The sequence below is a fragment of the Lygodium microphyllum genome, chromosome 30 (genome assembly GCF_053477565.2).
Source record: "Lygodium microphyllum isolate KBCC chromosome 30, Lygodium_microphyllum_v1.1.10, whole genome shotgun sequence".
Lineage (NCBI taxonomy): Eukaryota > Viridiplantae > Streptophyta > Polypodiopsida > Schizaeales > Lygodiaceae > Lygodium > Lygodium microphyllum.
The window spans coordinates 60,996,228-61,140,406 of NC_141164.1; positions in this window are offsets into that span (position 1 = coordinate 60,996,228).

Here is a 144,179-nt window from a genome sequence, read left to right on the forward strand (position 1 = left end):
AAAAGAGTTTTTTCAAAGGCAAAGCTATTTCTATGCTCCATAACACCAACATAAAGCTAACTTAGTCACAGCTCAAAATTATTTCACAGCACAAGGCAACTTGGGAAGATTTCATTACCCAGCATACATGTCAAGGCCTCAAAAATATAAGTTTTTTGAAAAATCCGAGTTAGCTCTTTATCAGTAAGAGGAATCTTGCCAAATGTTCCCCAAAAGAGTTTGACGTATGAAACATGATTAGTCATGGCTCTCCCTATGGATAGTAGTCATCTCATGTTTCATACATCAAGAGAAATCCAAGTTTTCTCAAAAAGAGACATGGATCAACAAAGCTAGATCACATAGAAGGATAATTTTTCTTCCACTCATGTTGATAATAATTATGAGTGCATCAACTATATTAGTAATGAGATTATTCAGTTTGAGGTTTAGATATTATTGTTGGAATTCAAGTTGAAAGTCCCACAATGTTTTCTTTCATTGTGGATAATATTTAAATATTGTTGATGTGAACATTTAAATAGAGGAAACAATTTTGGCCTACCCTCAACTAGACCTTTCTTAGGCTCAAGCAGTGGATAGTGGGTGAAATTTTAATACCCTTTAGGACCTAGATGACAAAAGGAATGGGTGCATTGATACCATTACAGGGGGAGAGAAAGCAACATGCAAGGAGTTCATAGGCACAAGAAGGCATTGCACAGAACTAGCTAGCTCATTCTCCAAAGCTAGACCACATATTTATTAGTCATTCCTTTGAACCCTACCGAACGTTACCTTAGACTCGCAATCTTGAGCTATATATGCAAAAGCTCTATCGTTAGTTTTCAAGATGTATAAGAGTAAAGAGATATTTTCTTCAATATATTTGCATTGTATATTCTTCTCTCTCCTTGTTGATAAATATGTTGTAAATGTTTGTTAATCGAAAAGTTGAATGCGAGAAGACATAGATTTTTCTTGTCTAGAAGGCACAATCGTGTTTCATATATCTTGGGCTTGCATTTTTTGATTGAAATTTGAGGTAGAATGGTCACACGACTCTAATGAATCATTGAAATTTGGTTTTATCATTTGATAAATAGCCTATTGTTAAAGGTGTGGGATTGAGATTGTGTGAGTAGTGTTTGTTTACTCCTAAGTTATTGTAAATGACATTATATCAAAGATTTGGAAATTTTTCCTAATTTTGAGGTATTTTTTTATTTTTTTAAAATATTTCAAATGGCTAGAACTAAGGCCATTGCAAGGAAGCAGAAAGTTGATCCTAGAGGTCTTGCTTCAAAGATTCATCACTCCTCCAAGCCTTCCAAACTTATAAGGAAATAAAAGCCAAGGAGAAAGCTTTCACAACATGTTAGATGCCTAAGGGAGATTAGAATTGCAATGAAGGCTCTACATAATGCAATTCCAAAATTGCCTTTTCAAAGGCTTGTTAGAGAAATTTGTGATGACGAGCATAGTCTTATAGTTTTAGATGGACTAGGACAGCTCTCAATTGTATTCAAGAGGTTGCAAAAGATTTTTTGATTGAGTTTTTCCAAGATTCTTATATGTGTGCTGCTCATGTACATAAGCTTACACTTATGGATAAAGATATAATAATTCTCAGGAGGCTCAAATACAGGTTTTCAAAGGTCCTTGAGCCAATCTCCCTTTTTGATGTAAAGGCTTTCAATATTTCAAATGTGCCTCCATATATAAAAAAGAGAGGTGATCCAGGTCCTAAGGTTGAAGATGTCACCCACAAAAAGAACACAAGACTACATGAGAAAGAGAAAAATGCACAAAATAGCAAGCATATAAATGGAGAGAGTATAAAAGAAAGAAGGAAGAAGAAAATGAAGCATAGCAACTCCTATCTTTTGAAGAAGACCTATCTACCCTTCTTGAAAGGGTTGACCCTAAGAGCTTCAATGTCTATTGCTTTTTACCTAGTGATATTAACAAAAGATTTGATATGGCATTTTTTGACTCTGACTATGTTCAAATTCTCAAGAATAAAATGAGAGAAGTAAATGACTCTATTCTTCTTGTTGGGATGAGGTATAGTATACGAAAATTTGTTATAGACTTTCATGTTGATGCTTACTATCTCCATTCCTTTGCTAGGTGTGTAATGCATGAGCTCCCCTTTAATATACAACAAAAATTTTAGGTTCTTGATACAGACTATATGAGGAGTGAGCTTGATGTAAGTGCATTTGATCATTGGTTCAATCCAATTGACTTTGAAACTTTGGAGGTTCTTCTAATTCCATACATTGTCAAAATGAAAATTAAATAATTTAATATTTTGTTAGATTTTATGAGATCTTTTTTTTCTAGATTATTGAAATATAATTATTTTTAGTTCTCATTGGAGCCTAATTACAATAGACTGTGTAGAGAGGCAATGTTTTCTCATCAATTCTATGAAATAAAGCCATGGAAATGTCAAGTTGTAAGTTATATAATCTAGGGTCTCCTTGATATTTTGATTTTTTTTGCAAGTACTCTAAATATTTTGATCTTTTTTTTGCATTACTCTAAATTTTATTGCCTCTTTGGTATAGAGCTATACAAAGATTGATTGAAGTGCTTGAGAAAAATCCTCCTATGCCTTCTTATTTACTTGCAACAATGCAATATAGACAAGTTGTGGTAAGGTCTTGATTAATATGGTTGGAACATAATAAGAAAATTTATTCTATGAACTACCATAAACAAGTTTTATAGTTTTACTTTATATTGTTGATTGTAGTGTCCTCATTAAGATGATAGTTACTCTTGTGGTTGGAGAGTAATTGCAAATGCCAAAAGATTAGTTAAGTTTATTTATTGTAATAATGATAAACTTATAAAGGTAATGTGAAAGATAGTAAACTTTAAGATAGATGTTTATTGCAAAATAATCCATTTATGATAATAATATAGTCCATTTTAGAAAATAACAATGAACTAAAAATATTTTCTTACAAATGTATGCTAGTTTAGAAGGGATTGTTATACAAGTGAGCATGTTTGGTATATAAGAGCAAAGGTCATGAAGTACATAATGGTCATTTGTATGCAACTAACAAGAATGGACAATAGTGGGGGATTGGACATTGAAGAAGAGGAGGTGCATGTAACTACAATAGGTGAAGCTATGCCTTCACAACACCTAAGGTAACCAAAACGTTAAAAAAAGGTAAAGGATGTCACTTCTCCTAATAAAAGTTCTCAAAAAAAGAAGTAGCTTTGCCTCATTTCTTTGTAAGCCCTTGTGTGTATAAGTCATGGAGACAGTTGACAAAAATTTGCGAAAAAATTTGTACATGTATTTTATATTGATAGTAAATAGATATTTTCTTCAATATCCTTGCATTGTATATTCTTCTCTCTCCTAGTTGATATTTGTAAAAAAAACATGTTACAAATGTTAATTAATCAGGAAGTGAATTCAAATATACACCTAAGTGGATATCATATGATATAAAAACTTACTCATTTATTATTAAGTCAGAATAGAAATGAGATGGTAGTTCAATTATATCTTCATTTTGTAAATCCATCCTCACTTGATGTAGCATACATGATGATCAAACCTTTAGGATTACAATAATGTCCTCGTTGAACCAAACTTCAAGATCCACTATAGGATCTTTGCTAAATTCATCAAGATTTTGGTCTAAAGCAACTAGACTATCACCAACATAATGCCATCTAATATAATAAAAGCTAAGGATAAAATTTTGAGTAGCAACCATATATTTACAAGCTATACAATCTTGATCTATCTTACATAGAATTTTTTCCTTCTGTCCTAATGTCCCATCTCTCACCAATAAATTGTATCACATGAGCATATGTTAGTCTCTTCATTGAAAGCATGGACTTTGATATTATTATCTCAAAATTAGAAAAGAAGTCAACAAATATATTAATAGGCATAAACAAAGTAACTTTGCTTAGCCTACTTTAGATATTAGGTTTTAATACTCTCTGTATCTCAGAAAATATTTTACATCTATAGCCTCACTAGTAGTAGTTGGACTTGGCAAAGGCCACTCAAAGCTTGAAAAATCAGGCAAAAGAAGGGAGGATAGTGATCCCCATTGGCTACGCTATATGGGGACAATATAAGAATGGTCATAGAAGAATATTCCATTCTCTGCAAGCTCTGTCTTCTTTCTACCTTTGTACATCTCTTCTCCAATCAAACCATGTATCACATCAATAACATCAACAATAAACTTGACTAGTTGCCATTCTTCAAGATTAGAGGGATAGACATCTACAAGAAAAATGAACAAATGTTATAATGGAAAACCTTAAACCAAGTTCAAGAAAAGAAAGACTTTAAAAACCAAATCCTTACGATTTGGTCTATGCACAAGAATATTTGAAGTTCAAATATAGCTCTCTATGCATAAACACATGTTGCATCGGTACCTCTTTTATGCTATTCTTATTTATTCCAAGATTTAAATGTCAGATTCTACCCTTCCAAGTTGAGATGAATGAGCTCTCATATATTCACATTTTCCTAGGTTTTTCCTGTTGCATGGTGATCCAACTGCCTTTGCTAATGATTGTAGGAATCCATCTTCCATATTTCTGGAATGAGTTAAACATTGATATTGAGAGATGGTTTTTGATGCTGAGAAGTGCTTAAAAATAGCCAAAAAATCCGAATTTCAAGGAAAAAATAGACCATCAAAGGCAACAGCTGCAATCAATAGTATGATTTTAAGCAACAAGCCCCAAAAGTGCTTTAAAGACCCACCGAGTGACGGTTGGGAAATTTTCATAAATTTCTCGACTATCGTATGAGAATCTGGGAGATGCCCAACAGTGGGGGAATTTGAGATGGATGCACAGGATTTTTTGGACCTTTAACTAGATATCAGATGGTCGACTGGCAGGCAATTGGCCAAACTTGGTGAGAAGGGGCCCAAAGGAGAAGTGAAAGGGGGTGACCCTTGGGGGCCACCCCTCCAAATTTGATATCGTGGGGGAAGGGGGGGATTTTAGTGCACGAAAAATGGCGATGGCATCCTCTTGTGCATGATAATTTTTTTAAGGGGGGGCTATGGAGCTTCAAAGCAACCCCCCTTCTGATTATATCCCTGGCCTTGTACTTCTCCACGCTCTCTATCTCTTGGCTTCACACATCAAATGGATGCGGGGATGGCCTGATCAAAATTCATACTTTCTCTCTCCTCCCTCTCTCTCCCCTTAAGGGGCAATTCATGCACAAGAAGAAGAATGAAGACCAGTTGAAGGATGCCCGGGATGAATCGGATTGCTTCAAGATCAAGAGGAGGCTGAGGGGAGATGTTCAACATTGAATATTTGCTGATGGTCCATCCATTGACAACCCGAAAAAATAATTCATAAAACCCGCAACATGCAAATAAGCGGTATGCCTCATTTTTACAAAGGAAATTTTCTTCTTGTTGATGTTTGATGATCGAAATGGAATTCATATGGAACAAAAATTTATTTGGAATACTTTTGTATTATGATTGAGGGCTGTGCATGAAAGAAATGTAGATCCATAATACTAAATAGTCACAATAATGAAATTATAGCCCGAAAAGTGCATTTTTAGTGTAAAAATGAATGTTTTATTGGTTTCGGATGGGGGATATAGATGCGCGTGGGATGAAATTCTAAGACAAAACATCTTTCAGATGTCATAACCAGTTACTAATCATAAATCAGAAAATAATCTATGTTTATCCAAAAATAAATAGAGAAAAATAGCTAAAAATTGGAAAAAATAGGCTTTTTGCGTTATAAAAATCTAAAAAATTATGATTCATAGTTGTGGCTGTATAATAGAGCTAAGGCATGAATTTTGGCTTCAGTTTAGCTTTGTTTATGTGTCATAATTCATGTTTTTTCTGTTTTATGCAAAAAATACATACAAAATAATACCCTACACCTATCCAACGCATCATAATTTAAACGTTAGAGAGAAAGGGTGAGGTTAAGAGATTGAGAGGGTTTTGAATCTTTGAAATGTTTGATTGTGCACTCCATTTAGAATTGTGATACTTCAATTTAAGGGGCTAGTAGCACAAGGAATCGGTGCTAGTCTCCATAAATCGAAGCATATGTTTAGTGAAACTCATGAAAGGGCTGTTTTTTTCACATCACAAAATGCTAATTTGTTGAATATTGTTTGTGCACTATGCATAATGCATGGCATGGTATCAGTCTTGGATTGCATAGCAACTGTCTTCCTAAGACATCACTTATACGATGAATGGAAAGGAGCCTTTGTTGTAGGTCAATTGTACACTTTCCTTAGGACGAAGATTTATATATTCCTAGATCATACAAAACAAGAAAAGAGTGTAGTTTGTGCATTATATTTTACATGTTGAAGCAATGCATCTTGGGGCCAATCCTCGAGGTGTAGGAGAGTCGCAGTGGAGCCGCGGCATTCAGCCAAGAGGAGCTTTCTGATGTTTGTGTTACAAGGAACTATGCCTACATATTATGGCATATCCCTTTGAGGAGAAGGGAAGGTAACGTTGGACTACATATCATCCTACAAATGCATAATTAAGTCTATCTGGTGTACATTGGTATATTACAGATGCTCGTGGCCCACGAGGCCATGTGGTGGGGTTGTCTGTTTTGTGCATGAGGTCCGGCTAGTGCCATAGCCAGTGCTGATCCATTTTAGGTCCCATCAGATATGGATGTGATTTGGGAGCTTGGACGCATTGTTGAAGGTTGAATTTATGTATCCATGGCAGAGAGAGAGAGAGAGAGAGAGAGAGAGAGAGAGAGAGAGAGAGAGAGAGAGAGAGAGAGAGAGAGAGAGAGAGAGAGAGAGAGAGAGAGAGAGAGAGAGAGAGAGGACTAAGCTACCATAAAGGAGGAGGTAAAAATACGAGAGGAATGAAATAAATGAGGAAAAAAATAAGTGCCATGCTCTTTAATAAGTTTAATTTAGATTAAACATGTCGTTATCATTAATCCAAACATATCATTAAATAAAAGTGGTAGAGACTATATATCATTGTCTTCTATTTCGTTGTCTTCTCTTTAGAACAATGTTATTTAAGAACTTATGTTTGTGTGGCTCATAATAATTTGAAAAGGTAATGTCAATTATAGAATAGAGGGCATATTCAAATTGTGGCTAACTAAAGGATTCTAGATTGAAAGGGTTTCTTATTTCCACACATTTTCTCCCCATGGCAAGTGTTGTTTTACTCTCCATACATATGTGTCTCCTTAAGAAATTCAGATTTGTGTGATATTTAAAATCATTTTCCTTTATTTTAGAGTTGGTACTAGTTCTTGAAGTAAAAAAACCGACTACGATTTTTGTTTTAGGGCATGGCAAAGCTTTAAAGACCCATCCACAAATTATAAGAGTAGCTAGTGACTTAATAATCTTGTAGATAAAAGTAAATTCTATAATATGATTGGTCCCATCTTTGTTATCTATGTATTTTGATATGCATATTACTTATGTGTTTTGTATGATTGATTCTACTTTGTTATTGCAATTTATCTACAAAAAGTATAAACTACTACAGTTCAAAGTGTGCTTGGGAGTTTCGTGACTATGTATATATGTGTACCCTTCATACACATATGCACTATAAGGAAGAGGTTGTTGATTGGCATACACTATGTATGTCATGAGGTGGTTATTCCTTATTGTGCATTATTTGTTTATTTGAGTTTTTTCATATATGCATGTTGTCTTGTTACTTGTGGGGCATGTGGACATGTGTTGTGTATTCTACATATACATGTCATGATACCTCTTCCTTGTGATAAGTGTATGTAGGGCCAAAAGGTGCTTGTCAAATAGGCACTTAGCCATGAATTCAGCAAGGGAGTGTCTTTTGGTGGGCATGTCACAATCGACTTGGCATTGTGTTGTGAACCCGACAAAGGGGTATCTTAATTGTGACACCCTCCCTTCTCTCTTGGATATGGATGGGCACTTGGTCATGAATTTGGCTAAATAGTGCCTTGGCTTACATATGGATGAATAAGTGATGGGCATTTGGTTGTATATTTGACTGAACAATGTCCTAACATGCTAGTTATTTGGTATTGTTTGATGGAATGGGCATTTAGGTCGTATATTTGGCCAAAAAATGTCCTCACATGTGTAGTTGTTTAAAAAAGTGGCAATATTTGTGTGTTTTTTATATTGTTGAAGTATGACTTAATATGTAATATTTTCAATGTCTAAATGGTATCATGCAATTGCATAGTTTAATCAAGGTTTACATGCAATACTAGTATAACTTAAGATTAATATTACACAATTATGTTTTTAATCAAAGATCACATGTCACACCAATTCATTTGAATCAATAACAAGTGGCAATTATATTTTTAATTGAATATCTAAGGCAATCTATGTTACATTTTCCATGTTTTTCATATACTACAATCATGTTTTTTTTTTCAAGATTATAAAAAATTATTTGTATACATGTATGTTTTTTAGTTGCAATTATAAGTTTTGTTAAGTTTTTGTCATGTGAGGAAAATCCCAATGCAAGGTTTGAGCCTTCATTATCATGCTTATTTGCTTGCCTTTCTTTATATTGTGGACAAATTGTGTGATTTACTATGGCCCTCAACATTGCCAAATCACTCCATGTTTGCTTGATAGAGGCCATATCATCTTGCACAGAATATCAAATATCCCTTGTTAATAGTAGTAAAAATGTTTCTTTTGTCATCTTTTGCAATCAGGCATGTGTAGCCATGTGTACAATGTTGCAACAGCAAGGGCTTTCACACTTAGTCACTGATATGCTCTAGGATTCAAAGAAAAAATTGCATCTTTGTTGCACACTGCTTGAAAATGCACCCAAGATGTTAGAATATCTTAAAGAGTCAGCACTAATGTCTACATCAAAGGAGAAGCTAGCCTTATGGAACACGAAGTGGAGAGAGGAGGTGGCACGCTAAAAGAGGGCAAATGACTTGTTTAGTGCAATTTCTTTGCCAAAGTGTCTTAAGGCCACCATAGGTGCAAGTCCTAGTTTCAGTCCCACATTGCAACAAGGTGATTTATTAGCGGTAGGAACTATGTTGCGCACATTGAGGAATCACCAATGTGCACTGACAATTGATACTACCTTTGATGCTATCGAGCTAGGGAGAGTCATTGGCCAAGGTGCCTTCAGACAATGTGTTGAATCTACCATAGACAATATCAACTATTTTCCTTCAAATTTAGCGTATTGCGCTAAAATGTACAAGGGATTCAATAACACCAAACTATAGTAATTTCAAGTGGAGCATGGGATACAAAAGGTTAATGTATCAATTGTGTGATGCATTGCCTTTACTTTTGAGCCCCCTTGGGTTACAATCTTCTCCTTCTTCAATGGTGGTACATTGAATGATATATTGATGTGGGGTCCTTTTCAAGCATGTAAATATAGAAGAATAATTGAGCATTTGCACAAGCCATCAATGGGATTCAGACATGGTCATGACATGCTGCCCAGTGGAGAGGAGATGGCCAGAATTGTGGGTGTCATAAAAAATATGCCGAACATTATACATGCATTTGTAGATGGGATGAAGGCTGTGCATAGTGTCGGTGCCATCCATTCAGATTTGCATGCTAACAATATGCTATTGGACTTTACTAAAGATAACACCCCTAGGATTGGTATCATAGATTGGGATCTAATGCTTATTTCTAGTATGACAAGACCAACCCTCAATTGGCAATGTGGGGGGGGGGGGGGGGGGGGGTAGATGATCCCATGCACATTATAGACGAGAGTAGTGAGAGCAGATTTTAGAGGCCATTTTTGGAACTGGAAAAGAGACCAAGAGACCACGAAAGACAACTTTTCCATGGAAAATGAAACCGTTCAGGATCGATGAGCTAGAGTTTTCCTAGCTGGAGTTCGATGCCAAGCACCTAGACGAATCTTGAATCCGAGCTCGTTTACCCTGCCAAAATTGAAAAAAAAATTGCTTTGGCCAAGTGTGAACACAAAAACTTGAACGAGTTTGATGTTTAAGCTTGTTTCAAGCTTATGAGACATGAAAATGCACTTTTTACAAAATATGGGGGAAGGGGGGCTGTAGTTGTTTTTGGCATCCCCAAAAAATGATTAAAAATGGTCATTTTAGGTTGGTAGAGATGAGAGGAGGAATGGAGACGACAGCCAAATGAAGAAAATTTTCACCATCTATCGCAATGAATGGATCAAAATTTGACACACGGAATGAAGAGATATGATTTTAGTCTTTCTCTCTTCTCTCTCCTCTCTCCTCTTGTGATTTGTTCTTATGGATTAGTGTATGAAAGAAGAGGGTGGGTTGAGATGAAAGATTTCGATCAGGCGATGATGCGGGAGCATAAAGAAGCAAAGATCAGGGTTGGACGGATCATCAACAACTGTTAGAAAGTGTCAGTGGGTCCCTAATTACGAAATGCGTACATCATAATGCACGATTTTATGAAGAAAAAGGTAGATTTCATTGTTTTATGATAAAATTTGGTTTGAAATGGTTGGAAATAATTTCATTTGATTGCCAATGCTCTAATTTATCAATCATGTTAAAGAAATCAATAAAAATCAAATATCTAATAATTTTATGCTAAACACAAAAACTCAAAATTTGAGATTTTTAAAAAAAAGCAGTTTGGGGGTTTTGTCGTGTGTGTAGTGTTTGTATGGGTTGAAATGTGATAGAAAAAATCATTCTCATTAATATCAATCATTCTAAATCAATAAATTACAAAATATCCATATTTATCAATAAATAAATAGTAAAAAAATAATTGTAAAAAATAGATTTTTTACATATGAAAATAAAGAAAAAATAAGATTTATGTTTGTAAATGTATAGTAGAGCTAAAGCGTGAGATTTAGCCTCACTTTACCCCTATCTCTTTATTGAAATGAGTTTTTATTGCTTTCAAAAAGAAAAATACATGAAAAATATGCCTTAAATCTACCAATGAATGCACAATCTTAAGTAGTAGGGAGAAGGGTGTTGTTAAGTGGTTAAAGTACGTTGAATTCTAATATTTTCATGATGCATAGCACATAGGAGATTTGTGGTTTAAAATTAAAACCCAACTAGTAGCATGAGAAAGCTTAGTATTAGCCCTAAGCAATAAAGCACTCACAGTTCAGAAGAAAAATATGAAAATAATTGTATTCGCACTTTCACAGTGCTGATTTTTAATGAATAAATTTGTTTAAGCATGGTAGTCATACTACACAATTGCATTGCACACACCATATGGTATCATATCTTGGATGCATGGCAATTGTTTTCATGAGCGATGACCTACGTGGAGAGTGTGAGGTACCCTAAGCCATAGCACTAGATATTTAGTTCTTTGGGGAATATTTAGTGAGGATTATTCATTTTCTCTTGGATCAATCAATCAAAAGATTGGACTATGATTTGAATGTGTTCTATGTTGATGGTGCATCTTGGGGCCAATCCCCGAGGTGTAGGAGAGTCGTAGTGGAGCTACGGCGGTAATCAATCTACCGAGGGGCACTCCCTTGTGTGTGCTTACATAATGTACAACACTAGCATTTTTAGGGACTCCCTTTGAGGAGTATGGAGAAAGAATTATCCCTTGGACTACAAACTATACAAACACAACATTCTTAGATGTTGGCCATGAGGCCGTGGCCATGAGGCCGTCTAGGGTGGTTTGAGGTATGTAGTAAAGGCTCGGCTAGTGCCCTAGAGCCAATGTTAGCCTGTTTTAAGTCTCAATAGTAGGTGGTGCATTTGTCAGGAGCCGCTAATGAGTGGCAAATTTTGATCTTGGCAAAAAAGGGACTTAAAATTTATAAACGTTTCTATTAGGGATGCGGTAAAGTATTTTTAAAATGGGGTTTGCCCAAGGTCTCTCCCAAACACTTGGCATGCCCTATTCAAAATCTCCTAATGGATCTAATCAATTATGTAAAGATTGAATCCTCGAAAGACAAATTATGTAATGTGGAAAGTAGGCATTTAGCGGTTAGTTTGTCCTCTAGCATGATGGCATGGTACCTTTGTATTATTGTTATTCCTACATTGTATTCAAATTCCATGAATGCTATTGAGTTGGCGAAGAATCTAGTCTTCTATGCAAAGTTAAAGCACATTGAGATACACTATCACTTCATCAAGAAGGTGGTAGAGGACAAGTCTTTTGATCTTGTCAAGATCTCGCAATGAGACTGATGAGAATCTTACATATCTACTCACTAAAGTTTCTTAGTGGAATATTTTGCATTTCTTATGAAGATGATGGTTATAGGATGAGATGACGTCTTTCCTCATCCTATTGTACTTTATGTACATTTTTACTTGATCACTTTTTTCTTTTTTTCTTCTCACTAGAGACACATTTGAATTTAAGTAGAAGATTGTTGGGGTAAAGCTGCAAGTGCCTACAGTTCCTTATATTTACTTCATACACCATGAACGCATATCTATACATTGCAGGTGGTGGATGTCTATCACTATCACTTTATTATTTATTCTTTCAATGACTCTATTGAATAAGGAAAGACTAGTTACACATTGTGACTATTAAAGTTCCCATATCTTGTCTCTCTCTCTTGCTCTCTTGCTCCATCCTCCAAGCTTGCACTTCTCTTGCTTTCACTTACTTGTGCTTCTACTCGGGCTTCTCCCTTCACTTGTCACCATAAAATAGCTTAAGGAGTACAAAAAACACTCTCAAATATTCATATTAGACCTAAGTAAAGAGGTAGTAGATTAGTCCAAGGATTCAATGGATAATTCAACATTTAAGACTCTTCTTGATGAGGAGTACTTTGATCTTATTTCAAGTACCTACAACACTACCTCCAAAGAGAGTATTTAATCACCCTTATTGATTTAGAATGTCACTTGAAGTCAATTAATAAGCCACCCTACAAGTTGTCAAAATGTGAGCATGAGAATATTTCCAATAAAATCAAGGAGCTATTAGGAATAGATGTCATTGAGTCTAGTTCTTCACTATATGCCTCACGGATCTCATTAGTAAAGAAGAAGGATGGATCTTTCAAGATGTGCATAGATTATAGAGATCAAAACAATATCATAGTGAAAATAAGTCTCCTATTCCTAGAGTGGATGATCTCCTAGATAAGGTCAAGGGGCCTAAGTTCTTTACAATGATAGAGTTGACGTCAAGCTACCGTGAGATTCACATGAGAGAGGGTCATGAGGTGAAAAAAACCTTTAGGACTAATCATGGGATTTAGAATTTCTTCATCATGCCATTTGTGTTAACCAACACCCTAGCCACTTTCCAAAGTCTAATCAACAAAATATTGCGATCCTATCTCTTAATTTTTTTTTCCTATCCTTCGATGATATATTAATTTATAGTGGGTCATTGGGGGACCATCTTATGGATATGAGGAAGAAATTTGGTGTATTAAGACACCACAGAATTCTTTACTAAAGAGACAAAGTGCTCTTTAATGCAGACAGAGATGCAGTACTTGGGACACATTATCAATGAGAAAGGTATCCAACCTTATCCTAAGAAGGTGTAGTACATCGTAGATTGGCCAATATTTGCAAAAACGATCTCTCTTATAGGGTTTCTTGGTCTATCCTCATTCTACCACCACAGGTGGGATGCTAATGGTAGAGGCATAGATATTGTATTGTTATAGGAGCATGGTGTCATTATCATTGAGAGTCATAAGCTTACAAAAAAAAAAGGCTATGACTCTATATGTTTAAGAGACATTGGATATACTCTATGCAATCTATGCAATCAAGAAGTGGCACCATTATTTGTATGGAAACTAGTTCACGGTCAAGAGCAATCACGAGGTTCTTAAGTTTTATTTACTCAGTCAAATCTCAGTCCTAAGCAGTATAGGTGGGTGGGTACACATATATATATGGCACATATATGGCACAAAGATAATACAATGGCTGATTCTCTTTCTAGAATGTGGGCATGTTGAGAGAGTCATGCTCATCCACTACCATCTTATTCCCAACATGAGAGCTATGTTGATTAGCTATCACTAGCATGTGTATGTGTCCTAAATGGGTAAACAAGGCTAACTAGAGTTAGTAAACTACAGTTAAGATGTAAAACCTAGTTTGATTCACTAGTGTTTTGAAGATAGTGAATGATCATGGAATGATTGTAGAATAATGATGATGAAGAGAACATGCAGGTCTTGACCTCTGCTCCAATCTTTGTCATTGTCTTCCTCTTTTGAGCTTTTGTCATGGTATCAGAGCTTGTTCTATTCCAAGAAGCTTTGAGACATGGTCCACTAAAATTTCTATCCAAGGCCTATTGAGGCATCAAATGGAGGGTTAAATGGCTTGTAATGGAGCTTGAGTCAGCTAATTGACCAGCATCAATTGTAGAGCAACAACACATGTTTCTATCTAGCATGGATAGCACCATTAATGGCCTCTAATCTCTATGGAGAGCACATAGAAAACAACCCATACTCAAGCTGGCTATATGGAGCTTCTTCGTTAATGTCGTTCACTGCTACTATAGAGTAACATCTCTACAACATCTTGAGCATTTATGACTAAGTATTTTGGATAATAACAAGCAATAGTAATCAATGTGGAGAGTAGGTAAAATGGACCAGTTTTCTCTGGATTGTGAATACAATTTCAGCAAGTCCTGTTTGCTTTGTACAACAAGTCCTAAGCATTAACTAGAAGGGTATAGTTGGCATTAGTAAACACCATTTGATGCTTGTATTGGTCTCATGTTTGTAGCACTAATGAATACATCAAAGTAGTTTTCAAGGTCACATAACCTGGCTTGAAATGTACTTGATGCTCTCTTTGCATTGGCAATGATTGGTAACTGCAACCCATTGTTGATGAATGGCATACCTGTAGAAGGTACAATGACTCAAAAGTGATCATTGCAATAATTTTGTGTGGTTATAAGCACTTTTGGAAGCTATTGATCTTCATGTACAAGTAGGTAACAATAGACATACTATTCCCACAATCCTCGAACAACTTGAGTCTTGGAGTTTTGGAGCTTATAGGAGCATGCATTGATGCCTAGCCATGCCTGGATGAGGTCACATGGTTATTGGATGACTTATGGAAGGTTTTGAGCATTAAATACTCAAATTTGAGTTGGTTTACTACTGTTATTGAAGTGGGATAGTTGTTGACAGTCTATGGCAAGCACGTGTGGCATTGTTGCCTAGAGAGCTAGATAAGCATTGGTGCCATTGAATTATGTATTGGCTCCTACAGGTTGTGACACTTGCTTGTTGTGGTTTATGGCATGTTTGAGCTAAGAATATACTCTTGGTTACTAACAAACTGCTAGTTATAGACTAATTTCTATCATTGAATGTTGCGTATACCTGCATGTCTACTAATCAAACAATGCTACCTACTTGGAAATCTATTACAGAGCCTAGATGCTTTACCACATGTTTGGAAATGTATGACATGGTTTCGAACTAAAATCTACTAGTTGTTGCAAAGTTATTGACAATTATTTGCTCTAGGACTAAGACTATCCTATATAAATAGTGATTAGCAGACACTTGATTAGTGAAAAGTTGACTTGGTTTGCAAGGACTCAAGCACTGTCTAATTGAAGATTGCATTGAATAATTTTAGTTGCAGAGATGGAAAATGCAGAGAGGGGTGAAAATTTTACATAAGTAGTGGGTGAGAAGTTAGACATTAATAACTATGCCATTTGGAAGTTCAGAATTGAGAATTTGCTCATTGGTAGAGGTTATTAAGATTTAGTTAGGTGCGGAAGCTGAGCCTAAGCTTCCTAAAAAGAATGCAACAACTTATCAGCTTAGGGTATATTTTGCATGGATGGAAAGAGCACAAAGAGTGTTACATTGGATTTCTTTATGTATCTCTGATGCAATGGTCATGCATATAATGAATTTCACATCACCAAAGGATGCTTGTAATATTTTAATGAGATACTATGACATGACTACTAGTGCATGTCAAATTCACTTAAAGAAAAAGTTTAACACAATGGATATGAAAGGATGGTACATATGGGATTATGTGACTGAGGTAAAGACCATTGAAGACTAGTTAGCTCTATTAGGAGCTGATGTAGGTGAAGAGTATTTGGTAGTTGTTACCTTGAATGGTCTCGAATATGAATACAAATCTTTTGACACCTCTATCTCAGTTGATCTGAGATGCTAGATTTTAATGAGCTTGTTTCATTGCTCATACGTGAAAAGGTCAAATTGGGATTAGCTATTGGTTTGAGTAATTTGAAAGGGAGGGATACATTATTCTATTCAAATCAAAGAGGATGTGGTAGCCATCGAAGAGTATTCACTCATGGTAGAGGAATCAATAGAATGCATCTCAGAATGCTAATAACTAGTAGCGGAAAAATGCTAGAGGTGGTGGATACTTCCAAGCAAGGGGGAGATCCAACTCTAGAGGTAGAGGATCATGGCAATCACTGATGATACATGAGAATGCTAACAAGGATAAAGACTATCATTATTGTGGCAAGTATAGCCACATTGCCAAAGAATGTTGGAAAAAGCAAGCTAATCAGAAATCCAAACAATAGGGACATTATGCATCATCGGTCATGCAGAGGATACTTCTACTGATAGGTTGTTTGCTATGACATATATTCAAAACTATGTAGCTAACAAAACTAAGACAAATGATGTTTTGTATATTTATTTTGGAGAATCTAATCATATTAAATCACGTGGTGAATGGTTTACTCACATGGTTCCAAAAAAGCATGGGTATGTTTGCATAGGAGATGATACTCAACATAGCATTGAAAATAAGGGTGTGGTTCCCTTGGTCATTCATGATGAATGAGCAAAAAAAAAGTCTATATGATGTATTGCATGTGCCCTTTATTATGAATAATTTGTTTTTAGTGGGACAAATGACAAAGCAGAACTTGCAAGTTCACTCTAGTAAGCATGGTTGTTTTATAGAGGAATTAGGCAATGGCTACAAGCTCATTGCTCATGGCAACAGACATGATCGGATGTTCACATTGGATTTTGCATTACCTTAGCTGAAATTAGCCATGTTTGCACATGGTTACGACACTATTAGGGGCTACATTGCATATCTCCATATCCCAAATGAAAAGAGGAGGAAATTGTATCCTAAGGCACACAAGAGTGTGTTCATTGGTAATGCTTAGGAGCAGAAAGCCTACAAATGTTTTGATATGTCTACAAAGAAACACTATTCAGCTGATATGTCATCTTTGATGAAATGGCTTCTTGGTACGCATCATCTACTGCTGTCTCTATGGATATGCCTTCAGAACATAGGTCTATTGTTGTTCTGCAATAGAGTACTACTTCATTACAGGTGATGATTGGCAGATTGTGTAGCTATGTATCACCATCCAGTGATGACTGCACTATGTCTTGAGGGGGAGAAATATGTAGAAAGAAGAGAAAAAGAAAAAAACTCTTGGCTTGATGAATTTTGATATATGAGTCGGCTAATAGCTTGGGTAGGGAGCTTGGAATTCTGGCTGTGTATACTCCTGGTGCTAGACAGAGCATATATATTCCTCCTCATGAGAGAGGAAAATCAAGTAGTGCACTGCAGTTGAGATGCTCGCAAAGGGTGAGATACCCAATTGATAGATTCACATATAGTGGACATTTTGCAAGCCATTATGCATAAATGACTAAGGTCATGGAGTACAAAGAACCCGCTATGTTTGGTGAGCTTAAGGATGGCTAGAAAATTTTAGTCCATTGCTCCATAAGGTAGTTTCTCCTCCTCCTCAAGAATTAAACCTAGAACCTTTGCAACTTCTCTACATCCTTTGTGCCAAAAGTTACTCTCAAGCCTCTAGATACAAAATCCAAGGCAACACATCATCACACTTAACCCATCTAAAAGTATGATAGGCCATCCGATAGTATTAATCAAAGTGGTATGATACATTAATCCTATTTATGTGGATTTCTTTGAGTAACCCAAAACATGCTGTAAAGAAAGAAATGGTTCAAGCGCAATCATTATACCCCCAACTCCAAGTGAATATTTTTTCAACATCTACAATTAGTTGCAGGCCAAAGTATTTGCACCCTTGATTAAGCATGTATCTCTTGCCCAATCTAATATTTTCATTTGGCAATCCTAGGGCAAATTTGAAAGAGTCTCTTAAGAAAGAGACTTTGTACTCATACATTTATTCCATGAGAATTCATCTAGGATTTCAAATATTCTTAGGGATATTCATCACGTTCTAGTGCACTTGGATCCTAGCAAATACACCAAAAAATGATCAACTCTAGAGCTAAGCCACTTTTAACCAGGCTTACAAGCCAACCCATATGAGTTGTTGCACCAAATAGATGGGATTCGTTTGTGAAAATTTCTCACTTTGACTAGCATTCCAAGCTTTTCTTTGGAACCTTAATTGTGATCTAACAAAAAATTACCCTAATTTTGTTCTACCTATAATTAAGGAGACTAGGGAGGAGAGAGAAAGGTGCAAAAGAGAGAGAAAGTCTCACAAGGAGAGAGAAAAACTAGAAAGATAGGAAAGAGTGAAAGAAGCCATGAAAGCTTGGAGAATAAGGCGAGATGAACAAACTATTATTGTGTATTCATAAATAATGAAAAAGTTACAAGTCTCTACATCCTAATACCTATACCAGTGTAACATGCATTATTTTTCAACCATACTAAAAATATTACTCTTCCCAATTTCTTACATTCCATCCCTACCTTGAGGGTTTTTCTCACAAAAAAAGAAGAAGGAAAGTTATTATAATGGTTGAAAATATGGACATGATAGAGTACTACTTTGTTTTATAACCATACAAATGATACTAAATATGAAGAAAAATGAAGTTTTTGGCCTAGGGTAGAAGTTTGTGCAATGTATAGCATCCAAATGTCTTCAAGAAAGATTGTGAACCTTGAAATATTCATGGAAAGATGTCTGTAGTTAGATAGCTTGTTGTAATAACAAACCTTGCTAGATAAAAATTGCCATAACTCTCAAGGGGTAGTCCAAACAAGGTGGCCACATATCAAAATTAAGCTTTCAAAGAGTATATTCAGCCTATGTAAGTGGAACTTTGCTAAAAATAGGATAGAACAAAATCTATTCTAAAACAAACTGTTATCTAGATGCTATGTGTAATACATCTAGCCCCACTATGACTACGCTTTAGCTCAACAAATACTCAATGATGGACTTAGAGCGAAGCTTCTTTCATGATGTCCTATCATCTCCTTAGGGACGTATTATAGAAGACCTTCTTTATCAATGGGAGGCAACTCTTTCATTATATCAACCTAGGTACCAAATAATGGTTTGAGTTGTTTGATATGAAACATATTGTGAATCTTACTAGAAGAGGAAAGTTCTAATCTGTAGACCAAGTCCCCTATGTGCTTAAGAATATTTTATGGCCCATAAAACTTGTGAGTAAGCTTATTGCTAGAGCAATCTTTCAAACTGGAGTAGCGAGACTTGGGCACTTTCAACAAAACCAACTCTCCTTTTGAAAACTCCATAGAAAACCTCTTCTCATCAACATGCATTTTCATTTGCTCTTAATATTTCTTAAGATTCACTTTATACTATTGAAGAAAGGTCAACATTTTCCCTAACTCCTCTCTTCCATGAGGATTAATCCTCTTAGTGAAGAGAACTATGGGAAGGGGCAGTGTAACTAAGAGTCCCATGCATGCTACACATCATGATAGAAGTGTCTAAGATAGGTCTCCAACCACTTGTTGACCCTTTTTTTTGCCATACATCTATAGATGATAGGTTGTAGAGGGAGTCAACTAAGTACCCATGGAGCTAAATACCACCTGCCAAAAGTACTCACATGAACTTAGAGTCCATGTCATGTATAATAAAATGTGGTAATCCATGCAGCTTGGAGATGTGCTCCATGAATTGACTAGTCACTTGTGATGCAATAAACTATGTCTTCATGGGAATGAAATGAGTTGTCTTTATGAGTCTATCCACCACCACATAGATACTTTTCCATCCCTTCTTAATCATAGGCAAGCCAAAAATAAAGTCCATGGATATATATGTCCACTTTCCTTTAGGAATGGCTAAGGGCTGCAACAAAGCACTTGGCTTATGAGTGTCATCTTTATTCTATTGGCATGGAATGCACCTCGTGACATAATCTTTTACATCCTTTCACAATCCTCTCTGGTGAAAACTCTTCGAAATATTATCATGGGTTTTGGACACACCTAAGTGTCTAATTATGGACAAAAATGTAATTCCTCCATAATTTTCAACTTGAAACGAGAATAATAAGAGATGATAGTCTTGCCATAAAATGAAATGGGACCATTCTAAAGGTAAAAATGAGAGTTTTCCTCCATTAATCTTTGTTGTAATTTCTTAAATATATTACTGAGCTCTTAATAAAAAAGATAAGCTTCATGTAGCTCTTCAACTCAGACATTATGAAGCTCAATAATGGCTCAAAATCTGCATTGAAAAAAGTTAAAAAGAGGAAGACAATGAAAAATATTGGAGTAGAGGTCAAGAGGTGCATGTTTTCTTCATTTTCATTATTTTGCAATCATTCCATGATCCTTCATGGTCTACAAAACACTAGTGAATTTGACTAGGCCTTACATCTTAACTATAGTCTATCAACTCTAGTTAGCCTAGTTTGCCAGAATTATTTATTACACACACACATGCTAGTGATTGTTAAGCAACACATCTATCATGTCAAGGATAAGATGGTAGTGAATGAGCTTGACTCTCTCGACACTACCTCTCAAGCTCAAGAAAGGTAGTGTACTCCAAGTAGTTATCTGAAGTGACTAAACTTATCTTTACCTAGTGACTTGGTAAACGTATCAGCTACTTGATCATTTGTCTTAACATGCAGGAGATCCACCTTTCTTTCAATTACCATCTCAGATATGAAGTGATAGTGTACCTCCATATGTTTTATTTTGGCATCGTAAATAGGGTTTGTAGCCAGAAGTACACTACTTAGATTATCAAAATACAATGTCACTAGAGCCTCTATCAGCATATCCAAATCAACCATCAACTTCAACAACCAAGAAATCTCACAAGCTGCTAATGTGGCACCTCTATACTTTGCCTTAGTACTAGATAGTGCTTTGGGAGTCAAAATTAGTCCATATAGAGTCACTACATCGTGTACATTGGAAAAATACAAATTTTGTAGATTTTGTATAAAACATTTAGTTGCACTACCATTTATGAAATGTTTGTGAAATCCTAAACTGATGAGCAAGTTGCATTGCTTCCATATCTTTAAAAATAAAGACTAAAGGACTTTGCTTCAACTTGGATAATTGTGAGTTGTTCAATGTAAGAGATGGATGACATGACGCATTTCTTGAGGATGTTTGTATAATAGATGGTCTCTTGAAGCAAGAAGTGATTGAAGGTTGAATATATATTCCATCTTATCAATCATGGTCTCGTGCAGTGCTGATGATGAAGATGAGATATCATCATTCTCTGATCTAGTCTATTCATCAATGACAACCTTGAATTGTGCATACAATTCATGTCCATATTGCATTGGCTCCTATCCATATCGATCAAACTTGATGACTTCATGTGCATGTTAGTATTTGCTTAAGCAAGTCAAGTATGGTAGAAGTCCATTGATCAAGATAGAGTCTCCACTATCAATATTAATTTTTTTTGGATAAATGCAGTTCTCAATAGGATTTGGACATCCTTTGCAAGGACTATTATCTATGAGAATAGCCTTCATATGTTGACAAGCATCTCCGTATTGATCTCATACATACTTTAGAGGCTTGAACATTGCTTTTACTTCCATCTTATCTAGCCTATATATGATATTGAGTGGATGTCTATGGCATTGTTCTTGGCCCCAAACCATGAAGAAAGAATACTTCATTTTTGCATGGATCTCTAAGCACTTAATTAACTGCCATGACATTCTTATGTAAAGTTAGTGACCAAATTCCCACCTGGAATCTTACAAATAAGGCTTTAAGAAACTCCATACATATCGATCAAAGAACAAGCCGTTGCTTTCCCATTTGAAAACTTTGGAAATTTTTAGACTTAGTAAAGCATCATTATAAAAGAAAACCATTGAGATCAAGTAATACACATAATTATGTTGCATTTCCTATCAACGACACATCAATCACACCATCATGCTCTATTGTTGTTGAATCTATTAGATACCCAATCATAGATGTCTTAGTTGAAGTTACAAAGAAGAAAAAGTACATTAGATTCATTTACTTCCTCATCATTCTACTTAATGTTTGAGCTATAAACTGGCATAGAACACTAAAGCAATTTAACTTCATTTTGACAAATATATGCATAGTTACTAGTTAGTAGATAATGTCTTAAGAAAAGAGACATTTGATCACATGAAAAAATCTAACCAAGTGTAATATCATGAGGTGAAGAAAATATATATGATGATTTCTTTGAGGTAAAATCTATTCTAATAAAGTCATTTGCCATACCTACTTTTTATCGCTAATTATAAGTATAGTTAGGCTACTAACAATAGATGATTGTAATTAGTTACAAAATTGTCTTATCATTATGATATTAAATATACTTAGATTTTAAAAAAGCCTTCAAAATGGCATGTACAAATAAGGTGTTTATTATTTCTAATTATTAAAAGAAAATTTAAACATAAAACATTTGATCATGTGACCAAAACCACTATCACATATAAGTGACACATCACAATTTAATTGAGATAAGGTATACTCTATTTGGATATTTTTTTATAATTTCTTATTAAGGACTAACCATTTTATTTTTGAACTAGTTATATCCCATAAATATTTAAACTTATAAATTGTAACAAGTATTCTATCTTAATATTCCATATACACATCTCAAAAGACACATCTTTCTTGCAATATTTGCTAGTAAGGTAAAACTTCTTTGGGAGGTGTAGTGAAACTTTTTGGGGGTGTGCAATATATTGTTGGTTCTCTTATCCTAACATACATGCATAGACATACACTCGTGATGTAGTAAAAGAGATGATAAGAGATAAGAGATGTGACCATGTGGACAAATCTAACCAAAACTAACATGACAATATCATTAAACAACACATATGAGACTTAGTTGAAATAAGATCTAAAATAAACTTAAGTAAATTTTGCATAACTAGCTCAAACTTTTCATTGTGATCAGTGTTCTTGCACACTAGATTACAATATCTCCTTTAAATAGTTATCCTTACAAAGGATGATACATTTTAATGAGGTCTTTACCACTATTTTAGCAAAATATTTACTTAAATAGATTTTTTAAATTAAACATGCTTAGTATCATTTGCAAAAATAAAAAAAAACTAAAGACATAATTTCTTTAAGCAATATCACCAAATAAAAAAAATATTACAAATGCTAATGGAGGTAACTTCTTAAGAAAAAAACCAAAATTACATCAATGTGTCTTTCTTGATGAAAGGAGAAGGAACAAAGTTTAATCACTTGAAGTGGCCTTTAATTTATATTTCATACTTAGACTTCCTATATCTTGGCTTGATTCTTCTATATGCCCTTGCGTGGTATTTCAAGAACTTGAACTTCAGTAGGAGGAACCTCTTGGGAATTTTGAAAATTTTTTGGCACTCTCATGGACTCTCTGCAATTGTGCATCAACCTTTGTTTGCTCTTTAGTGTCGCAAACCACTACAATAGTCTTCATGTGATTTACCAATACCACCTTAGATGCAAGTCCACTTGCAAATACATCAAATACAACCTCATGAGAATTATTGAATGCTTTGATTGTAGTCCCCATTAATTTCATTTTCTTTCTCAAAATGGCATTTGCAATCCTCTGGCCTTCTTCAAGGTCTTCATCATTGCACTCCTTGTCCAAGCCTTCAAAGTCCAAAATGGAAGGCTTATTGACATTTCTTATATATCACTCAAAATTAATGAAGCTTTTTTCCATGGTCACTAATGTCAAAACCACAAAGGAATCTATAGATGATCCAAAAGCAAAGGTTCTATCCACCATTGGTATGAAGTCAACACTACCAACTAGCATGTGATACTTGCAAGAAATGCTTTCAAGAGCATTTTTCAAAGTTGCCATTTACTTTTGATCAAGAAATCATAACAACATGAATTGTTTAGGTTCACATGTCATTTATAATAGAGTGGATACAACCTTTCCAAGCTTTATAGAGTCCCATTTCATTCCTTCAACTCCATCTAGTGCATCTAGAAAAACAACCCCAATGATAATTGAATCTCTATAAACATTATGTAAAATATCAAAGGTTTCTAGATTGCATCCAACAACATATACAAGCCAAGAGGAACTAGTGGAGGATTGAATATGATTTTATTTTTCCAATTAGGAAGTTCACAATATCTTTTGCTTCATTTGGTAGGGACCCTGCATTAGCTCCATGTGTGAGCTTCATTGATACTTAGTCATTGCAAATGCCTAAAATCTTTGTGTAGACTTCACATTGATATCATAGTCATCAAGAAGCTCTTCTCAAGTCTTCATCTGAATGCTACTTTTTGAAACCTAGGCATTGAAAAGAGTGGCTAATTCCTCCCAACCCTATCTTGCTTGTTTTGCTTAGCCCTTATACCATGTCAATCATATCTTTCTTATTCCATTTTTTTTCTAAGAAAAAGGATATGATCTTCATTATCCTCCTCTTGTAGTATAAGGATGTCTCCATCCTTTAGATCCATAATGCAATGAAATGCAACATGAGAAGGTTGCCTTCCCTTATTTCTCGAACTCTCCTCCTGGGATATTAGCTCACCTCTAGAGCATCTCTTCATGATTTTGTTTCAACTATCAAATATTTCTTGGGAGCTAACAATCATATGGCAATCTCTAGATGCACAATTTCTTCCAATGTATCCCAAAAATCTCTGCAAAAAGAATATTAAAATAGTGAGATGACAAATGATTTATGATATCGAGAAGTGCTTAAAAATAGCTAAAAATTTTGAACTTCAGGGAAAAAATAGACTTCGTCGAAGGCGGCAGCTACAATCAGTACAATTTTAAGTGGCAAGGCCCAAAAGTTCTTGAAAGACCCAGTAGATGGTGGTCGGTGAATTTTCATAATTTTTCGGCATGTCAGATACGACTCTGGGAGATGTCGGGCAGTGGACCGACTTCAAGATGAATATCTTGGATTTTTTAGTGGCCGAATTGGAGGCCGGACGATCGATTGGGAATGCCCGGGAGGCGAAGGCCAAAGTGGCCAATGGAAAATGAACTTTTAGCAAAAGATGTAACCTTTGGGGGGGGGGGGGGCAACAAAAAATGATTTCATGGGGGGGAGGACTATTTTTTTCAGCCGCGTGCAGACATGAAGGTACCATGGAATCGTTTTGATGAGGAGGGGGGTTGGAGAGCTTAAAAGCAACCCCCGAATTGATCTGATGCATGATCTTCTTGCTTCCTATCGCTTGTCTCTGCTCCTCCAATGGTTGCCCAGTTGCTAAGATAGAAAGCCAGTATTAATTTCTCCTCCCTCTCTCTCCCCTTAAGAGGTAGTTCATGCCCATGAAGAAGATTGAAGACCGATTGAAGACTGCTTGTCCGGCATGGTACCGGCCCAGGGGGTCCACTAGGGTTTTACCGTATGGTACCACGTGAGTGTAAGGGAGGGTGGTTATTTTAGGGAAGGAAGGTACATTCTATAAGGTAAGGTCCCATAAATAGGGGGTAGATAAGGGGTATTTTCATATATTTCGTGCATGCAGGTCACGTCTCCTTATTACCACTAGTGAATCCCTTGTGGGTATCGGATCACTCCCAGATTGGTGTAGGGATAAAGTTGGCTATTTGGAGGTGGGCTGAGTCTTGAATGAGGACTGATCTGCAATGCCACATCAAATTTTAAAGCCCACAAAGAAGGACAAAAATCGATAGTTCTATTTTACAAAGGAAAATTGCTTGTTTTTTATATTTGATTAAGCCAATGTTGTTCTTATGGAGTGAAAATTGGTAGACATGTTGTTTATTGTTTGTACTATTCTTGCATGTTGAAAAAATCAGAAAACATGAATTCAAAATGCTGGAAATAATTTTTAGAAACCCATAGAACACGGTTTTTATGAGAAAAATGGGGTTTTTGGTATTTATGGGTGGAATAAACCAATACACATGGGATAAAATGCTAATAAAATCTACATTTTTACTATTCTAAGAATCAAGAGCCACATCCCTGAAAATATATCGAATTTTTATTGGAAAAATAGAGGAAAAAAAGAAAAATGGAGAAAAATAAGAGAAAAAAATAAGAATATGCCTAAGAAAAATACGAAAAAATATAATAAGTGGTTTTGGATGTATGATAGGGAAAAGCATGAGGTTTGACCTCAGTTTGCTCTATTTTTTTATCATAGTGTGTGATTTATTGCTTTTTATACACTAAACCATGACAAAACAACCTCTATATACCTATGCAACAAAGCAAAACTTAAACGGTGAGGGGGAGTAGGATTTTGTGCAATAGTTTGAGGGTTGAAATAATACAAATTCTAATTGTTTTTTCTATGCATAGCATTTAGGAAACCGACTATTTGGAAATTAGGGATCTAGTAGCACAAGGTTTGCCTTGGTGCTAGATTCTTGCAACAAAGCATATACGTATTAGTTGGAATTCATGGAAAGACTGTTTGTATACTAGTACATAGGTTGATTTCAAAACATAATTGTTTGTGTACGATGAGACATCCACTATTGCATTGATCATACATGTGGTATGAACTCCTGGAAATGCATAGCAAGTTTTTGAATTATAGTTGACCCATGCTTGAGAGGATGAGATTTCCCTTGTCGTAGGATAGCCATTTGTTTCGAGGGGAAAATTGTTGGTGAGAAGCATGGTATCTCCTAGATCTTGCTGACAAAGAGAGGAGTCTTGTGTGATATGTAAAAGCATCACATCTAGGGGCCAATCCTCGAGATGTAGGAGAGCTGTAGTGAGGCCACGGCAATCAGCCAATGGGGTGCCTCCTGTGTCAGTGATATGTGGCACTTATTGCCAATATGTGTGGGGATACCCCCTTTTAGGGGTTTTGGAGAAGGTGCCGTTGGACTCTTATCCAGCTACAAATGCAATATTAGATGTATCTAGTGTGCATTTAGTTATTACAGACGTTCCTGGACTGTGAGGCCATGTGGTGGAGTTGTCTATTGTATGTATGAGGTCTGGCTAGTGCCATACCAATGCCGGCCCATTTTTGGTCCCATCAGTGGTGCATTTGCCCGAAGCTGCCTCAAAGTGGTGGTTTTCAAATATAGGGTCTTTTGGGACCTACTTATTAGTTGATATCCTTTGAAGATATCCATCAAGCCGAACTCCAAAAACAGGAGAGAGCCAAGAGGGGTAGACAGAGGACCAAAATCAATAGGCGTTATTCTCCTAAAAGGAGTAGTCTTGAACCTATTCAAGGGCAAGGTCTTAGTAACCTTAGCATGAATCAAAGTCCATCAGGAGGTGGAAGTTCTAGTACTTCCCCCTCCCAATTAATCTGCCCACTTCGAGTGGTGTGACATCTTTTCCTGTCCCGATTCCATTAGAAAATCCGATCATTGCCATGGTGCAATCTATCGCAATCCATGGGGGAACATCAAATTCACCAGCCTTAGGTTTTCCCCTATCCATTTTTAATGGGTTAGTGGAAAAGGATGTGGAGCTTCATATAAGGGAGTTCCAAAAGCCGATGTTTAATTGCCGCATCCAAGAGGAAGGGCATCTAATGATGTTCTTCAACATGACCCTAGAGGGAAGGGCAGCTATATGGTATCACGGCCTTGAGGTCAGAACCATAACCACTATGGACTTATTTTATGAAGCCTTCCAAAGGGAGTTTGCCCTTGAGAGGGGTTGCCAATATTGGCTGCACGTGTTGAATTTGACATGCCAAGAACCGCATGAAGACATATGAGCGTATGCCAAGAAGATAAAGAGTTTTTTCGTAAATTGGATGCCTCTATCCATATCCCACATGCTGCCCAGTTACAATACTTCTTGCATGGTCTTGATTTTAATATCTAGGTGCAACTGAGTAGTGTCATCTTGGCGGATATAGACACTACCATTAGATGAGCGCAAGAAATAGAGTCCCAACTACAAGTGGCCTATGCTTCTCGAATCAATCCCAACATGGGTCTAGTGTTGGGAAATAATTCACAACTGATTAATGGCGGTGGAATCCAAGGGATAGGGATGGCCAACCCTAATGGGAGAGGGAACATGGTACTGAATGTGCCTTTATTGCCAGCTCCGCCTAGTGTGACTATGCCTATGGTTAGTCAGATGCCTCCAAATGTGGAAAACCAAGCAGCAAACACCAACGTCGTTCCTGTGGGTTAGTAACCAATGCAATCAATGCCTAATTAAATTGTGCGGCCAAGGAACTGGCGGGTAGATGATCAGGGCTATGAGTCGAGTTCGTTAAATGTCCTTAGCAAAGTCAAGGACATGATGAAGCACTACACGGATATGATTTCTGAACAATATCGGCAAATAGTCATTGACATTAATTTCTTAAAGAAACAATAGAATCTGATAGGGAGTCGACGCCCCGAAGAGAGTGCACCCTCTAGATTCAATTGCAAATGGTGTGGTGGGCAACATTATCCACGTAATTGCCCAAATGTCAAGTGCAACATTTGCAAAAATTCCGACCATTTAGAAGCCACATGTTGGAGCAATATCAGTTCCCTCTAGCAAGGAAATCGACAACCAGGGCATGTTAATCATCGTGCACAAGGAAATAATTTTTAGCAGGATGATGGGCCAAAGGAAATACTCTAAAGAGGTAAGGCTACTATCGAGGAACTACCAAGTGGTAGTGGGATGAGCCTCATCAAGGCTGTGTAGGTTAATGGCACTGAAGCTTCTAACCTACGTGCCATAACAAGAGGCCAAAAACATAGAGAAGGTGACAAAGATAATGTAAAACCTATCGACGGAAACCTAGGCAGGATGATAAAGGAACACAAGTTCTAAATATTGACAAGGAAGGGGGACCTCTGAAGCCTGTAGAGAGTAAGGCTGATGCCAAGAGTGATAAAGAGGTATCGAGAAAGAAGGTGAGAGTTAAACAAGAGGCAATAAAGCTGGTGCATCGTCCTAAAGAGCGAATGGTTTGGCATGAGAAGCGAGCTTTAGCGAATTATCAGATATATGAAAACGTTGTGCCTTGCAATGATCTTTGTAGCTAAAAATTTCAAGCACTACATCCTTTATGAGAAGGTTATCCTATGTACAAAGGCGGAAGGGCTACAACTGCTGATGAATAAGTTACAATCACCTGATCGTTTGGCAAAGTGGTTAATCACTTTGCAGGAGTTTGACTATGAGGTTAAGAGCAAGCCACCCAGGTTGTAGGGTATCGTAGAGTGCCTTGTGGACTTTGGGGAGCCAAAGGAAGCTCTGGATGAAGGTAGTGACTAGAACTCATTGTTCAAGATTGACACGACGTCTATTCCCTCCTGGTATGCAACGATAATGCATTATTTGTCGACGGGAGAGACTAGAGCTAGTCTATCAAAGTAAGAAAAGCGAAAGATCAAGTAGTAGGCTTTAAAATTCACAATAATTGTAGGCACGTTGTATCAGCAAGGGGTAGACGATATCTACCGCCGATACGTAATGCCTGACGAGGTTCCTTTCATCTTAGAAGAGTTCCATGACTCTGCTTGCAGAGATCATTTTGTTGGGTGGCTAACTACACAAAAAATCTTGAGGGTGGGATATTGGTGCCTGGCCATTTTCCAGGATGCATTTGACTACATTAAAAGATGCGACATTTGTCAACGACATGATAGCCAAGAGAATAGGAAGTGACTACTCACTCCTATTATGGCGATCCTTCCGTTTGAGAAGTGGGGGATCAACTTTGTGGACCCTATTACTCCATCATCCACTACACAGAAAATATATATTATCATAGAGACTGATTATTTTACTAAGTGATCGGAAGCACGTGCAGCACAGAAAGATGATGCAAATGAAGTTGCCAGTTTCATATGGGAGCAATTCATATGTCAATTTGGTCTGCCAAAAGAATTAGTATCGAACCATGGAACCCATTTTTTGAACAAGGTCATTAAAAGCTTGACTGAAGTGTGGAAAATCAAGGATAATAAGACAACCCCCTATAATCCACAAGCAAATGGACAAGTTGAAAGTACCAATAAGTAGCTTGTGGGTATCCTATCCAAGATAGTCTCCAAAAAGAAACGGGACTGGGATACAAAATTATATGTGGTAGTATGGGCATATAATACGACGTTCAAACGAGCTACTAGTCACACCCTATTCAAGCTAGTATATGGAGAGGAGTGCTTCCTACCTCCAAATATCTAGTTGCCAATGATAAGATTTGTGATCAATCATTCTTTGGGTGACGAGGATGCCCTCTTAGAGTGCTTTATGACTCTGGCACACCTCGATGAGATTAAATTGCAGAGCTTGCTACATTAGGAGGTGACCAAGCATCGGATGAAGCAGCTCCATGAACTAAAAGCAAAGAAATACACTTTTAAGAAAGGACAGCTAGTGTTGTACTACGATATGCATAGGGAGCTATTTCCAGGGAAGCTAGAGCCTAGATGGGATGGCCCCTACAAGATAGTTAGCTTGGGTAAAATTACGTCTAGGGATTTGATCTTTAGGGAGCAAAATTTAAAAATAAGGTTAATCTTAGTAAGATTAAACCTTATTATTTTTTAGTATGCTAACGTGCTCAATGCATTGCAGGTCCATGTTGAGGCTGATTTGAGACCGCAAATTTTGATGAGCGTCCCTATAGTTTTTAATGATGAAGGTGGGATGGAGCCGTCATTTTATCTCTCAATATGTTGAATTTTGACTATCATAATTATGAATAGGGGAGTTCTGGATGGTTGGCTGTGTAAACCCATTGTGGATGTACACATTATACTTTGATGGGGCGTCCAGGGGTCCTAATAAAAAAGGGAGTGTTGGAGTAGTTATCCAAGATCCCTGACGTAGAGCTACAATGAAATTAGTCGCCTATCTCGGGATAGAATTCACTAACAATATGGCAGAGTATAAAGCCCAGATTATGGGACTGAATGTTGCCAAGAATGGTGGTATTCGACAATTGTTAGTAAAAGGGGATTCACAGCTAATCTTAAATCAACTCAATGAGACATATACAATTCAGAATCCTATCCTTTGTATGTATCATCGAACTGCTATAACCCTACTTGATGAATTTGAGAGCATATCTCTTCAGCTGATTCCACATTCTTGGAATCGGTTTGCGGATTCACTAGCCAATTTTGCTTATGAAGAGGACCTCTTCTTTAACTGTGGTCCTAGTCTAAATGTTGCTCTTGATAATGAGGCAGGACCTGGTTGTTTGTGGGGAATGTTATCAGACCATGCATTATATGGCAGGTGATGGTTGATATGGGTAATGCGAAGAGTAGCGGAGACCCATCTACCACTTTTACCCTAGACCCATAGACTGGTCATACAATATGTTATGCATACACCTCTTGATGTATATGCATGAGGTATGGGTCATAACTTGATGCATTTAGTTTAGGGCTGAGAGCCCTATTTTTCCCCTTGGACTAGAGCGTATTTTTGTATATCTGCCTTCTTCCAAGGAGGGATCTATATGAGCTGGTTTGATTGATTTCTTTAGGCCAAGAGGGCTAGTTGTTTTAAGGGTTTAATATTTGATTTCTTTAGGCCAAGAGGGCTAGTTAGTTTACAGCACAAATGTGCTATTGCTTCAGGCCAAGAGGGTCCTATTTCTATTTGGTGCATGTACGTTTAATGGTTTGTTGTTTTAGTGATTGCATCATACAAGTTGATGAAGTCGCTGGAGGGAGCCTTTGCTGCAGAGGAACTTCTTGTGGCCATTCCAAATGGTTTTGTCCCCTTTTCGATTTTTTTTTCCTTAAGCAAATAACAATACATATGTGAGGGTGCTTTCTTCTTATTTGATTGGGGACCAACGATCAAGGCATAAAGTCCTAGGTTTAGGTCGGTATGTCTGTGGGAGGTATGAGTAGTCATTGCCTCATGCAAAGGCATTGTTAGGCACTAAAAGATCTGTTTTCGATGGGAGTTCTAGTGACCCTGTTCTGCTAACCTGCTAGGTGGCTGATCTAGGAGGTCCTATTAGTGTGAGGCAATTAGAGAAGCCTACTAAAAATACCCAAAAGGAGAAACCCTAAATATCTAAAAGAAAATATATGAATATACGAAGGTGTGTAAAAAGGGTTCTAACCCCTAAAACAATACAATAGAAAATAAAGAAAAATCTTTGAGTAGTTGTTCATTGCCTTGCGAAGGCCTGGTAGGTTCTTGGGGACGAGACTGGTGCCAATGCCTTGTCTTCCTAGGGGTGGCAACTAGCTGAAAAACAAAGGAATAAGAATAAGAGTAGGTTGGAGCAAAAATAAAAGTGAGTGTTAGAAAAGGATTAAGTGTCGCCTCGTGAGGGCTTGGTAGGTTCTTGGGTACCGAGACAGGACCTGAGGCCGATGCCTTGTTCTCCTTGGGTCACTACGATCAGATCCCTCCTTTTTACACACCTGAGTATGGAAAATAAAGGCCTAAAAGGACAATGTGCTAAAAGCAAACATTTCTTGATAAGGCTATAGGAGTCCTCACCTCGTAGGAGCTCCTAGTTGAGTTGTCCTCAGGTAGAAAGGTAGTTCAGACCACCACTTAGGATGACCTCTTTGATTGTTCTTTTTAGCTTGGTCGTGTTGGTGCAGCACGTTAGTGACTCACTCTGGCTTCTTATCAGTTTGTGCTAGGCCTACTCCTCATGGAATTCATGCCTTGGTTTTGTCAACGGGTGGTGTGAGAGCTGTGATGTGTTTTGATGCGTATCTTTCTCTATTAGCTTGATGCTTCCTTTGGTTGTTTTTGTGCAGATTTATTTGTGGGATTCAACAGATTGAGTCACCCTATCCTGTGGTCTCCAATGATAGATGATTTTTGACATTGAGAAGTGCTTAAAAATAGCCAAAAATTTTGAATTTCAGAGGAAAAATAGACTTTGTCGAAGGTGGCAACTACAATCGTCGGTATGATTTTAAGTGGCGATGCCCAAAAGTGCTTTAAAGACCCACTGGACGGCGGTTGGTGAATGTTTATAATTTTCTGGCATGTCAAACGAGACTCCAGACTATGCCCAACAGATGGGTGACATTAAGACGAATGCCTAGGATTTTTCAATGGTCGAATCAAAGACCGAACAATCGATTGGGAGTGCCCGGGAGGCCAAGGCCAAAGTGGCCAAGTGAAAATGGACTTTTAGCCAAAAGGTGTAACCTTTGGGGGGGGCCCAACAAAAAAAGATTTCATGGGGAGGGGGGGGATTATTTAAGGCCGTGTGCAGAAATGAAGGCGCCATGGAATCATTTTGATGAGGAGGGGGGTTGGAGAGCTTAAAAGCAATCCCCGAATGGATCTGATGCATGATCTTTTTACTTCCTACGCTTCCTATCGCTTGTCTCTGCTCCTCCAATGGCTGCCTGGTTGCTGAGATAGAAAACCAGTATTTCTCTCCCCTCCCTCTCTCTCCCCTTAAGAGGCAGTTCATGCCCATGAAGAGGATTGAAGACCAATTGAAGACTGCTTGTCTGGCATGGTACTGGTCTAGGGTTCCACTAGGGTTTACCATATGGTACCACATGAGTGTAAGGGAGGGGGTTATTTTAGGAAAGGAATGTACATTCTATAAGATAAGGTTCCATAAATAGGGGGTAGATAAGGGGTATTTTTATATATTTCTTACACACAGGTGACGTCTCCTTATTACTACTAGTGAATCCCCCGTGGATACTGGATCACTCCTAGATTGGTGTAGGGCTAGAGTTGGCTGTTTGAAGGTGGGATAAGCCTTGAATGAGGGCTGATCTGTAGTCCCACATCAGATTTTAAAACCCACAAGAAGGAAAAAAACCAATAATTCTATTTTACAAAGGAAATTTGCTTGTTTTTAATATTTGATTGAGCCAATGTTGTTCTTATGGAGTAAAAATTGACAGACATGTTGTTTACTATTTATTCTATGCTTGCATGATGAAAAAATAAGAAAACATAAAGTCAAAATGCTGAAAATAATTTTTAGAAACCCGTAAAATACGGTTTCTATGAGAAAAATGGGATTTTTTGTGTTTTTGGGTGGGATAAACCAATACACATGGAATAAAATCTACATTTTGGCTGTTCTAAGAATCAAGAGCCACAACCCTGAAAATATATCAAATTTTTATTGAAAAAATAGAGAAAAACAGAGAAAAATAAGAGGGAAAATAGGAATATGTCTAAGAAAAATAAAAAATAAATAATAAGTGATTGTGGATGTATGGTAGGGCAAAGCATGAGGTTTGGCCTTAGTTTTCCCTATTTTTTTGTCACAGTGTGTGATTTATTGCTTTTTTACACTAAATCATGACAAAACAACCTCTATACACCTATGCAATGAAGCAAAACTTAAATGGTGAGGGGGAGTAGGATTTCGTGCAACAATTTGAGGGTTGAAATAATACAAATTCTAATTGGTTTTTCTATGCATAGCATTTAGGAAATGAACTATTTGGAAATTAGGGATCTAGTAGCACAAGGTTTGCCTTGGTGCTAGATTCTTGCAACAAAGCATATACGTATTAGTTGGAATTCATGGAAAGATTGTTTGCATATTAGCACATAGGCTAATTTTGAAACATAACTGTTTGTGCACGATGAGACATCCACTATTGCATTGATCATACATGTGGTATCAACTCTTGGAAATGCATAGCAATTTTCCTAATTATAGTTGACCCATGCTTGAGAGGGTTAGATTTTCCTTGCCCTAGGATAGCTGTTCATTTCGGGGGGGGGGGAGGGGGGGGAGGGGGGGATTATTGGTGAGAAACATGGTATCTCCTAGATCTCGTTGACAAAGAGAGGAGTCTTGTGCGAATATGTTTATATGTAAAAGCAGTGCATCTAGGGACCAATCCCCAAGATGTAGGAGAGCTGTAGTGGGGCCACAACAATCAGCTGATGGGGTGCCTCTTGTGTCTATGATACGTGGCACTTATTGCCAATATGTGTGGGGATACCCCCTTTTAGGGTTTTGGGGAAGGTGCCATTGGACTCTTATCCAGCTACAAACACAATATTAGATGTATCTAGTGTGCATTTAGTTATTACAGACACTCCTGGACCACGAGGCCATGTGGTAGTGGAGTTGTCTATTGTATGCATGAGGTCCGTGTTAAGAATCGCGTGATGGGGGAATTTGCTTGAGCTGTTGCACCAAACACACAGTGTATACACAAGAGGAAGCTCACTCAAGAACACAAGAAGAGAGATGGAGGCCAAAACATTTTCTTGATGGTTTCTTCTTCTTCTTCCACACATTATACAATGTACACAAAGTATGGATAAGATACAACATAAAGGAATGTGACCTACTAAGTCAAACAGTGCATAACCAACTACACTAATCGACTGGCGCTATGTCTTTTCCAGTTGTAGGTAGGTGTAACAAACTAAATATAATAAGTGATAAGTTAGTGGCCATGTGAGTATCATAATTACCACGAATGTGCTAAGTGTAGACGTGCAGACCCATCTAGCCAGGCGGTCCATCATCAATGTCCGCACGTGTTGAGCTTGCCATCTCAACACTCCCCCTCAAGCTCAACTCTATCTCTGCAACTCCAAGTAAGATTCGAAACTTTTGAAGCTTCTCTGCACCCAATGTCTTTGTGAAAATGTCAGCTATCTGATCCTGTGTGCTGACATATACCAAGTCAATCTCTCTTGCAAGTACCTTCTCTCTCACAAAGTGGTAGTGCACCTCAATATGTTTTGTCCTAGCATGGAACACTGGATTCCTAGCTAGCTGTATGCTGGTCATGTTGTCACAATGAATGACAACTGGACCATCTCCTTGCATATCCAAATCACCTAATAACTTTTGTAGCCATACCACCTCACATGCTGCCATAGCAACACCTCTATACTCAGCCTCTGTACTCGATAAAGCAACTGTATGTTTCTTTTTGCTGCTCCATGTAATTGCTGCACTACCAAGGGAAAACATGAATCCACTTGTAGATCTTCTGTCTGATATGCTACCAACCCAATCTACATCTGTGTATCCAAAGACCTATACGTCCTTACCTGCCTCATAAAAAAGTCTGTAATGTAAAGTGGACTTCACATACCTCAATATACTTCTAACTGCATCCAAATGAGGCTTTCTAGGCATCTGCATAAACTGACTGACAAGGCCAATAGTATAGCTCAAGTCTGGCCTTGTGATAAACATGTAAATCAAACTCCCTACTATCCTCCTGAACATAGTAGGGTCTTCTATCTCATCCCCAACTTCAGCACTCAACTTCACATTTTGCTTCAATGGTAATGAAAGAGGCTTACATGCTGTCATACCATACTTGGATAACATATCCAAGCCATACTGCCTTTGGGACAACCACATACCATTATCACATTTGATCACCTCAATACCAAGAAAGTATCTTAGCTCACCCAAATCTTTCATCTCAAACTTCTTCTTCAAGAAATCCTTAACTTTGGCGATCCCATTGTCACTGTCACCTATAATAATCAAGTCATCCACATAGATGACTATGATGACCAAACGTGCATCTCCCTTTCTCACATAAAGTGAGTGATCAGCATCAAAAATACAAAATCCAATATTGACAAGATACTTTTCCATCTTGTCAAACCATGCTCTAAGTGCTTGCCTCAGCCCATAGAGTGCCTTCTGTAACTTGCACACATATGTGGGATGCTCTAAATCCTCATAAAAATTCTCATAACCTATTGGCTGCTCCATATACACTTCTTCTTGCAGTTCACCATGCAAGAAGGCATTCTTAACATCCATTTGCTGCAAAATCCAACCTTTGGCTACTCCCAAGGCAATCACACACCTAACAGTTGCCATCCTAGCAATTGGACTGAATATCTCTTCATAATCTATGCCATATGTTTGAGCATAGCCTTTTGCAACCAGCCTAGCCTTATATATGCTAACTGAACCGTCTGCATTATGCTTGACTTTGTAAACCAACTTACAACCAATAGCTTTCTTTCGCTTAGGTAAGGGTACCAAGTCCCAAGTCTTATTGGCATCTAATGCAGCCATCTCCTCATCCATTGTTGCATCCCAATGAGCATGACCAACAGCATCCTCAAAACAAGTGGGCTCAACATCCTGAACTAGTTTCACCATATATGAGCTCTCTGTACACCTAGCATCCTGACTAAAGGAATGCCAAGCTCATCATCCAAACTCTCCAAACCACTAGAATCTCCATCAAATCCCAAATGATTGGTTGATGCATCATTACCATCCAACACTTTCTTCTTTCCTTTGTCCTTCCTTGCAACACTTATAGATCCACCTGAAGATGTGGGGCTACTCCTTAGTCTCCCAGACCAAGGGCTCACTGTAGGTGTAGTACCAGATGATGTTTCTGGTCCACTAAGACTCCAAGATTCTTGTTTATATTTATGCACATAGCTTTCCTGATCATCATCATCATCCAAAACATTACCAGATGTATACCAACTTCCCATCTCATCAAAGATAAAATCCCTACTCACTCTAAACTCACTTGTGAGAGGGTTATAACAATGATGCCCTTTCTGCTCTAAAGAGTATCCAATAAAAATACATTTTTCTACCTTTGGATCAAGCTTCTTCCGTAGCTCATCTGGCACATGAACGTATGCAACACAACCAAATACCTTCAAGTGCGATACATCAGGCTTCTTGCCAGTAAAGCATTCTTTAGGAGTCATCCCATGAAATGCAAATGTGGGAGTTCTATTCATAATGTTAATAGCAGTATGGACAGCCTCAGACCAAAAAATTTTGGGCATATTCTTTTCAGCCATTAATGCCCGTCATGAGTGCTCGTGCAACTTGTGCAATATGCCTATTTTTTCTTTCTGCAACACCATTTTGCTATGGGGTATACCTGCAAGTAAATTTCCTCTTTATCACATGAGTCCTCAAGAAGCCACTGAACTCATTAGAGAGGTACTCTCCCCCTCCATCTGATCTCAAGCACTTTACTTTTAAGCATGTTTCTGTTTCAACATCTGCCTTAAAAGATTTGAAGTGCTCAAACACATCACTTTTTTCCTTCATGAAGTATACCCATAACTTCCTTGAACAGACATCAATAAATGTGGCAAAGTATTTGCTACCACCAAGAGATACATTCTGTATAGGCCCCCAAACATCCATATGCACTACATGAAGTATTTTTCTACTCACTTGTCTATCATGCGAGAAGGGTTGTCTTGCTGCCTGCTTACCAAACTGGCATGCTTCACAGACTTTATGCAATTCTGCAACTCTAAATGAAGGCAACCATGTAACCAATCCTTTGGATTGCATTAATTTCAGCCTTTGCACATTTACATGTCCAATACATTTATGCCATATTTCAATATCTGCAACTACTCCTTTTCCTTTATTAGCGTACATAGCAGCATCTATTGCAGGAATTCCAGCATCTAAAGTGAACATTCGGCCAACTCTACTTCCTTTTGCATCCAACCTGCACTTATCATTAAAGTCTTCTACAAAACAACCTTTTGCATTGAATCAGACCTGCAACCCCTGCTCTACCATTTGGCCAATAGACACTAGATTCTTTGTAATTGATGGCACATGTAATACATCTGTCAAACTCTTTGTCTGGCCATCATACAAGGACAAGGGAAGCTTTCCAATGTGTGAAATTGGGTGGCATGAATCATCATCCATCTGCACATAAAATGGGTTTTGTAAGTCCTGCATCTCTCCAAACCATTCAACATGACTGGTCATATGATTAGATGCACTTGAATTGACATATCATACATCATCATGTGTCCCCTTTCCTGCAACTGCATTCATCATATGCTGCATAACAAACAGACATCCATTTTTGTCTTCATTTTGTCATGAAGATGATGCATATTTTCATTACTACAGTTTACCATTGTGAATATCATCCTTCTTAGCATAACAATTGGTTGTCATATGTCATGTTTTGCCACAATAATGGCAAACAATAGTAGAATTTCAAGAGCCTCTATTTTGCCATCCACCTCTTCCTCTAGATCTCCTTTGCCATCCACCTCTTCCTCTAGATCTCCCCCTGCCTCTAAAGTTTCCTCTGCCTCCAGAAACCTACATTTCACCAAATTGTTGATTGAACCTGTTTTGCTAATTATCGCTAGCACGTCCCATACCACGGCCTCTTGAAGAGGATGTACCACGTCACCTTCCTGAACTCGAGTAAAATGCTTGGACATGTTCACCATTTCTTTCAGACGAATCACCTTGCATATTGATCTCTTCAGTAATCATGAGAGAGATTAGCTCATCAAAATATGGAAATGGCTTGCGTACATATACTGAAGTAACAAATTATTTCCATGCCTTCTCATTGTTAAGGCCACTCAGAGTGGATGAAACCAAATCATCATCATCCGGCATTGCATCAATCACTGCTAAAGCATCTGTAATGCTCCTCACCTTCAACACATACTCATTGATAGACATTTTTCCTTTCTTCAAGGCATTCAACTCTTGCTTGATTTGAACCTTTTGTGCCTTTATATTTACTTAAAACATGCTCTCAAAAATTTTCCAAGCTGCATGTGAAGTTTGTGCATTCCTGATATGTCCCAACATAGTATTATCAATGACTGTAGATAGCCACTACATCACCTTTTTATCTTTCACATTCCACTCTTTCCATGCTTTTAACTCATCTACAGTCGGAGGGATACCCACCTCTGGCTCCTTTTCTTCACCTGAAACAAACTCATAAAGGCCCTTTCCAATGAGGAAGTTCGTCACACGAAACTTCTATGAAGAGTAGTTGTTCTTGTTGAGCTTCTCAATAATGGGATTTCCACTATTCTCTGCCATTATCAAAAACAAGGATACAACACATCAAGCTAGTCTTTTGCAATCTTTCACAACACGTGCACAGCAATACATCAAGTAACCTTTTTCACTGATTGCTCAATAGTACATGTAATTTGCAACCTGTTTGTAGATAAACCTTATGTTTTCTTCATGTAAACACCTCAAAATTTATAGATTCACAATGTACAACTTGCACACCCACTTTCAATCAATACAGCCGAAATCACAGTGTACCCTTGAAATTATTGTCTGTAACCTTGCAGCTCTAAAATGGGGCCTCAAACGGCCTCAAACGCCCAAAATAATTGCGGATAGGCCCTAAAGGACTTTTCTACAGAATATACAGTGATCTGCTTGCACACCAAATCTCACAGCAATCTGAAATTTTTACTCGACCCTGCTTTCGGTGCCTCCATTGGCACTATCCAGAGAGAGTGGAAGAATGGGAGAGCTTCTTGCCCATTGCTTGCTTGCTTGAATATCGCTTCTTCTCTTTCACTTCAGCCTTCAAAATCAACCTCTCTTAGTGGCGCGGATTTGATACCATGTCAAGAATCGCGTGATGGGAAAATTTGCTTGAGCTGTTGCGCGAAACACACACTGTATACACAAGAGGAAGCTCACTCAAAAACACAAGAAGAGAGATGGAGGCCAAAGCGTTTTCTTGCTGGTTTCTTCTTCTTCTTCCACACACTATACAATGTATACAAAGTATAGATAAGATACAACATAAAGGAAAGTGGCCTACTAAGTCAAACAATGCATAATTGGCTACACTAATCGACTGGCGCTATATCTTTGCCAGCTGTAGGTAGGTGTAACAAACTAAATATAATAAGTGATAAGTTATTGGCTATGTGAGTATTATAATGACCACCAATGTGCTAAGTGTAGACGTACGGACCCATCTAGCCAGGCAGTCCATCATCAATGTCCGCGCGTGTTGAGCTTGCCTTCTCAATAGTCCGGCTAGTGCCATAGCCCATTTTTGGTCCCATCATGAGCTTAGAAGAAAGGAAAGATCATTACGCTAATCTTTACAAAAAGATAAGATAAGCTTATATGTGATTACCTGCCATGGTACTCTTTGAGAGCTTGTCTTAGAAAGCCCTTATTAGGGTTTTGGTGGAGAACCAAATGCTAGCCACTAATCTCTTAATTGTTGAAGTTGCTCAACATAAGGGAAATTCTTCATAACATTATGTGATTCCATATTTTTCATTCGTGAAAGCTCAATGCATATTTGGACAAGACAATCAACTAATATTCTAGCATTTCTCATGGTGTGTAAATACTTAGTTGCTGAGAAAACGTGTAGTATTACTTTGAATATATGTATTTGCTGCATGAATTGAGTGAATCTCTAATATAATCAAATAACTATAAGTGTCCAACTTATTAGCATCCACCTTATCATGGCGGATGAGTCTCTTCTCATTGTTATCTTGTACAAAAGGCAGCATAAGATATGTTGTTGTTGTTGGATTCATGGGATTCTTTATGAAAGATGTGGTTAGCTTCTCCACATAATCCCAACATAGTGACCTCTAAGCATAAAAAGGAGGTGCCTAATAACACCTATCAACAAGAATAGGAAATTGTGTTGTTGGATTAAATGAGAAGAATTTTTCAAACATATGAAATCCAGATTCTTCCTTCTTTCCCTTCTTCTTAACTATCTTAGGAAAATCAAATGTTCTTTCTAATCCCTTGACCTCAAGAGAAATCATTGGCTTTGGAAGTGTAACTTCTAGCATGGAAGATAAAGTGGCATCATTCTCACTAGTGTTACAAGCCATACTAACAACTAAATCTTGTGGCAAGGAACTTTGTTGAGGTAATTTTGGCTTTGAGCTTGTGGGATTTGGTGTATTATTTTCTTCTTGAGGAGCAGGTGAAGATCTCAAGTCTGTGTATTTATCTTGGAGCTTCATTATTTTGTTGAGGTGATCACTTTTTCTTCATAGGGAAAGTAGCTCATTATTTTGGACAGCTTGGAATGCTCATATAATGTCTTTTGTGCCCTTTACCTCCTCAAATAAGGTCCAACCCATTTTTTTCAAAGAGTATTCTTCATCCTCTTCAGTAAGTGCAAAGTGAAATGACAAAGGATCAAGTTTGTATACTATATTTTTTTCCTTGATCTTAACAAGATTACATTGTATTCCATCTTTCCTAGCACATCCATTTGTTATATTCTCTATGACACCATCTTGTCGAAAAAATGCAATATCACTCTTTAAAGTAAACAAGAGAACACCACTAATTCCATCAATGGTTTTGTGTGATTTTGTGTATCCATGGTTTTGTGTGATTTTGTGTATCCATGGTATCCACTAATACCATGGATACACAAAATCACCACTAATTCCATCAATGGTTTGGGTCTCCTTTTTGGATGTGCTATTTTTCTTTGCCATTGAATAGTTCTACAAAGAGAAAACGTTGTCAAACAAAAGTGGATCTACAAATAGTCAAAATTCACAAAATCTAAATAAATATATAAGATTTCTAAGTTGAAAATTGAAAACACAACACCACAAGATTTTACACAATACAATATAAATATACTCCAAAGGGACTCTTCCATAAAATGAAATATTAAAATTTGAGATTAAGTGTGATATGAGATCTAACCATATATATATGTTCTTATGTATCAAAACTCATGGATTACTTTGTCCCTAAGTTAGCATTAACTATGTTTTTCTTGCAAGAATCATATAGTCGTGGACTCTGGTAAGAAGATCAAATTCTATTAATAGTAAGACTTGGCCATGGGCTTAACCAAATGGTCGAGTGATAATGAAATGTTGACTATAGAAAATATCATGGATAATTTTGTCCCTAAGTTAACATTGGATTTATTCTCCACATAAGTTTCCTATGCAAGGATCGTTCTCTAAGAACTTTGCTAAGGTTTTTAGCCATGTGATCAAATCCTATTTAATCAAAGAATGCGATTCAACCCAATATGAGATTCACCCATATATCAATGTGGTTATGTAGTAATCTCATGACTCCATTTGGCCCAAAGTTAACATTTTCATCATTGTACATTGTAAGTTTCCCTTGAAATGAGTCATTGTAGAAACATTGCCATTGGTTTTAGCCATGTGGTCAAATCCTATTTAATCATAACACTTATCTATGAGTTTTTAACCATATGGTTTTTAAAGACTAGTTAAATAGAGGATGTGGTTTATTGTGATATGAGATTCACATATAATCAAATGTGGCTATATAGTAAATCCCATAGATATTAACATAAGGTAATGTGAAAAACACTTGAAAGGTGGAGATTTGACCTTATGGTGAAACTTACAAGATATCTATATTTTTATAAACTAGTTTTAACTATATGGCCAAATCTAGTTTCATAACCATATAGAGAAAGGGGTTCATTTGTTGCAACATGTTGTCAAATTGAATTTTACTATATAAACGAATATGGTTTTATAGTGGAATGAAAAAGTGGTCTCATGGTTTGCAAGATGTATAAGATTATATTTGATTATATGGTCAAATGAAACAAGAATGGGGGATCCTTGGATATTAGCATTGATAACAAAATGAAAGATTTGACCATATGTCCAATTTTTATTTTGTAGTGGAATGGATAAAGTGGCTAATTTGTGGTAAAATGATATGGTATTTATATATGACCATATAGATAGGAAGTTATAAAAAATTAAAATGAAACAAATGATTTATGGAAACAAAGTGGTTCACTTGTTGCACAACAAGTTTTACCACATAGCCAAACTTTCTATAAATATAGTAGGTAATTAAGAAAATCGAAGTAGAATATTATCTTCATTTTTAGAGATAATATAGAATATGTTTGTCTTAAAATATTTTGCAATATGGTTAAATCTAGCATACTAAAAATTTGTGTAATTGAACCCACCATAGATTTAGTCTTAAATTTTCAAGATTAATTCCTAAAAAAGTGGTTTGTTTGTTGCAAGACAAGATTTAACCACATGGCCAAATGATAAAAAGTAAGGAATTCCAAGTAAAAAATAGTCTTCTCTATTGGAAGTAGGTAAGGGTTGATAATGCAAGAAAGTATTTGACCAAATGCCAAAATGTCATTCTTGTAGTAGAATGAACAAAGTGGTTGATTTATTATAAGTTATTGTGATATTGCAAGAGTCCTTGTTTTGACCAAGAGATAGTTAAGGAGAAGATTCACAGTATATTGGGAAAAATAACACAAATTAGATCTTATATTATAATAAAAGATTTGACCACATGGCCAAATCTTAGATTGTATTGGACTCTAAAATAACAAAAAGTATTTTTATATTGTAAATTTTTTGACCATATGGTCTAATTTATGAATTGATGAAAGATCATAATATGTGTTTTTAGAAGATCAAATTTCATCCTATGGAAAAATCATACATTGCATTCTATGTAATATGCTTTATTGAGTATTGGAAGTGTAATGTGCCAACCCGAGCTTTTCTTGGCGGTACATTCTTAGTAACCCATTAAGAGATGTCCTAGGAAGCATGGTCATCTAGGATTTTGATGAAAAACCTCGGAGTTTGCTAACTAAGCTCGCTTGAGTTTACCCCATAGTGGAAGTTTCAACCATTCCCACGAGGATTGACCTGAGTTTTTTTTGTCAAATCTATTACTAACAGTTGATTAGTATTAGTAGTTTGAGATTCCATCCCTTATATGAATTGCTGAGAAATGGACTTACATTGCACTGGGTTCAAAGAGAATGGGAGAAGTATGATACTTTAATCCCTTCTTCCTAGGGTTCTTAAGTGATGCGAGTCAGGCTTTCTGATCTCTAATGGTCTATCAAAAATGCAATTTTTATTCCTTCTTAGGAAAGCTCTCAGCTTATCAAGACTAGCCAACCATAGGTTTGGATCCGTTGGGGGTTCATCCTCCCACTTCCCTTGAGAGAATAGTTTTAGTTACCTAATTACCTACCACTTCAGGTTCAACATATAAAAACAACTTCTTTGAATTATCTCCTGATATAAATTCGTTACATGTATTTAATTCATGACACAAAAATAGAGTAAAGCAATTCCTTCTTAATAGTTCCTTTTAGAAAAATGAATTTTTACAATGTTTTTTGTTCAAAGGTATTATTCTCTCCAAGTTTCGTTCCCTAACTAGTATCAAAACTTCCACGACACAGACTGAAAATCAAAGGGTAGTTGGTAGTTTGTAAGAGCCTAAGGAATTTATGACCAAAGCCCCCTAGTATCCTCACCTCCTCCTGTCGACTAGAGTTTCCTACGACAAGACCTTTCACATCATGATTGGTCTATACTCACTAACGCAAAACAAAAGGGAAAAAAACTCCTTGGAGGAGGTTTTATTCATGCTGGTCTTGGGAAGGTCTAGTGCCATTAAGAATATGGCCTCAATGATCATTTTGTGCTTACCGAAATATTATCTCAGTTGGCGATCTATACTCAATCATCCATCTTTTAGCCTGATGATTTTAGGAAAGATCAACACCTAGCTTACAATCACAAACATCTTATTTTGAGTGCTTTACTTTTAATAAATTTATTTTCAGGATAAATATTTTTTTTTCAAAAATAATAATATTAAGGAAAAACTTAGTGTAAAGTGGCAATACCTTCCAATAGTCTTCGTGGGATTCTCCCTTCCTCAGGATCTAGATTGGAGTGAATCTACATAAGAATTTTATTCTTGAGAATAACCCCTTTGGAGTTTCATGGGTCCTTGCCCGTGATAAAAGAAAATCTTGGTTAGTTTAATTACAAACAGTATTCTTTGGCAATTTCATCTTAAGGTCTATTATATACCGAGGATTAGTAATCGTGATTATCCTTCTGGGATTTCAATTAGAAATATTAAGTATCTTAGGGACCCAATACCTTCCTTGTACTTGCTTAGGTTCATCTTGTACAAACCCAAGTTACTCCTTGGAATTTGCGGTTAGAAATTCTTTTAAAAGATTATATGCAGGAATTGAATAAAAATCTTATTTTATGAGTGTAGCTTTTGTTGCCCATTCATGGAATGATGGACTACTAGCTATCTTTTTTATAAAAATATAGTACTTGGGAATCCATGATGGGTGCTTGGTTGATGGTATTCGCAGCTTCATTTGTAACCCTAGCTTTTAAGCTTTATAGCAAAAAGATTTATGATTTATCTTACTTTCCAAGTTTTAAATGGGTTTGGTCAAATTCCCCGACTTATGGCCTGTGACTCACATTCAAGTGGTAACTTCCATGATAGATGGCTATAGTCCTTATCAATTCAGAAAAATGACAGGTTACAAACCTTGGACCATTTTGCTTGAGATCTTCTCTATTTAATGATTTAGAGTTCTTCAAGACCATTTTGCAAGAAGTCCGGAAGATTTGAAATTAAAGTTAGAATACCACATCCTCTCCCCCTTAGAGAATTCGAGATGTCCTCATCTGGAATGAAACTGGGGATATTGGTTACATAGTGATTTCTAGTCACAATCTAAGTTCCATCTTCTTCAGGGTAGTCCTTCCACTAGACAAGATACTCTCTAAGGGTTTTGATTCTTAGAGTCTTCTTCCGCATGTCAAGTATCTTTTCTATTTGAATTTGGAGGACTCCTTGACTTGGCATTATAATTTGTTGGTCGTTAAGTACATGGTCTAGGTTAGGAACATAAGCTTTCAATAGACTGACATGAAATACATTATGTACTTTCAAGTTATTAGGAAGTTGGAGCTTGTAGGTATTTGGCCCTAGACACGTTAGCACCTTATATGGCCCACAATACGTGGGACTTAGCTTCTTAAATTCCACCAAAGATAAGGAACTTTTCTTTGGACTAACTCATAGGAAAACCATGTCACCTTCTTTGAAAATGCATTCTTGCCTTTGTTGATTGGCATATGCATTCTGTTGATCCTTGATAGCTTGAATATCTTGCCTAGCTTTCACTTTTTGTTGATCCATTTCTTCCAGCATTTGCCTTGATGCTTCTACCCATAGAGTAGGATCAGAAAATTTTAATGGTGTAAGATAATCTTGCCCATATAGTGCCTAAAAAGGAGTCATTTGAATACTTTGATGGTATGATGCATTGTAGGCAAATTCAACTAAGGGTAGGCATTGGATCCACCGTTTGGCCCTATTACAATAAGCTCTCAGTATGTTCTCAATAACTTGGTTAACCCACTCCGTTTGACCATCGGTTTGGGGATGGTAAGCAGTAGTACTGAAGCAGAGCTAGGTTTCTAGAGCTTTGAACAAACTCTTCCAAAAGTTTGAGGTGAAGAGAGAATTGCAGTCACTAATGATTCTCTAGGGTAATCATGTAACCTGAAATTTTCCTTAATGAAAAGCCTGGTGATATCGAAAGCCTTGTAGCTTGTTTTTATAGGAATAAGGTGTGCAATTTTTGTTAACATATCAACAATGACTACCATTATGGAGTTATATCCTCCTTGTAGTGAGGTTAATCCAACTATGAATTCCATGCTAATATTTCATTTGAGGGATGCCAAGTGGCTAGAGCTTTCCTGGCAACTTGACACACTTAGCCTTAATTTGTTGTGGCGCTTTAGGCATTCGGTGACATACTTGAGTACATCACCCTTGATTCTTTCCCAATAGAAGCTTCTTCTGACTATATTAAGAGTCTTAGCATAACTAGGATGACCCAAAAATGGAGAATCATGAGCTTCGCAAATTATTTTCATTTCGAGTTCCTGACTTGCAGGAATACATAGTCTTGTCCTGTAATAGGCAAGCTCCTCATTTATGGAAAAATCTTGATACTTTTTCTTGAGTTTTCAATTTGAATCCTTGACAAAAATTTCTCTTAACAATCTCTAATAGCTTGGATCATTCACTGCCTCTTCTTTATCCATTTCTATGAGAGGGTTACTGGGTATTGAAATTATTGTAGCAAGAGTTCCAGCCCTAGAGGGTTCCTCTAGCATTAGAGCATTAAGAAATGATTTATAGCTTAGGGCATTTGCAATCACATTCTCCTTTCTTGGTCTATATTTGATTTCAAAGTCAATTTCTTTCAAGGTCTCAATCCGTCGACATTGTCTCATATTGAGATCTGATTGAGTAAAAATCCACTTTAGACCTTTATGATCAATGGGACTAGAGAAAACTTATTGCGAAGTAGGTAATGCCTCCATAATTTAAAGGCATGAATTACAGCAAGTAATTCTTGGTCATGTGTGGCATAGTTTCTCTCATGCATCTTTAATTTTCTTGAAGCATAGGCTACTAGACGTCCTTCTTGCATAAGCACGCAACCCGAAGCAAGAGAGCTTGTGTTAGTATGACTTCTAATTCTTTGCTTAGGTCAGGTAGCTTTAAGATAGGAGTGGTTACCAAACTCTACTTAAGCTTCTCAAAGCTAGATTGTTTGACAAACGTCCATGTAATGGAGACCTACTTTTTGAGAAGGTCGATGAGAGGCATAGCGATTGAGGCATAGTCTTTAATGAAGACTCTATACCAACCCATTAGCCCTAGAAAGCTTCACACTTCCAGGGTTAACCATTGTTGGGGGTGGCTAGTCTTACACATCTCAAGCCTTGGCAAGGTCCACTGAAATACCATCTGTCAATACTATGAATCCTAGATATTCAATTTGGTTCTTGAAGAATGCACATTTCTTCTTTTTAGCATACAGTTTGTGGGCTCTCATTATTTCACAAACTATTCATAGTTGTGATCCATGGTTCTCTTCATTCTTGGAATATGTTAAGATATCATCAAAGAAGATGAGGAGGAAGTCATCAAGGTAGGGTTGGAAAATATCTTGCATCAACTTGTTGAAGGTGGCAGGAGCATTTATTAACCCAAATGACATCACAATAAACTCATAATGACCGTACCTTGTGTTAAAAGCAATTTTAGGGATATCTTCCTCCCTAATTCTTATTTGATAATAACCTAATCTGAGATTGATATTTGAAAAGAGCTTTACTCCCTAGATTTGATTGAGTAACTGGTCTATCCGAGAAATTGGATATTTGTTTTTCACTGTCATTTGGTTTAATCTACGGTAGTCAATACAAAGGCGAAGGATCCCCATGGTGAATTACTTGGCTAGATGTATCCTTGGTCTAATAGCTGCTTGAGTTGTTCTTTTAGCTTAATGGCTTCAGGAATTGACATTCGATAAGGCCGTTTGGCGACAAGGGCAACACGTGGAATGAGTTGAATTTTGTGATCTACTTCCCTTGCTGGTGGGATCTCTATCAAGTCTTTTGGAAAAACATCTATAGATTCTTTTAACCAAGATGGTTGATCCTTGGCTTCAATATCCTACTTAGCTCCTTCTTGTGGGTATAAAGCTTTCCACTACATTTGATTAGCCTTCTTCATCTTGTTTGGTTGGTACTATCCTTGGGCTGTTTTTGCATAACCTTGGAAGTTGCCCTTATTCTGACTGCTTCTATTTCAAATTTTTGCACTCCTAGGCCTTTGTTCAATTTCCTGAATTATTTGAGTTGCTCGAATCAATGCATCCTGTAAACCCGATGGTCTCATTGATTCAAGATGTGTATTCAAGGTGGATTTAGACAATTGCAAAATTTGGATACTTGCTGTGCAATATCCATCGTAGGTGCATACTTTAGAAGTATTACAAATTTGGATTACTAGGCTTCTAGGCTTAGGCTTAACTGCTTTGAAGAACTCATTCATCTATTGGGCTTGATATGTGGGCAAAAGATATCTCCCACACACAACATCCTTAATCTAATCCCAAGTGATAGCGCTTTTGGACATTTTTTAGTCATTGCACCACTGCTTGGTTTGATGGTGCATTCCCTGCAGCACTGAAATAGTCTTCCATAGTTTTTGTTCATGTTTTTTCTTCAATTGTGTTGGGGTGAGCTCAGGACCCATTGCCAAGACCCAAAGACTACTTATTATTCAATTGTTTCAAGCAAATACCTATGTCTATCTCTCACCTAGCCGATAAACCTTCAATCCTACTAGGGTGTAGTGAGCTTATCTTGATGCCTAAACAAGTTGTCTCCTCCCTCAATGACACCGGTAGCTCCACAATTTGTGATGTGAGATCAAGCAACCTTAAGCCTCAACCTTCAAGCTCCATACTCCATAGCCGTGCGCAAGACAAGAGAAGAGGAGAGAAGAGAAGAAGGGAGGAGATGATGAAGAGCTTCTTCTCCTTGATCTCTCACCCTCACACGCTCACTCCCTCACACTCTCACACTTGCTCTCTCAAGCGCACACAAGCAAGCAAGAAGGAGAGAAGAAGGTGATTCCACTTTGCCACACACCAATGAATGAGCTCCTCATTCACTTTTCAACTTTAGATACAAAACCCTGAATCCCTCTTGGGCAGTCATCCCCTTTTTTACATGGCCTAGGCCCTTTTTCCCATTGTTCTCCTATCTTCTTAGCTTGCTTTCTACCACCCATTGACCTTTACAATTTGCACAGGAGGGAGCTTGGCACTCTTTTAAAAAATATTTTAGGGGTGCATTGCATTTAAAAGTGTGTTTTTTCCTTTGACTTAGCTTTTGAGGCCGCCCTTGTACTTTTAGCCGTTTCCCTTCCTGCTTCTTCTGTTTTGTCCCTTTTGGGCTACCTCTTTTAGGTCCCAACTTGCACTTTTTACTTTTTCCATTTTTTCTTGTGTTGTGGTTAACATTACCCCCTCCTAGCCTAGTGACAGTCCCATGGCACTGATGGGTTATAGTTGGAAGGTGGGATGGGTATAGCCATATGGCTTTTTGAGTTTGTATAGAAGCCCTTGTGGGGGATGACATTGTATGGATTGGCTTTTTGAGTTTGTATACAAGCCCTTGTGGGGGATGGCGTTGTATGGATTGGCCCTTGAAATTGAAGTCAGTGTTGGGCATGGTCCTTTGCTGATGCTGACAGTAGGGGGATCTATCCTTTGAAATTGATGATGGTGTTGGACAAATCCTACATGGAGAATGGGGATGGGTAGATCTGTCCTTGGAATTTAAGATTGTGTTGGACAGATCCCTAAATCCCTTGGACATTCATTGTCTTCTTTTACATGACCACAAGTATCTTGCCAAGGCTCTCTTTCCCTATTCCCTTCTTCAAGTTGCCTTATCCCTTCACCTATGGTTGTTAGACTTTAAGACTTGCTCAGGATGGTGCATGGCACTCTCATAAAATGAATTACATTACGCCCTGTGCTTTCCTTGTGAGAGCTCTTGGGGTTCTCCTTCATCCTTAAGAGAGCCATGCTAGAATATTTGGTACTTTCCTATCATCCTTGACAGAGCATCCCTCATACTTGATAGGACCTACTTAAAGACAAATTGCCTGAAATTTGCAGACTTCAAATTGGACGCCGGGACGCTGGAGATAAGCTGGCAGAAAAGAGGGCCAAGTCTAAAAAGACTTAAAAGATAAGAAAGGGTGTGATCCTTGGGGGCTCCCCTTGGGGCCCCAAAAATAAAGGGTGTGATCCTTGGGGGCTCCCCTTGGGGCCCCAAAAATTTGACGAATCGGAGAGGGGCGTTTTTTTCGGGCGTGAAGAAAAAAGGAGACCATGGCGACTGTACGGCGACGATTTTTTGAGGGGAGGGGGGATATAGGCGGTTTATTGCCTTAATGCAACCATGTGATCTGATCTTACCGGCCTACTGATTTCTTCCTTCACTCTCCAACGCCACTCTTCACTCCTCCAATGGTTGCCCGGATTGGCAGAACCTAATTTATTCTTTCTCTCTCCTCTCTCTCTCTCTCTCTCCTCTCTATGGGATGTTCATGCGCACTACCTTGAAGGAGGAATCAGGAAGGAGATTGAAGAAAATGATGATGGAGATTAATGGAGATGCTGAAGATTAATGTGTAGCATGGAATCGAGAGCGATGGAGGCTCCACCCGCTGGCCACGCACCATTTAATGCGTCTCAAATTTCATAGAAACATAGTATGACTATTTTTTATGAAGGAAATGAAGGTTTTTCGACATTTTATGATAGAAATGATGTTCTTATTCAATGAAAAATTGTTTGAGTGCTGGTTGCATCATGTTTAATTGGTATTTATTAGAAAATTCTGATTTTGTAATGATTTACATGTGTCATTTAAATCCTGCAAAACCCGAAATGTGGTTTTTAAGGGTAAAATGATAGTTTTATCGTTTCGCGTGGGTGAAATGCGTTTCTATGGGGGAAAATAGAAAATAAAATTGAATTTCAGTATGTTGAAATGATTGGTATGAAAAAAATCAAAAAATAATTGTGATTATTGATAAATAAATACTAAAAATAAGAAAAAATAAGGAAAAATATAAATATGCTTCATAAAAAGTAAAAAAATATAATGAGTGTTTGTAAATGTATGGTAGGGGCAAAGCATGAGGTTTATCCTTAGGTTGCCCTATCTATTTGTCAAAGTTTGTGATTTATCACTTTTCATAAACCGATGCAATGGAAGCAATACCTAAAAATAGGGGGTGAGGTGTTTGAATGATGCGATTTGGGTGTTGTTTATTGCTAATTTTTCTTATGCATATCATGATATAGGGTTCATTGTATTTTAATGAAGAGGATAGTAACATGAGCGTTGTCTCAGTGCTATCCTTACATCGCCACAACAAGTTAGTAAATAAGCATTGGAAAGCCTGATTGTGCATGACACATTTCTGATTGAAAATTATGTTTGAGCACTTTAGAATCATCCACTTTTGCATGCACATATCAACCATGGTATCAGAATACAAAGAACTGGAAGCATAGCACGTGTTTTTCGTTACGATGACCTATGCTTGAGTGTGTGAGAGGACCTAAGCTATAGGTTAGTTGATCATTTTCTTGGGGAATTTTTTGGTAAGGACACATGGTATCTCCTAGAATTCGTTCAAAATGAAAGAGTGGAGCTTGTATCGTGTGTACTTTATGTTAGAGTGACACATCTTGGGGCCAATCCCTAAGGTGTAGAAGAGTGATAGTGGGGCCATGGCAATCAGCTCTGATGGGGTGCCTCCTATGTATGTTCTTTGTGGTATTTATTACCAACATGTATGGGATACTCCCTTTGTTGGAGTTTGGGGAAAGGACCGTTGGACTATATATCAGCTGTACAAACACATAATTAAGTCTATCTAGTATACATTAGTGTATTATGAACGCTCCTGGCCTGTGAGGCCATGTGGTGGGGTTGTGTGCTATGTGCATGAGGTCTAGCTAGTGCCATAGCCAATGCCCGCTCATTTTAGGTCCCATCATAGTCTTACTAGTCTTAGCTCTAGGAGACACTGCGAGAAAGAGAATTGTAGATATGGGAGTAGGAGTTAGTGTGGTGAACCATGCGGTACTTCGAAACTGGGATAACCCACCTATTGAGAATGCTAGGTTCAATGTCACCCTAGCCAATGGCATGAAAGTGCAGCCATTTGGAGTATTGAAGAACTAGCCATTGAAGATTGCATGAATCCAATCTTTGTTGACTGTATAGTCATGAAGGGAGTGGATTATGACATCCTTCTAGGTCGGCCCTGGATGTGCAATGCATGGATCATAGAAGACTGGGGCAATGGTTTGATCTTCTTAGGTAACAAAACGAAAGCAGTGAGAGTGGAGATGGAGACCTAGAAGAACACTTCAATAAACTTGGACACCATCTCTTCCATGCTGAAGGGTGATGCACAAGTTAGAAAATCATGTGGGTTGCTCACCAAGTATATCCCTTGTCTTGAGGATGAGTGAGATTGGATACAAGTGCTAGCCACGATCCATTTTCCATTCTCAAATGATGAGGAGTATGAGCAAGGTGCTAAGGCAATTGGTAAGCCTAGTGACATGCCCTCAGGTACCAGTCTACATGATGGATACAAGTGCTAGCCACGATCCATTTGCCATTCTCGAATGATGAGGAGTATGAGCAAGGTGCTAAGGAAATTGGTAAGCCTAGTGACATGCCCTCAGGTACCAGTCTACATGATGGCTAGGAGCTCACATAGACAACCTAACATTGTCAATGTACGAGTGGCCACTATCATGAAAATTGAAGATGAAGATGAGGAAGCTCTAGCTTTGGCTTACCTGCACATGACTATCACTGCCAAGCAAACACATGCCATTGATGCATTGATTGATGGGGGTGCTAACTTTAATATCTTGACTCATGATCATTGGACTCAAATCAACAAACCACAATTACAACCCACTAATGCCAAACTTAGTCCATTTAGCGGTAGATCATATCCACTTTCGGAAAAGTGTAAGGTTGCAGTCTCTATCGATTCTGAAAGCATACCAATGATCTTTTATGTGTCACCGAATGTGAAGGAGGCAAGTATGAAATCACGGTTAGGATGCACGTTTAAAAAGCAAACACTTTGCAACATTGATAATGACTCATAGCATATTCATCTTGCTTCAAATAGTCACCGCTTTCTACAAGGGCAGCGCGGATCCATCATAGCCTACCAAGCCACTGATAGAGTAGCCCACTACCAAGCCTAAGGAGGGGGATCATGACTCGTCACAACCCCCAAAACCTTAATACTAGAAAAATGTAGAAAGCAGAGCTAAGGCCCAAAAACCACAGCTCAAGTGGATACCTAAGCACAAAGGCTCACCTCCTAGAAGTAGGCACACACGACCTCACAATGCTAGAAACTCATAGAGCCAAGAGCTAGGAGGCCACAAAATAGGCGACACAGGTAAAGACAAACAATCAAGCCACAATAGGTTTCCAAGATCTTGTTGCAAGCACATGGCTATTACGAGGGCAATGCCTCGAAATGGATACCTAAAGCCAAAACTACCAAGGGAACTACTCAAGTGCCACCCTCAAACCCCATCCACATGAGATCTAATAGTACTTACGGAAGCAAGGTCCCAAGAGACCCTTATACCCAAGCTTGCAGAGCCTAGAGCTACTAAACCCATAAAGCCCAAGATAACTAAGCCGCCAGTGCTACAACAAGTCCATCGACCAAAACTACAGCCAACTCCCATTGACTCAACCACCCCCAAAAAGCCTAGTGACCCATCGGGTTGAGTGTAGCACATCCTCTAAGTCGCATGCCCAACCCATGGTCCCTAAGGATGCCATTACTCCTAAGGATTGACCGCTAGAAGCTCTCTTGTCTAGCTTGTCTCGACTCCACCAGTAGGTCTTAAACCATCCTAGAATGATGATCTGATCCTCACATTGGCTAAGAACCTAGCTAGAAACATGAAGATGACCTAGTCACTTGCATCAAGCGCTTAGATGGCACTTTCATTGTACTTGCTGAGAGCTATGAGTGCTTAGATCTAGGTCTACTTGATCCATCCTTAACATTGGAAGTCTATGCCATGCCATGCACCTGGGAGGAATACGAATTTGTGAATGGTAAAAACTCCCACAGTCATAGAGGAATCGATTGCCGATGCCGAGATATCTCGAGACCAAGCCCTCAAAAAATGGATAATCACCTCCTACAGTAAGAATAGAGTTACTGCCTCAAGCCAAACTTTGCAAGCTAGCCAATAATGACTCGTCTTTCTCGAGGAAGTGGTATGCTCTTAGACTCTAGTGAGAACAAGAAGGCTGCCAAATCTCATGACTAAGGCTGAGCAGCGATGCGCCATTAAGACCTCCGAGTATGATCCCACTTACGTAGCTCCTACCTCTTTTAGGGTATTGGCCATCACTCATAGTCAATCACTGGAAGATCATGTCATGATCCACCCTTACCTAGATCGAGTCCTTATTTAGAGGAAGAGTTACACATTGCTAGTAGGATTAACTTCGGTGATTTCCTCATGGATGTTCTCACCTACATCACTCAAGTAGGTATCCGTCCTTTCAACATGGACCACTATGCTAATCTCAAATACAATCTGAACTTTTATGATTGGCTTATGCAAAAGTAAAACACTGCAAGCCAATGTTGAATGCCCTTGACCTAAGGGCCTTATTAAGGAATCCCAAGTAAATTAGATTTTTAGCTTATCACCATTAAACAACTCATAAAGGAGTACAAGAAGTGCTCACAAATTTTTGTATTGCACTTGAATAAAGAGGTAGAAGATCAGTCCAAGAATTTAGTAGAGCATCCTTCTTCAAATGCTTTGCTTGAGGAGTACAAGGACTTATTTGAAGTACCTACTTCATTATCTCCTAAGAGAGTATGGATCACCCTATTGATTTAGAGCCTCATTTAAAGCCAATCAATAAGCCACCCTACAAATTGTCAAACTGCAAGTGTGAGGAAGTCACACTCAATAAAATCTAAGAGCGTTTACATATGGGATTTATTGAGCTTAGTGTAAATTACCTATGCTTAATTTATTTTAATAGACAATGTGTATATACATTCCAAAATTTGATTTATGTTGAAAACAAAATTGCACATTTTTAGAACTAGCTCTAAATATGAAGATAATTTTAATGAGGTATTATATGCCAGATCATGGAAGAAATACTTGGAAAAACCATCCCAAGACTAGCTTATTAAAACTATATTCATAGTATAGAATAGAAAAAGAACCAGCCTAGTGGATAGTCACTTGGTAGTTAAGTGCATTAGGGTGATGACACTGCCCGAATGGGTGACCTCCTGGGAAGATTTTCCTACAAGTTAGTGGGAGCTTCTCATGCGCAAGCAACGGTGCCAACGAAGCCTTCATAGCCCGTTGCCAAGGATGCCAATGTCTATGCCTTGGTTGCTACCTTGGTCGTATGCCTTGGAGTGATGCTTGCTCGATGATGCAACATGTGGTGTTCACCCATATATTTGTCAATTTTTATATTTGTGCTACAAAAATGGAGCCTCCTCTTTGATGTCATCGATGATGTCATCAACAATGCTAAAAATCAAGTGTCCTCTCTTTATCCCCCCCAATTACTATATAAAGAGGGGTAAAGCATCACGCCAGACACACACAACGAATTGGTGCAAGTCTCTTTGTTGTGTGGATGCGATGAAGCTCTATTGTAATCATCCGAGTCTCTCTCTCTCTCTCTCTCTCTCTCTCTCTCTCTCTCTCTCTCTCTCTCTCTCTCTCTCTCTCTCTCTCTCTCTCTCTCTCTCTCTCTCTCTCTCTCTCTCTCTCTCTCTCTCTCTCCCCCCTACGTGGAAGCGCTACTCAAATCCATCAAGCTTCTTCCATGGCTCCCAAGAGATGTCGAGATAATGAGCGAGGTCATGCTCAGAGAGCTCCCCAACATGAGGAAGTAGTCATTGTGAAGCACAAGCGGAAGTTAATCCTAAATCCATTCAACTCGAAGGATGAGTTATTGCACAACAAACCGAGTTTGTGGCCATAAACCATAATCACGATGGATGGATGAACAAAGATAATCAAGTTAGTATATAAGAAAAGGATCATGATTAGTTAGAGCTTACTTAAACTTGTAACAGAATGTTAGTATTATCAAATGCTTTTTAGGAAGGACAAGAAAATTGATGAAGAGGATAGATTCTATGCACCGCATACATTGACAACTATGTTAAAAATGTTTTATGGTTATGACTACTTTTGGATTTGTCAATGATGAGTTATAGCTCTTATGATTTCAGGCTTGCACAGCCAGATAACTTGTGGATTGTGGTGGTTCGGGACATTGGGATCCCTAACCCAATGCTCCCTAAACACTCTGTAGAGTGTGGAAAAACTCACATGTGGGTGGAGGTCCTAGGCTCCTAAGGGAGGTAGGTTTTTTTGGAAAAACTCACCTGCGAGTGGAGGTCCTATGCTCCTAAGGGAGATAAGTGTTTTTGATATTTGATCACTCGAGCACCTGAGAGAGCAAAGGGTCAAGTGATAAGTGCCCCTATTATGTAGGACGACTCCTGAGGCTCAAGGAAGCTTAGAGGGGCTCTGAGCCAGTAAATTCCTTGTTGACTACGGATGTAGAGCGATCATATATAGGCGAATCCTAAGGGACTGGAAGGTCCTATCCTAGGCTAGATGGTGTCTTTCTGTAGACAAAACAGTTTTGTACCACTTTGCGGAGTGATGGTGAAATAAAGTATCTAAATTCTGAATTGTTTGTTATGTGCTAAAGATTGAATTTATAGCGAATCTAGTCTAACAGAGTAATAAAAGGAAGCTGATTTTATATGTCTAAACAGTGTGGTAGTATGCTTTGCTAATTTGAAAACTAAGAAAACCCCATTGAGGAAAGTGGGAGGCTTTGATCCTATGATGATTGGATGCCTATGGCTGGGTGGACTCGATATGTCGGGTAACTTTCCATCTAGATAGAGCTGATTAAATTGTGAACCTCCCAATATCGATAGGATTAGTTACCGTGTTTAATACCATTTTAGGAATCTCGAGCTGATATTTTACCTTATGTGGGTAGGGGGATCGAGTTACACTCTCCCTCGTCTCTCACTCTCTTTGAACCAAGGGTGGTGTTAACCTCACTCGTTCCTTTGATTGATTACAAAGTGGTCTTTTTTAGGTGGGTGTTAGATTGCTATTAGGGGTGACTTATCCATGCTTCCCTTGTGAAGTAGAACTAAGATTCCCATGTTCAACTAAGTCCAAGGTTTTCCATGGGGAGACGGGATGGTGATGTGCATGGATACAAATTTCAGTTGACTACTAAGAGGACTCCTCACCTCACACATATTTCTTCACCTTATGCATTTCTGGTCTTGTTAGCGAAAAAGAAAGATGGATTCTTTATTAGGATGTGTATTAACTACAGGGATCTAAACAAGATCACAGTGAAGAATATGTATCCAATCACTAGAGTTGATGATTTACTTGATGACCTTAAGGGGGACTAGATTTTTTATCAAGATTGATTTGAGATCTAGATATCATCGGATTTTTATGTGAGAGGGTGATGAAGTGAAGACTACCTTTAGGATTGATCGTGGGCCATACCATTTCCTAGTGATGCCATTTGGGCTTACTAATGCTCCAGCTACCTTTCAAAGTTTCATGAATAAGATTTTTTAGCCTTTCCTCTTTCACTTTGTCCTAGTTTTCTTTGATGACATATTGATTTACAACAAGATTTTACACGACAATTTATCACATACGAGGAAGGTTTTTGAATGTATTGAGATATCATAGACTCTTTGTTAAGGAGAAGAAGTGCTCTCTCATATAGACTAAAGTGGAGTACTTAGGCCATATTGTTAGTGAACTAGGGATACAAGCTGACCCTAAGAAGGTGCAACGTATTGGAGATTGGCCAACACCTACTGCCACTACTTCCCTTTGAGGGTTTCTTAGTCTATCATCATTCTACCATATATTAATTAAGCATTGTTCAATTGTAGTAGTTCCTTTGACTGACAGGTTGAAGAAGGAAGCTTTATTTTGGGATGCTGCAGATAGTAGCTTCAACTAGTTAAATGATTTTACTTTTGCTCCTATTCTAGTATGCCTAGATTTCTCTAGAGAGTTTGCCATACAGTGTGATACCAGTAGTGATGGCATAGGGGCTATGTTACTACAAGAACATGGAGTTATTGCCATTGAAAGCTACAAGTTTATAAATAAAGAAATTGACTATGAATGTCTATAACCAAGAAATGTTGGCTATTCTAAATGCAATAAAGAAATGGCACCATTATTTGTATGGTAGTCAACATAGAGTTCAAAGGGATCGTAAGGTCCTAAAGTACTTCCTTACTCAGTTAAATCTTACCCCTAAGTAACATAGGTTGATAGCTATCTTGAAAAACTATGATTTTGACATTAGTCATACAAGGGGCAAAGACAATGTGGTGGAGCTATTTCTCTCTCTAGAATGTGGGGCATGTTGGGTTCCAACTATGATTGAGTTACATGGTAACTGGATTGATGAATTACATGAAGCCTATCTTTTGAATGTACTTTAGAAATTACATCAAGGTCTTATGGAGGAAAACTTACATTATCAGCTTAAAAATGGCCTCATTTGGCTTAATGGCAAGATTTTTATTCTGTTTACTACTTCTTTCAAGCTAAAAATTATCGAGAAGTTACATTGTTCACCCATAGCCTATGATAAAATTGGCAAGAGCTTTCATTGGAAAGGATTATGGAAAGATGTTAAGGATTATGTTATGAACTATATGCCCTGTTAGCAGAATAAGGATAGTACCCATAAGCTAGGTGGTTTTTTGTATCCATTGCCTATTCCAGAGGGAAAATGGACACATATTACCATGGACTTCATTAATAGTCTACCTATTACCAAAAAGGTTTGGAATAGCATTTATGTGGTAGTGAACAGACTCACCAAGGTAGTCCTTTTCATTCCTACCAAGACTTAGTTCACTGCTTCACAAGTGGCTATGTACTTGTTGGAGGCATGTCTCAAACCAAGAAGTAGAATGAATTAGATACAATGGGAGACTCCTAGCAATGCCAAAGTTTTGCATAAATTATCTCCTAATGATGATGAAAACAATTGCGGAGATCTCAAGAGCCAAATCTGCATGCTTGGCATATATGAGAAGGGAGAATTTTGAAACTTAAGTTTCATAAGTCATGCTGTTGGATTTTCAAAATAAAGGGTAGATTAAAAGAGATAGTTTGGAAAGCTAAAGTGGTAAATAGAGGGGTCATATTTAGATACCTTGGATTCCCAATAGTAATAGGTGTATGTAGCTCATCTAGGATCCTAGATAAACTAAGGAAGAAGCTAGATTGCTAGAGGTTAAATACTTAGCCATTGCATATCAAGCTCAAGATTTTTAAAATCTTTATTTACTATACCCTTATATTTTATCTTTCTCTAATGATTTGGAGTAATAAATTTTAGAAATTTTGTGACACATGCATTGAAAGCTTCCTTTTAGGGTAAGCACAATAATTCTAAGTGTCTTACACCTATTGGAATTAGCTACCTCAAAAAAAAATCTTGATGAAAGAAGCTTGTAGTTTATCAAAGTAACAAATGGACTTAGTGTGTTAAGAGCTAACTTATTGAAGGAGTGTTGGATTTAAAAAAACTCATTGGGGTGTGTTATACATGGAATAATCCTTAGATGGAATAAAATGTTTTTAGACTTGGGGCCTTGATAGATTGGTTGTTCTCAAGTGATATTATGAATTTCTTAAAATCAAGGCTCAATGGATTATTATTGACCTCACTAATTCTTATAGGAAGATGATCTTCAAGGCCCACAAATGATTAAAGTTATAAGCTATGCAAAGATGAGATTTTCTTCTAAATGTGGGAAAATCAACCATCTTTGACAATAATGGCTAGAGGACACTACAACATATAGACCCAATAGCGACGTTTAAAGTGACGGAATTATTCATGGAAAAAATTACCCCCATCATCGCTATTCATGTCGCTATTAGCGACGCGATCGATTAGTCGCTATTAGTATCGCTATTAGCGTCGCTATATGCTTCTCTATTTGCGTCACTAACCCAATTAGCGATGCTAATAGCGATGCAAATACTGACGCATATAGCGACGCTAATAGCGATGGTTGTAGAGTAAATTTCCGATGCAAATAGCGACGGTTATAGAGGGACAAAAAATTAGGTGGCAAGGCATGCAGCCCTGCCACCCTTCTAGCTATATGCACTAAATATTCTTGCATAATTCATTTGCCAATGTCACCTACACCTAATGTCTAAAAATTGTGTATCTGATTATAAAAGAACATTGAATCCTTTGATTGCAAAAGCAAGATATAATTAATTTGAAAAGGTATTTCGCAAGGAGCTTTTTCATCACTTGCTTAGGCTCGAGAAGAAAAAGAGCTTGTGATTGCAAAAGCTAGATATAATCAATTCAAAAAAGTATTACTCAAGGAGCTTTTTTATCACTTGTTAGGCCCAAGAAGACGAGCTTCACTTCAAGCTTTTATTATAGTCAAAACCCTGAGGTATGAATAAGTCCCATTGATCTTTTGCTCACTCCATTTTATTCCAAACTTGTTCAAGTCTTTTTGGGGGAGCATTTGGACATCTATAAGAGTTATACCATGGTGTTGGAGCCAGAAACACTTATATAGGGTGTGGTAGTGTCTCTAAGCTCTACTTCTTCCTTTTTTTTTAAAACCTATGTCTAAGTCATCTTCTATTTTCTTGTCTTCGCCCTCAATCTCAATGTATGGAGGTATTTTAACATCAAAAGAATCAAGCTCATCCTCCCCCTTCTCAAACTCCATTTCTTGAGCTCAGACTAGTTACTGTACTCCAAGTAGATCCATGAAACAAACGAATTTCTCTTTACCAAGTGATTTAGTAAAGATATTGGCTACGTGGTCTTCTGTCTTCACATGAAGTGGATCAATCTGTCCTGCAAGTATCATTTCTCTAATGAAATTGTAATGAATCTCTATGTGTTTGGATCTAGCATGATAGAGGGGGTTGCTAGCTAGCATCTATATACACCTCAAGTGGTGTACATAACCCTCACGCTACTCCATATATACCTCTTCATGCAAGTCACCATTCAGGAATGCATTTTTGACATCCATTTTTCATAATTTTCAGCCTTAGAAGCCACTAATGCAATGACTATTCTCACCATTTCCATCTTGGCAACCGAGCTGAAAGTCTCCTCATAATCTAGGCCGTATTGCTGTGCATATCCCTTTGCAACGAGCCGGGCTTTATACCTTTCCAACAAACCATCTGAGTTGCATTTTCCTTTATAAACCCATTTGCATAAAGACATCGAGTACCTTATCCTTGTACTTCTGAATGTATAGCCATGTGTATCAGTTGAAATCATCTATCCAACCGACACTAGATTCTTGCAAATTTTGTTCTGTCATCTGTCCAATCGATAATAGATTCTTGGTAATAGAAGGTACATGTAGTACATCATGTAGGCTCTTATTTCTATCCTCATAGTTGCAGCAGTCTACCTTCCTACTGGTGGGTTGTCTCGCACTCGTGCCCAAAATTTTTCCATTCCTTTCAACTCCAAGTCTTGCATGACTTCCCGAACAACGTCCTTATGCTTGCTTGGTTCTGTTAGATATGATCAATGCCCCACCCTCATTAGGTGCTACCAATGATCCATGGTGCTCAAAGTTGTAAGGCCCCCATTATGAGGAGAAGCCAAATGTGAGCCCGGACATTGGTTGAGTCCTGACTTGTATATCAGATGAGGTCTATGTGACCGGATGGCAAAAAGGTGACTGTTGTGGGTCTAATCTTTGGGTTAGACGGAGTGGTTAAGTTGGTAGCAACTCGAGGCGCATTGCATCGAGTTGCGGTGTAAGGGAGTTAAAAGGGGCCCCTATTGTGGGGTCCGAGGGCCGCGGAAGCGGCCCTTGGCTGGGGTGTCCCAGGGGGGCTAGCGGCCCCTTCCCTGGCCGACTAGTGGAGGCTCATATGGTAGGTCGGTCAGCAGGCCGGTCAGCAGGCCGACTAGTGGAGGCTCATATGGTAGGTCGTTAGGTCAGCAGGTCGGTCAGCAGGCCGACTAGTGGAGGCTCATATGGTAGGTCGTTAGGTCAGCAGTCCGACCTAATGACCTTCACAGGCTATAAAAGCTAAACCCCTTCGCAGCCATCTTACACTCATCTTTCACCCAGTTAGAGTTGTTGTTCCAGCTAGCCTTAAGCTCTTCACCTATCTTCTATCTAGATCGCCATCTAAGCTTCACACAGTGGAAGCGCACGGGTGGACAGAGCCATCTTTGTATCAGTTGTTTGGAGTTAAAGAATTTACTGATTCTCCTCTTATCTGTTGTGTACTCTCTATCTCTTTCTCAGATTCTATTCGCTGCGCCATGTAATATTTTACATGGTATCAGAGCCCAGGGGGCTCTAGAGATCGGAGAGCATGCAAGAGGCAAAGGCTTCAACAGCAAAGAGAAACGATGTCGACTCCGGGAAGCGGTTCTAGCGCATCAGGAAGCGGTGCAGGAGGTGGTGCTGCTGTACCGGCTATTCAAACACTGAGGATTCGTCCACCAACCTTCAGCGAAGGCAAGTTAGATGGTACAAACTACACCTTGTGGAAGTTCAAAATTACAACTATCCTTGATTCTTATGAGCTTCTGGAGACTGTACTGGGGACTGACGCAAAACCACAGCCTACCCCCGACCCATCAAATTCTAGTGTGATGATTCCTCCGAATGCAGATCTTCTACGAGCTTGGAAACGAAGGAATGCAGATGCATTGTGTGCCTTAGTTACAAGCTGTTCTGACAGTGTTTTGACTCTGATTCAGCATACAACCAAAGCGTCAGAGGCTTGGAATGTACTAAGGAGTCAGTACGAAACGTGAAACCAAACAAGGATTCAAAACTTGGAGAATCAACTAACAGCGGAGAAGTTTGCTGAAGGAGAGACGGTTGAAGCATTCATCACTCGGATTAAGAATCTGCGCAACTAGATGGCTGGCGCTGGGATACAAAAGACTAGCGAAGAGCTAGCTCGAAGGTGTCTTCGAATTTGTCCACAAAAGTTTGATGGACTAGTAACTGCCCTTAATACTCAGGTGAGACCTCAAGCTTTGACTTTTGAGGAGTTTTGTGCATTATTAATGGAGGAGGAGTTGAGGCTGAAAGCCCGAGAAGGAAGCAACAATGGAGATGCTGCATTCTCTGCCAATGCAAAAGGCAAAGGTGTTTCCTCCACCAAAAATGATGGTGACAAAAAGAAGAAGGGCGGCAAGAAGAAGTTTCAAGGAGAGTGCTTCTACTGTAAGAAGAAAGGACATGCAATTGCAGATTGTCATGTCAAGAAGGCAGATGAAAAGAATGGTACCCTTAAAAGTAAAGGGAAAGAGACAGCCAATACAGCTGAAGCAGAGTTGGAATTATTCATGGCGACCATTGAGGAAGTGTGCTCCTCGGTGCAAGAAGAATCTACCACTGACTCTTGGGTGTTGGATAGTGGGGCCTCCCGTCACATGACCAACAAGAAAGGTCTATACAGTTCTATGCAGCCTCTACAAGAATCCATCACTGTGACGGTTGGAAATGATGCTAAATGTCCTGCTGCGGCCATAGGTACTATTTCTTTTGTTGCTACAAATGGTGAAGTCAAAAAGCTTTCAAATGTGTTGTATGTTCCCGAAATCAGGAGAAATCTCTTATCAGTTGGCTGCCATAACTGATCTTGGTCATGAAGTGAGGTTCAAGAAGACAGGTGCAGAAATTATTGACAGTGCTGGCACAATTGTTGGCAAAGGAGAAAGAAGGAACAACCTGTATGAGCTAAGTGCTCTTACAGCCACCGCTGGAGTGGGCACAAGTAAGCTTTGGCATGAAAGGTTTGGACACATTGGATTTGCAGTATTGAAGGAGATGCAAAAGCAAGGTATGGTTGCTCACCTACCTACAATAACTGAATTGAAGGAACCATGTGAAGCTTGTATGATGGGAAAGCAACAAAGAAAGGCATTTCTTCAAGAAAGCAAGAATAGAGCACAGGCTCCTCTAGAGTTGGTGCATGTTGACTTGTGTGGTAAGATGCCTACACAGGCCTTGGGGGGATCTTCTTATTTTATGTTGATTGTCGACGACTACAGTAGGAAGATGTGGGTGTACTTCCTTCGTGATAAGGCTCAAGCTTTTGGTAAGTTTAAAGAATGGCTAATACTTGTTGAGAATGAAACACGGAAAAGTGTGAAGAAATTTAGAACAGATGGTGGTGGTGAGTTCAACTCAAAGGAGTTTGAGGGCTTTTGCAAGAGCAAAGGGATCAAGCGTCAATTGACGACGCCTCACACACCTCAGCAGAACGGTGTTGTGGAACGCAGGAATCGCACCATTGTGGAGATGGCAATATGCATGCTAAAGAGCAAGGGATTGCCTAACCATTTTTGGGCTGAAGCTGTTAATACTGCAGTCTACATTCTAAATCGGAGCTATACAAAGGCTCTCAAGGGAAAAACACCTCATGAGGCTTACACTGGTAAGAAACCATCTGTCTCACATTTCAGAATTTTTGGATGTGAATGTTATGCACATGTTCCAGATGAGAAGAGAAACAAGTTACAACCAAAAAGCAGAAAATGTATCTTCTTGGGTTATAGTGATGAGCAGAAGGCTTACAAATTATATGACCAAGAGGCAAAGAAGATCATCGCGAGCCGTGATGTGGTGTTCAAGGAGGAGCCGCATACAGTGGAGGAGGAGAAGGCAAGTTCTTCCACTTTATCATCAAGCGAAGAAGTAGTCCACTATGAACCTGTCCCGAGAGCTATCCCTATCCTTAAGGAGGAGGAAGCATCATCTTCAGATGATGAGGAAAAAGTTCACCAACCTGACATCACCCCACCGGAAAAGCCATTGCCGCGCTGGGTGAAGCAGCTCTATGACCACAATAATCCTATGCCTGCATCTGTTGAGGAGAAGGCAGACGGACCAAGGAGGTCTCAGAGAATAGAGGAGCAAAGGAGGGCTTCTGCTCACATAGTCAATATGGCCTTGATGGTTGAGATTATGAGAGAAGTAAAGGAGCCAACTGACTTAGAAGAAGCACTTGCAGATCCATCATGGAAGGATGCTATGCAGGCGGAGTATGATAGCATAATGAAGAATGACACTTGGGAGCTAGTGGATCGACCAGCAAAGCGGAAGGTTATTGGCACCAAGTGGATTTGGAAGGTAAAGTACAAGGCTGATGGTACCTTAGAAAAGTACAAAGCTAGACTGGTTGCCCAAGGATTTTCACAAGTTGAAGGGTTTGATTTTCAAGAGTCATTTGCCCCAACTGCCAGAATGACCACTATTTGCACAGTACTTGCAGTGGCTGCCCACAAGAAGTGGCCAGTGTACCAAATGGATGTTAAGTCAGCGTTCTTAAATGGTGACCTCAAGGAGGAGGTGTATGTGGCTCAGCCACCAGGGTGTGAGGCCCCCCATTCTGAGAATAAAGTGTGTAAACTGAAGAAGGCATTGTATGGGCTGAAACAAGCCCCCAGAGCATGGTACCAGCGGATAGATAGGTTCTTTTTAAACCTAAACTTCAAAAGATGTGCCTCAGATGCTAACTTGTATGTTTACAGGGATGGTAAAAAGTCTGTAGTGATTGTCCTATATGTGGACGACCTTCTTATTACAGGTGACTATGAAGATATGATCAACCAAACTCGAAAGGCTTTGATCTCTGAGTTTGAAATGACAGACTTAGGCTTGCTGCACTATTGTTTGGGGATTGAAGTTTGGCAAGAGCCAGGAAAGATCTTCATCTCTCAGAAGAAGTATGCATGGGAGATCTTGAAGGCATTTGGCATGACCGAGTGCAAGGAGATAGCTACACCTATGGAAGTGAATGCAAAGTTATCCATCGAGGATACATCAGCATTAGCAGACATTGGGAGGTATAGGAGGTTGGTCGACAGTCTGATCTACTTGTGTAACACCAGACCAGATATCAGTTTTGTTGTTGGTGTTTTGAGCAGGTTCTCAAACAAACCTCATGAGAGTCATTGGAAGGCTGGGATGCGGGTGCTCAGATACTTGAAGAAAACTCTTGACTATGGTATCACATACAGTTTCGGAACTTCTCTTGTGGGGAACTGTGACTCAGATTGGGCAGGAGACATTGATTCCAGGAAGTCAGTTTCTGGTTATTGTTTCTCTTTGGGTTTAGGAATTTTCTCTTGGATTAGTAAGAAGCAACCAACAGTGGCATTGTCTTCTATCGAAGCAGAGTACAAGGCAGCTTGTTTTGCTGCATGTGAGGCCATATGGTTGAGAAGGATTCTATGGCATATGGGAGTGCAGGATGAAGAACCAACTATGCTGAGATGTGACAATCAGAGTTGCATCGCCATTGCCAAAAATCCAATGTTTCATGCACGCACCAAACATATAGAGATCCAGTATCACTATGTGCGTGATTTGATGGAGGATGGGATAGTGGAACTGATCTACTGTCCAACAGAGGAGAATGGAGCAGATATCTTCACCAAAGCACTTACGAAGGATCTGCTTCAAGTTCATCTTCAGAGACTCGGCATTGGGCCGAGGAGATAGTTCACCTATGGGTGGACATTGAGGGGGGGTGTTAGATATGATCAATGCCCCACCCTCATTAGGTGCTACCAATGATCCATGGTGCTCAAAGTTGTAAGGCCCCCATTATGAGGAGAAGCCAAATGTGAGCCTGGACATTGGTTGAGTCCTAACTTGTATATCAGATGAGGTCTATGTGTCCGGATGGCAAAAAGGTGACTGTTGTGGGTCTAATCTTTGGGTTAGATGGAGTGGTTAAGCTGGTAGCAACTCGAGGCGCATTGCATCAAGTTGCGGTGTAAGGGAGTTAAAAGGGGCCCCTATTGTGGGGTCCGGGGGCCGCGGAAGCGGCCCCTGGCTGGGGGGTCCCAGGGGGGCCAGCGGCCCCCTTCCCTGGCCGACTAGTGGAGGCTCATATGGTAGGTTCGGTTAGCAGGCCGACCTAATGACCTTCGTGGGCTATAAAAGCTAAACCCCTTCGCAGCCATCTTACACTCATCTTTCACCCAGTTAGAGTTGTTGTTCGAGCTAGCCTTAAGCTCTTCACCTATCTTCTGTCTAGATCGCCATCTAAGCTTCACACAGTGGAAGTGCACGGGTGGACAAAGCCATCTTTGTATCAGTTGTTTGGAGTTAAAGAATTTACTGATTCTCCTCTTATCTGTTGTGTACTCTCTATCTCTTTCTCAGATTCTGTTCGCTGCGCCGTGTAATATTTTACAGGTTCCTACGATGCAAGCTCAAGGAGGGCAAGATGGGAAGAGACAGAGGTTGGGGGTTCCCTCCTTCTCCTTTGTAGTTGTCCCCTCTCTTTTAGTGGATGCAGTGGCAATGGTAGTGGCAATAGCAGCTTCTCTCTCTCTCTCTCTCTCCCTCTCTCTCAATCTCTCTTGTGTTGATCTGTCTCCCTTCTTCTCTCTATACATCTCTTCATCAACAAAAAGAAAAAGAGAAGTAAAGAAAAGAGAAAAACAAAGAGAGAAGAGATAATACATTTACCTCAAATCTTGAAGAAGAATCATTTTGCACTTCTCTCCTTCTTCTTCTTCTCCTTCACGGGTTTCCTCATTCTTCTTTGCAGTTGTCCCCTCTATTTTTGTGGTGGATTGGCAGCGACCTCTCTCTCTCTCTCTCTCTCTCTCTCTCTCTCTCTCTCTCTCTCTCTCCCTCTCTCTCTCTCTCTCTCTCTGTGTCTCTCTCTCTCTCTCTCTCTCTCTCTCTCTCTCTTGCACACATTGATCTCTCTCACTTCTTCTCTCTATACACTCTTCATCAACAAAAAGAAAGAGAGAAGTAAAGAAAAGAGAAAAACAAAGAGAGAAGAGATAATGCACTTACCTCAAAGCTTGAAGAAAAATCCCTTTGTACTTCTCTAATTTTTTTTCTCCTTCAGTAGTTCCTTCCTTCTTTTTTACACTTGTCTCCTCCCTCTTCATGGATGGCGGCAATGGCGGCGGCCCCCCTCTCTCTCTCTCTCTCTCTCTCTCTCTCTCTCTCTCTCTCTCTCTTGCTTGTTTACAAACTTGTAAAATGCCATGCTTAGGTTTTGACACTTTTTTATGAAGCCCCTCTCTCTCCTGTTTTTTATTTCTCTCCATCTCTCTCTTCCTTGCCCTCCCTTCTTCTCTCTATTTCTCTCCCTCCTTCCCTCCCCACTCTCACTCAACTCATCTCATTGCAAAGACAACCAAAGATAGAAAATAAAAAGCTTAAGAAACAAAGATATTGAAAGAAATGTCACCCCACCTCTCTTTATCTCTCTCTCCCCCCTCTCCCTTTACTTTTCTTTATTAACCTTCTCTCTCATTGTTTTCCTATTTCTCTCTCCTTCTCTCTCGCTCTCTATTTTTTCTCTCTATCTCTCTTTCTCCCTCTCTCTCTCTCTTCTTTTCACTCTCCTTCCTCTCTTTACCTCACCCTTCTTTTCTACCTCCTCCTCCTCTCTTCCTTCCCTCTCCCTCCCTCTATTTCTCTCCCCCTCTCTTTATCTCTCTATTTCCCTTTCTTTGTTTCCTCTCTCTTTGTTTCTTCCCCCTCTCTCCCTCTCATTGTTTCTCTCACTCATCCTCTCTCCCTCCCTTCATCTCTCATTTCTCTCTTCCTCTTCCTCTTTGTTTCCTTTATCTCCCTTTTTCTCTCTTCCTCTCTATTAATTCTTCTCCCTCCCTTCCTCCCTCCCTCCCTCTCTTTCCATGTATCTCTTTGCAAAGAAAAAAAAAAAGAGAACAAGAGAACACAAAAATAAAGCAAGAAGAGGTAATGTACCTACCTCAAAGGCCTGAAGATGAAACCCTTTTTACCTTCTCTTTGCACCTTCCCTCCCTTCTCCGTTGCACACTTCTCTTTCTTCTTCAGTATAGCGGCGACGGCGGTGACAATGGTGATGAGCTCCCTCTCCCTCTCTCTCTCTCTCCCTCTTCCTCTCTCTCTCTCTCTCCCTCTCAAAGCTTTAAGCTCTCTCGCTCTCTCTTTCATTCTTTCTCGCAAATGTTTTCTCAGCAAATATTACGCTCGAGTTTTCAAAACTTTTTCCTCAGATCGGCGTCGCTATTAGCGTCGCTACTTACATTGCTATTAGCGTCGCTATATGCGTTGCTATTTGCGTCGCTAATAGAATTAGGGATGCATATAGTGACGCTTTTAGTGACACCGCTTTTTTGCCTCGCAAATGGTCGTTGCTATTGCCCCATTCCCTTGTAGTGGGAAGGGAAATTTCTTTAACAAAAAAGGGATTTGTAAGGTGGAGCAATGGCCTAATACTAGTGGAAATTTTGCATCAAGATATCTTGTGATGGCAAAGTGAAAATAAATGAAGTCTTCTTGGTTGTCTTAGGAGTCTATTGCTATTACATTGAATGGTATGATTGATCAAGCTCTCTATGGGGCATGTAGTGTCTACTATCTTCAAATTGGCAACAAATCTCGGTAAGTTACTCTTGAACATATGTGTGCATCACGTGGGTTCAAAATAAGGTATTTTTAAAATACCATTTTAATACTTTTTTAACATACAAAATGATGTAATATAAAGGGGTTATTTATAGATGGAATAGAAAAGGATTATGTTTTATTTAGGAAAAATTCACAGATAAGGATATTTATAAGTAGGTATTGAACGCATGTGATGTAGAGGATATACATATAGTAACTTCCCTGAGCAACAAATGCGTCATAGATTAGATTCTCTAGACAAAAAGGATTAAAGCATTGTTTAGAAGGCCCATCTTTAGTAGATAAGGTTAACATGACTTGAGATGTAGAGTTTCAAAAATAAGGCTAGAGAACACCTTCAAGGGGATTTGGACTCTAAAGACCCATCTTAATTTAGAATCACTACATGGCAAGTGGTAATGCAAGCCTTCTTACCAGTTGACATGTTAAAAAGAATAGGCATTTTAAACGGGAGGTGTGGTCACATGAAGTTTTAGAGATTTTCCCATGTGGGAGAAGGGGCTATTTTCTCTTGTTCTATCATGTAGTGTTCAAGATGCTTGACAACCCTTAGAACCTTGAAATGTTCGAGAATCAAACAAGGATTCATTATCTACCACATGCACCTATGAATTTCTTGCCAACATGAGGAAAACTCTAGACCTTTTCTTATCAAAACACATCTTGTCCATGAGAATTTGGAGACATTACCAACTCACTAAGTCAAACACATTTTCTACATCATTTTGTAAGAAGACAAAATTTTTCTTTTATACTTTGGCCCATTCCAAATCCATGATTACATTTAGCGCATTGTCAATCAAGATTCTGCCCTTGAAACAACAACATTGATGTGGGTTGTTATTTTTCTACAAATGGGTGGTAACCTATTAGCTAAAGCTTTAGTAAACGTTTTAAACAAGAATCCACCAATCATTGAAATCAATCTCTATTGACCAAACTATGCACATTGGGTTTGTCTCAGAATTAAGGTGATGTTATTCCTGGTCCAAGTTTCAAGAAGCTTTCCCTGCTCTCCGTCACATTTTATGTCTTTAGAACACAATCTTAAATTTTAGGCCATAGGTGTATCATAAACTCAACTATCATACCATCATTACCCAATGACTTCCTCCTACTTTAAGTGCTCTAGTGCCTTTTCAAGCTCTTTAATAGTAAATTCTTTGATGAGGGATTGATTTTCCCTCTTACATATCACCTTTTGTATTGATTCAAAAATTCTATCAGAAGCAGCCAAGATATCACACGAGGCTTTTTGTTGTGATAAACCGAGTAATAAAAAAGCATGCACATGTTAGCAATCTATTCTTCATTGGTGACCAATCCTAGTCTTCTTTTTGCAATACCAAAGGCTTTGCTTAAGCTTTCTTTATTAAAACTCTTAACAAATTCTAGAGACACATTGTAGATTGCCAATCAATTGGGCCCTCCTTTGGAACATAGCTCAACATTTGGATATCCCTTATCAAGGTGGCACATTAGTGTAAGTGGGTCCTTTGGAGCATAATTGACTCATGCTTATTGATTTTTAAATAATATCTTGAATACTTCTTCTATCTATTTGAGTTCTTCTCTTTCTGGCTGGCATAACTAGACACCCTAAAGTTTGATTCATTATTGACTCTTATCATATAGTTCAACTTGATATGTATAAAGTTTATGGCATTGGAAAGAATCCACTTCTAATTAGTAATGAAGCAATGGAGAGAAAGAGAGAACACATGAGAGACAAGGCACAATGTGATTACAATGGGTGAAGATACAAGGCTACAACAATCAACCCCAACATGCAGCTCTACGTGTCAATGTGGGCCCTAAATGGTAGTAGGGGGATGAGAGAATGAAAGTTGGCTAATCAGGAAGGATCAATGATGGATAATGAATGGGAGGTCAAGACACCTATATATAGGCAAAAAAGAGGTAAAACTTTAAATATGGTCAAACCCCTAAAAATGGTAAAATGTGCCCAAAAAGAAATGCACTAATGTGCTTTCCATCTAAATTATCTAAAAGACATCAAATGACAAAAAAATACAATGTAAGAGCTCCTAATGTCCTCATCATATTGAGGCTCACATGCAAGAGATGACCACAGAAGACATGCATGACTACTAGTAGGTATAGTCAGCAAAGTGGCAATTGTACAAGGTAGGATGTGTACTACAGATATCAAGGAGGGAGTTCATCTAGTTTTGATGATGACCAATAGGCAAAAATCAGATGGAATACAAAAAATGTAGGATGGAGTTGATGGTGACAAGACATGGAGGAGCTAGCAATACCAAGGCAGGCTAGGGGGTAGTTGTTGACAGGCACATTGTGAAAAAGCAGGTACAACAATACTTGGATAAGGAGAACTCCACCAGATCAAGTTGGAAATAGATGGATATTGTTAATAAGAATAATCTAGTGACATTAGTAGGTTAGAAACAAACATAGTCCACTAGACGATAATGGGAAGCTATTAGGTGTCCATAGTAATCCATCCCCTCTAAACTTGCACATCATTTGGCATGTGCCAACTTCACTCTTCATCATCTACAAGCTCAATTGTAAGTTCAAAGTCTTTGAAGGATGGATTTTAGGCCCCGGAACGTGCCTAAAAATAGGAGAAAAATGTGGAAATGCGGGGGAAAATGCTCAACCACGAAGGCGGCAGCTCGACCTAGGACGATTTTAAGCGTCAAGTGCTTGACGGGCGCCCGTACGACACTCCGAGAATTTTCATAATTCTTCCGTGCGCCTGTGCTAGTCAGTGGAGCTGCCAGTCAGTGCGGGATGTCGAGACGAGTTCATAGAAATTTTCAGAGGGACGATCGGGTTCCGTACGCGCAAGATGGCCCCAAACCGGCCGGGGTGCCCGAAAAAGGGCCAGAAATGAAAGGGTGGCCACTTGAGGATTGAAGGGGTGCCCTTCAAAGGGGGCACCCCCCCAATTTTAAAAAAAAGGAGGGTGGCATGTACTCGTGCTGATCACCGCACAGAAAAACGGCGCCCCCCCCTCCCCCAATCATGATGAAGATTGAAACATAAGCAATGAAGATGATCAGGCCGGGCTCCTGCATCAAGGCTACGCTCCGCATCGCCGGTCTCCGCTCCCGCAATGGTGGCCTGGTTGGAGAGGGAGAAAATCAGTCTTTCTCTCTCCTCCCTCTCTCTCCTCTTAACCCCCGTTCGTGCGTGGAAGAGTAGAATGGAAATGGATGGCCGGATGGATGCCGATTCTTGACGAGATTGAAGGGCAATGCCAAATCATTGTAGATTGCTGATTCCAAGCAGAATTCATGGCTGGAAATCAATCGTGGGACGTGCCAAATTTAATGGGAAAACCCGCAAGACACGGTAATAATTATTTTTACAAAGAAAATGGCCTTTTGATGCAAATTTGGTTGATAAAAATGTGTTCATATGGATTGAGTTTTGAGTATGCCGTGCTTTGAGTTGTTTTCTGGCTGTTCATCATTTAAAAATAAGAAAAAACATGTGTGGGATAGCAGAAAATAGAAAACCGAGACACGAAAAACCATAAAAATGAAGGAAAATAGGGTTTTTTTGGGCTAAAAATGATGCAATAAATTAATCCACACCTACTAAAATTCTTTTTCTGCTGAAATGAACTAAGGGCCATAGCCCATAAGCTGAACTTTATTTTTTGCAATTAAAAAATGGGAGAAAATGGGGAAATTTGCAAGAAAATGGTGGAAAAACCCTTAAAAATAGGGGAAATTTTATATTTTGGGCTTCGAAAAATGGGGAAAATTATGAGTAATGTCCGTGAATGTATAGTGAGGCTGAGGCATGAAGATTTGCTTCAGATCAGCCTTGCTTCCGTGTTTTAGTTCGGTTTTGTCCGCTTTTGATATGAAAAATAAGGGAAAAAGCCGTAAAATGCCATGCAACGAAGCATACAATCGTTAAAAAGAAACCATTAAAAGGATGTTTTTGCACTTGTGCACGATACTGTTTTACTAAATGTTTGAGCACTAGACATCCACGAAATGCATAGAGCATGAAAAGATTTAAAAGTATCAGAAGCCAGCTCTTGGAAATGCATAGCACTTGCTTGTATTAGGACTTTGACCCTACGTTGAGTGAGAGACAGGATACCCATGCTGTAGGCTAGTCGTGGGATCCCAAAGGGGAAATCAAGTAAGAACAATGGTACATTCCTGGACACGCTTATTTGGTACCTTGAGCGACGTTTGTGCGAAATGTCTAAATGTTGAGCGACGCACTGAGGGGCCAATCCCCAAGGCGTAGGAGAGTCGCAGAGGGTTGACGGCATTCAGCCGTAGGAGGAACCCCATGTGTATGTGATTCGAGTCTATTTGGCTATGTGAAAGGGACTCCCTCTGAGGAGTAACATTGGGTTAGGATCAGTTGGACTACAACGTATTACAAACGCAATGTTTAGGAAGGCAGAGATTTTGATGGATGCTCCTGGCCGCGAGGCCGAGGGGTTGTCTTGTGCGTAGTGACGAGGCCTGGCTAGTGCATGAGCCAGCGCCGACCCGTTTTTTGGTCCATCAGTGGTGCGTCTGCCGGGAGCCGCTTAAAAGTGGCGGTTCTCGAATCCTGGTTGTTTAGGGATCAACTAGCAGTTTATGCCAAAGGATACTGAGATTGATCCGTTATTTATTGATAAGCATCGTCTAGCAGAAATCCAAAAGCAAGAAAGAGACGAAAGAGCTAGGCGACGTGCTGAAATTTTTAGGAGATATTCTCCTAAGCGTAGCGGCGCTAAACCCTTACGAGGGAGTGGATCTAGTGGTCTTAGTACCACAAGCAGTCAGTTAGGAGAAGGTGGAAGCTCTAGTGCTCCCCTTCCTTCCATAAGCCAGTCTATATCAAGTGCGGGAGGTGTAACTCCACCGTCCCCTGTTCCTGGTGCAAATCTAATCCTCGTCATGGCGCAGCCTATTGCAATTCCAACAGGAACGACGGATTTGCCGGCTCTAGGTTACCCGCTACCCATTTTTAATGGGCTAGTTGAGGAAGATGCGGAACTCCACATTAGGGAGTTTCAAAAGCTGATGTTTAATTGTCACATTCAAGAAGAAGGACATTTAATGATGTTCTTCAACATGACTCTCAAAGGAAGAGCCGCTATATGGTATCATGGTTTAGAAGCCGGAACCATATTGAATATTGATTCATTTTATGGAGCTTTTCGAAGGGAGTTTGCCCCTGAAAGGGGTGGACAATATTGGTTGCGTGTACTCAACGTGACCCACCAAGATCCACACGAGGATATTCGTGCTTATGCGAAGAAGATAAAAGAGGTTTTTTGTAAGTTGGACACCTCTATTCCTATCCCCGCAGCTGCCCAATTGCAATATTTCCTACATGGTTTGGACTTTAATATCCAATTGCAGTTGAGTAGTGTCCCCTTGGGGGATATAGATACTGCCATTACACGAGCACAAGAGGTGGAATCCCGACTACAAGCAGCCTATGCTTCTCGAGGCAATTCGAACATGGGTTTAGTATTGGGAAATAATGTGTCAATGGCCAATGGCAGTAGTAGCCAAGGGATAGCGATGGCTAACCCTAATGGGAGAGGGAACATGATACAGAATGTCCCTTTATTACCAGCTCCCCCTAGCATGTCGATGCCTACGGGCAGTCAAATGGCTTCAAGTGGTGGAGGCCAGGCGGTCAATTCTAACACCATGCCTGTGGCTCAACAACCAGTGCCTAATCGAATTGTTAGGCCGATGGAACGACATGGTAATGACCAAGGCTATGAGTCCAGTTCTTCCAATGTTCTTGGCGAGGTTAAGGACATGATGAAGCATTATACCGACATGATTACGGAGCAGTATCGGCAAATAGCCGTTGATGTCAACTTCCTTAAAAAACAACAAAATTTGATAGGAAGTAGATACCTAGAGGAGGGCGCACCTTCGAGGTTTAGTTGCAAATGGTGTGGTGGGCAGCACTATCCAAGGAATTGCCCAAATGTTAAGTGCGACATTTGTGGAAAATCTGGCCATTTAGCAGCTACTTGCTGGAGTAAGATCAGTTCCCTCCAGCGAGGAAGTCGGCAACCAGGGCCTGTTAATCATCGTGCCCCAGGAAATGATTCCCAGCGAGAGGACGGGCCTAAACAAATACTTCAACGACCAAAGACTACAGTGGAGGAGCTACCAAGTGGTAGTGGGGTTAGTTTGATTGAGGCTGTACGTGTTAACGATGCTGAAACCTCTAATTTACGAGCTGTCCTTACAAGAGGTCAAAAGGGTAGAGAAGCTGACAAGGATAAGCCTGTCGATGGAAACCCTAAACAAGGCGACAAAGGAACGCAAGTTTTGGATCCTGCCATGGAAGGGGGACCTTTGAAGCCCGTAGAAAGTAAAGCCGATAAGGAACCACCAAAGAAGAAGGTGAAAGTTAAGAAAGAGGCAATAAAGCCAGTTTAGCGACCTAAAGAGTGGATGGTTTGGCGTGAAAAGCGAGCTCTATCGAACTATCATGAATTCGATTTGGCGAGCTCTCTTTGCGAAGTCAAGCCGGATGTGAATCTTTTACAGCTTATTAAGCTTTCCCCAGGAGTACGTAAGGAATTTAGAAAGATCCTACGTACCGGGTATATCGTAGAACCTTTGGGTATTGCGCGAGTAGGTGATGACTGGTTTGAGCATGCTGAGAAGCATTGCCCAAGGGTTGCAGCCTATGTCGATGGGATATTAGTAGATTATGCCATTGTCGACACGGGATCATCGGTCAACATTATGAGTTCTGAACTGATGGAAATGTTGGGTCTTGCGATCCAGAAAGATACCTCCACAATTCTCAGAATGGCAGATGATAGTTTGAGACAGCCGGAAGGCTGCATTACTAAGGTCCATGTCACTGTTGCAAATGTAGAATGCATGTTGGACTTTAGGGTGATTCGTTTTGCAGGCCGGCCAAGTTACCAAGTATTACTCGGACGACCTTGGATCTTGCAAGCGGATTGCCAAGTAGATATACCTGCCGGTCGGCTAATATTCGGCAGAGGTGCCCAGCGTGTGGTGATTGATGCTTATGCTGAGTCCCCGCAGAGTGAGAGAGCTCCTCTATCTTCTACAGAATTGGAGACATTAGAAGATTTATCTGCCAGTGAGACATCCTCGAGTGATGAGTCCAAAGAGGGATCCACCACGGAGGACATCTATCAGATCACTTTGAACGAGCCGATAGAGGGCCAAGATCGTATAAGAGATGCAGATGTTATCGAGCTAGACCTTGGTACGCTTGATGATTTGCGGCCAATCAAATTAGGTTCTATGCTCAGCTCAGCAGAAAGGGAGGACTATGTGGCCTTGATCCAGGAATTCCGTGATATCTTTGCCTGGAGTTATGATGAGTTGAGAGGCATCCCTCCTAGTCTTGCTGTTCATACAATTCCGTTGAAGGAGGGTAGTCGTCTTGTACGGCAAAAAGTAAGGCGTATGCCTTTTGAACTAAGGGATGGGCTGTTTGAAGAGCTACAGAAGCTTCGAAAAGCGGGTTTGAATTTTCCTGTGCAACACACGGAATGGTGTTCGCCGGTTGTGATAAGAAAGAAGAAGAATAATCAAATCCGATTATGTGTAGACTTTAGGGAGCTGAATAAGCAGACAGTTAAGGACTACTACCCGCTGCCATTTATTGACCAGATTTTGGATCAATTAGCGGGTAGGGAGATATATTCGTTTATGGACTGCTTTGCAGGATATAACCAAGTGGCAATTGCAGAAGAGGACAAGTTGAAAACAACTTTCATTACTGTATTTGGTACTTTTGCGTACCATGTGATGGCCTTTGGTTTATGCAATGCGCCTGGTTCGTGGCAACGAACAGCAGATAAGACATTTGGTGACATATCCCCTGAAGAGTTGAAGGTGTTTATTGATGACTTAGGGGCTGCCACCTTGAGAGAAAGGCAGTTGATCATTCTAAGAAAATGCTTTGAGTGCTGTAGACAATTTTGCATCGCCCTAAACCCACGGAAGTGTGTTTTTGGAGTACCTTATGGGCTATTGCTGGGTCATGTGGTCAGTTCGGTAGGAATTGCTACAGACCCCGAGAATGTTAAAGTTATAGTTGCCATGGGTCCACCACGCACTCCGAAGGAGGTGCATAGCTTTCTATCTTCGGTTGGTTACTACCGTAGATTCATCAACGCCTTAGCAGAAAGAGCGTTGCCGCTTACAAATTTATTGTCCTTTAGCTGTTCGTTTGTATGGGGTGACCCTTGTAAGGTAGCATTCGAGGATGTGAAACAAGAGTTAGCAAGAGCGCCCGTTTTAAAAGCACCTAAAAGAGGTGAGGTGTTTTATATATTTTCAGCAGCCATGATGTATAGTATCAGCTGCTGTTTAGCCCAAATTTGGGAAGAGAAGTGGTACCACCCGATTGCTTTTGCTAGTCGGAAGCTGGGGGTATCCGAAATCAATTATATCTACATGGAGAAGCTGTGTCTAGAGATGGTCTTTGGGACCAAGAAGTTCAGGCATTACATTCTCTATGAGAAAGTCGTGCTTTATACGAAGGCGGAGGGACTTCGACTATTGATGAATAAGTTACAGCCGCCTGATCGTTTAGCGAAGTGGTTAATCAGTTTGCAGGAATTTGATTATGAAATCAAGAGTAAGCCACCAAGGTTGCAAGGCATCGTGGAATGTCTTGTGGACTTTGGGGAGCCGAAAGAATCTGTGGCTGAAGATAGTGACACGGAGTTGTTATTTAAAATAGATACGGCATCTATTCCCTCCTGGTATGCTGCAATAACGCATTATTTATCAACAGGAGAGGCGGGATCCAAATTATCTAAAGCTGAGAGAAGGAAAATTAAGCAGCAAGCGTTAAAATTTGCCTTGATCGCAGGTACATTATATCGGCAAGGGGTTGATGATATCTATCGCCGGTGTGTGATGCCTGACGAGGTGCCATTCATTTTGGAAGAGTGCCATGATTCTGCTTGCGGTGGCCATTTTGCTGGACGGCTTACAGCACAAAAGGCTTTAAGAGCAAGTTATTGGTGGCCTGCCATCTTCCAGGATGCGTTTGCGTATGTTAAGTGATGCGATATTTTTCAATGACATGATAGTCGAGAGAATAGGAAACGACCACTCACCCCTATTATGGCAATACTTCCATTTGAGAAGTGGGGAATAGACTTTGTGGGTCCTATTACTCCGTCGTCGACTATGCAAAAGAGGTACATCATTGTAGCAACCGACTACTTCACAAAGTGGTCAGAAGCACGTGCAACAAGGAAAGATGATGCTAAAGAAACTGCTAGTTTCTTGTTAGAGCAGATAATATGCCGGTTTGGTCCGCCGAAAGAATTAGTGTCGGACTGCGGAACCCATTTCCTGAATAAGGTGATTAAAGGTTTGACAGAGCTGTGGCAAATCAAGCATAACAAGACAACCCCATATAATCCGCAAGCCAATGGGCAAGTTGAAAGCACCAATAAGCAGCTTGTGGGCATCCTGTCCAAAATTGTGTCGGAAAAGAAACGGGATTGGGATAAAAAGTTACACGTGGCAGTGTGGGCTTATAATACGACTTTCAAACGAGCCACTGGCCACACCCCGTTCAAGTTAGTATATGGGGAGGAGTGTGTCTTGCCTTTAGAAATTGAGCTGCCGACTATTCGGTTTGCCATCAATCATTCTTTGAGTGATGAAGACGCACTTTTTGAGCGCTTGACGACACTGGCACATTTAGATGAGCTTAAGTTGCAGAGCTTATTGCACCAAGAAGTGGCGAAGCGCCAAATGAAGCAGCTACGTGACCTCAAAGCCAAGAAATACACCTTCAAGAAAGGACAGCTTGTTCTGTATTATGACGCACGACAAGAATTATTTCCAGGCAAGCTAGAACCCAGATGGGATGGGCCCTATAGGATCGTTAGAATAGGAAAGAATAAATCTACAGTGTTGTTAGCTGACCTTGAGGGGATAGAATTTAAAAATAAGGTTAATCTTAATAAGATTAAACCTTATTATTTCTGACTTCACTAATGCTATGACTGCCTTGCAGGTCTAGGCGAGATCGATCAAACATCTGCAAGGAAATCGTGATAGAGGTTGATGGGTCGTCTGATCCCTTATTTAGAACACCCATATTTGGAACATAGGTATCATCAGGGAAAGCTCATTTGGTGGAGCAAAGGATACAACGTGATTGAGCAAGAAGGCGGGACATTTATTTGGGAGATCAAGGTCTTCTGCCATCACTGCCTACAAATTTTGACGAGTATCCCTGTTGAATTCAATGACGATGGAGGGATGGAACCTACAGTCCACCCGTTGAATATGCTGAATTTCGATTACCATCATTACGAATAGAGTTCCGGATGGCGGGATATGTAAACCCTTTATGGACGTGCACCTTGTACTTTGATGGGGTGTCCAGGGGTCCATGCAAAAAAGGAAGTGTAGGAGTTGTCATCCGAGACCCCCGACGACGCATTGTCATGAAGTTAGCTGCTTATCTCGGGGTGAATTTTACCAATAATATTGCAGAATACAAAGCCCTGATTATGGGTTTAAATATTGCAAAGAAGGGTGGTATCCGCCAGTTGTTGGTGAAAGGGGACTCTCAGTTGGTTTTAAATCAACTCAATGGAACGTACATGGTACGGAACCCCATCCTTTGTATGTACCATCATACTGCCATAGCCCTGCTAGACGAATTCGATAGAGTGTCTTTTCAGCTGATTCCATGGAATTGGAATTAGTTTGCCGATTCTTTGGCTAATCTTGCGTATGAAGAAGACCTCTTCTTTAATTGTGGCCCTTGTCCCGATATATCTATTGATGGTGAGACAGGACCTGGTCGGTTGTGGGGTATGCTTTCTGAACATGCCCTCTTTGGCAGACGATGGTTGATCTGGGTGATGCAGAGGGTAAGCGAGACTCATCTCCCTTTATTATCTTGGACCCATAGACTGATTCGACGACATGTGATGCGAACACCTCTTGCGATATATGCAGGAGGGATAGGTCATAATTTAATGCACTTAGTATAGGGCTACAAGCCCTGTTCCCCTGGGAATGGTATGCTTTGATGTCTATCATGGTTGTTTCCAGGAGGATGTTATGCGTAGTATTGTTTCATTTCATTAGGCCAAGAGGGCCGATTCAGTTTTGTAGTGAAGTGTTGCATTTCATTAGGCCAAGAGGGCCATTTCCCTGTCTAGTGCAGGTGCGTTTAATTGGGTTTTTGTTTTAGTGTTGTGCTGGAGAGATTTCGTGGTTCATGGACTTTGGTGGAGCCTGGAGGAGCCTTTGCTACGATGGAAGCTTCTTGTGGCCAATCCAGGTGATATTTCTCCTTTACGAGTACTTTTCTTTCATGTTCTGTGTGTATCTGTACTTGTCGAGGGGATATATTTTTGTTGGGGACCAGCAACTAAGGCATGAAGTCCCAAGTTTAGGCTAAGTATGTTTGAGGGAGGTCAGAGTAGTCATTGCCTCCTGCAACGACATTGTTAGACATTGAAAGACCTGTTTTAGAAGGAAGTCCTAGTGGCCTTGTCCTGCTAGCCCGCTAGGCAGCCGTTCTAGGAGTTCTTGTTAGTAGTGAGGCAGTTAGAGAAGCCTGCCAGAAGATAATAATGATGATGCCCAGAAACTTTGTATATCCTAAAAGATGACTATAAATACGAAGGTGTGTAAAAAGGGGTTCTAACCCCTATCAAAGCAAAGAAAAGGAATGAAAATATATAAGCAGTTGATCATTGCCTTGTGAGGGCCTGGTAGGTTCCTGCGGACGAGTCAGACCCGGGGCCGATACCTTGTCTTCCTAGGGGTGGCTTCTTGCTGCAAACCAAATGAAATACCAAAACAAGGAAGGTTGGAGCGAAAATAAAAGTGAGCGTTAGAAAAGGATTAAGTGTCGCCTTGCGAGGGCTTGGTAGGTTCTTGGGTGTCGAGACAGGTCCTGAGACCGATGCCCTGTTCTCCTTGGGTCACTACGCTCAGCTCCCTCCTTTTTACATGCCCAAGTATGTCAATAAAATAAAAACCCTAAAAGAAGAAATGTACTGAAAGCCAATACTCCTTGATCAGGCTATAGGAGTCCTCACCTTGTAGGAGCTCCTAGTGGTGTTGTCTTTAGTTGGTAAGTAGTTCAAACTACCATTTAGGGCAACCTCTTTGATAGGTTTTTTTTAGTTTGGCTGTGTTGAGCAGCTGGTTTGTGACTCACTTCGGATCTTCTATTAGATGATGCTAGGCCTACTCCTTGTGGATGTCATGCCTTGGTTCTGTCCAGGGGTAGGGGGAGCATTGTGCTGAGTTTTATTATATATTTGTTTTGTATCAGTTTGATGCTTCTTTGGTTGTTTATGTGCAAATATGTTCGTGGGTTCGACGGACTAAGTCGTCCTATCCCGTGGTCGCCAATGAAGGATGGATTTTAGGCCCCGAAACGTGCCTAAAAATAGGAAAAAAATGTGGAAATGCGGGGGAAAATGCTCAACCACGAAGGCGGCAGCTCAACCTAGGACGATTTTAAGCGTTAAGTGCTTGACAGGCGTTCGTACGACACTCCGAGAATTTTCATAATTCTTCCGTGCACCTATTCCAGTCAGTGGAGCTGTGGGTCAGTGCGGGATGTCGAGACGAGTTCATAGAAATTTTCAGAGGGACGATCGGGTTCCGTACGCGCAAGATGGCCCGAAACCGGCCGGGGTGCCTGAAAAAGGGCCAGAAATGAAAGGGTGGCCACTTGAGGATTGAAGGGGTGCCCTTCAAAGGGGGCACCCCCCCAATTTTAAAAAAAAGGAGGGCGGCATGTACTCGCGCTGATCAGCGCAAAACGGCACCCCCCCCCAATCATGATGAAGATTGAAACATAAGCAATGAAGATGATCAGGCCGGGCTCCTGCATCAAGGCTACGCTCCGTATCACCGGTCTCCGCTCCCGCAATGGTGGCCTGGTTGGAGAGGGAGAAAATCAGTCTTTCTCTCTCCTCCCTCTCTCTCCTCTTAACCCCCGTTCGTGCATGGAAGAGTAGAATGGAAATGGATGGCCGGATGGATGCTGATTCTTGACGAGATTGAAGGGCAATGCCAAATCATTGTAGATTGCTGATTCCAAGCAGAATTCATGGCTGGAAATCAATCGTGGGACGTGCAAATTTAATGGGAAAACTCGCAAGACACGGTAATAATTATTTTTACAAAGAAAATGGCCTTTTGATGCAAATTTGGTTGATAAAAATGTGTTCATATGGATTGAGTTTTGAGTATGTCGTGCTTTGAGTTGTTTTCTGGCTGTTCATCATTTAAAAATCAGAAAAAACATGTGTGGGATAGCAGAAAATAGAAAACCGAGACACGAAAAACCATAAAAATGAAGGAAAATAGGGTTTTTTTGGGGCTAAAAATGATGCAATAAATTAATCCACACCTACTAAAATTCTTTTTTTGCTGAAATGAACTAAGGGCCATAGCCCATAAGCTGAACTTTATTTTCTGCAATTAAAAAATGGGAGAAAATGGGGAAATTTGCAAGAAAATGGTGGAAAAACCCTTAAAAATAGGGGAAATTTTATATTTTGGGCTTCGAAAAATGGGGAAAATTATGAGTAATGTCCGTGAATGTATAGTGAGGCTGAGGCATGAAGATTTACTTCAGATCAGCCTTGCTTCCGTGTTTTAGTTCGGTTTTGTCCGCTTTTGATATGAAAAATAAGGGAAAAAGCCGTAAAATGCCATGCAACGAAGCATACAATCGTTAAAAAGAAACCATTAAAAGGATGTTTTTGCACTTGTGCATGATACTATTTTACTAAATGTTTGAGCACTAGACATCCACGAAATGCATAGAGCATGAAAAGATTTAAAAGTATCAGAAGCCAGCTCCTAGAAATGCATAGCACTTGCTTGTATTAGGACTTTGACCCTACGTTGAGTGAGAGACAGGATACCCATGCTGTAGGCTAGTCGTGGGATCCCAAAGGGGAAATCAAGTAAGGACAATGGTACATTCCTGGACACGCTTATTTGGTACCTTGAGCGACGTTTGTGCGAAATGTCTAAATGTTGAGCGACACACTGAGGGGCCAATCCCCAAGGTGTAGGAGAGTCGCAGAGGGTTGACGGCATTCAGCCGTAGGAGGAACCCCATGTGTATGTGATTCGAGCCTATTTGGCTATGTGAAAGGGACTCCCTCCGAGGAGTAACATTGGGTTAGGATCAGTTGGACTACAACGTATTACAAATGCAATGTTTAGGAAGGCAGAGATTTTGATGGACGCTCCTGGCCGCAAGGCCGAGGGGTTGTCTTGTGCGTAGTGACGAGGCCCGGCTAGTGCATGAGCCAGCGCCGGCCCGTTTTTTGGTCCATCAGTCTTCTTCATCTATTCTAAGTTCTTCATCTTCTACAAACGCTTTTCCTTCCTCTCAGCAATGTCATCCTTGTGGTGTTTCATCTATCACTCTCCCACTCCATACTCTTCTTCTTCCCTCTTCTTGAACAATGTGATCATCTTATCTACTATGGGTATCCTTAAGGCATTCTGTAACTTGGATTGCCAAAATTTTAGAAGAAAAAATGTAGTCCTAGTTCCAATCCACAATTCTATGAAGATGCGACGATCAAATTCTAAAAGCATCACTCCCAAAAAAAAATTGTGTCGCATGTAACTCATTCTTCCTACATGAAGCCCATTATAGACATTAATCTTTTGAACCCTGTGTCTTCCAAATACTAACCTAGTTAGCAACCAAACTTGGTAGGATTGTTCCTTAGGTGTAAAATCTTAGTTTGGATGTGTCATTTACCATTAGAACATCTCTTATTAACACCAAATTTTAAAATACAAAATCTACCCTAAACAATCAACTGCAACAACATGCTTCCACTCTTTGCTCCTTCTACTCTTCTCTTTGCTCTTTTGGTACTTCCTCTATAACATATTCAAGGTCAGCCCTAGTAAGAGGCACAATTTGCTCATGATCAATCCTGCCATCCCCTCTACTTTTGCTCTTAGATGTCCTAAGGTTTCTATTTTTGTCATCTCTCTTTATCTTGTCTTTAACTAAAACTTTCATATTATGTATCTTTGCCAAATATGCATACACTATATATGAGTCTACAAGTGAATCCAACTTGATTTTTGCCCTAACATATTTCCTTGCATTTTGTAGAGTGCAAGACCAAATCTCTACTTTCTTATAGTCTCACACTTTTTCTATGTGTAGTCCTCCATAGGTTGTAGAATTTTGCGCATATATTTTCTCAAGACTCTTTTTCATACCACCTCTTCTCAAATTTGTAGCTATATCCCTATTCCAATTGCATTGATGTTTATGTATTTTGGCACTGTCACACCACATGCAATGGTGGGCAAAGTCTTCTTGACTTGGGTTTCTAGGTGTAGAAGAGGGACCTCTAGAACTTGTAGGCCATCTCTTTTCTTCACTTTTTTCCTTCTTGATCTACAAGTCATGCATACTCTTGATCAATTCATCTATTCCATCATCCTTGGTAGGAGGAGCCATAGGGACATGTTGTTTTGCCATAGCTTTTGTAATATTGCAAGTATTATTATTATGGTAAGAAGGGGCATCTCTGTAAGGATTGCAAAGAAGTAGTGGCATTATGGAAGAAGAGACAGAAGGAGAAGCAATATACAAACTCCTCCAATGAGTTGTAGCATAAATGTAGAGATGTAAAGTTGAAAATTATATAGTATAGCAATTAGAAGGAGAAGCAATATACAAACTCCTCTAATGAGTTGTAGCATAAATGTAGAGATGGCAAGTTGAAAATTACATAGTATAGCAATTAGAATGGTTGTTGAGCTTGGTAATACATGTAGAAAGAGTAAACACAAGCTCAATTTTGTAAAATGCAATTTGGCAAGGCACGAATCAAGCCGGGATGGTCGAATTGAGGTCACCCAAGCTTGAAAAAAGTATACACAGTAGTTTGGAGTAGGTCAAATCAACACCAAGAGGGATAAATACAAACCTACAATAGTAAAAAAAAACACCATAAGACTTGACATGGATACCTTATTACCATGTCAAAAGTGAGAATAGTGATGGAAGTGTGATAATTAGTTGTAAGAGATTGTAGAAACACAACAACAAAAACATTGCAAAGAACAAAGAACTCAAGAACAGAATGCATGGGAAATGAAATCCATATGCCAAGGCATAAGACAATACAAGACTCCAAACATTAGTCACCAACAGTGGGCACCAGTTCCCTCCCTTCAACACCTGCAAGTATAGTGATAATTGAATTGAAGGAGGAGGGAGCTTGCCTACCTATAAATATGCTCTAGACATGAACAAGTTAGCCAATCCAACAATATAGGTTGGCCAATAAAATATTATCACTGTAAAATAAGTGGCGAGACTACATACATTGGCAATAAAATACATAAATACAATTATAATGCACAAACTTATACATGAGATATCTATTTTGCTACACTTTGTTGTAGGTGATGAGTGGCTCCTCTTTGGCTCTAAAAAGATAACTAGCTTAGATTTTATTTGGTCATTCATTGAAGAACTTTATTGTGGGAGGTGATGAAAATTCAAATTTTCTTTGAAAGTCACAAATGGTAGTATTTTTCACACTTTGATAGTTATTCAAGCACAAACAAACATCAAAGAAGCCTCCTTTTACACGCATCTCTTCTCATTCTAATCATGTGTTGATGTGCAGTCTTTCGACTTGTACCCATATGTTGAAAACACATAGCCTTTGTGTCACATTGAATCATCCTCTTTAGATCTATCTATGTTTATCAACCGTGCTTTTGTGCTAATACCACATCACAATGTAGTGATGCAAAAGCATATGTATGTATTGATTGTAGATGCTGAACACAGAGAGAAGGGAGAGAAAACAAGAGAGAAGAACATTGAGAATATTAAACATTGAATGTTGAGTAAACAAGGCAGAACGAGTACAAGAGGTATTGCACATATGACACCTAAATAACCTCACGCATTGTGTAGCTTTGAACATGTGGATCTTGGATCTTTTTGTGTATAGCTCTATGTCTAAAAGAGATATAATTACTGCCTCCAAAATTCATAGAAAGGGTATATAAAATAGTGTATAATTTTTAAAAACAAGTTTTTAAAATATCCTTTGAATGCACATTATATAGAGGGCTTCGATAAGATGACCCCCCAAGCCACGTACCTACACACTCACATTGTATCTCTTATCCACACACATATAGGTCTAGGGCATGTAGGTTAGATTGCACCATTGCACATGTAAAACTCCATTATGCAATAAACTCTGAGGCATAGATACTAAGCTTAAAGTGGAACTACAACAAGTTGAGCAAAGCAAGACTTAAAATAGAGGAGCCAAATAACCTAAAAACCAAACTAGAAAAGGCACCAATAGAGATTAGAAGCTCAGGAGACAACAAAAGCAAAGGTACCACAATCCTTAATATCATTGTTGACTCACAGTTAGCTTATTCAAAGTATTATAAGATATTTTAAGGATTCACAAGTGTTTGAAAAGAGAGAAAGTGTGCTTGCACACTATGCACTTGGACATAACTAAAATCAAGGAAAAGTGTAATCTTTGCTTATAAAAGTCAACATATGATTGTGGAAATTAGAACCAATAGAAAAACAAAGTATAGGGTGGAATGAATGAGAACAAATCAAAAATCCAAGAATTCATAAAACATTGAAAATTGTAATGTCCCCATTACTTAGTTTATTTTAATAAACAATGTGCGTATACATTCCAAAAATTGATTTATGTTGAAAACAAAATTGCAAATTTTTAAAATTAGCTCCAGATATGAAGATAATTGTTATTATTAATGAGGTATTATATGCGAGTTCATGGAAGAAAGGCTTGGGAAACTCTCCCAACATAAGCTTACTAAAACTGTGTTTGTATATAAACCAACAAAAAGAACTAGCCTAGTGGATAGTCACTTGGCAGTTAAGTGCACTTGTGGGTGATGAAACTATCGGGATGGGTGACCTCTCAGAAAGATTTTCCTACAAGCTAGTGGGAGCTTCTCATGCATAGCCAATGGTGCCAATGAAGCCTTCATAGCCCATTGTCAAGTATGCCAAGGCCAAGATACCAAGGTCTATGCCTTGGTTGCCACCTTGGAGTGGTGCGCACCCGACGACGCGACGCACGATGATCACCCATATATTCATAAATTCTTATCTTCATGCTACAAAAATGGAGGCCCCTCTCTAACATCATCAAAAACACTAAAAACAAAGCATCCTCTCTTTATCCCCCTCCCCCGATTACTATATAAATAGGGGTAGAGTGTCACGTCATAAAACACGACCCGTGTAGAATTCTTTCTGCTAATGACGCAACAAAGCTCTGTTGCAATTAGTCAAGCATCTCTCTCTCTCTCCAGACCTATGTGAAAGCACTGCTAAAATCTATCAAGCTTCTTCCATGGCTCCCAAGAGATGTCAAGATGTTGTGGGCGAGGTCATGCTTGGAGAGCTCCCCAACAGCACGAGGAAGTAATGACTTACTATTTCTTGAAAATCCATGACCCCACTCCATATTATTATTCCGTCCCTGTAGCCGATTGTAACACAATCCTATTTTTCCCAAATTGATGTATCAATCAGCCTGTCTTACTTATCCAAAATAAATGTACTCAAAGGGTTATTCTCTCACAAATAAATAAGACTTTTTACAATTGTCTATCTTGATCGTAATTGTTAGCTAAGGTGTTAAGTGATTAAATCACTTGGCTAAAAAGCTGTGCTAGTCATATTAACATAATATGGAAACGTATGATAAGATTTTAACATAAAGAATCTTATTGCCCAGAAGCAACCCCAAGTGCAGGTTCCAAATCCGACTCCTGCACTAAGTCTAGCTATGGTTCAAGTGAAGAAATTCCATCTCAAATGAATTAAGCCACCCGAGTTTGATGGCAAGGGAAGGACTATTCAAGCCGATGCCGATATATGGATTGAGTCCATGGAGGACTACTTTGAGGTAGTAGGAACTGCACCTGCTAACCAAGTCATGCTTGCAAAACTTAAGCTTACAGGCGAAGCGAGACTTTGGTGGAAACAGTGGTGCAGAGACCAAGCAATCTCGGAAGGGATAGTCACTTGGGATAAGCTTAAGGAAACTGTGCGAGGGAGGTATCTGCCACCTGCCTACCACACACAAAAGATGAATGAATTCTATGACTTAAAGCAGCTAAGATTATCCCTTGAAGTGTCAAGAATCGCATGGTGGGGGGACTTGCTTGAGCTGCGGCGCCAAACACACACTGTATACACAAGAGGAAGCTCACTCAAGAACACAAAAAGAGAGATGGAGGCCAAAACGTTTTCTTGATGATTTCTTCTTCTTCTTCCACACACTATACAATGTATACAAAGTATAGATAAGATACAACATAAAGGAAAGTGGCCTACTAAGTCAAACAATGTATAACTGACTACACTAATCGATTGGCGCTATGTCTTTGCCAGCTGTAGATAGGTGTAACAAACTAAATATAATAATTGATAAGTCTGTGGCCATGTGAGTATCATAATGACCACCAACGTGCTAAGTGTAGACATGCGGACCCATCTAGCCAAGTGTTCCATCATCAATGTCCGCACGTGTTGAGCTTGCCATCTCAACATGAAGCATATTATTCGAAGTTGGTTTCACTCCTTAAGTATGCACCCCCAATGGATATGACACAACAGGTGTCAAAATTTTGTCTTGGGTTGAATCCACCCATAAACACTCGATTGGAATCAATGCACCCAACAGACCTACAAGACGCACTCATTCGAGCTACTCCAATAATAGAGGAGGTGCAAACCAAACAAAGGTGTAATAGTATTTGGCCTTACAAAGATCAGAATAAGGGTATGTTTAAGGCTCAGACCAAGAGAGCACAGGGTCAGAATCAAGGCCAAAGAAAGAAAGCTAGGGCCAATGCTGTCAACAACTTTGTTCCAATACAAAGCAATGATCGCAACCCACGTTGCTTCCATTGCAACGAGCGCAGACACTTCAAGAGGGAGTGTCCCAAGCTTGGCAAAGGGCATCGCCAAGGGCAATTCCAAGGTCAAAATAGAGCCGCTCATGGCCAAGGAACCACCGTTATAGCCAGAGGGAGAACCTCCAGTGTTTCCAACAAGGAGCTGGACAATGAAGAAGATCCATCGATGGATGCTGACATTGAGAGGGCAACAGTTCACGCCACTCTTCACAAGAAGGGTCCAAATCCCCAATTCTCGGTGAGTCAAACTCCATCATAATATCAAGGTAAAAGCTTCAAAACCTTGATTGACTGTGGCAATACACATTCCTTCATTTCACCGATCTGTGCAAAAAGATTAGGGATAGCCACAATAGATGCACCTACTTTACTTGTTGAATTAGCAAATGGTCGTGAGGTCACTTGTACTAGGCAAACTGTTAAGGTGAATGTCCTACTGGCTGGGAAGCCAACTTTTGCTAGATTCAGGGTAATGAACCTAGGTATCCACGAATGTTTACTCGGAATGGATTGACTAATACCCAATGATGCCTACATCCACTATGGGAAGGGCCAAGTCTCCTTTCGAAATTCTGAAGGGGTTCAGTCACAACTCAAGGTGAGGCCGGTAAGCCAAAAATACAGTTGGCAAAGGCAACACGGATAATAAAAGGTGTTCAAAAGGATCTACCTGTCTATCTAATTAAACTAAATAAGCTAGATCAGAGTCAGGAATCTGGAGAAGAACCTTCATGGATAAAGGAATACGCATACGTACTTCCTGAAGATCTGACGGAACTTCCTCCCTAAAGGGAAGTCGACCACAAAATCAAACTTGTGCCAGAAGCTGCACCGGTCGCAAAGAGGCCGTATAAGATGTCCATTCCAAAAGCTATCAAACTGAAAGAGCATCACCGCTCAATGACATTTATCTCAGACCCATGGTCAAGTAAAGCAACACAAGGAGTTTCACGCTCCCCTATAGGAGATATTGAAATATATCTAATTAGCTTGCCCAAGCGATAAATGATATCTCATGTGTTTTTTGTTAGGCTACCAATGTAAATGTTTATATAATCTTAGTTTACTCAAGGTCTAATAATGGCTCGAGTGGATGGTGCTTCTTGTCTCTTATGATATTGCATGCCCTCACATGCTCCTAGCCAGAAGGGACAAGTGTGCAAATGGAGAGATGACATGTTGATGCTCTTTCATTACTAGTGGATTTGGCGTATATCATCGAGCTCACGTCTTCTAGTAATCTAAACCTTAGACTGGTGTGTCTAATGCCAAGTTCATGCTAGGAAGAGTGACATGATGTGTTTGTGTGATCTTGCATGAGGGGACCCAAAGGGCATGTTGATGCTTGAGTGGAGGAATCTTGGTGTCACCATGAGCTATCCATGGAGTTTGTGTGCCTACAAGAGGTGCAAGTGGCTAGCTTAACTACTTTGCTTCCAAAGAGGGCTTATGGAATTTGGACTTCTTGAGGGTGCTTTCTTAGCAAGGCATATCTAATAGAGTGCATGCTACTAGAGTATTCATGGTGCATCTTGGGTATTCTTGTTCTTGCTTGTTCACATGTTCTCTAAGAGAGAGTGTTAGAAATGGTCACATCACAAGTTCATAGGCATCCATAACCAAATTTATAGGCACTCTTTATTCTTTATTTGGTAATTGACTAGCCTTTTTTGTGGTAGGATAACACCTTTATTTTTATCTATAAAAGGAGAGAGTATGGCCACAATCCATTATCTATATTTTCATATACTTGCAAGTTCTTAGTGTGGAGAGAGTGAGCTTATGGAGTGTGTGAGCTAGCACTCAGTCATTGTACTCTTGTCATACTGGATTCCTATTACCATGTACATCTTATGCATTGTATCTTTCATTATTCCACTACGCGTTCTGCTCTTCTAACAAGATCATGCATCAAATGGATGTTAAGAATGCCTTCTTACAGGGGGAGTTGCACGATAAAGTTTATGTGAAGCAATGACTTGGTTATCTATGTCATGAGGACATGTATTTTTGAAACCTCACTTAACATGTGGATTAATTTTTAATCACATAATTAGGTAAATGTTGCACATGTGAGGTGCAACTGGGGTTAAATTAAATTTACGAGCCCGGGACCCGAAGAAATCATGGGATGTCAAACGCAAAATTTGCTATAAGTTATATCGCATAGGTATTTGGTGGTATCTAGTGCCAATTGTTGGCCTGGGTCATCCATTTGGCCATAAGTGTTAGTTGGTGACACTAGAGAATTGGCATTTAATGGTACCTAACATCAATCTGATGGTCAAATATGGCGTAGAGACACTCAAGAATGGAAGTTGCATAGCCAATTTAATTATTGGCTAGTTAGATTAGTTTTCAAGGCACTAAAATAATTATTAGATTAATTTTCAATATGTAAAGGCTAAAAATTAATATTTAATTATAAAAAATGCTAGAAAAACCATTTGGGAAGACTGCCACTTGTCAAAAATGCCCATGCAAGATTGAAAAATGTATTTAAAGGCTATAGAGATGCATTTTTATAAATTCAGCCTGTAAGAGAGAGGGAGGGGAGGCTATTGGTCTGATTTGCAACCATTGGAGGAACTTCTAATGCTGCCAAGGGAAGAAGAAGACCAATCAACAGTAGGAGACAACATCTATAGGCTATTGAGATAGGGCAGCAGCAGTAAATGACTGATTTTCTTCAGTTCTTTTCATCTACAAGTTGTTGTGGCAAGGCAACATCTGCATTTGACTGATTTTCAATCATTCTTTGCGACAAAACTCTAAATTTTCTCTCTCTACAGCTTTCCCTCTCATCTCCTAGCCATTTCACAGCCTTGCTCCAAAGATCTTAGCATTTGAACTCCTAGAGATTGAGAAATTATAGATTTCTCTACTGTAAACCCTAATCTATAGAGCAAAAATTAGGGTTTAGTAGCAGCCTCGAGAAGCGTGCTAGAAATTGGAAACTCCAAGACTTGGATTCAACACAGCTAAAGCTTTTTTTAGCCTATTCAAGTGGAGGGACCAACAAATAATTGAATTTGGGGCATTTTCCATCTCCATCAAAGTGGGTGAAGGCCAATTGATTGCTCGAATCAAGGGGCGAATTAGATTAAAAACTTGCTCGTGATTTTGAACAGCAAGGGGAGTTGGAATACTAAAAGGGATTGGGAGAATCCCAATGTAAATCAACTTCTTCTTCAATAAAGCTAAAGAAATACCAAAAGGGGCACCAATTTGGGGGCCAATCGGGTGCATTGTCCAAGATCAGTAGGTAAATTTCTATTTTCAGATTTGAACTAATTGTTTACTATTGTAATTAAGTTGTAATCATAGATCTACCACCCATCCACGAAAGGAAGGCTGGTTACAATGTGGATGAGAATCATCTAGATTATGTATGTAGGCTTCATAAGGCCTTGTATGGGTTGAAGCAAGCACCCAAGGCATGGCATGATAGGACTATAGAATACCTTGTTAGCATTTGATTTTGTAGAGCAAAGGTAAATTTCTCACTCTATGTCTATGAGAGTGATGCAAGTATTGTGGTTATTACTATATATGTGGATGATTTGGTTATTGTGGGTTATAGTGAGACAAAGATTGACCATGTGAAGGGTCTCCTAAAGACTAAGTTTGAGATAAACGATTTGGGAGAGCTATGTTATTTTCTCAACATGGAGATAATCAAGACTTCAAAGAGTATATGGTTTTCACAGTGGCAATATGCATTGGATATGTTGAAGAAGTACGGTATGATTGATTGCAAGCCTATTTCTGTACCTTTGGATCTTAATGCTAAGCTTACTGTACATGAGGGTGACTTGATTAAGGATGTCACTATGTATCCAAAGATTTTGGGTAACCTTATCTATTTAATGATCACTGAGCTAGATCTAAACTATGTAGTTGGTTTGGAGAGTCGATTTTCTTATTCTATGGTGTAGGTGTACCATTAGACTTGCATGGTATTTCAGACAAGAGATCTACTAGTGGTTTTATGTTTTCCTTTGGCAATGCTTCTATTTCTTGGAGCAATAAGGAATAGTTGATAGTTGCCTTGTCTAGTACAGAGGTGCTACAATTAGAGCATGTAAGGTAGCTTGGTTACGTGAGCTACTTAGTGATTTAGGAATGCAAGTGGATAAGAAGGTTATCATCTACTGTAATAATATTAGTAGCATTCAATTGGCTAGGAATCTAGTGCATCATGCATAGATCAAACACATAGAGGTCCATTACCATTTTATTCGGAAGTGGGTTCTGCTAGTAGGTGATATTGACTTGGTTTATGTCAGCACAGAAGAGGATCAAACTAGTGACTTTTTCACCAAGGCCTTGGGACATGAGGATACGCCAATGATCCTATAGTTGGACTACACCCACGTAATCCATCCTTGGTTATGGCACAATCATTGTGCCATGTGAGGTATCCACTAGTCTCAATCCAAGGCACACCTTTTAGTAGTCCATCACTAGGTTTTCCAAAAATGATGCCACCCAGCACTCCCTTGGAGTATCACGGGGTTTGTCACTTAGGCCCTATTGAGTCTACATTGCAATGAATTGCAACAAAAGAGTTTTGGCTGAACCCACTAGGATTGACCTGAATTTTGAGGTTCTTAAAATCCGATGGGTCTCGTATAACAGACAGCTAGGATCAGTGATTTTGAGTTCCCACTTCGTACAGGCTTACTCAAACTGAAGTGGACTTGCCATTGCACTTGGCTCAAAGAGAATGGGAGATGGAGGGGAGTGCGGTACATCAACCCTCCTGCCCATAAGGCAAAATCTCATTTCGGTCCCCCTAAAACAATGCAAGTTGGTTCTACCTAATGACTAGTTGGTCAATTTATCATCTTCTTATTTCTATCGCTAATTTAGAAAATCTCCCAACTAACCAAGACTAACCTACCATTGGACAGACCCATTGGGAGTCACTCCCACCCACTTTCCTTTGATGACAGTCTCACCTTTAGTTTTTTAATTACCAATAGCACATTTATTGAAATATATACAACCAACTTCCTTGATGACAGTCTCACCTTTAGTTTTTTAATTACCTACAACACATTTATTGAAACATATACAACCAACTTCCTTAATTAGTCCGTTAAATCACATGTTTTTTCACGTAATTTATTTCACGAATATACATACAATTCAAAAAATCCTTGAATTTTTAAAAAATTATTATATTGGAAGTTTATTACAATTTCCATCTTTCTAATCATGCAGAAGATATTAGAATTCCACGAGGGTATTCTATCCACCAAGATTCCTCCCTTGTAACTAGTATTAGGGTTCCAGGATCACAACCTGGGTCATGAAGGGGGTCGTTAGATTCTAGGAGTCATGCAGAATTTATGGCTTGTGCTTGCATTTGCCACACTTGATGTTTCATTGGTAGTGGCAATTTCGGCAACCTCGGGCATTCTCATATCTCTGGCAATATCCGATTGCGGTGAATTTCATGTTCTTTTCACCTCGTTGCTTTGGAGCCATCATTCGCGAGCCGGTTCAAGAGATAAAGAAGGAGGAATGAATTTGAGATGGAAGAGCATGAGAGAAGATTGCCAGAATGAAGACCGATACAAGGGTAGGTTGATGTAATTCTTTCCTTTCTCATAGCCTCTCATGATCTTCTTCCCTCTCTCTCTCTTTCTAATTCTCCCCCTCTCTAGCTCCCTCTCGCATCGTCTCTCGGGGGGGAAGTACCCTTCTATCTCCCCCTCTTTTCCTTCCTCTCACTCTATACTCCTAAGAAGGTCCTCTCCCCTCTTGCTTGAACTCCCTTAACTACTCCCCATGCCTCTTATTTATAGCTAAATTAGATAAGAAGGGTTGTGGCTAAGAAGAAGAGCTCTTTATGGAGGGGATCTTCGCAAAATCAACAATCTGAAGCTTCCAAGATGCAATATGATGCTCAATTTGTAAATTTGATGGTTCCATTGACTTTGAAAGGAGGATAAGACCTAGGATACCCGGTCAGAAATATTCTAGATTACTCCTCCCCGTTCGGAGTGTTGTTTGCTACCTATAAACTACAATCGCAATGTGCACGATTTTACCAATTCTTCTTTTTGCTTTAAATCTCCAAAACTGGCTGAAAAAGCCACTTGCTTTTTTTACATGACACACTGGTCTAGAAGTTTCCATAGCTTTTTAGGATACTTACAATAAATAATATCCAAAAGGTAAAAAATATGCTAATTTTGTCCAAAAATCTAGTATTTTTGGACCATCCATACTATAGGCACTGACACTAATGATTAATATGGCTCATAATTCTCATTCACATGGTAACTTCTATGATGGGTGGCTACAGTCCTTGTCAATCTAGAAAAAATATCGAGTTACGATCTTTGAGTTTTTTGCTCGAGATATTCTCTATTTAATGATTTTAGAGTCCTTCAAGTCCATTTTTTGAGAAGTCGAGAAGATTTTAAATCAAAGTCAAGATATCACATCGACTCCCCTTTAGAGGAATCAAGATGTCCTCATCTCGAATGAGACTAAGGATATTGGTTACATAGTGAATCATGGTCAATCCAAGTGGCATCCTCTTCAGGGTAGTCTTTCCATTAGACGAGATATTCTCCAAGGATTCTACTCCTCTATTTTCTCTCCCTTACATCAATTACTGTATCATCAGGTTGTAGCTCAAGGACTCCTTGGTTAGATATTACAACTTATCAATCATCAAGGATATGGTTAGGGTTAGCTATGTATGCATTCAATAAGCTAACATGAAATACAAGGTGGATTTTTATATTCTCAAGGAGTTGTATCTTGTAAGCGCTTGGTCCTAAGCACTTGAGAACCTTATAGGGTCTAGAATATCTTGGACTTAGCTTCTTAAATTCTCCCAAATACAAAGAACTTTTCTTTGGATGGACACAAAGGACGAAGACCATGTCTCCTTCTTTGAAGATTCATTATTTCCTTTTTAGATCAGCATACGCCTTTTGTCGATCCTTGGCAACTTGAATATCTTGTTTGATAATCTTGATTTGATCATCCATTTCTTCTAACATTTTTTTTAAAGCTTCTACCCTTAGAGTAGGATCCGAAAAATTAAGTGGCATGCGACAATCTTGACCATATAGTGTTTGAAATGGAGTTATCTAAATACTTTGATGATAGGAGGCATTATAAGAAAATTCCACTAAGGGTAGGTACTGAATCCACCTTTTAGGTTCCTTGCTGCAATATGCGCACAGAGTATCCTCAATCACTTGATGAACTCATTCTGTCTACCCATCAGTTTGTGGATGATAAGCAGTGCTGAAACAAAGTTGGGTCCCAATGGCTTCAAATAAACTCTTCCAGAAATGTGATGTGAAAAGAGAATCACAATCACTGATGATCCTTTTGGAGGTAACCCATGTAACCTAAAAATCTCTTTTACAAAAATTCTTGCAATATTTGAAGCTTTGTTATTGGTTTTTTGTAATATTTCCACGCAATAAAAGTTAGTTGGTTAGTTTAAAAGTTAGTTAGTCAATTAGTAAGTTAGTAAGATTACTAACTAAAGACTAACTAAGGTAAAAACTAATTAACATTAATAGCTAATAATTTTTATTCAATTAAAAATATATTTTAAAAATCGAGAGTTATAAATCCGACATTTTTCTTGGATTAATAAGGACCGTAGCCACTCTTCACAATAAGTACAATGTGAATGGGACTTATGAGCCATATTCATCACTAATATTAATGTGTATAGTTTGGATGGTCTAAAAATATTAGATTTTTGGGCAAAAAAAACTATTATATTTTAGATATTATCCTAAAAAGATAGAACTGAAAGCCATTTAAAAGAAAAGACAAGTGATGGTTTAGCTAGTTTTGGAGATTTTATAAAAAGATTTTTTTAAAAAGTGACTGGCGAAATCGCGCGTGCTGCGATCGCAAGTCTACAGGTAGTAGACAGCACTTCAAACAAGGAGAGGAAGAAAGAGTGATCCGAAAGTTTTCCAAACAAGTGACTTGGAGTTTTACCCACCTTTTGGAGCCAATGCAACCATCAGATTTATGATCTAAGCATCAGATCTCTGAGTCTTCTAAGAGCCCCTCCACTCTTGTTGTTAGCATTATCCCCTCCTCTCTAATTCACTATAAATATGAGGCATAGGGAGGCACAAGGGAGCATAAGCAGACCCCGAAAGGCTGCAAGAGAGAGGGAGAGAGAGAGGATACCCCTAGAAGAGATTCTGAGAGAGAGCTGCACAATTTTCCTCTATCTTGATCCTCGATTTAACCATCTTATCTTACACTCTCCCATCTTGAATCTATTCCGCCTTCATAATCTCTTGAGTGTACTTGCGGACAATGGCCTCCAAGAAAAGAATGCCGCATGCAGATGGCAATCCTACAACTAGCAATGAAGCCTCGAGTGAAGGCATCACTGTTAATCTAACTACGGTTCCGGTCGTAAGTAATGTATTTTCAAATTGATAGATGCTTATTTTAATGCTCGCAAGAGATACATTAGGCTAGAATAGGTAATTGAAAGGATAAATCGTATCTCAAATATTCAAAGATGAAGTTTTTGAAGTGCTTGTATCAAAGGGAGTTAAATTGCACCTAGTTGCTATGTGATGAATCCATGCATAGCATAAGCAACATATGGGACACTAAAGTATTGAGCATCAATGAGCCTTTGATTAATCTTTATTGAGGATAATATTGTTTAAGGTTTGCAAATGCATATAGATGATACATACATGGGAGAGATTATGTGAAATTTACATCGATGACATGCGACTCCTTGCCTTAGGAGAAAGGAAGATAAAGCCAAGATAAAATGTTGCATAGTAGGGAAATGCTAAAAGATAATTGTCACTTAGAAAATAGGCATAAATGCTCTTGCTAGATTGATTAATTTGCATTGGAATGATAGGACTTACGTCATGTATACTATTGGAACCTTTAGCATATAGCTTAGGCTAAAGGAGAGAATATTAAGTAAATTCTACACTTTGGCCCCAAGGGGGAGAGCGAATATACGATGAATTATTATCGCGTCTATTATTGTATTGTTTGGGAAAAATACAATTAGTTTTGTTGGTTGATTAAACAACACCCTAAATTTTTTTCTTTCAATCAAGGGATTGTTGCATTGTGATTTGGATAAATATCCCAAGGCTTGTGTTGATGGCAAATGCATGGTAGGGATTTGTAATGACAAGTTGCCGTGGGAATAAAGGAATGTTTTCCTAGAAGATGATATTAGGGCTGTTTGCTTTGATTGTGCTTGAATTTTAATTGGATTAATTAAGGAAGGATATTTTGCACGCATGGATCATATCCAAGATCGCACTGCAAATTATCCCGAGAAGGCACTACTGGATTCACAGACCAATGGTCGAGTGGTGAAAAGGCCAACCACGAAAATGGCATCTCACTCCTAGACCACTTGTGGGTCAAGTGGAGCTCTGGACACCCCTTGCCTATCCAGAATGGAGTTGGAGATCCCCGTGAGCCCAACGTCTGGGATGTTGAAAGATCCTATTCTAGATAAAGGATGGAAATTTCAGTGCCATGTGATTTGGACCGGGTACTTCTATTGGATAGAAGGGATACATAATTCTCCTATATGGGCAGGAGAAAAATATTAACTTAAAGATAAGTTAAGGAAGTTGTTTGATAAAAGGACTGTTTGTTTTGTTTTTATGTATGTGTTGTAAATTATGTGAACAAACTCTGTGCCCTAAAAGGATTAATTAATGAAGCTGATTTTAAACGTCGCATATAAATGTGGTAGGACCTAATTAGAAGACTAAAGCTATCAAGGGAAGTAGGTAGACGGAATCCCCCGACATGAGGTCCGTCCTACGGCTAGGTGGTCCCAGAGAACTAGGAGGCTTCTCATAAGGATTTATCGTCGGATGACTTTAAGTATTGTTAAGTTAGAACCCGATTCATGCCATTTTAGGGGACTGGAATGGACTATGCCTTATGGGCAGAGAGGTTAAGCAGTGCATCCCTCTTGTTTTCCATTCTCTTTGAGCCAAGTGCAGTATGGATCTACTTCGGATTGAGTATCTCTGCGTAAAGTAGGATGTCCAAAACCCGACGCTAGAATGCTGTCAGGAGACCTTGACCCTAGGAACCCTGATTTTAGGTCGATCCTAGTGGGTTGACCGTGAACATTCCATTGCGAGGTGGACTCGGGAAACCCAAGGCGACAAACCCCAAAACATTCCATTGGAGTGCCGGGCAGCGACGCCTAGAATCGTTTCTCGATGGACCACTAAGGCATGCTTGGAGAGTCGATAGAGGGGCACGTTACAATTGGTATCAAAGCGAAGCTTCATGATGATACATGATTGATTAATGTTTGGTTCATAGACATATCCTAAACAGAAATAACTTAAGTGGTATGGCTTGATTGTCAGGCACCTTTTGCACCCACGAATGCTGACATGCAAGAGAAGAAATTTCTTCTCAAGCAAATTAAGGCACCCGAGTTTGATGGAGAAGGGTTAGACATCGCAGCAGAAGCGGAGATATGGATTGAGTCAATGGATGACTATTTCTCTACTTCGCGAACTACCTCCATAAATCAATCAATGATTGGAAAACTGAAGTTAGTTGGCTAGGCTTGATTATGGTGAAAGCAATTGTGCAAAGATCAAGGTGTTTCTGAAGCTGTTGTTATGTGGACTCAGTTGAAAGATGTTGTATGTGGACGATAGCTTCCGCCAATCTACCAGACCTTGAAGATGAATGAATTATTCAAGCTCAAGCAGTTGGAATTAACCCTGGAAGCTTACTACTCAAAGTTTATAACCCTACTAAAATATGCGCCACCTATGGATATTGTACAGCAAGTATCCAAGTTTTGCCATGGCCTGAACACTCCTCTGAACCACCATCTTGAAGCAATGCATCCAAAGGACTTGCATGATGCATTACTCCGAGTGAATCCAATCGTCCAAGAACTTAAATCGGGCAATTGTAGCAAAGATGACCCCCAAGATCAGGGTAAGAGATGCCATATGTGCAGAGAGATAGGGCACATCCGTAGGAGATGTCCCTACTGTTAATGCTTCCATTGCAATGAGCTAGGACACATCTAAGCAGACTGCCCTGATCTAAGTCTAGAAGACATTGAGTTTCCAAGAAAACGAAGCTACACATGTGCAATCTATGGATATATAGAGGAATCAGATGAAGAAGAAGATCTAGAGCCCACTGTACCTTATCAAGAGGACTAAAAATCCTAGAAGCTTAATCGACATGTAACACAATTGAGAATAAATCCTACTCTTATACCTATGGTTAATTGGAATAATATGAGTGCACTACTTGAAATATTAAAAGTAGACGCATGGTGGGTCTTAACACATAGGCCCTAAGCCCCATTAGTGCTTGTCTTCCCCAGTTTCTCTCAAGATGAGGACATCTCGATTTCCCTAAGGGGAGAAGGATGTAATATTTGCATGCAATAAAAGTTAGTTGGTTAGTTTGAAAGTTAGTTAGTCAATTAATAATTTAGTAAGATTACTAGCTAAAGACTAACTAAGGTAAAAACTAACTAACATTAATAGCTAATAATTTTTATTCAATTAAAAATATATTTAAAAATTTGAGAGTCGTAAATCTGACATTTTTCTCGGATTAATAAGGACCGTAGCCACCCTTCACGAAAAGTACAATGTGAACGGGACTTATGAGCCATATTAATCACTAGTATTAATGTATATAGTTTGGATGGTCCAAAAATATTAGATTTTTGGATTAAAAAACTATTATATTTTAGATATTATCCTAAAAAGATAGAACTGAAAATCATTTAAAAGAAAAGACAAGTGATGTTTTAGTTAGTTTTGGGGATTTTATAAAAAGAAAAATAAAGAAAAATGACTAGTGAAATCAGACGCGCCGCAATCGCATTCTACAAGCAGTAGACAGCACTTCGAACAAGGAGAGAAAGAAAGAGTGATCCAAAAGCTTTCCAACAAGTGACTTGGAGTTTTAACCCCCCTTTGGAGTCAATGCAACCATCAGATTTATGATTTGAGCATCAAATCAATGAGTCTTCTAAGAGCCCCTCCACTCTTGTTGTCAGCCTTATCCCCTCCTCTCTAATTCATTATAAATATGAGGCATGGGGAGGCACAAAGGAGCATAAGGAGACCCCGAAAGGTTGCAAGAGAGAGGGAGAGAGAGAAGATACCCCTCCAAGAGATTGTGAGTGAGAGATTGAGAGAGAGAGAGAGAGAGAGAGAGAGAGAAGAGTTACCCCGAGAGGCTGCACAATTTTCCTCTATCTCAATCCCTGATTTAACCATCTTCTCTTACGCTCTCCCATCTTAAATCTATTCCACCTTCTTAATCTCTTGAGTCTACTTACGGACGATGGCCTCCAAGAAAAGAATGTAGCATGCGGATGGCAATCCTACAACTAGCAATGAAGCTTCGGGCGAAGGCATCACTGTTAATCCAACTGCGGTTCTGGTCGTAAGTAATGTATTTTCAAATTGATAGATGCTTATTTTAATGCTCGCAAGAGATACATTAGGCTCCATACATTGTGGTGCTAGAATAGGTCATTGAAAGGATAAATCGTATCTCAAATATTCAAAGATGAAGTTTTTGAAGTGCTTGTATCAAAGGGAGTTAAATTGCACCTAGTTGCTATGTGATGAATCCATGCATAGCATAAGCAACATATGGGACACTAAAGTATTGAGCATCAATGAGTCTCCGATTAATCTTTACCAAGGATAATATTGTTTAAGGTTCACAAATGCATAGAGACGGTACATACATGGGAGAGATTATGTGAACTTTACATTGATGACATGTGGCTTCTTGCCTTAGGAGAAAGGAAGATAAAGCCAAGATAAAATGTTGCATAGTAGGGAAATGCTAAAAGATAATTGTCACTTAGAAAATAGGCATAAATGCTCTTGCTAGATTGATTAATTTGCATTGGAATGATAGGATTTACGTCATGTATAGTATTGGAACCTTTAGCATATGCCTTGGGCTAAAGGAGGGAATATTAAGTAAATTCTACACTTTGGCCCCAAGGGGGAGAGCGAATATGCGATGGAATTATTATCGAGTCTATTATTGTATTGTTTGGGAAAAATACAATTAGTTTTGTTGGTTGATTGAACAACACCCTAAATGTTTTTCTTTCAATCAAGGGATTATTGCATTGTGATTTGGATAAATATTCCAAGGCTTGTGTTGATGGAAAATGCATGGCAGGGGTCTGTAATGACAAGTTGCCATGGGAATAAAGGAATGTTTTCCTAGAAGATGATATTAGGGCTGATTGCTTTGATTGTGCTTGAATTTTAATTGGATTAATTAAGGAAGGATATTTTGCACGCGTGGATCATATCCAAGATCGCATCGCGGATTATCCCAAGAGGGCATTGCTCGATTCGCAAAGGCCAATGGTCAAGTGGTGAAAAGGCCAACCACAAAAATGGCATCTTGCTCCTAGACCGCTTGTGGTCAAGTGGAGTTGTAGACACCCCTTGCATGTCTAGAATGGAGTTGGAGATCCCCGTGAGCCCAACGTCTGCGACATTGGAAGATCCTATTCTAGATAAAGGATGTAAATTTCGGTGCCATGTGATTTGGACCGGGTACTTCTGTTGGATAGAAGGGATACATTATTCTCCTGTATGGGTAGGAGACAAAGATTAACTTAAAGATAAGTTAAGGAACTTGTTTGATAAAAGGGCTACTTGTTTTTTTTGTGTATGTGTTGTAAATTATGTGAACGAACTCTGTGCCGTAAAAGGCTTAATTAATGAAGTTGATTTTAAATGTCGCACATAAATGTGGTAGGACCTAATTAGAAAACTAAAGCTATCAAGGGAAGCGGGTGGACCCAAAGAACTGGGAGGCTTCTCACAAGGATTTATCATCGGATGACTTTAGGTATTGTTAAGTTAGAATCCGATTCATGTTGTTTTAGGGGACCAGAATGGGACTATTCCCTACTATGGGCAAAGATGTTGAGCGGTGTATCCCTCTCATTTCCCATTCTCTTTGAACCAAGTGTAGTATGGATCTACTTCGGATTGAGTATCTCTACATAAAGTAGGATGTCCAAAACCCAATGCTAGAATGCGTCAGGAGACCTTGACCCTAGGAACCTAGATTTCAAGTCGATCCTAGTGGGTTGGCCATGAATTTTTTGTTGCGAGGTGGACTCAGGAAACCCTAGGCGACCAACCCCAAAACATTCCATGGGAGTTCCGGGCGGCGATGCCTAGAATCGTTTCTTGATGGACCACTAAGACGTGCTTGGACAGATGAGCATGTTACATTTTTGTTGGAATAAGATAAGTGACATTTATTAGCATGTCTACTATTACCATTATTGAGTTATATCCTCCTTACACAGAAGATAACCCAAATACAAAGTCCATGCAAATAAACTCCCATTTCATCTAGGAAATGTCAAGTGGCTGGACTTTTCCTGGTAACTTGACACGTTCTGATTTTATCATTTGGCAATTTAGACATTTAGTGACATACTTAAGTACATCACCCTTGAGTCTTTGCTAATAATAAATTTTCCTGATAGCATTAAGAGTTTTTGCATACCCTAGGTGTCCTGAAAAAGGAGAGTCATGTGCTTTTCAAAGTATCCTTCTCTTGAGAGTCTGACTTGAATGAATACATAGTCTTGTTCTGAAATAAATAAGTCCTTTGTCTTCACCTGCGAAGAATACTTGATACTTAGTCTTGAATTTGGAATCATGTTCCTTATTTTTAACTTCCCAAAATAATTGTTGGTAGTCTGGGTCCTTATTTGCTTCATCCTTAGTCAACTCGATGATAGGATTAGTTGGCATTGATACCATTATAGCCATAGTTTCTACCCTAGATGGTTCTTCAGTGATCAGAGCATTAAGGAAGGCTTTCTGACTAAGGGCATCTGCTACTACATTTTCTTTACCATGTTCAAACTTAATTTCAAAGTCATACTCCTATAGAATTTCGATCCGCCATCGTTGCCCTCATATTAAGATCAGGCTGAGTAAAAATCCACATAAGACTTTTATGATTTGTGACTACGAAAAACTTATTTCCAAGCAATTAATGTCTCCATAATTAGAGAGTGTGAATCGTAGCTAATAACTCAAGTCATGAGTAGCATATCTCTTTTCATGGGCTTTCAATTTTCTCAAACAATAAGCTACAGGGGATGACCTACACATCCCAATGCAAGAGAGCTGGAATATGTGACAACTTCAATTTCCTTGCTTAAGTCAGGTAGCCTTAAGATAGAAGAAATTATCAAACTATGCTTTAGTTGCTCAAAAAATAAACTATTCAATTGACGTCCAGATAATGGCAACTTGCTTTTTGAATAGGTCTATAAGAGCTACCGCAATTTGGGCATAGTTTTTTATGAATATCCTATACCATCATGTTAGATCTAGAAAAATTCTCACTTCCTTAATAGTGGTTGGGGGTGGCCCATCTTGAACATCTTTGACATTAGCAGGATGATCTATTGATATACCTTTAGTAGATACTATGAATCCCAAGTACTCAATCTTTCTTTTGAAGGAGGCACACTTCTTCTTCTTGGTATACAATTTGTGTGTTCTCATCATCTCCAAGACAATGTGAAGATGTACTTCATGTTCTTCTTCCTCCTTAGAATAAGTTATGATGTCATCAAAGAGTATAAGAACAAAATCATCGAGATGAGGCCTAAAAATGTCCTACATTAATTGTTGAAGGTAGCTAGGGCATTTTGTCAACCCAAATGACATCATGATGAATTCAAAATGACTGTCTCTTGTTTTGAAGGCGGTTTTAGGAATATCTTCATCCTTGATTTTGATCTGATAATATCCTGACCGAAGATCAATCTCTTAGAAAAGATCCTTGCTCCTTGTAGACAATCAAGAAGCTCATCTATCCTCGAGATCGAGTACTTATTCTACACTATTACCTGGTTTAGCCCTCAGTAGTCAATATAAAGATAGAGAGTTCCATCTTTCTTCTTTTTGAATAATACTAGGGCTCCCCATGGTGAGCTACTTGGCTGAATATACCCTTGTTCTAGTAGTTGTTTGAGTTGCTCTTTTAGTTTGATGGCTTCAAGAATAAACATTTTGTAAGGTCTTTTTGCAAGTGAATCAGCTCTCCTAGAATAAGTTTGATCTCATGATCGACTTCTCTTTCCGGAGTAACTCAGTTAGCTCTTCAAGAAATATGTCGGCATATTCTTTTAATCAGGATGGTTCTTCTTCTGTGTGACCATCTTGATTTACCTTGTTAAGCTTGATCAAGTAAACTGGTAATCCTTTCTTCAAGCCTTTAACAATTCAAGAAGCTTTTGCTAATTGAACTTTAGGTTTCTCTCTTTCACCTTGTGTAGTTGTGATTTCACCGTTCAAACCCTAAAATGTGACTTGACCTTCTTCACAATGGATATGAGCATCATTGGGAATCAATCGATCAATTCCTAGTAAACATTCATAAGCTCCTAAGTTCATTACTCTAAAACTCATACTTGAAAGGTTTCCTCCTAGGTTAAACTCTGCCTTGGCAATTTGTTGTGTAGAAAGTACTTTCTTTCCATTTGCTAATTCCACAAATAGTTTTGATGCATTTACTATATCTATTCCTAACCTCTTAGCACACTTGAGAGAAATAAATGAGTGTGTACTTCCACAGTCAATTAAAACTTTAAATGATTTACCTCAGTGACTAGCTAGTGTCTATATTATCGAATATTGACGATTTTGACCCTTCTTGTGGAATGTAGCATGAACAGTTGCTTTTTCAATATCTTCTTCCATAGTAGGGTCTTCTTCCTTATTATTAATCTCTTTAAGGGTAATATTTGATGTTTTTCCTTTTTCCATAGCTACTTGACTACGGCCTTGGGCAATAGCTCCACCTTGACCTTGAAATTGGCCATGGCGATGGTTTTCACCAAGCTTTGGACAATCTCTCTTGGAATGTCTTGGCTCATTACAGTGAAAGAACCTAAGACCATTCCTCTTTTCTTGGGTAGGTATAAAATTTCCAACTACATTGGATTTTTTCTTTTTCTTCTAACCTTGGTGAAATTGGCCTTGGGTTCTTTTTGCTTGACCTTTGAATCCTCCTTTGTTCTAGTTATTGTAGTTCTAGAACTTATTATTTTTAAGCTTTGATTGTACTTCCCACACAATAGGAGACGCTCGAATCAAATCATCTTGGAGGTCTATTGGATGCATTAATTCCAAACGAGTGTTTAGAGGAGAATTTGGCCCATTGCAGAACTTGGATATTTGTTGAGCAATATCCATGGAGGGTGCATATTTAAGAAGTGAAATAAACTTGGAGTAATACGCTTCTAGGATTAGTCCCATTTTCTTCAAATTAAAAAACTCATTCATCTTCTGGGTATGATAAGCTAGAGGTAAATATCTTCCTCTCACACCTTCTTTCAGTAAATCCTAAGTAATAGTATTATCAGGGACACCTTGATCTTGGCACCATTGCTTCCACTGGAATCGAGCTTCATCGATTAATTTTAGCTTAGCTATCATGGCTTGGTTGACTGGGATAGTTTGAGGAGTAGTAAAATAATATTCCATGTATTCAATCCAAATTTTTTCTTCGGCTCCCACATTCTCGCCTTTCTTGTCAAATTTCAGAGGTTTGACTTGCTTCAAAATATTCCTTTTCTCTTAGGCTTCATTGGAAATTATTGTGGGTGTGAAATATTGGGAAATTTTCAACATTTTTCAAGTTACATTTTACAAAATTTATATAGCATTAATATTAGAGTTTGATACTCAAATTATTTCTTTCTTAACTTATTGAAATAATTTCAAATAAAATTATTTTCCCATTGCTAAAGTTAAACTGCAATTTCAGAGGTTCCAAGGGAAAATAAGGTTCCATTATTTCTCTGATTGATAAAGTATCAATCAATCTTTATTACAACGGATGTACAAGGTAATCAATTGGGGAAAAATACATTATTCAAATAGCTCAGAGATTCATCTTATTTTTTTCAGAAAAGGATTCCCTACTACAATCTAAGCATGACACTCTAATACATCCTTTATGAAGTAACTTGTTGCAGCGGCTAGAGCAACCTACGACTTTATTTTGTCAACTTGAAGCATCTTTGTAACTTCCTCATAGATATATGGGTTTAGTTTGATCTTCTTTCCCCTAGTATACAGGGTTGAGTTTACACTAGCTTCACAAAATAGATAGATCTTGACAACTTTAAGATCTTCCATCCATTTTACCCTTTTTAGATTATTTTGAAGATGAGCTAGACAGCTTGCATTGATATAGCAGTATTCTTAGCTAATCATCCACCGTCTTTCACAATATAGAGGCGAGGGGTTGTATGACTGATCTAGTATCTACATCATCTGAATCCTCCAAGCAAGACTAGATGAATGCCTCGTTGACATAAACATTACTCGAAAGATCAAGAATTGTTTCCAAGATTTATTTATTTTGACATAATTCAAAAACATACATTAACAAAGACAAGAAAACATATCCTAAGGTATATTTACCATCCAAGATTTTTTTTTTTTGCTTAAGCTTATGTCATATTCTATGCTAACGAGCACTTTGATACCAACTGTGAGGTATGTGCCAGTCTCAATCCAACGCGCACCTTTTAGTAGTCCATTAGTAGGTTTTCCAAAATGACGATGCCCAGCGGTCCCTTGGAGTATCACAAGGTTTGTCACTTAGGCCCTACTGAGTCTACATCGCAATAGAAGAGTTTCAATTGAACCCACTAAGATCGACCTAAATTTTTGGGTTTCTAAAATCAGACGGGTCTCCTAACAACTAGCTACCGTCACAGTAATTTTGAGTTTCCACTTCTTACAGGATTACTCTAATTGAAGTGAACTTGCCATTCCACTTGGTTCAAAGAGAATGGAAGATGTAGGGGAGTGCGGTACGTCAACCCTCTTGCCCATAAGGAAAAATCCCATTCTAGCCTCCTAAAATAATGCAAGTTGATTCTACCTAACAACTAGTTGGGAAATTTATCGTCTTCCTAGTTCTATCACCGATTTAGAAAAGCTCCCAGCTAACCAAGACCACCCTACCATTGCACGAACCCATCGAGAGTCAAGCCCACCCTCTTTCCTTTGATGAATGTATCATCTTTAGTTTTTTTATTACCTACAACACATTTATTGAAACATATACAACTAGCTTCCTTAATTAGTCTATTAAATCACAAGTTCCTTTACATAATTTATTTCACGGACATACATACAATTCAAATAACCCTCGAAAAAAAATCATTTATTATATTGAAAGTTTATTTTACGGACATGCATATAATTCAAAGTTTCACAGGCATTGATGGCTAAAAAGATTATGCCAAAACATTTTTTGTCTGAAGCTATTCATACTAATGTCCATATTATGAATAGAACTCTGATACACCTACAATACATGAGATGACCCAAGAAGAATGCTTTACAAGCAAGAAGCCTAATGTGTCATACTTGAAAGTGTTTGGCTGTATTGCATATGTTCATGTGCTAGATGAGCTACAAAAGAAGCTTGATTCGAAGGCTAGAAAATGTATTTTTATTGAATAATCTTTAGAGCAAAAAGGGTATCATTGTTATAACCCTATCATAGGTGAGTTCAGAGTGAGCAGGGATGTTATTTTTTATGAGATGAGTAGTTGGTATGAATCTAGCGGTGATGCATTAGATGATAATCATGATCATGATAGTTATACGCAAAAATAAAAGAAAGAATCATGAAGCCTTAGTGGACCAAAAACATCATATGTTGGTACTACATCTAGGCTTAGCTGGGAGACTAAGGAGTAACCCCACATCTTTAGGTGGATCTATAAGTGTTGCATGTAAAGATAAAGGAAAGAAGAAAGTGTTGGATGGTAATGATGCATCTACTAGTCATTTGGGATTTGATGGAGATTCTAGTGCTTTAAAGAGTTTGGATGATGAGCTTGGTATTCCTTCAGTCAAGACACCATGTGTACAAAGAGCACATGGTAATGTAAAGGCTCCATTAACTAATCCAATGGTATGTAGGTCTAGCAGGGTCAAATACCCTATTAAATGACTTGGTTTTGAAGGTTATAAATCTCCCCATTATACTTATATGGTAAAGGTAGTTGAGGATGTTGGCCCACTTATTTTGAGAATGCTATTGGTCATGCTCATTGGGATGCAGCAATGGATGACAAGGTGGCTACATTAAAAGTCAATAAGACTTGGGATCTGGTACCCTTGCCTAAGGGCAAGAAAGCTATTGGTTGTTGTAAGTGGGTTTAAAAAATCAAGCATAATGCAAATGGTTCAATTAGTAGGTATAATGCTAGGTTGGTTGCAAAAGGCTATGCTCAAACATATTCTATAGATTATGAAGAGGCATTCAGTCTAGTCGCTAGGATGGCAATTGTTAGATGTGTGGATGTCAAGAATTCCTTCTTGCATGGTGAATTGCAAGAAGATGTGTATATGGAGTAGCCGACAAGTGTGATATCTCAACTTTGATTTAAAATATTTTCCACTTCTCGCAAAATGAACTTGAAGAACTCTAAAATCATTAAATAGAGAAGATGTCGAGCAAAAAAAAACCCGAGCATCGTAACCCGACATTTTTTCCAAATTGATAAGGACTGTAGCCACCCATCACGGAAGTTACCACGTTGTTGTGCCGCTATGTGCACACACTATAAAAAAATCTAGAGTGTGGCTTTCTTATTGATCAAGAGAGCCAATGCCATATTATTCATTAATGTTAGTGTTTGTAGTGTGGATGGTCCAAAAATACTAGATTTTTGAACAAGTTTAGCCAATTTTTTATATTTTAGATATTATCTCTTTTAAATATCCAAAAGCTAGAGACAACTTCTGGAGTATGATGACATGTAAAAGAAAGCATGTAGCTTTCAGCCATTTTGAAAGGATTTTATGTAAAAAGAAGGATTGGCGAAATCGTGTGGCATTGTCGTGATGCTATGTGGACACAGTGTGAAAAAGCATGGAATGCATCATCATCTGACTTTCTTATTAATCAAGAGAGTCAATGTGATCTAAGTCATTAGTACTAGTGTGAGTGGCATGAATGGTCCAAAAATACTAGATTTTTGGACAATTTTAGCCTATTTTTTATATTATTTATTGTAAAAATCTGAAAATTTTAGAAAAGCTTCTAGATTAGGATGGCATGCAAAAAGCAAGTTGCTTTTTCAGCTAGTTATGAGATTTTTCACCAAAAAAAAATCAGATGGGCGGATTCGCATGCGTCGTGATTGTTGTAGACAAGTTGAAAACTGCACTTTGAACTGGAAGAAGAAGGAGTGATCTGGGAGATCCGTGACTATGTGTCTTGAAGTTTTACCCCCCTTCCAAAGCCAATGGAGCCATCAGATTTGGGTTCCGAGCAGTAGAGAAGGAGCTATTATTTTGGATCCACGTTTTTGTTCTAGAAGGGAGCTCTAAGAGATCGAATGCATGGAGAGTGCTTCTGAGTAGTTCCAGACAAAGGATTTTAGGTTCTGTCAATACATAATGATTTGATTCATTGTGCTTTGTTATTATTATGTTTACCTCTTGTGTATTCTTTATCTTCTCTTCCATTTCCTATCTCTACTTTCTTCTATCTCTCTAATCCCCAGGGGATTCGACCTTTCGACAAAAATCCCTCCGACATTGGTGAACTCGACGTGAAAGGTCGTCAGAAGAAGAAAAGACAAGATGGGAGAACCTTCAAACACAATCTCTAGTGATGTTTCAGTGATGTTTTGCAACAATTGGTGCAAAATATGAATATGCTTATGCAAGTACAACAACAACAAGTGATGCAAGCTTTTGCTCAAACAGAAAGTGATGAATGCTCTACAAGCAATTGAGCATGAGGTGAAGTTATTCAATGGCAGGAATGTATCTGCATATGTGCATATCTATGCTCAAAAGATGGAATTCTTTAGAGGGTGGCTCAACTTGCATGGAGCCAGTATTTTGTACGTATTACTATCCATGAACTGAAAGTGTGAATTACTAAATTATACATGCAGGATGCTGACTAGGTAGATTTCAAGAAGACACTCAAGGAAGAATTTTACATTGAAGATACCAGTTTGATTACGTGCAAAACTTTTCAAGAGTGGGTTTTACAACTCAATAAGGGTCTTGTGGCTACAAAATTGTTAAGAGAATTTGAAAGTCAATTTGAGCAGTTGGATCTTGCAGAACAACAAGCTCTTGCAAGTCAAAAAATTTAATTGTTTCTACAAGCAGCAGATCCTAAGCTTCAAGAGAAGCTTGATGATTTATTAGAGGATCAGACTACATATACAAGTTTGAAAATAGAGTGGAGACATGTCAAGGAAGCTGTTACTACACTTGTGAAAAAGCATAGAAGAAGAGAAAGATTGCATGTGTCTAGCTTGCCCGCTATTACAATCAAAACAATTGATGTATCCAGTAAGCCACCTACTTCTGTGGCTAACCCTATGGTTGTACCTGTTATTGTTCCCTCTATTAGGGAAGATGCCTTAGATGAATTGGTCAAGCATGTGGGATCTTCAATTGAAGTTTTCAAATTTGGATGAAAAATGACAAGAGGAAAGGGGATGGGCAGCAGCAACCTCTAAGCCAAGAAAAAGATGTATGTGGTGTGACAATTTGCAGTATGAGAGAAAGGATTGTGCTGTCTATCAAGAGGCTTAGCACGACAGCTCATCTTTTGGAAAGATGGCAAGATCCATGCACAAGAAACTGGATTGCCTCTTGCTTTGAATTTTGGAAAGGGAGGTATGCAGAAGCTGTTGGAAGACTTGGTTGTCCGAAATGCTTACGCAGCGATACATGCTTCTACTTTTGGTCTACAATTGGATAGAATGCATGACTGAGTGATGGTTGGTCCAAAGGCTAAAATATAGACACATGCTTTACATGCAGCTGAAAAGAGAAAGGTTATTGATTGTGAAATGTCTCATGCAAGGAAAGACATTCGTGACATAAGTGGTTGGGAATCACTGATTGATGCATACTCAGTGTATGCATATTTAGCAAAGGTACAAAACATGGATGTACTTGTGGAAGAGAAAAAAAAGAGAGATGAAGATAATGCAAGGACATCTAAAAGAGTGATAAGAAGAAGTGTGGATCAACCTAAAGCTACAAATCAACCACCTCCTTAGCATGTTATGGAAGAGGTTAGTCAGAAGCAAAAATAGGATAGCAAACAAGAGGGCAAAAAGAAGGGTAAGCAGCCAAGATATAAGTTGCAATCTGACATTGAGACAATCATAGATCTTAAGAAGGTTCTTGAAGAACAGATCTTAAATAGTCAGGTCGAATTCACCCTGGAAGAGGTGCTTGGCATTGCCAAGCAAGAATTTCATGATGAGATCATTGACATAATTAAGAGGAAGCATCAGTTTCTTGGTGATACCACTAGTGCATTGCTGCAATTTGAAGAGAAAAATGGTTTGTTGGGTATTCGGGCTGAATATGAGCATGAAGTAAGTACTTGATTATCTATGTAGGATGCTACTAATCAATGGAGAACATGTGGAAAAGAGAAGAAAGTGGCTGAAAATGCATTGTCTTGTAGCAATATGCATGGTGGAGTAAGGCAGATGCAACAATATGGGGAAGAGACTCAAGGATTTATTCCTCGAAGTCATTACACAAGGAATCATTGGGCTAGGGCTACCACTGAAGCAGTAGTGAAAATAGGGAAACATGAAACTCCATATGTTGCTTTACTTGACCATGGGTCTGAGATAAATGTCCTTGAGTGTGGATTGTATGAAAATGTTGCATGGCCTATAGACACTAATCATGGTTGGTGTATGAGGGCTACAAATAATTATTTGGGAGAGATTTATGATGCATGTCCTAATGTAAAAGTGAGGATTGGTGATGTACAAGAAGAGCAACAATTCTTTGTATAAGATAATTCCTCATATGCAATGATTTTAGGGCATCCCTATATTACATGAGTGTGTATGGAAACAAAGGTCCTTGATGATGATTCTGCTTATGCAAGAGTCACAAGCAAGGATGGGAGCAAAGCAGTCCAATTTCTTATTTTTTGTGTTAATCATCCTAGAAATCGAGATACACTTTAATAGTCTCCTTTGGCTCCAAATGCAAGGGAATTCAAAGACTTGGATATTCATTAAGCACTGTTGTAATGCAGGGCTACAGTAGTACTATTCAGAGGATGTACTCGCCTCTTGATTGAATGAAGCATGTATTTACTATTGGTTATTCTCAGTTTAGAGCAAAGAGTTCATGTTGGTTTAAGCCTATGGAAGCTATGAGCAAAGCTGAACGCATATCTATGAAACGGGCTACTAAGGAACTGATAGCATTGGGACTATTAGTAGCTGAAAATGAAGGCATTTCATGCATATTTTATGGGCTGAATATTAATGACACTATGGATAAAATTTTAAAAACTATACATGTAGAAAATGAGGCTAAAAACAAAGTGTTGTTAGTATGTTCTTTGGACATGTATGATGTCATAGCATTGTTTGCTCAGTAATGGGCTGAAGCACTTGTGGAGACAAAGTATAAGACAGTTGACAAAAAGGTGAAACCAATTGCTTTGCCACTTCCACCGAAAAGTGAGGGTTTGTATGAAAAAGTGTCAAGACAGCCAAGCTTACGGGATCCTAAAGATATAGGTCATTAGTTTACATCTGAAACATTACAGGAATTGAAAGTTGGTGCAGAAGGGTTTCTTTTGCATGTTGAGAGAGACTATTTTATGCATATATTGGCTAGGCATGGAAGGCCATTTGCATTTCAGCCAACTGAAAAGGTTGTGTGGATCCAAATGTTATCTCTCCTATGGTAATATTTACTATGCCACATGTACCATGGAACTTAAGGCCTATTCTAGTGCCTAAAGTTGATGGATTTGCTAAATGAAAAGATTCACATGAAGATATTGGAGCCCTCTTCAGCCCCGTAATCAAATCATTGGTTTACTATACCCAAAAAGAATGGGGCTTTGAGACTTATTCAAGACATGCAATTGGTCAATAAAGTGACCATAAGAAATGTGGATGCAGGTCCTATGGTTGATGAATTTGGAGAGGCTTTTGCAGGCAAAGCTATCTATTCTTTGGGTGATCTTTACTCAAGGTATGGTCAGTTTCAGCTTGCAATTGAAAGCAGGATATCACAACCATGAAGACTCCTTTGGGGTTAGTTTGGATGTGTACTCTCCTACAAGGTGCAACAAACTCAATGGCACACATGACAAATTCTATGAATAGAGTACTCAAGGATTTTATACCACAATTGACAATGCCCTTCTTGGATGATGTTCCAATCAAAGGGTGTACAGTGGATGAAAAGAATGAAGAGATGGATGCTCATGGATGCAGACAGTTTGTTGCAGACCATATTGCTGATTGTGAGAGGATTTTAACATGTCTAGAAGAGGTGCATTTAACTCTTTCTGGATAAAAGTTTATTTTTGGAGTTGAAGAGGTTTTGATTATTGGTCATATGTGTGGGCCCTGTGGGCAAAGACCATCACCAACAAAAATAGATGGGATTAATATAATGCAATATCTATGCATAAATGTATTAGAGGTGCGTAGATTCTTAGGAGCATGTGTGATAGATGAGGAGGAAGAAGTTGACTTTCTTGCGGGTGAAAATGATATTGTAAGAGTGAATTTAGTAATGCAAGGTGTTGCTACGCATTAATAGAAGCTTGGACAACAAATAGAAGACACTTTAGATGTTTTGCATGTTGTGTAGAAGTGTTTCTAAAAGACAAATATGCAGGAGAGTGACTAAGAATTGGTCAATACCTTAGTACATTAACAAAGAGAGATGAATGGTCAAATGAGGAGTTTAAGAAGATCAAGAGGAAAGCCTGTGGATTTTTCTTAAAAGATGGACACTTATGGAAATATGCTAAAAAGAAACAAGGTATGCCATTGCGAGTTTTGGGTGACAGAGCTTCACAAGTAAATATTATGTAAGAATTTCATGAAAGCTTGTGGGTTGGCCATAGAGGTGTTTTGGGTACTTTTACAAATATCAAAGAAATATATTGGTGGCATGGTAAGTATAAGGATGTTGCTCACTTTGTGGAAACATGTACGACATGTCAAATGTATTCATCTGTGAGACATTGGGATGGATTGCAGCCCACATATCCATTGTCTCTTCATTTTAAGTGGGTGGTGGATTTAGTCACGATGCCTACAGGTCTTTGGCAAATGAGATATCTTGTGCTTGCCCGTGAAGACTTGACTAATCAAGTGGAAGGGAGAGCTCTACGTACTAAGACAACAAATGATGTGTATACTTTTCTCTTAGAAGAGATATTTTGTAGGTATGGCTGCGTGGGAAAAATTACAAGAGATAGGGTTGAGCTTGATGCAGATGAAGCTCACGATTTCTTTGCACGGTTGGGGATAAAGCTTGCTTTAACTTCAGCCTATAACCCTGAAGGAAATGGAAAAAGTGAAAGAGGTCATCCACCTATTGTGAAGGCATTGGAAAAAGCATGTGGAGAGAAGGTAAAAGAGTGGCCATATTTGGTCCCTTATGTTTTGTGGGCTGACAAAACAACTCATAGTGCTGTTACAGGATATATTTTTGCAAAATTGATGTATGGTCAAAAACCTATCATGCCGATAGAAGAGATGACAGTCACATGGAGTGTGCTACCTTGGGAGGAGAAGTTGAATCGAGAGGAGTTGTTGGCCTTGCGCATTAGACAGTTAGAGAGAAAGTCAAAAGACATAGAGGCCACAATTGCAAAATTAAGGGCAACAAGGATACAGAACAAGAAACGGTTTGACAAAAGACATACATTGAGACCAAGAACCATGCAAGATGGGGATTGGGTATTGGTTTATGATAGCAGTTTAGACAACCAGCATAGTGCCATGCATAAAGTTTCCAAAATATGGTTTGGACCCTATGTGGTAAGACAAGTGTTTGATAATGCTACTTATGCACTAAATGAGCTGGATGGGACAGCCATAAAACTTCTGGTAGCACGGAAAAGAATCAAATTATTCAAGAGGCAGGAATCTAATGCCTACGAGTTGCCAGAATTGGAAGAAAATAGTGGCCATGATACAAGGGCTAGCCAGGAAGATATGGAAGATGAAGAAGTGAAGGATATGGTTGTAGAGGATGAGGAGGACTCAGAATCCGGTGTCAACTAAGATTTTGGCACACACAAGAGGATGTGCAAGTTCAGAGGGGGTGGATGTCATGATACTATATGGGGACACAATGTGAAAAAGCATGGAATGCATCATTATCCGACTTTCTTATTGATCAAGAGAGTCAATGTGATCTGAGTCATTAGTACTAGTGTGAGTGGCATGAATGGTTCAAAAATACTAGATTTTTGGACAATTTTAGCCTATTTTTTATATTACTTATTGTAAAATTTTAAAAAAGTTAGAAAAGCTTCTAGATTAGGATGGCATACAAAAAGCAAGTTGCTTTTTCAGCTAGCTATGAGATTTTTCACCAAAAAAATATGGATAGGCGAAATCGCACGATTTGCGATTACTATAGACAGACTAAAAACTGCATTTTGAACTGGAAGAAGAAGGAGTGATCTGGGAGATCCGTGAGTAGGTGTCTTGGTGTTTTACCCCCTTTCAAAGCCAATCAAGCCATCAGATTTGGGTTCCGAGCAACAAAGAAGGAGCTATTATTTATGATTCACGTTTTTGTTCTACAAGGGAGCTCTAAGAGATCTAATGCCTGAAGAGTGCTTCTGAGTAGTGCCAAACAAAGGATTTCAGGTTATGTCCATACATATTGATTTGATTCATTGTGCTTTTTCATTATTGTGTTTACCTCTTGTGTATTCTTTATCTTCTCATAATGCAAAAATAAATTGACAAGCTTCCCCTCTATAAGTGTTCTTCTACATCTTCTATTTCTTTGAACCCCTTCTCTTCCATCTACTCCTCTCCTTGAATCTCCCTTCACCCCGTTGTCTCTTACCCCTACGGTAGACTTTCGACCCCAAATACTCCGACAATGTGAACAAGAGTTGAGCCATAATAGCCATTAGTGTCAACGTCTATAGTATGGATAGTCCAAAAATACTAGTTTTTTTTTAACTAGCATATCTTTTATATTATTTATTGTAAATATCCTAAAATGCTATGGCAAATTCTAGAACAGGGTGTCATGTAAAAAAAGCAAGTGGCTTTTTCAACCAATTTTGGAGATTTAATGCAAAAAAAAGAATTGGCAAAATCGCATGCATCGCAATTACAGTTTATAGGCAATAAACAACACTCCGAATAGGGAGAATAAGGAGTGATCTAAAAGATTTCTAAGCAGATGTCTTGAAGTTTTACCCCCATTTCGAAGCCAACAAAACTATCAGATTTGTGATTTGAGCATCAAATTGCATCTTGGAAGCTTCAGATTGCTGATTTTGCCAAGATCCCTTGCATAAAGAGCTCTTCTTCTTAGCTACAACCCTTCTTCTCTAATCTAGCTATAAATAAGAGGCATATGGAGCGGTTGAGGGAGGTCAAGCAAGAGGGGAGATGCCCTTCTTAGGAGTAAAGAGCAAGAGAGAGAAAAAGAGAGGGAGATAGAGGGATAACCCCGTCCCCCTCCCCCCCCCCCCCCCCGAGAGGTTGCGAGAGGGAGCTAGAGAGGGGGAGAATTAGAAAGAGAGAGAGAGAGGGAAGAAAATATTGAGAGGCTATGAGATAGGGAATTAGAGAGGAAGTTAGAGAGGAAACAAATTAACTCAACCTTCCCCTATCTCGGGCAAGCTACTCTCACACTCTCCAATCATCCCGAATTTATTCCACCTTGTCTATCTCTCAAACCCACTCGCAAATGATGGCTCCAAAGCAACAAGGTGGAAAGACCATGAAATCCACCGCAATTGGTCAAGGTATTGCTAGAGATATGGGAGTGCTCGAGGTTGTCAGAATTTCCACTACCAAAACAGAACATCGAGTGTGGCAAACGCAAGTGCAAGCAAAGACGAAATTCCCAATGATGACGTGCCAAACCATGTTATTCACAAATCAGAAATAGGTTATTATTTTCATATCACCACATAAAATAATAAGGTTTCTTTTTAAATTAAGTAGGTCTTTGATTAAAAACATTGACAAATAGGATAAAATAAAAGATCATGCTAGGCTATCTCCAAGCTAGCTACAAGACCCTACTCCAAGGGGGTCATGATTATCGCTTGGAGAGGCTTAGACCAGCTCTGTAGTGAAAATGTCTACCCATAGGGATAGTCTCGAGTAGTAGGAAATATGGATGCTAGGGGGAGCTCTGGCCGTAAATTCCACATTACTCCTAGAATTTGATGAGCTTATTCGCGACCCACGATGGATCCTGGAACCCTAATAATAGTAACAAGGGAGGAATCTTGGTGTACAGAATACCCTCATAGAATTTTGAATATCCTCCACAGGATCAGAAAGATGGAAATTGTAATAAACTTCCAATATAGTAAAGGAATTTATTTTTTTATTCAAGGGCTGTTTGAATTGTATGTGTGTCCATGAAATAAATTACGTGAAGGAACCTTGATTTAATAGATTAATTAAGGAAGCTAGTTATTGATGCTAGCTAGTTGTTAGGAGACTCATCTGATTTTAGGAACCCAAAAATTTAGGTCGATCCTAGTGGGTTTAACCGGAACTCTTCCATTGCAATGTAGACTCAGTAGGGCCTAAGTGACAAACCCCGTAATACTCCAAGGGAGCGTCGAGCAATGTCATTTTGGGAAACCTACTGATAGACTACTAAAAGGTGCATCTTGGATTGAGACTAGTGGACACCTCACAATTGGTATCAAAGTGCTTGTTAAAATAGAATACGATGTAAGCTTAAGAAACAAATTTATTGGATGGTAAATATAGCCTAGGACATGTTTTCTTCTCTTTGTTAATGTATGTTTTTGAATTATGGTAGAATAACGAATCTTGGAAATGACTCTGGATCTTCTAAGTAATGTTTATGTCGGCTATGTATTCATCTAGTCTTGCTTGAAAGAATCAGATGATGCAGATACTAGATCAGTTGTAAAATCCCTTGCCTCTATATCATGAAAGACGATGGATAATTAGTGGAGGATAATGCTATATTAATGCAAGACGTCTAGCTTATCTTCAGAATAATTTGAAAAGGGTAAAATGGATGAAAGATCTTAAAGTTGTCAAGATCTATCTATTTTGTGAAGCCAGTGTAAACTCAACCCTATATAATAGGGGCAAGAAGATCAAACTAAACCTATATATCTATGAGGAAGTTATAAGTATCCTTCCAGCCATAGGTCGCTCTAGCTACCAAAAGAACGGATTTTCTGAACTCCCTCAAAAATATAGATTCTTAGATATCTACTCTCATAATCCAAGTTACTTCATAAGGATATATCAAAGTTTCATGCTTAGATTATAGTAGGGAATCCTTTTTTGGAAAAAATAAGATGAATCTGTGAGCTATCTAAATAATGTATTTCTTCCCAATTGATTACCTTATGCAACTCTTGTAATAATGATTGATTGATACTTTATCAATTAGAGAAATAATGGAACCTTATTTTCCCTTGGAACCTCTCAAATTGCAATTTAACTTTAGCAATGGGAAAAGAGTTTTATTTCAAATTGTTTTAATAAATCAAGTGAAAAATAATTTGAGTATCAAACTCTAATATTAATGCTATATAAATTTTGTAAAATTTAACTTGGGAATTATTGAAAATTTCCTAGAACTTCATATTCACAATAATTCCCAACGAGGCCCAAGAGAAAATAGATCTTTTGAAGCAAGTCAAACCTCCAAAATTTGACAAGAAAGGCGAGAATGTGGAAGTCGATGCAGAAATTTTGATCGAATCCATGGAAGATTATTTTACTACTGCTGGAACTATCCCAACCAACCAAGACATGATAGCTAAGCTAAAATCAATTGGTGAAGCTCGACTCTAGTGGAAGTACTAGTGCCAAGATCAAGGTGTCCCTAAAAATATCATTACTTGGGATTTGCTGAAAGAATCTGTATGAGAAAGATATTTACCTCCAGCTTATCGCACCCAGAAGATGAATGGGTTCTTTAATTTGAAGCAAATGGGACTAACCTTGGAGGCGTATTACTCCAAGTTTGTTTCACTTCCTAAATATGCATCCTCCATGGATACTGCCCAACAAGTGTCCAAGTTCTACAATGGGCTAAATTCTCCTATGAACGCTGCTCCTATTGTGGGGGAAGTACAATCAAAGCCTAAAAATAATAAGTTCTAGAGCTACATTAACCAAAACAAAGGAAGATTCAAAGGTCAAGCAAAAAGAACCCAAGGCCAATCTCACCAAGGTCAGAAGAAAAAGGCACAATCCAATGCAGTTGAAAATTTTGTTCCTACCCAGGGAAATAGGGATGGTCTTATTGAGCCAGGACATTTTATGAGAGATTGTCTAAAGCTTGATGAAAACCATCACCAAGGCCAATTTGGAGGTCAAGGCGGCAGAGCTTCCCAAGGCCGTGGTCAAGTAGCTATGGCAAGAGGAAGAACGTCAAATATTACCCTTAAAGAGATTAATAAGGAGGAAGACCCTACTATGGAAGAAGATATTGAAAAAACAATTGTTCAAACTGCATTCCACAAGAAAGGTCCAAATCATCAATATTTGATAATGCAGACACGAGCTAGTCATCGAGGTAAATCATTTAAAGTTTTGATTGACTATGGAAGTACACACTCATTTATTTCTCCCAAGTGTGCTAAGAAGTTAGGAATAGATATAATAAATGCATCAAAACTGCTTGTGGAATTAGCAAATGGAAAGGAAGTACCTTCTACATAGCAAACTGCCAAGATAGAGTTTAACCTAGGAGGAAACCTTTCAAGTATGAGATTCACAATAATGAGCTTAAGAGATTATGAATGTTTACTAAGAATGGATTGGCTAATTCCCAATGATGCTCATATCCATTGTGGAAAAGATCAAGTCACATTTTAGGATTTGAACTGTGAAATAACAACTACAAAAGGTAAAATAGGGAAACCTAAAGTTCAATTAGCAGAAGCTTCTCGAATTGTGAAAGGCCTCAAGAAAGGACTACCAATTTACTTGATCAAAGTTAACAAGGTAAATCAAGATGGTCACACAAAAGAAGAACCATCCTGGTTAAAAAAATATGTCGACTATTTCCTAAAGAGCTAACTGAGTTACCTTCGGAAAGAGAAGTTGATCATGAGATCAAACTTGTTCCAAAAGCTGCTCCAGTGGCAAAAAGACCTTACAAAATTTATATTCTTGAAGCCATCTAACTAAAAGAGCAACTCAAACAACTACTAGAACAATGGTATATTTAGCCAAGTAGTTCACTATGGGGAGCCCTAGTATTATTTCTAAAGAAGAAAGATGGGACTCTCCGTCTTTGTATTGACTACCATGGTAAACTAGGTAACAGTGAAGAATAAGTACCCGATCCTGAGGATAGACGAGCTTCTTGATCGTCTACAAGGAACAAGGATCTTTTCTAAGATCGATCTTTGATCAAGATATTATCATATCAAAATCAAGGATGAAGATATTCCTAAAACCACCTTCAACACAAGATACGATCATTTTGAATTCATCGTGATGTCATTTGGGTTGACAAATGCCCCAGTTACCTTCAACAGGTTAATGTAGGACATTTTCAGGTCTCATCTTGATGATTTTGTACTTGTATTCTTTGATGACATCCTAACTTATTCTAAGGAGGAAGAAGAACATGAACAAGATCTTCACATTGTCTTGGAGATGATGAGAACACACAAATTGTATGCCAAGAAGAAGAAGTGTGCTTCTTCAAAAGGAAGAATGCGTACTTGGGATTCATAATGTCTACTGAAGGCATATCAATAGATCATCATGCCAAGGTCAAAGATGTTTAAGATTGGCCACCCTCAACCACTATCAAGGAAGCGAGAAGTTTTCTAGGTCTGACAGGATGGTATAGGATATTCATTAGAAACTACACCCAAATTGCAGCACCTCTTACAGACCTACTCAAAAAGCAAGTTGCCATTATGTGGATGCCAATTGAACAATCTAGCTTTGAGCAACTAAATCATAGTTTGATAATTGCTCCTATCTTAAGGCTACTTGACTTAAGCAAGGAATTCAAAGTTGTCACCACAGATGCCAACTCTCTTGCATTGGGATGTATACTAATGTAGGAAGGTCATCCTGTAGCTTCCTCTTCGAGAAAATTGAAAGCCCATGAAAAGAGATATGCTACTCACGACAACCTGGAGTTGTTAGCCATGATTCACGCTCTCAAATTATGGAGACATTAATTACTTGGAAATATTTTTTCCTTAATCAAAAATCATAAAAGTCTTGAGTGGATTTTTACTCAACCTGATCTTAATATGAGGCAACGATGGACGATCGAAAGTCTGTAGGAGTATGACTTTGAAATTAAGTTCAGACCTAGTAAAGAGAATAATGTATTAGATGCCCTTAGTCGTAAAAACTTCCTTAATGCTCTTATCGTTGAAGAACCATCTAGGACAGAAACTGTGGCTACAATGGTATCAATGCCAACTAATGCTATCATCGAGTTGACTAAGAATGAAGTAAATAAGGATCCACACTATCAACAATTGTTTTGGGAAGTTCAAAATAAGGAACAAGATCCCAAATTCAAGATTAAGTATTAAGAATTCTCTACACTTGAAGACGAAGGACTTGTTTATTTTAGACTGAGACTATGCATTCCTTCAAGCCAGACTCTCAAGAGAAGGATACTTTGGCAAGCACATGACTCTTCTTTTTCAGGACACCCAAGGTATGCAAAAACTCTAAATGTTGTTAGGAAAAGCTATTACTGGCAAAAACTCAAGGGTGATGTACTTATGTCACTGAATGTCTAAATTGCCAAAGGGTAAAATCTGAACATGTCAAGTTACCATGAAAACTCTAGCCACATTTGACATTTTCCAAATGGAATGGGAGTTTATTAGCATGGACTTTGTAGAGTTGGGTTACCTTCTGTGCAAGAAGAATGATATAACTCAATAATGGTAATAGTAGACATGCTAACAAAGGTCGCTCATCTTATTCCAACAAAAACCAATTACAAAGCTTCAGATATTGCAAGAATTTTTTCAAAACATCTTTTTAGGTTACATGGGTTACCTAAAAGGATCATCAGTGATCGTGATTCTCTTTTCAAATCACATTTTTGGAAGAGTTTATTTGAAGCCATTGGAACCCAACTTTGTTTCAACATTACTTATCATCCACAAATTAATGGGCAAATAAAATGAGTTAATCAAGTGATTAAAGATATTGTGCATGCATATTGCAACAAGGAACCTAAAAGCTAGACTTAATATCTATCCTTAGTGAAATTGGCTTATAATGCCTTCTATCACATCGAAGTATTCAGATGAATCCATTTCAGGCACTATATGGTCAAGATTGACATATGCCACTTAATTTTTATAATCCTACTCTAAGGGTAGAAGCTTCAAGAAAAATATTGGAAGAAATGGATGATCAAATCAAGATTATTAGACAATATATTCAAGTTGTCAAGGACTGACAAAAGACGTATGTTGATCTAAAAAGGCAAGAATGAATTTTCAAAGAAGGAGACATGGTCTTGTCCATCTCCATCCAAATAAAAGTTCTTTTTCTTTAGGAGAATTTAAGAAGCTAAGTCCAAGACATTGTGGACCCTATAATGTTCTCAAGTGCTTACAAGATACAACTTCCTAAGAATATAAAAATCCACAATGTGTTTCATGTTAGAAAGCATATGTAGCTAACCCTAACCATATCCTTGATTATCAATAAGTTGTAATACCTAACCAAGGAGTCCTTGAGCTATAACCTAACAGAGTAATTGATGTAACTGAGAGAAAATTGAGGAGTAGAACCCTCAAATAATATCTCATCCAGTGGAAAGACTACCCTAAAAAGGATGGCACTTGCACTGTCCATGAGTCATTATATAACCAATATCCCTAGTTTCATTTGAGATTAGGACATCACGATTCCTCTAAGGGGGAGAGAATGTCATATCCCAACTTTGATTTAAAATCTTCCCAACTTCTCACAAAATGGACTTGAAGAACTTTAAATTCATTAAATAGAGAATATCTCGAGCAAAAAAAAAAAATCGAGGATCATAACTCTATATTTTTTCCAAATTGATAAGGACTGTAGCCACCCATCACGGAAGTTACCACATGAACAAGATTTATGAGCCATATTAGTCATTAATGTCAATATCTATAGTATGAATGGTCCAAAAATACTAGAATTTTGGACAAAACTAGCATATTTTTTATATTTTAAATATTATTTATTGTAAATATCATAAAAATCTATGGAAACTTCTAGAATAGAACACAATATTGGAGAATATGAAAATTTCGCATAAGTTTGGGACATGTGGTCAAATCTTTGGATTTGTCATAACTCGAATACTATAACTCCAAATCAAGCGCTCTATAGCTCAATAGATTCCATTTTTCAAGCGCTTCTAATGATAGGTCACATGATATTGTTTTGAGAAACTTATGGGCATGTTATCCAGGTGCCACCTTTTTAGTATTCAAAAAATGGGAATTGGGAGTAATGCAAAAAATGATTGACAAAGTCGCACGCATCGCGATCACAGTTTACAGGCAACAAACAGCACTTTGAACAAGGAGAAGAAGATTGAGTGATCTAGAAGATTTCTAATTAGGTGTCCTAGAGCCAATGAAACCATCAAATTTGCAATTTGAGCATCACATGGCATCTTAAAAGCTTTAGATTGCTGATTTTTCCAAGATCCCCTCTATAAAGAGCTCTTCTTCTTAGCCACAACCCTCATTCTCTAATTTAGCTATAAATAAGAGGCATGGGGAGCAGTTGAGGGACATCTGAGAAAAAGGGGAGAGGCCCTTCTCAAGAGTATAGAGCAAGTGGGAGGAAAAGAGAGGGAGGTAGAGGGATACCCCTTCCCCCCCAAAGAGGCTGCGAGAGCTAGAGAGGTGGAGAATGAGAAAGAGAGAGAGAGGGACGAAGATTCTGAGAAGCTGCTAGAGAGGGAATTATAGAGGGAGTTATAGAGGAAAAGAATTAACTCAACCTTCCAAAGTCTCGATCTTCAACTCAGGCAAGCTTCTCTCACGCTCTCCCATCCTGAATTCATTTCGCCTTCTCTATCTCTCGAACCTACTCACAAACAATGGCTCCAAAGCAACGAGGTAGAAAGACCATGAAATCCACAGCAACCGATCAAAGAATGGGTATTGCCAGAGATATGAGAGTACCCGAGGTTGCCAAAATTTCCACTACCATGGAACATCGGGTGTGGCGAATACAAGCACAAGCAAAGACAAAATTCCCAATGATATCGTGCCAAACCGAGTTGTTCACAAATCAAAAATAGGCTATTATTTTCATATTGCCACATAAAATAATAAGGTTTTTTTAATTAAGTACATAAATTTTTAGTTTTACATTTACACTTACATAAGATGGCAATTTCATATAGAGAGTATATTAATACACGCACAAACAGTCAACTGCTATCTATGATTTATAGATAGATTAATCGAGATTATAATTCATAGAATCATGATGAAAATAGTTGCAAGAGATTATTGTATGAAATGAGTAAAGGGCATTATGCGCACTCAAGATTAGTAAAATAACTCGATATATTTATTGCCAAATGCAACAATGGTTAGGAGTTGATTAATGCTTAAAAAGTGAAAGTCTATTTACCTCGTTAGAATGTAAGGTTACCTTGGGTTAAGGATCTATATTGGGTATATGAAGTTGTGAGCTACACAATGGTGTGATTGTCATTGTTTGAAAGGATTGTTTGTGTTTGCTAGAATCTAGATCTCTTATTAAAAACATTGACAAATAGGATAAAAGAAAATATTTCACTAGGATACCCCCAAGCTAGCTACTACGAGCCCCTAATCCAAGGGGGTTATGATTATCGCTTCGAGAGGCTTGGACCAGCTCCATAGCAGTGGAAAGGCCTGCCCATAGGGATAGTCTCAAGCAGTAGGAAATATGGATGCCATGGGGGGCTCTAGCTGTAAACTCTGCATTACTCCTAGAATCTAACAAGCCCCTTCATGACCCAAGATGGGTTCCTAGAATCCTAATACTAGTTACAAAGAAGGAATCTTGATAGACAAAATACCATTGTAAGATTTTAAATATCTTTTGCAGGATCGAAAACATGAAAATTATAATAAACCTCCAATATAATAAAGAAATTTATTTTATTATTCAAGGGTTTTTTGAATTGTATGTGTATCCGTGAAATAAATTACCTGAAGAAACATGTGATTTAACAGACTAATTAAGGAAACTGGTTGTCTGTGATATAGGTAGATAAAAAACTAAAGATGATACCATTATCAAAGGAAAGTGGATGGGCATGACCCCCGACGGGTCTATCCAATGGTAGGGTAGTCTTGGTTAGCTAGAAACTATTCTAAATCGGTGATAGAAATAGAAAGATGATAAATTGACCAACTAGTCATTAGGTAGAACCGACTTGCATTGTTTTAGGGGGTCAGAATGGGATTTTTCCTTACGGGCAGAAGGGTTGATGTACCACACTCCCCTCCATCTCCTATTCTCTTTGAACCAAGTGCAATGGCAAGTCCGCTTCAGTTTGAGTAATCCTATAGGAAGTGGAAACTCAAAATTACTGACGCTAGTAGCTGGCTGTTAAGAGACCTGTCTAATTTTAGGAACCCAAAAATTTAGGTCAATCCTAGTGGGTTTGGTTGGAACTCTTCTGTTGCGATGTAGACTCAATAGGGCCTAAGTGATAAACCCTGTGATACTCCAAGGGAGCACCACGCGGCATCATTTTGGAAAACCTATTGATGGACTGCTAACAAGTGCACCTTGGATTGAGACTAGTGGACACCCCACAAGAGGTTATGAGACTTTAGAGGATCCCATATACTTGTGAAGATTAAAGAAAGTGCTCTATGGATTGGAGCAAGCACATGGAGCATAGTCTAACAAGATTGGAGAGTATCTTGTTAACATTGGCTTTTATGTTTCTGATGTTGACTATGCAAAAAAGGGAGATGGAGGCTTAGTCATCATAGTCATCTATGCGGATGACTTGATTATTATAGGTGACAATGACAGTGGGATTGCTAAAGTTAAGGACTTTTGAAAGAAGAAGTTTGATATAAACGATTTGGGTGAGCTTAAGTACTTTCTTGGTATTGAGGTGATCAGATGTGATGATGGTATATGGTTATCCCAAAGGAAGAATGGTTTGGATATATTATCCAAGTATGGCGTGATAGCATGTAAGCCTCTTTCAATACCATTTCAGCAAAATATGAAGTTGAGTATTAATGTTGGAGATGAGATAGAAGACCCTACTATGTTCAGAGAAGGATAGTAGGGAGTCTAATTTACATGACTATCACAAGACTAGACTTGAGCTATGCTATTGGCCTTCTTAGTTGGTTTATGTAGATGCCTAGAAAGCCTCGTTTGAATGCAATTAGATGCATATTAAGGTATATAAAGTCAACTTTACATTATGGACTTTTTTATGAGGCAGGTATGGATATACAAATGTTTGGATACACAGATGTAGATTAGGCTAGTAGCATGCTAGACACAAGATCTACCAGCGGATTCATGTTTTTCCTTGGTAGTGCAACAGTTACATGAAGCAGTAAAAAGCAACCTACAGTTGCTTTGTCGAGTACAGAGGTTGAGTATAGAGTTGCTAATATGGCAGCATGTGAGGTAGTATGGCTGCAAAAGTTATTGGGCAATTTGGACATGTAAGGAGTGGTCCAGTTGTCATTCATTGTAATAACATGAGCAACATACAGCTCTCTAGGGACCTAGTGCTCCATGCTAGGACAAAACACATTGAGGTGCACTATCACTTTGTGAGAGAGAAGGTACTTACATGAGATATTGACTTAGTATATGTTAGTACACATAGGATTACATAGCTGACATTTTCACAAAGGCATTGGGTGAAGAGAAGCTTTGAAAGTTTCAAAGCTTCTTTAAAGTTGCAGAGATACAGTTGAGCTTGAAGGGGAGTGTTAAGATCGCAAGCTCAACACATGCGGACATTGATGATGGACCACCTAGCTAGATGGGTCCACACTTCTAAACTTAGCACGTTGGTGATCATTATAATTCTCACATGGCCACTAACTTATCACTTATTATATTTAGTTTGTTGCACCTACCTATACCTGGCATAGCTATAGTGCCAATCAATTAATATAGTCAATTATGCACTATTTGGCTTAGTAGGCCACTTTTAGTTATGTTGTGTCTTATCTATGCTTTCTATATATTGTATTGTGTGTGTAAGAAGAAGAAGAAACCAACAAGAACACGTTTTGGCCTCCATCTCTCTTCTTGTATTCTTGAGTGAGCTTCCTCTTGTGTATATGGTGTGTGTTTGGTGCAACAACTCGAGCAAGTCCCCCTACCACACAATTCTTGATATCTCATACTTGTGGCACCTCTTCCCATGGTTATTTGGATCATCAAATTCTTCATTGGAGTATATCAAAAGGTATCTATCTTCAAGACATTGGTTTCTATTTGAATCAATCAAAGCTTTGGCTCTGAGGAAAGCATCTAAATGATACTTAGGTCACATAGATTCCAATTGAGTGTCCAAGGGAGGATTTAATCCTCAGTAAAACCCCGGGGAGTCCACCTTAGGTTAACCCTCTATATAACGTGCGTTCAAATAGTAATTTTTAAATCCCTTTTTAAAAAATTTATACCATTTTATATACCCCTTTTGTAAATTTTTAAGAAAATATTTATATTCCTTTTGTAAATCTAAATTTTGAGATGAGGTTCATTTTTATAGCCCCTACTATACAATTCAAATAAAAACACAATGCCACAATACTTTATATCAAGTTTTTTCATGATAATCTGAGTTGAATATCCAAACACTAGAGTACACAGTCTTGTACACTTTTACAACCCTATACAAGAGCCACCTACTAGAGGGTAAACTCCTCTTTGGGAACCATGCACAAAAACCATAGATAATCATGGCCTAAATCGTGGTGCAAGAGCCAAGATAAGATACAAGGTTATAAGCTTGAGTAGTAGATACAAAAAAATATACAAGGGACATATTTTAGACTAGCTTAAGAAAGGAAATAATATCAATTACACCCTAAGGGAGATTTGGAGGGGCTCTCATGTGAGTAAAAGTTTCTATCTTTGAAAAGGTGAATACATTCCATATAAGAAACACCAATTACATGGATTTTCTAGACCCATGGATCTAGTTACACAACATAAAACATAGATTTTCCTTTCAAGACCAAGACCATGGCTTGAGATCAAATTTTAAAGAATTTTGTGATGATGTGGGAGAATCCCCTTTATGAAAGGGTCTCTAGAAACCAACAAATTTTTCAACTTTAGGCATAGCGTCATCTTGACCTTCACCATAGAAACAAGTGATAAACTAAAACATAAAAAATACACATGAATTTTCAAGATATTCCCAATAAAAGCTTGTGATTTTAACTCCAATCCATGCTTGTAGTTCTCCCATGTGGTTGAAGACCCCATCTCTAGTGTACTTGCCCATGTTGCTTGACAAAGGGGAAGCCTATTTCTTTCTATTTCTTACTACTCGTGACAGTTCTGGTGCTGCCTAAGATTAGAGTGTTATTGGGTGGGCTAGAGGCATGCCAAGATCATGGGAGAGAAGGAAGAAGTCTCACTTGTAGCTTTCTCACTTACACAATGGGGGAATACACACAAAGGTGGAGGCTGAAAACAGTTTTCCTCTTCTTAGTTGTGTAAGCCAAAAGAACTCACATACAAAGAAATAGAAGAACCCTATATATGGGTCTCAAACCAAACTCAACTAACTAAGGTGGCATACTAACTGAACCACGAACTAGAGTAGATAAGGATAGCTGTCATCTAGCTATTATTCATGGGCGGTGTACCAACCGCATCTGCAACTAACAAGTCGGTGACATAAATGCACAACGGTCACCCTGGCATATCACAAGTGGAGCTCGATATCTCAACACTCCCCCTTGAGCTCAATCCCAATTCCTGCACACCAAGTAGGTCTCTGAACTTGCACAGCTTCTCTGCGCCCAATGCCTTCGTGAATGTGTCAGGTACCTGATCCTCTGTGCTGACATAAACTAGATCAATAAGACCTAGTAAAACCCTCTCCCGCACATAGTGATAATGCACCTCAATGTACTTTGTTCTAGCATGATATACTGGGTTATTTGCCAAGTATATATTACTCATGTTATCACAATAAATGACAACTGGCCCATCTGTAGGCTAATGCATATCATAAAGTAGCTTATGCAGACAAGCTATCTCACATGCAGCCATTGCTGCACCCCTGTACTCAGCCTCTGTATACTCAACAAGGCAACTGTAGGCTGTTTCTTGCCGCTCCAAGTGACTACAGCACTTCCAAAAGAGAACACATATCCATTGGTAGATCGTCTATCAGAAATACTACCAGCCCAATCAGCATTAGTGTATCCATGCAACTGTATCTGAATCCCAGTCTCATAAAATAGTCCATATTGCAATGTGGACTTCACATACCTAAGTATGCGTCTAGCCGCTGTGGTTTCATTGGAGCCTGCATAAACTAACTTACCAATCCAACAGCATAGCTCAAATTTGGCCTGGTAATAGTCATATAAATCAAACTTCCTACTATGCGTCTATACATAGTAGGGTCTTCCAGAAGCTCACCTGCATCTGCGCTCAGCTTCACATTCTGCTCCAAAGGAACTGAAATAGGCTTACAGCCTGTCATCCCATATTTGGACATCATGTCTAATCCATACTACCTCTGCAAGAGCCATATCCCACTTGGTGATCTAATCACCTCAATGCCCAAGAAATAACGCAGCTCTCCCAAATCCTTCATCTCAAACTTCTGCTTCAATAGCATTTTCACATGAAGGATATCTTCATCACTATCACCTGTTATAATCAAATCATCAACATAAATGACAAGTAGCATAATACCTTTCTCTGTTTTTCTCACATAAAGTGAGAAATCTGCCTTGGAAATTTGAAAGCCAATAGTGACAAGATACTGTCCTATCTTGTCAGACCATGCTCTAGGTGCTTGCTTTAAGCCATACAAGGCTTTCTTCAACCTGCAAACAAACTCAAGATGAATAGCATGCACATAACCTGGTGGCTGCTCCATATAGACCTCTTCTTGCAAATCACCATGCAAAAAGGCATTCTTTACATCCATCTAATGTAAAGGCCATCCCTTTGATGTAGCCATAGCAATGACTGCTCTTACGGTTTCCATCCTTGCAACCGGACTGAATGTTTCTTCATAATCAATGCCATATGTTTGTGCATACCCCTTGACTACTAATCTTGCCTTGTATTTGTCACAAAACCATCTGCATTGTGCTTCACCTTATAAACCCACTTACAACCAATTGCATTCTTATCTTTTGGCAAAGGTACCAATTCCCATGTAGCATTTGCTTCCAAGGCATCCATTTCTTCATCCATGGCTTTCTCCCATTTTTCTTTTCCCATGGCTTGCTCAAAAGAAGTGGGTTCTGGTTCCTGTATCACTTTGACCATATAGGCATAATGAATGGCTGTAAATCCATCATATTTCAGCCTATCCACAGGATACCTAGCTCTGGTAGACCTGCGCAAAGTGTGTTCACTCCCAGGTGCTCTCAAAACATCCCTAGTCTTCCTTACTCCAAGTGTAACAATAGAAGGAATACCCAACTCATCATCAATGCTCTATTCTGAGCCACTGGATTCACCATCCACATAAGAGTGACCTGCATTCACATCAAACATGGGCTGATCTACCTTCTCTTTTCCTTTTCATGAAACCTGCATATCACTATCTGCATTGCTTTGAGGAGATTCTCCTGATCTCAATCTGCCTGTCCATGGCAAAGAATGTGAACCACTGCTAGAGGACACTCCAAGTTCACTAATATTTTGTGACTGCTGCTATGAATTCTATGTGTACCATTACCATTTTGTGCATCCACATCATCAATCACATTTACCAGTTTATACCAGCTACTCATCTCATCAAAAACAACATCTCTACTCACTGTAAACTTACAAGTAGAAGGGTTATAGCATCTATACCCTTTCTGCTGTAGAGAGTAACCAATAAAGATGCACTTCTCAGCTTTTGGATCCAACTTGGATCTCAACTCATCTGGCACATGAACATAGGCAATGCAACCAAAAATTTTCAAATGAGAAAATATCTGGTTTCCTACCAGTATACCTCTCCTCTGGAGTTATGCCATGTATTGTTGCAGTGGGAGTCCTGTTCATTATGTAGACTACTGTAGCAACTGCTTCAGTCCAGTAAAAATCTTACAGATCTTTTTCGTTGAGCATGGCACGAGATACCTCTCCAATATGCCTGTTTTTTCTTTCTACAATTCCATTTTTCTGTGGGGTATGACTGCATGAATATTGCTGCTTTATGCCATGCTCCTGCAAGAACCTTGCAAACTCATTTGAGAGGTACTCTCCCCCTCCATCTGACCCTAGGCATTTTATTTGCAGGCCTGTTTCTTTTTCAACCATAGCTTTAAGAGTTTTGAAATGCCCAAACACTTCACTTTTCTTTTTCATAAAATACACCCAAACTTTTTTGCTATAGTCATCAATAAAAGTGACAAAATAATGACAGCCTCCAATAGATGCAGCTTTAGTAGTCCACACATCAGAGTGGATTAATTACAATGGCTTCTTAGTCTCTTGAACGTGTCTAGGAAATGGTTTCCTTGCCTGTTTTCCAAATTGACAGGCTTCACATACCTTATGCATTTCTACAACCTTGAATTTAGGCAATCCTGCAACAATATTTTGGGTCTGCATTGATTTAAGTCATTATACATTAACATGACCAATGCGTTTATGCTAGATATAAATATCTGTAACTATATCGGTCCCATATGCAAACATTGCTGCACTCAATTCAGGCACGTCTGCATCCAACGTAAACATTCTGTCCTTCTTCTTTCCTTTTGCTATCAAGTGACCTTTATTTTTCATATCCTCAACAAAGCATCCATGAGGATTAAATCTGACTTGCAAGCCCTGCTCAACCATTTGACCAACAAAAACCAGATTCTTGGTGATATTTGGGACATGAAATACATCCGACAGGTATTTCTTTTTCCCATCCTGCATAGACAAAGGAATTTTTCCAATCTGCACAATAGGATGTGCAGTATCATCACCAGTCTCCACAAATCCTGGTTTTTCCATTTTCCTTGCATCCTGCATCCATTCTGCATGACCTGTCATGTGGTTTGATGCACCTGAGTCAACATACCACACATCGTTGCTTTCTTTTGCACTTGTCAGAGAATTGGTCATGTGCTGCACCATAAACAAATGCTCACCATACATCGTTGCTTTCTTTTGCACTTGTCAGAGAATTGGTCATGTGCTGCACCATAAACAAATGCTCATTTCTGTCATCACCCTGTCTACTAGAAGATGCATAATTCCCTTGTTGCAATTTTCCATTCATGATGTCATTCTGCTTTTTATAGCAGTCTTTAGCCATATGATCCATTTTACCACAGTAGTAGCATTCAATATTGCTGTTTGCATTTTGGCCTCTTTGCCATCCACCACGACCTCTTTGGCTCCCCCTGCCTCTAGAGTTACCACGTCCTCCTCCATAGGACTAGTTTTCTTGAGTTTGTTGCATATTCTGATTTCTACCACGGCCTCCAGATCGGCCTCCTCTACCTCTTCCAGCATTTGAGTAGAAGACAGTTTCTTTTGGAGTTCCTCCTGAAGAAGATGCACCACCATTTCTCTGCTCCTCAGAAATTAGAAGAGCAATCAACTCCTCAAAATCAGGAAATCTTTCACGGATGGAAACGGATGTTCGGAACTGTGCATAATCCTTTCCTAGACCATTCAAGGTCACGGAAACTAAATCATCATCTTCCACTGGCAACCCAATGGAAGCAAGTGCATCTGCAATCTTCTTCACCTCATGTGGTAGTCATTGATGCTCATACTTTCTCTTTGCACATTGTGCAACTCTTGCTTGAGCTGCATTTTCCTGGCTTGCGTATTTGTGCTATACATTTTTGACAAAGTATCCCATGCCTCCTTTGGCGTACTTGCATCCTGAATATGCACAATCATAGAGTCTGAAATATTGATAGACAGCCAGTACATAACTTTTCTGGCTCTCTCATGCCATCGTTTAAATGCCTGCATTTGTTGTTGATTGGGAACATCAGGAAGAACTGGTTCTTCTTCATTTCCTGCAACAAATTCCCAATATCCTTTTCCCATAAGAAAATTCGTCATTCTAAACTTCCATGCTTGGAAGTTGTTCTTGTCAAGCTTTTCAGTGACAATCTGTGAAAGAGAATCAGACGCCATTACAGAACACTGCAAAAATTTCTGTCTCACTGTAAAAAACACAGCTTCAGCCTCACAAGGGCAAATCTGCAAAACTGACGAAAGTGGTATTTGACCACACAGTCACTTCCTAGTGACGATTTTGCATCAACAGGCAACAAGGATGATTCTGTAACTCCCAATGTCTCTGCGCACAGGCATACGATGCAATTTCTATGGTAACTTTTCACCGACCTGTAGAATAGTGGTCGCACAGCATAAAACAGGGCCTTTTCCTGAGTGCGTGCAAAAAACTTCCGCCTCCAAAACAGGCCCCGAAATGGCCTCAAATCAAAGAAACATAGCAACCGAGGGCTAAAGCCCTATCCCGCAGCATATACTACCCTCTTACTACACCGCAAAGGGCGTCTCAATCTGAGACAATGCACTCTTGCACTTTCCGGCTATACTACCTACAGAGACTTTCTCCCAAAATAGAAAAATGAAAGCAACACTAGTCCTCTTACCAGAACACCACGAACTTGGTTTGCTTTCTTGAGCTCCTTACCACGAACAAGGCTCTGATACCATGTCAAGATTGTGGGAGAGAAGGAAGGAGTCTCACTTGTAGCTTTCTCACTTACACAATGGGGGAATACACACAAAGGTGGAGGCTGAAAACAGTTTTCCTCTTCTTAGTTATGTAAGCCAAAAGAACTCACATACAAAGAAATAGAAGAACCCTATATATGGGTCTCAAACCAAACTCAACTAACTAAGGTAGCATACTAACTGAACCATGAACTAGAGTAGATAAGGATAGCTATCATCTAGCTATTATTCATGGGCGGTGTACCAACCGCATCTGCAACTAACAAGTCGGTGACATAAATGCACAATGGTCACCCTGGCATATCACGAGTGAAGCTCGATATCTCAACAAGGCATGCATCTTCCTCTCTCTTGTCTAATGATTCTCTGTCTCACAGGTGGACTACTAGAGAAAACTCCTATTTGTAGGATTAGAGATTATGTTTATACAATTGAAACAAAAGGGTTCTATGGAAACAACCTGTATAAAGATGCAATCCAAAGTTCTTTGAAGAGGGCAAACCAGACCACAATTCAATCAGAAAAAGGTCTAGAATTGGCCACGCTAAGAGTTTGAGGTCTGATACATGTACACTGCCTTAACAAAATTAACAAATGTACTAGTTTTTCCAGCCACCAAAAAAATCAAAAAAATCGCAATACTGATTGGTTACTAAAGGGGCTAATTGTGGATTGCAACACAAAAAGGAACTGCAATTCGATGAGGCCAATCAGAATAGGATTTAGTTAAGGCAAGCCACCCTCCTTCTACACCCTCTCTGACCAACTAGCAAGTTCTCCAAAAGCTAACATGCCTAGATTAAGGATGTGTAGCATCCAATGAACCAACCCCCTTTGGGGAGGGGGGTGTATGGAAGCAAACTTCAATCCATATTTATATGTCTAATGTGATTGACCATAGGTTTATGATGTGGATCTTTGATTTTGGCATAATCCATGTGATATACAAGTTATTTAAAGCCAAAGGGGATGTCTTGCATGTATGCGTGTCTTCTTGGTCAACTATCCAATGGATGTTTGACCAAGTAGGAGACTACAATGGACAGGTAGGGCTAAACTGAAGATGTCTAAAACTATTTTGATTGGGAGAGGATTAATGGTAACAAACATATCCAAAATGGGCTTTTATACCTTGGGAAGGGTCCTACAAAGTTTGGTTAACATCCGAGCTCGTATGCAGGAGATACAGAGTCGCGAAGGTCAATGTCTAGCTAGGAATACATGCTGTAATGAATAGTTGCAGGTTGCGCAAAAAAATTTAGGGGTGAAATATTCATCATTTGGTCCAAAGGTCTTCAAATAAGTTGTAGATCACGAGTAGGGCTACATTTTTTCTTTTTAAAGCTTGGCGATCTGGGTTATGGCTCAAAAGATACGAGTAGTTTTCTACAGGGTGGTCCTATAGGACAGTTTTTTGGACAAGAACAAACTGAATCTAATGGAAGCAAAGTATTGCATGCGGCATATGCTTTGATAGAGACATTTGAAAGTGACATAAGGTCCTATAGCCCCCTCTCCTGCCAACCTATCACAAAAGTGGCCCTTGTAGAAGAATCAGCAACAAAGACAGCTAGCTCGATGTAGACAATATGAGTTCTGAGACTAGAAAGACCATGAATTGAGAGAAAAGAGAAGCCCAAGTCAAGAACATATAGGGCCTCAAAAACAGAGCTCAATGAACAGTCAGACAATAGAGGCAAGGTACCACCATCACTAAAGGCATTACATGAGAATACCAAAGATTTAGAGATTTTGACTTTTGCTTAACAATACAGATGCATTAATGGTAGTTATAGATGCAATATTAGCAGATGGAGCACATGACATGCAAGATGCAAAAAAACTTGATGATGCACATGAAACTATGGAAGCCTGTAGATGATATAGAGATTCAAGATGAAAAAAAAGCTTGAATATGACGCAGAGTTTGTGGATGTGGATATGCTACAGAGTTTGATGATGCAAATATGAAGACTGAAGATATAGATGCTACAAAGTTTGAAGGAATGAATGATAATGAGAAAGAGAATGTGGATAATGTTAAGGGTAAATAGATAATAGAAAATACAAGAGAGACATTCATGCAGGTTATAGAGGATACCATCATTTGGGATACAAAGAAAGATGACCTAAACAAATTAAGTGGGTTAATGATGTGAATATTTGATCTTGGTATATTGCATGTGATATACAAGTTATTTAAGCCGAAGGGGATGTCTTGCATGTATTTATGCCTTATTGGTCGACTATCTAGTGGATGTTTGACCCAGGAGGGCGATATGGCTATTGAAAACTGTAGTGGACAGTCACAGCTAAACTAAAGATATGTAAAATTGTTTTAATTGGGAGAAGATTAATAGCTGATGCATCCAAAATGGGCTTTGATACCTTGGGAAGGGTTGTAAAGAGTTTGGTTGATAGCCATGTTCGTATGCAAGAGATACAAAGTCGAGAAGGTCAATATTTGTCCCCAGGACAGCATGTTATAATAAACAGTTGCAGGTTGTGCAGGAACTTTTAGGGGCTGAAAACTTCAGAATTTGATCTCAGCGACCTTAGCAAAATTATACATCACAAGAGGGGCTACATTTTTTCTTTTTAAAGCTTAGTGATCCGAGTCATAGTTCAAAATATATGAGCAGATTTTTGTAGGGTGGTCCTGTAGGACAGTTTTCTAAATAAGATAAGACTACATCTAATGGATGTAAATTATTGCATGTGACATATGCTTTGACAGAGATTTTTGAGACTAACATGATGGTACCAAGGATAGGAAAGAGGATCAAAATATTCAAGAGAAGAGATGGATCAAAATATGTGAGGCCAAGACCTCAAACATGGATTTAGCTTTGTCTTGATACAAGCCATGTCCCACCTCTTTGTTAGTAGCCTAGCATACAACACTAATGAGGAGTCCCTCCACAAGGCCTTCCAAACACACAGCGAGATTATCAACTACCATGTCATCATGGATTGCAAGACAAACAAGTCAAAGGGCTTCGGCTTTGTCACCTTCCTTGAGGAGGCTCAAGCAAATGTCGCACAGTAGAAAATGAATAATCAGTTCTTGGATGGGTGCATGATTAGGGTGGACCACATGATGCGTCATCTGTGCTGCTGCCTCCCCCTCCCCCATTGCTTGACTTGTCCCCCCAGTTTCAAACTTGTTGCATGCGCCATTGGAGGATTAGGGCTCCATCCCATCTTCAATTGCTTTGATTCCTTAGAATGCAGGCATGGCATATGCTTCTCCCACACCAGGGAGCTATTCTAGCAAGGGTTTCCAAAAGGGAATAGTTTTCCATAAGGTATCCAGGACAAAATAGCTTTTGGCCAAAAAATAAGGCCACATGGAGTGTTATTTTTAAATCCCCCACACCCTTCTAAAATATTGTTCAAAAAGCACCAAATCTATCGCCTTTTTCAGCCCAACAAACAATTGAGACCAACAGCATGCTCCTCCTCTTCTCGCCTTCGTTGCAACACTTGATCTGTTGCCTCTTTTAGTCCAACTAACCAACAGCCTACTCCTCCTCTTCTCATCTTCACTTCAACACTATTAATGCTCTCCTGCCAACTTTTCCCCTTGTAGCCTGCAACTCCTGTAGCCCTTCAAATAGCAAATTCTACTTTCACTTTCTCCATGCACTTCATCAATGATGGAGGGGAGGTCAACATGGTTGGTAATAAGGTATTCACAACAAAATGGTAGTCTAGCAAATATGCAGTTCAAAAGGCCTTGTGGCCACCACCCATTCATAACAAATCTAGACTTATGCATAAAATGGCCTACTCTTTGGTCAGAGTCTTTGTGAACCCTTTCATCCATCACATCAAGGAGCTTTCCTAACAAGCCCAAGATATAAGGCTAGCCCTCTCAAACTCCTACATAGGTGACACTGTCACCTGAATAGGGTGTCTACATGACAAGATAACTAGCACAAGAACTCAAAACTAGAGATGTCACTTCTCTTTGAAAGTGCTCCATTCCCAGCATACTCAAGAGCAACATAGCACAGAGTTCCTTGCATGCTAGTTGTGTTGCTTGCATCCCTGCTAACCAACTTGCCACTTTTGCTCAGAACTCTGGTCCATTGGCATGCTTCACTCTTGTATGGACAGAAAAATCATGCTATGGTGATAGATCACAAGAAGTCTGGGATGGATAATCATGCTTCAATCTTGTATGGTCAGTGAAGGAAAAACATAACTCTAAATTTCAGTTTCAACTTTTCATGGCAAGCTTGCACATGCACAACTCTTTGACAGCTGTAGTGGCTATGAAAACAAAATCACAAACATATTTTAGCAAGCATTTCTACCATTTTTGGAAACACGGAACCGGAATAAAATTGAATACATACACAGAGCATCAATTAAATGATGGGATGCCCCTTACGGAAGAAATCCTAGCAGTAAGTATTCTAGTATGGATGGTGATGAAAGAAGCCTTTCAAAGTATTTCTTTCAAAATAACAAATGGATGAAAAGGCATGCCATGATGCATACTAAAATTTGAGTAGACCAACCCTGGTACTAACATCTGAGTTCGTATGTAGGAGACACAGAGTCGTGAAGGTCAATGTCTAGCTAGGACTACATGTTGTAATGAACAGTTGTAGGTTGCACAGAAAATTTTAGGGGTTGAAATTTTTAGAAATTGGTCCATGTGTCTTCAAGTAAGTTGTAGATCACGAGTGGGGCTACATTTTTTCTTTTTAAAGCTTGGCAATTTGAGTTATGGTTCAAAATATATGAGTAGTTTTCTGCAAGTTGGTCCTGTAGGAAAGTTTTTTGGATAGGATCAGATTGAGGATCAAATTGAATCTAATGGATGTATAGTATTGCATGTGGCATATGCTTTGATAGAGACATTTGAGAGTGACATGAGGTCATATAGCCCCCTCTCCTACCAACCAATCACAAAAGTGGCTCCTGTAGAAGAATCCGTAACAAAGATGGCTAGCTCAATGTAGACAATACGAGTCCTGAGACTAGGAAGACCATGAATTGAGAGAAGAGAGAAGCCCAAGTCAAGAACATGTAGGGCCTAAAAAAGAGAGCTTGACGAATAGTCAAACAATAGAGGCAAGGTACCAACATCACTAATAGGCACCAAAGAAATGTTACTAGCAATGACGATACCCTCGAATGGACAAAGAACCTGTAAATCACCTCGCAGAGTCATAGGACTCTTTTTTTGAAACCCTCAATCATTAAGCACCTAAACACTACTAATCTAAGTGCCCAACAATAACAAATAAACATATCCACATTAACTACAATGGTTGGATCTAGAAACTAGGCAAACAACTAGCTAGGATAGTTAATGTACTCTAGAGAGAAGAATCCAAGTAGAATGCATATTCCAGATCCAAACATTTTAATATTTTGATTTCATCTACTTCAACTCTATCTGCTGATCAACCTTGAGAAAAACCCTTTAGAGCAAATTTTTTGTGCTAGGTAAAACAACTACATTTTGATCTAACAAGAGGTGTACTCCTCCGACCAAAGCTGACTTGAACATATCATGGAGTAAGTACCAAAAGAGCAAAAAAAAAAGAAAAAATAGCAAAAAGAAGAGTGGAAAGGACAAAGAGAAAAACACGAAGACCAAAAAAAAGACCAAAAAGAGCAAAACACGACATAAGCCAAACTCAACACAAAAGGGACTGGACATCAAACTTATCTCCCAACTATAGAGCCAAACAAGCTCACCCCCAAGCCTAGGAGCTAGCAACACCTATCTACAATCCTCTTTCAAACCCCTATTTGCAACTCATGATGCACCACACAGAGTTGCATCTAATAAGAATGCAAATAAACTTGTAGAAACTGACACAATCCGCATCAAAGGTAGAGCATATCATGCAAAAGTGAAGGTCATATTGACCCTAGTAGTGGCCTTCATCGTATCTTCGCTAGGATTTCCAAGTAAGAGTGGCACATTTCTACATTTGCACAAGTGCCTTGTAAGACATCTCATGATTTGCATGTGTAGTCAAGAACTTCATGTATGCAAGTAAAGACATTCATTACATAAATGCGGCAATAGAGAGCTTCTGCGGGGACCTACTCTTCAAGGGTGTCAAAGGAGTCCTCAAAAATGTCATAGGCCCTACAGAACAAATAAAAGATTCTAAGAATTCTTCTATTTCTTTTTGTTAAAGCAATATATATATATATATATATATATATATATATATATATATATATCTCTCTCTCTCTCTCTCTCTCTCTCTCTCTCTCTCTCTCTCTCTCTCTCTCTCTCTCTCTCTCTCTCTCTCTCTCTCTCTCTCTCTCTCTCTCTCTCTCTCTCTCTCTCTCTCTCTCTCTCTCTCTCTCTCTCTCTCTCTCTCTCGGAAGAGGATGGAGATCATCTCTTTGACAAACATCACAATGCTTAACATAACTAAAAGCATCTTGGAAAATTGATAGCTACCAATATCTAGCACGGAGAGAGTTTGGGTCGTAAGCCAGCTAGCAAAATGTCCCCCACATGCTAAATCATGGCACTCCTCAAGAATAAATGGTAAATTTGTATGATACCATGGTCCACTTCATCAACAAATTCTCTTCATGCCCTGACCTCACCTTTATTACCACTTGTAATTACCTTAGATTGCTTAGGATACTCCTTGGGCAAGACGCCACTCTGTAGGAGCGCAGCCTCCTGCCCCTCCATTTTGATCCTAATGCTATAGATAGTTGCACAATGGCTCGACTAATGATGCAAGTTGCAATACTACCTTCATTTTGCTTAATTCTTCTAGAGGATATGAATGATAGCCACTTCATCCGTTACAATCATCCATTCCTCTCCACCACCACCCTTCAAGTCCACCTAGACCTCAATAGGTATCTCCAAAGCTACCAATTCATTAACAAATCTATTAAGCCTCCTTCTTTGCCTCACTCCGATGATGAAGACTAGCTTCTGTCATAACTGTGAAATTCAAAAAAAAAGGTAAGATGAATCAAACCAAACACATAAGGAAAACAATAAAGGAAAAGCACACATGGGGGACCTCAATGGTAGGATGAAACAACTTGTGATTGAGAAAATGTTAATAAAATTTTAAATCAATAGACTACTTGGAGGAAAAATTCTAATTCTGTACTAAAAACATTTTAATCTGCTAAACATGAAGACTTTTCTTCTAGCAAGTGACTATTTGGAAAAATACTAATGACAAACCATGGCTTATGACAAAAGCTAAAGATGTCGCAACAAGACCGAGCCCATCGCCTCCCCTTCACAGAAGAGGAAAGAGAAAAGTACGGTCTCTCCCTTGAGAACTAGCCAGCTCAAATTCAGGAGCATTCACAACATCAAAGAGGTAGTGACTAGTGAGGAGGCCATCAGGAGGATCGTAGACCAATGCAACCTCGCCAAGTACATCAAAAAGTTCAAACAAGAGCATGACCACACTAAGTGTGTGGAATTTCTAAGGACATATGACCCCGATAAGGAG